This window comes from Mustela putorius, unplaced genomic scaffold (assembly GCF_011764305.1).
Source record: "Mustela putorius furo isolate JIRA1106 unplaced genomic scaffold, ASM1176430v1.1 tig00000083_pilon_pilon_pilon, whole genome shotgun sequence".
NCBI classification, from domain to species: domain Eukaryota; kingdom Metazoa; phylum Chordata; class Mammalia; order Carnivora; family Mustelidae; genus Mustela; species Mustela putorius.
This window is the reverse complement of record NW_025421273.1, coordinates 5,628,829-5,773,007: the sequence shown is the minus strand read 5'-3', so window position 1 is coordinate 5,773,007 and position 144,179 is coordinate 5,628,829. Positions and strand designations below refer to the sequence as shown.

The 144,179-nt window shown below is 35.9% G+C and overlaps 1 protein-coding gene across 2 annotated transcripts; it reads left to right on the top strand.

Moving 5' to 3' along the window:
- Window positions 1–34,197: 34,197 nt before the first annotated feature.
- On the top strand, window positions 34,198–108,823 carry SLC7A11 (solute carrier family 7 member 11). 2 transcript variants are annotated; one of them, XM_045069780.1, is made up of 13 exons: window positions 34,198–34,895; window positions 35,617–35,700; window positions 38,382–38,508; window positions 42,377–42,492; window positions 49,969–50,094; window positions 54,666–54,765; window positions 62,343–62,387; window positions 90,055–90,178; window positions 92,304–92,407; window positions 93,419–93,515; window positions 95,059–95,208; window positions 96,443–96,620; window positions 107,706–108,823. In XM_045069780.1, exons 1-13 carry the CDS (start codon window positions 34,619–34,621, stop codon window positions 107,771–107,773), a joined length of 1,596 nt encoding a protein of 531 aa, XP_044925715.1. In that variant the 5' UTR covers window positions 34,198–34,618; the 3' UTR covers window positions 107,774–108,823. The 2 variants fall into 2 exon arrangements, with proteins under 2 accessions (XP_044925715.1, XP_004768566.1); XM_004768509.3 differs by lacking the exon at window positions 35,617–35,700 and having other exon boundaries at window positions 34,205–34,895.
- The last annotated feature ends 35,356 nt before the right edge of the window (window positions 108,824–144,179 follow it).

The following is a 144,179-nucleotide window of genomic DNA, read 5'->3' as shown; positions in this document are numbered from 1 at the left end:
CTGCTTTTATGTAAGGCTGTAAGGGTGTGTAATGTTTGGAACAGCAGACAGAACCTTTAGTGGGCACATGGAGATGTGTATGTTGGCAGTCTCTACAACATGATCTTAGTACTGATATAGTCCTCAGCTTTGGGACTTTAGCAGAAATCTCAAACTATTGGAAGATCCTTATTCAGGTAAGTAATCAGGTAAATCATCCTGATTCAGGTAAAAATTAAAAATATATATATTATTAATATACCACTTGGAGCAAGATAGTTTTGTGGAGCCTGAAGTTTATCTAATTTTGTAGAAACTCTTTATGATAAGGTTATAAAAGTGTGAATACAAATGTAGCTATGAAAGAAACTACTGATACAGAATTCAAAAACCACAACACATTTTAAATAGTTGACTGATGCTGAGGACATCACAAAATCCCCACACCACTGAGGTCTTGTTTTCTATCCCTTTGGGATGAATACTCTGAACACTTTTTTATTTAAGAAATATTATATAGTATTTTCTATAAAATACAGAAAGATAATTCAGCCCTTCCTCTGAGATGGTTGATTAAAATTTGTTTTATTGATATTTCACCACTTACCATTGATACTATCATGCCAGTTTTTAGAATTTAAGAAAACCACTATATTGTATTTATAATTGTATGCACTTACCCATCAAGCATATTCTTGACATAAGTCAATTCTTTTTGACTAGATTCAGTCCTTCCTCTGAGATAGTTGATTAAAATTTGTTTTATTGATATTTCACCACTTACCATTGATACTATCATGCCAGTTTTTAGAATTTAAGAAAAACACTATATTGTATTTATAATTGTATGCACTTACCCATCAAGCATATGCTTGATGTAAGTCAATTATTTTTGACTAGATGTCAAAGTGAATTAAATTCTTTGCCTACAATTTTAACTTATGATTAGAAAATATTCCCACAGTCCACCTTCTGGTTGTGTACACTTCACATCTTGCTTCTTTTCTGCTCAAATACTCTGGTTCCAGGTGCTATAGAACTTGCTCACATTGTGATTTGACTTTTGGACCTGTATGTTTGTGTTATGAAACTAGGTGTGTCTATATAATAGTGTGTTCCTAAAGGCCTCTCCCAGCTGTCAATAACCTAATCACACACATGAATGACTGAGAACCACAGAAATATATCTCATTAAACTCAATGTACCTGACTCAACTTCTACTTCATTGTATCTTAAACATGCCTGTAGCCACCCCAACTCCAGAGAAGGCTGGGATGTAAGGAAGTAGTAGTCTATAGTAGTTGAGGTTAAATATCTTATTTGTATTAAATTTCCCAAAATTCATGACATGTGAACACTTCTTTAGACTCTTTCAGCATATTGAGGGCCCTTGAAGCTTAAATCTCATTTGCTTCATGGTAAACCCATCTCTGTTTCCCAACCTTTTCATCTTGGAGCATGCAATTGCTTCCTGTATGGTTGAATGTGGTGAGTTCTCCTGCCAGGCTCAGGTCATCTTATTAAATCCAGCATCCTTTGGTGTCTTCTTCAGCCTTTATAAAGTCAACTCTCTCAGGGAAATAGCATCTGTGAATATTGGGTCCCTTGGCTCCCCTGCTCCCAGCCCCATAGTCTTTAGAAGTTATTTAGAAGGACAAAGTTGTAAGTTTCATTTATCCTCCAGAAGGCATTCAGCTCTCAGGTAAACCTACAGGCATAACTTGATACTTGGGGGTGAAGTCACCTGTGTAATGCAGAGATTTGAGTCCCAGTCTTCTGTTGGCCAGGAAACCCAGACACACGATTGACAGGAAACCTCAGGATGACTGGGATGAGGATGCCTCAGACTGTCTATCTGCTCAGGTGACAACCATCAGGAGGGCTCTTAGAATAATATTGGCCAATATTGCTTATATATTGCACATCTTTATATTAATCTCATTTTTAGTCATCTGGATGAAGACTTAAATCTTGAAATCGCTTTGGACTACTGATGATTTTACTGTTAAGTCGTTTGAATGATCTGATAATGTTTGTAATTTTAAGAGAGACCAGCATCTAAGGAATCTCAGATTAGAATTGTTGTTTCTTTATTCTGCCAAATTATGGGAAGAATATCAAAGTCCAGAAGTCTTTGATTCTGAAAATAATATGTTCTTCATCATATGAAAATCTGCTGTTGCTTATTTTGCACTTTTAAATTTGTGATTTAAATCATGATGTCATACAAATATGCAGATGTGTGCTGCATATATGACATGCATATAAAGGATTTCTGTTTTTTCAGCCTTTTAAACAAAACCAATATTATGTTCTTACTAGCAGTGAATGGTCTTCCCATACAACTAGCCATACTAGTGTTCAGATGTTTAAGACAGAGATTAAGGTGAGACCGCTAATACTTCAACTATAACTTGAGACACATATACATATAAAGTGAATTCTTTATGACTTCCCTACCAGGTTAAGTTCAGACTTTTTTCTTTCATTGTCCAGAGAAAAGAACAAGCAAAACGCTAGATGATAGCAAAAAGAAAAATTAGAATACAGAGGATGCTTAAGATGTATAATAATTACTAGCTTACCTATAATATATGGGTGTTGTGACAGTCTAATAAGGTTGAGTACATTAAAACATTTTGGAAAATGTTAAAATGCTATAGCCAAAATAATTATGCTTGCATTTTACAATTATGTCTCGCTCTATATAAATATAAATATTGACCAAATAATTTGTGCATAGGAGGAGTTCTTGTTTTAAAAATTCACAAAGATTTAAGTGGATTAAAAAAATTTCTTGGAAACCTCATGGTTCTAACTATTCCCATTAAGTTGAATGTGGTTTTCTAAAAATACTTCACTTTAGAACTATGCAGATTTTAGCAAATATTATGTTTGAAGATGGTTTTTACTGGGAAAAAAATTAAGACCAATAAAGACATACTTTTGAACAGGCTTGAATAAATCCAATGGAATAAAATGCAAGGTAAAGATTTACTTCAATACAGTGTTAGCTTATGTTTTACCTTTTCCCCCATTCTTATTTGCCTGCTTGTTAACAATCTTGACAGTGTTAATTTCCCATAAATTTTATTAAAACATTCTTCTCTGTAATGGAAGACAGTGATCACAGATGTTGATAGCTCCTGGTTGGTTATATTTTTCCCCAAACTTTATTTTGATATTCTGAATGAATTCCACAGGATTAATATCCAGAAAAAATAAAAAAGAAAAAACTCCAATTCTGATTATTGTATATGCCTATATGTGGTTCATATGTCTAAAAACTGTCAAACTTTGGATTTAGCTTACAAATTGTATAATATACACACTATTGTTAACTTTAAGTGTGCAACATAATTAATATATATTTAAATGTGGATGGAGATATATATATATGTATAAACAATAAATGTCTACCTATATTTGTGTAAATAAATTTGTAAACATTGGACCATAAAGGACGAGACCTCTATTTTGCTATCTTAGGATGATGTCCCAGTATTAAGAGTAAAGTATACTTTATAAATAAAGCATTTTATTTATCAGATAACTTGAACTGTGGAAAAAAATAATCGCTTTGCTTAAAAATTATTGAGGTCTGACACCTGTAAATACTTTTTAAACCATAAATATAAGAGTTGCTCTCACAGCTGAAGATCAAGGGAATGTATCAAACTAAAAAACAGACATCACATCTGATTTTTAATTCTAGCAAGACACAGTCCGTATTTTGGTTTACGTCTATTCTGATTGATCCAGCAGGCCTGATGCTGAGCAGCATATAATATCACCAGTTTGATGAGGTGTGACCTGTCCTAAGGTCACTGAATAACTGTAAAAAAAAACTCTGCACATACTTTCTCAAGTCTTGGGCTTCAAAATTGGATGGTATTATTTGAAAATGTATTAAAAAATGATGTTGCCAATTGCTATGCACTTTTAAGGTTTCCTTTGCTAAAAAGAATATTCTTTGGAGTAAATAACAATATTAGAGACGGAACCAGGGAACATTCATAATAGGAAATATTGAATTACTGTAGGCAGCAATGATTTTTGCATTTCATTAATGAAACAAAAATTCCTTTGCTCTAAAATAGACAGTTGAGTTAGAGAATTATGTCATTTTCTTTCTAGCTCTTAAAGTCTATAAGTAAACAATAAAGATCAATACTGTAGAAAGAAAAGCAGCAGAGCCCAATGGAGACTTCCTTCTCATACATTGTAACTTGGATCTTTGTTCTAGCTTTCCCTTTCAAATCATGTTTTCTGTCAGTGTATTAAGTCCTAAATAAGAATCATGAAGCTTAAATCAAGCAAAAACGTGGTAATGAGATAAACCAGGAGATATTCAGAAAGGTAGCTGATGTGTTTATAGTCATATCATTTTTGTTCATTCTCCTTTGAAAATGGAGTTATTTGTATGTCACTAGCAAAATCCTTAGCAAAATAACCTCCAAATCTGTTTTAAAGTGTTGAAAGGGAAAAGCAAAAAATGATTTTATTTCCACTCTCTCTGATATTTTCCCTTCCATTAAAAAAATCAACCATTTAAAAAATGTTTAAAAGCTCTTGTTTTTGATAGCATTGCCAAGGCAGGTCCTACAGCTGCACTCGCACAACTGTTAGAGAACAGAACCCGGGAGCATCTGGTTAATAAATCTCCAGAATGATCTAAGATGATTATTTGCAACAAGTCATTTTTCCACCCTAGCATCCTGGTCTGTAGTGTAGAATGACTTTCCTTTCTGAAGATGTCTTCTAAAATCATTGATAAGCAGAGGTGATGTGGGCAGAGATCATTATAAAAGAAGCATCTTTTAAAACTGTGCTAATATCCATGCTTGGAAATGGATACGATTTACTCTGATATACTTGTGTTTGCTCTCTGGTATGTCTCTCAGTTCATGCAACATTTCTAAGTTGAGTATAGAAAATAGAGCCCTAGAAGCAAAGGAGAGGAGAATTTGGTAGGAAAATTTGCATCCTAATAATAGAATAAAACACTCCTGCCTCTCTGAAATATATTTAAGTTTTGTAACCACTTCTAAGAAATAGTTAATTTAAAAAATGCCCAATGGAAAGTTATGTGCAACATTCGCACATTATCAGTTTCTTCCCTAAAGTTTTCTTAATAGAGAGATTATTTTTTCTATAAGGATCAAGGAAATTTGTATTATAAAAACATTTCAAGCTGGATAAATTATAAAACTGCTTAGAGTAGCATAGCCTAAAATATAATTTTATCAAGAGCATAGCACTGTAGCACTAATTTTCAATTATGAAAGTTTCAGTTATGAACATCATAGATATTAAATATACAATCTGGTCACTAAATTAAGTCATCCTTAGGAATATTATTTTACCAATCTTTTGAAAATTATACAGAATATTTAGGGATTTTTGATAGGGTTTAGAAACGAGTCGGGATTGTGTCAACCCACCCACTTTGTAGATGAGAAAATTGAGATGGTGACAAGATAAATCATCTGCCTCATATCCTAACAGGACTTGTTGTAGAATGGGCAACAAGACCGTTGTTCATGGATTACACTCACTCTCTACAGCAGGAATCCTTCTAGGATGTAAGACTGACATAGTAATATGTATCAAATGTAAATCCAGTGCCAGGAAATTTTTACCTAACTTCATATTGAAAACGCGTGTAATGTTTCACAGTCACTCTGATGTAACATAAGTAAAATACTTTATGATTCTAATGAGGTTTTTGATTCATAGCACAATACTTTCTAAATACTGAGGTGATTTGTTATTTGAACGTTGCACACTCCTCATGTCATCGCACATTCTATTTCAGTTATCAGATGCACAGAACAAATGTGTTAGCGGATAGAAGGTATGCTTTTGCTTTTGAACTTAAATCTCTTCAATGGAGAGAAAAGAAATGATTTCACAGTTATACAATATTTAGTATATTTAGGAATTCAAATATTGTAATCAAATTTTTAAAAATCATTTTGTTTGGTAAGAGTATCATTTTGGGGACATGTTGGCCAAATTGTAGCTTCCTGATACAGGTGTCCTCAGAAACTTACAATCTATTATAAAATGGAGCGTTGCAGAGAACAACTGAGATTTCAGATACAGTAGCTACTTCCTAAAAATCCAATAGGGAGAATAACAGGCATGTTTCCAAGCATACTTCTCTATCCAAAGGAGGGAAAAATGAAGAATATTAAGAGGTCAGGGATTATCCAGGTAGGTTAGATATTGAAAAGAGGTGAAGTAATCTTCAGAAAGCTTCAGAAAATGGGTGGATGTTGAAACAATTAGACATAAGATGGGACATGCATTCCTGGAAGTTGTTCTAGAAGTAAGGAAGAGCTTGTGAATGGACTCAAAGGTGTTAGAAGCAAGAAAACATACTGTCAGAGAGGATATGAAATGGAGGTTAGTGAGAAAAAGTATCATGGGAATAGAACAGTATGGGAAGGGAATTGGATGTTAGAGAGATGGGCGTCCTCTCTTATGCTCATGATTTCTAATTTCATACAGTTTACACTAAACACGGAATTATGGACAAGAGCAGATTCTGGGAACTTCATAACTTAAGTGCTCTCTCTAACTTTAGAATGTGGAGAATAATTCCACTTACCAAATAGTACTTTTTGAAATCTTATTATGAACAAGATATAAACACTTTTCATATATCAACTTGTTAGACCTCAGGATAACTCCCCGAGGAAACTTCTAATGCTCTTGTTATGAAGATTAAAGGGACAATTAAATTTCCTGCATTTAAGTGAACTTAAAAAATTGCCAAAAGGTTAGCAGTTAGGGTCATCTTAGTGAGATGATCTTGAAATTATAAAAGACATACATTTAATCCAAATCTAGTAAGTCATTGTTAGTCGTGATATTGCCAATGTCAAGAAAGTAAATGAACAGTTACAGCTAGAATTATTTGTGAATTTGAACTTCATTATAGTATCTGAAGATCAAGATAAATCATCCCATCAATGTGGTGATGCTTCACATTTGTAGGTCAACTATTTTTATTTGTTCCTTGTTTTTCAGGAAGTGTCTATTTTTACTGTACACAGATATGCCTTGAGGATAGGTTTTCTAATGAATACATTTTTGTTCTTGGCTAGTTGGTTCTGTTTAAAATAAATGTAATTTGTAATAAAATGTGTTAATCTTATGGTGGAATTTAGTTGATTCCTTAAGGATTTACACTCCTTGTCCACAGTTGTTTTGATGATCTTTTCTCACTGTGTCAAGGCCTATCAGAAAATCTCAATCTTCATACCAGAACTTTACGAAATAATTTGGGTCAACGTTCTCCAACATGTTGGAACAGGTGCTGATTCTAAGGGACTGAAAGTTAATGAGTTTAGATGAAGCTGAGATTTGTTTCCACATCTCCCTGGTCTGTGACATAGAGCAGCTAGGGTTAAGTAAGGTAAATATACTAATCTACTATAACATACATGAACTGGTGCCTATGTCAATTGCAAATGAAGAAAAAGGCAAAGGTAAATTCCTCCTGAAGAATTACCTTAGATAAGAAAGAAATAGATTTGCTTTTCATATTAGATTTTGTGGTTTTTTTGATTGAGGTGTAATTGTCACTTTAAAATCTTTAGCTTTTTTTTTTTTTGTTTTGAGATATTGGTATATTATAATTTAGTCAGCTGAATAGTTATTAATCAGTAAATGCAATATGAAGTACAAGATAAAGTGATTTGCCAATAGGCATATGATTACTCTCTTGGAGAGAACTATAATTGCGCAAATATTAGGGATTTATTTTATTTTATTTTATTTTATAAGAATGTACCTTTTTTTATTTAGTTGAGAGAGAGCACTAGAGAGAGAGCCAGCATGAGTGGGGTACAGAGGGAAAGGGAGAAGCAGACTCCCTGCTGAGTAAGGGAGCCCAACACGGGACTCCATCCCTGGATCCTGAGATCATGACCTAAGCTAAAGGCAGACACTTAACTGACTGAGCCCCCCAGGAAACACAAGGATATATTTTAGATTCCTTTTCTAAGTAGGGGAATAGTATGAATCCCTGGCTACAAAATATCCTTGGAGACTGTTAGGGGCTAATTTATACAATAGGTTCAACTCAACATGACGTCTATTTCTGTTATGATTATGTTGCAACTTTTTGGGGCTTAACTATTAGAGATAATATGCTAACCTAAAGAACATATTATAAAAGAGGAGAAATTAAGCTTTGATACTTTTCAGAAACCCAAAAAATGTAGAAGAGGAAATAAATTTTGAAAGATGTTTGGCTGAAATAATGATCTGAGTAAAAATACGGGAATAAAATATAGGTTGTGTTCCTATAAACTAGTTACCTCCTTGGCTGGGCTTCAAGTAATGCTCTTTCTGATTGAGCATTTTTTCTTTAACAAGATGTAATATACATGTTGACTTGTCGACTAATAAATCCCTCTAGAATCCATTGATGCTGATTCAACTCTTAACTCTGAGAGCATTATATGAGATCTGATATACTCATCCTGAAGGCTTCTTTTTCATACAGAGGATGTTATCTCCATTCTTATTTTAATTTCTTTCTTGGTACAGAGAATCTATTTTGACTCAAGTGGGTTTTTTTCTAGCCTTCTTTTCAGTGTAATGTATATTCTTTTGAGAGTGGCTCTTTCAGTTGTTGACTCACTAACTTAGTCAACTTTATAAGTCAGTTTCTACTTGGAGCCAACTTGAATTTTAAGTGGATATACTGATGATTTTTACGCCATCCCTTTAACAGCAGAATGGATGACCGCCTTCTCCAGTGATACAGAGAATGTTTTGCTGCAAAGCTATATTTGAAGTTAGTACATTTTATAAGAAACAAAAACAAAACCTTTGTCTTTATGAGCAATTGTACAGAATAACAATACTTTCACACATATTTCAAATTCTAATTTGTCTCTAAGGATTTAAGAAATAATGTGGTTCTAGACTTCAAGATTCTTTGAAAATAATGTTCAGTCTTCTACAGTTGAAGAGGCCATATAGCAGAGTACCAAGTACCAAGTACTCTCTACTCTGGAGAGAGCTCAAAGTTCAAATCGCTCCTAATGAGGCTTTCTAACCATCTGTCAGGATCCTTAAGCTCTCTGAGACTCTACTTCCTCATCTGTAAAACAGGGATTGTTTCTCCCATAAAGTCATTGGGAGCATCATATGGGATATGTGTGATTAAGCAGAATAAAACATTATAATGACAAGATATGATAGTTCTGAGAGAGAAGAAAAATTTATCAAATTACAATGACAAGTTTGCAGCTTTTTTCATTATAAAAGATATTCCATTCATATTGGTCTAAAGCAATATACACATTTAATGCAATTCCTATCAAAGTACCATCCATCTTTTTCAAAGAAATGGAACAAATAATTCTAAAATTTATATGGAACCAGAAAAGACCTCGAATAGCTAAAGGGATATTGAAAAAGAAAGCCAACGTTGGTGGCATCACAATCCCGGACTTCAAGCTCTATTACAAAGCTGTCATCATCAAGACAGCATGGTACTGGCACAAAAACAGACCCATAGATCAATGGAACAGAATAGAGAGCCCAGAAATAGACTCTCAACTCTATGGTCAACTAATCTTCGACAAAGCAGGAAAGAATGTCCAATGGAAAAAAGACAGCCTCTTCAATAAATGGTGCTGGGAAAATTGGACAGCCACATGCAGAAAAATGAAATTGGACCATTTCCTTACACCACACACGAAAATAGACTCAAAATGGATGAAGGACCTCAATGTGCGAAAGGAATCCATCAAAATCCTTGAGGAGAACACAGGCAGCAACCTCTTCGACCTCAGCCACAGCAACATCTTCCTAGGAACAACGCAAAAGGCAAGGGAAGCAAGGGCAAAAATGAACTATTGGGATTTCATCAAGATCAAAAGCTTTTGCACAGCAAAGGAAACAGTTAACAAAATCATACTTGGTCTTGCTCTGTGAGAATTGAGAAGTAAAGTATATAATCTAGCTATGTGTAAACATATTTGGAAGGCCCACAAACTACCTGTTTCTGCCTGTGGAGTGTAGTAGAGGGGAGCATTCTGTTCATATGGCTTAGAAGTTTGTAATGAATGACTGGGCCCTGGTGTGGCTCTCAACAGAACAAAAGTGAAAACATCAATTTAAATAGGGTACCTGAATACCTTTGACATTGTTCTAGGCAAAGGGATAGAGCAATGAATAAAAGAGACAAAATTTCCTGATTTCTCAGAGTTTATATACAGATGAAGAGGACAGACGGTAGATATGATAAATAGGTAATTTTAAATTTATAATAGAAATGGAAGAAGTTCTTTGAAGAAAAAGCTGAAGGTGGTAAGGAACGCTCATTGGGTAAAGAGGGAAGGCCTTTTGCTTAAGATGTGAAAGAGGGAAGGCACTGGTAAACCTCTGGGGCTAAGTGTTCCAGACAGAAGAGCACAGGTAAATGCTCTGAGGCATGAAGGAACTGGCATTCCCATCAATAGCAGGTAGAGCAACAGGGGAAGAGACTAAGGGGGATGAGGAGTAAATGCCCTCAGAGAGACTGCAGAAGCTTCTAGGCCATTGTAAGGACTTCTGCTTTCACTTGGCATGAGTTAGAAACCAGACGAGAGACCTGATAGGACTTAACATTTTAACTTAACCACAACACTCTAGCTTCTGTGTTTCAGATTCTCAGTGATCTATGAAGATGATAGGGAAAATGATTTATCTGAAATCTTAAAATTTGTGTGGCGCCCGGGTGGCTCAGTCGATTAAACATCTGACTCATGGTTTTGGCTCTGGTCATGATTTCAGGGTCATGAGATCGAGCACTGAATTGAACTATATGCTCGTCGCAGAGTCTGTTTGAGATCCTCTCCCTCTCTCTTTGCCCCTTCACCTACTCACACACACACTCTCTCTCTCTCTCAAATAGATAAATAAAATAAATCTTAAAAATCTTAAAATTTAAACCTGAAGATTAAATGATAAAAGTAAAAAAAATGATAAAAGTAGTAGCATATATTTTTTGAAAGATTTTCCCTATGGTTAAATCTTGCATAGATTTCATGTTACATAATCTCATTTAATCCTCACTAATGTAAGAGGTGGTGCCTATATTAACCCCATTTCACAGATGGGAAAATGAGTTTATAACTCATTACAGCTAAGATCATAGTGCTAATGAGTCACATGGAGAAGATTTGATTCTAGAGTCAGGACTTGAATATGCCTCTCTTTGTAGGACATTAGGTGAGATTTTGAAATCTTATGTGTGTGTACAGATTTATGTGTATATGTATTTAAATTTTTTCTTTTTTTTTTTAAAGATTTTATTTATTTATATGACAGAGATCACAAGTAAGCAAAGAGGCAGGCAAAGAGAGAGGGGGAAGCAGACTCCCCACTGAGCAGAAAGCCTGATTCAGGGCTACATCTTAGGACCTTGAGATAATGACCTGAACTGAAGGCAGAGGCTTAACCCACTGAGCCACCCAGGTGCCCCTAAATTTTTTTAAAAAATTCTATCTTCTTTCTTCTATGAGGTCTAGTTATTAGTTTTTAATAAAATAAATTGTCTTTCATATTGATAACCATGAGTACATGAAAATATTTTCACATTTCCACCTAGTATCTTTTGTCACAAGGCCTGAAGGTTAGCATTTATCTGTAAATCATATGAGATATTACTTAAATTAACATACAAATGCTAAACAACAGGAAGATATGTAAAACATTGATTCATAAATGTATGCTCTTTATGTCTTGACAGTTGTTAGCTAGTATAGGTGAAACAGACATGCTGGGTTTTGATGTAAAATGTATTCCTTTTTTTCATTTTGACACACAATTTGGCATCCTAATTAAGCCTTTCCAGGAAAACAGCAGATTTTGAAATGGCTTGAAGTGAATAGATATTTGCCTTTAATCTAAACCTCGCCTCATCTTTCAAATGTCTTCTGCCCAGGTTCTAGTGCTACAGTTAAATTCCAAAGTGCAGTGATTGTTTTTCAAAACACTAAAGGTTTTTTGAGAGCCCTGAGGAAGTGGTTTAGTTTATGCCCTAGTGAAAATATGAACATAATAATCCATCATAGCTTTAAGCAAGTGGAAGGTGTATCTTACTTTGGCCTTCATACAAAAAAGTTACTCTTTGCGTGCTCCATGTGGTAGGCTGAATAATATCAACCCCCCCCACCCCTGCCCCAAAGACGTCCAAATCCTAGTCTGAACTTTGTAAATATGTTACCTTACACTGCAAAAAGGACTTTGAAGATGTGGCTAAGGATTTTAAGATGGGAGGTTTATCTGGGAGTATATAGGTGGAACTAATGCAATCACAACGATCCTTAGAGGAGGGAGGCTGGAGATCAGAGAGGAGTCGTAGCTGTGAGGACCAAAGCAACAGTTAGAGTGAGCAGAGATTAGCCAGGAGCCAAGAGAAGAAGGTGGCCTCTGGAAGCTGAACGAGGCAAGGGAAATGGATTGTCCCTTGCAGCCTACAGAAAGAACCAGCCCTGCTGACAGCTTGAGTTTAGCCCAGTGAGGCTGTTGAATTCACTCCTGACTTCCAGAAATGTGAGAGGATAAATTTGTGTCACTTGAAGCTAGTAAGTCTGTAGCAATTTACTATAGCAATCTTAGGAAACTACCACACTCTTGTATTTCCCTCCAGTCTCTGTTCAGTGTTCTCTCACCGCCGAAGCTTTTCCTGAACTCTATACATAGAATAAGCATGCTCTTCCTACCAACCCACCACCTCCATAGCACCTTTTCCTCTTCATGTGGACTCTGCTGTGGAGTCTCTCTTTAGTGCAGTGTAGTCTTGGAAGGCAGCTTCGTTTGGTTGCTTTCAGGAGTCCATGGGGTGAGGCTAGCTCAGCACAGTCAAAACTTCTTGTGACCCCGTTGCTGTCATCCGTAGAGCAAAGCCTGCAGAGCCCACTTGAAGTTTTGTGTCTGTTTATAGTTGGCCTTAGGAAGCTTTCCAATGAGTATTTCTTGGCAATATTTGTTTTCTCAAGTTCTCAAGGCCTTCAGAAATCCCCTGGGCCTTACCTCTGTTTTCTCCTCAACAGTTTCAGATGCCATGTGGTTCTTCCCACTTTGGTGGTCTGGGGGCCACTGACTCATATTTTGGGATGTGTAATGATACTCTGTCACTTAGTTTTGTTGTAGATATTGTCTGAGGGTTTTGAGTGTTTGCTTGTTGTTTGTCGGGGATTCAGGGAGATTCCAAATCTATGCCTCCGCTACCATCTCTTCCCAGAATCTTCCAATATCATTTTAAATATTCAGAAATCTGGGAATGGAGCTTTGTATTGTTGTTTTGATTTTTTTGTTTTGTTTTGTTTTTTTAAAACAAGTTTTGGAGAAACAGAAAAAAAGAATATGTATTGCTTGTTGTTTGTCAGGGATTCAGGGAGATTCCAAATCTATGCCTCCCAGCTCTAGGCAACCTCCACTTGCCTTTTTGTTTCAATGAATCTGCCTACTTTAGTCACCTCATATAAGTGGAGATTTTGCACCTAGAATTTTAAATTGACATTTACTGAATAAACTATTGGCCCAGTACAAACTTCTATTTAACATTTTCTTACGACAGACCACTCTTATTTAGAAGGGAAGTCAAAGCTATTTCATTTACTATATGTTAGGTGCTGTGTGGAGTAATTGGTGTATTGGGTCACGTATTCTACATAGCCTTATGAGGGTATGTTAGCCACACGAGACAGATACAGAGACTTGGGCTGAGTATGTTTGGTTAGCTCAAGGTGGTCAGTGGGGATGTTTACAGAACCCTGGCTTCTGAGTGGTGCAAAGACAAGGGCTCCCAAGAAAGATGTAGTCAGGGTAGGGCTCTAATTATAGCAGAAGAGAACATGTGGAGCAACAGGCAGAAAATTATTTGCATGGGCTGGGCTAGCATGTTACAGGTTTGGAACTTTAGTAACAGGATGAGCATGTGGATGAGCAGGAATCACTCTTGCTGGCCTACAGGGAAAATGGGTCAAGGCTTTCTCATTCTAACTCCTGAGTGAGTGAGGCTGAAAATTCACAACTTGTCTTCTGTAGTGCCTGGAATGATTAAGAGAGGGACAAGTGCTGTGGAAAAAAAAAAACAAGACCAGTGTGCTACAAACAGAGCAATTATTGAGTATTATTGATTTTTAGCAAGAATTAACAACCTGTTAGAAAAATCTATTGAATTAAAAAAAAACCCTATTGAATTATTGTGTAATTATTCTTAAAATACATGGAGTGGGACTACTCTGTCAGAGTAAGCAAGAAGTGTTTTGGAAGTTTCCAGGCCAAGCAACAAGCAAAACAAAAGCAAAAACAAAACAAAATGAGACAAATAGACAAAAAGATCTTCCTACACATACCAAACCATCAATTGATTTTAGTTAGAAAATATACCTTTAATGTGTGGACTTGTATCAGCCCCATCTGTACTTAGTATGAATGTCTTCAGTCAGATTGCTTTTTTGATTGTTATCTATAAAAGAATGGGAGTTTTCATTGGAGAAAGGATTATTTTCTGTTATGGGACACTTTAGTAAAAAGTGAATTTAGCTGGGGGATTTCAACAGACCCAAAATGTAACAAAATATTCAGCTAAAGAGGGAAAAGGATGGCCAAAGGATGTCAGCAGTAAGTTTTCTCCTCATCTACCATTTTCCTACGTGCGCTGCGGGGAATCTTCTCTTGGGAAGACTCTGGATGCCACAGATTGCCTGTACTTCATCTTTGAAACCAGCAAAAATATTTTGATTCTGTCAAAATGATAAATATGGTTGTTTATAGTTTCTTTCTCTCATATTTAAAAAGTGTTGGAGATGAACGGGTTATTATAGACACTTTCCTCATATGGCATTCTCAATGAAAATGACCACAAAACTTGCAGTTATGTGTATATTTTCAAAGAATGAGCTTCTTCCTTCTTTCTTTCCTCTTTCCCTCCCTTTCCTTCCTCCCTCTCTTCCTTCCTCCCCTACTGTTCTTCCTTTCTTCTTTCTTAAAATGCAAACTAGCATTGACTGTTTGTTAGAAAATGATATATGGCACTAACAGGTACAGTTTGAATCCTTATTTCTTTGGCATGTTGAATACCAAAACTTTGAAGTTATCATTGGTCAAATTTCATATCATTCTTATTGAGAAATCCATGACACCAAAATGTGAAAATAATTAGTTATGACAAATGCACTGAATGTTGCAGCTGGATACATGCATTTTGACTCGACATTAGTGGAGGGAAAAGGTTTCTTTGCCAAATTAAAAACTTACTTCCAATTTACAGGTATGTAAATTTAAGTTATTGTCAATCATGTTGTATTTGAGTATATAATTCCTAAGCATAGGATAACTATGGGTATTAATTCAATATTTTTAACATACTCTGAGTCTGAAGTCAGCTTTACTTCTCATCTTCCCTTTTTCAACCTTCTCATGAACACCTGTCAGGTCTTGATACTTTTTGCTGTAACATTTTTCAAAAAGGGTTGGTTCCGGATTCATTGACACTTTCCTAGGTCATGATACATGTTTTGGTTAGCTCCAGCCTCGCTTTCTTTCTTGGTTCTTTCCGAAGACATTGTGCATTGGATCACTGTAGGGTTGGATGGGACAGACTGCTAGGTTGTGGTTTGCTCATTAAGTTGGGTGATTAACCACTTCAGAGTTTCCGTGGAAGGCGGAACAAATATACCACACTGATGTTTCATGTGGTTGTCATTTCAGTGGTTAATTTAGCTATTCTCACGTTTACTACCCTCATCTTTTCAACTAACACCTCTCCTCCCGCCCACACCCCCGCCCCCACTCACTCACCCAGCCAACAGACTTGGACAATGTATTTAACTTCCAGGAGTCATTATGCTTGCATTTCTGAGGTTTCTGACATGGCTTGTCTGTTATCTAAAGTCTTAACATTCTTTTTATTTTTTCCTCATATTGTATTTTTGCCATATATTAGACGTTTTATTACTATTTTAGAAAATGATGGGTATACACAACACATATGTAGTGTTAGATAAGCTGTATTAGTTGGAGGGAATTCCATTATAATTATTTTAATAAAGCACTTTTACTACAAGGCACTAGCCAGAACTTTTAGACATATTTATTATAGCACATTTTCCCTTTCAGTATTATTCCTTTGAGATTGATTTGTTTGCTTTTGCTTTATTTTTATGTACAATTATGCTTTCAAAATTGTAACAAGGAGGAAAAAAGAACCTGTTAGCTTAAGGGCAAGGAAGGAAGTCCTCTGCAGTGAAACAAATGAATTTCTTAAGTGTTGTTCAGGACCATTTGGATGTAGAATGCTGTCTTTCAGTATAAATATAGTCTGATCAAGGCGTACGTGGGTGACTTAGTCAGTTAAGTGACTGACACTTGATTTCAGCTCAGATTGTGATCTTGTGGTTGCGGGATCAAGCCCCATGTCAGGCTCTGTGCTCAGTGTTGAGTCTGCTTCAGACTCCCTCTCCCCTGACCCTCCCTGCTTGAACTCTCTCTCTCAAGTAAATAGATGAAATCTTAAAAAGGAATAGTCTGGGCTAGGATTGAGGCAAAGGCAAACTGGTTCCTCTGAATGACAAAATAAGAAGTTAGAGTTCCTGCATCCTGAAAATGAGACAAAAGATGAAACTAGGTGAGGAAAGACAGGACAGTTAGCAATTTTCTATGTGGAAGAAGGGTGGCCAGGCAAATTTTCCAGTGCCAGGTGTAGCTAAGAGATTTGAAAAGCATCTGTGTCTAAAGTTTAATTTCAAGTTGTTCTCTCTATTGCTCTGGTCGGTAACCCCCACCTCCAACTGTGATTGCACCAAAATTTCACTCTAGTTTTTTAGATGCATGTAAGTAGATAACTTTGGGTGGTTGCTATTTGGGTATGTGTGTGAAAGGGTTAGGGCGGTCCAAATAGGATGGGGTGAAGAGGGGAGGAAAATCAAAGTAATAAGCAAAGGCCGAAAGGTGATGTAAAATTCAGTAGAAGTAACCAGTGCCAATGGCAGTTGGCAGAAATATAGGTGCTGCCCTCTTTTCATTCCAAATCTGTAGGTGAAACACCTGATATGAGAGCTTTGGTAGGCCTTACTTAAGGGACAAGGGGACCTCAAAACTATCAAGCACTTCTTGCATCCAGGGACTGATGTTTGCATTGCTGCGCAATCTGTACGGCGGAAGATCTCTGCTTCTAGTAATACCATGATACAAGTTTTAAACTGCGCATGTATGTGTCCTGAGGCCACAGAAGATAAAAAGGGACACAAGGAGAAAGGTGAAAGAGAGAAGGGAAAAAACAACGGGAGGGAGGAAAAGGCATGTCAAAGTTCACCTGTGCTTTTAAAATTGATCATGAACTTGCCGGTGATGCTCTTCTCTCCTCCTTTTATTCCCTTTTAACTTTCTCTTCTTTTTTCTCTTCTTTCATTCCCTCCTCCTCTATAGGCTTCCGCTCTCATTTTCTTCTTTGCAATAAAAGGGAACAGACTGAGGGGTAGGAGTGACATGTAAGAATTTGGAAAGAAGATAACCTTCCATTGGCCATCGCTGCTTCTCTTGGCTTTTTACTTACCCGACGCAAGGAAATAACTGTGTCGAGTGCCCATAGGAGTCTCTGCATATTAAATGGATGAAGTATATTTGGAAAATTTGAAGATGGAGGCCAGACACGGCTCATTATGAAAGAATAGATCAGGATGTGGGGAAGAAAGGGCTAAGAGGGAGGAAAGGGCTGAGTAAAGCCTATAGGGGTATGGCCTTGGCTTCCTGAGAAAAGCTGTATGGGGCGACTGGAGCAAGGTAAAACAATGGCTGGAAACCAAGAGTGTTCTTGTGCCTTCTTGGGGAACTCATCCCTGACTCTTAGATCTCTCCCCTGTCATTTTGACTCCCAGAAGATTCCTTTTTGGTATGTATTATAATTGTAATTAATTTATTGGTTGTTCCTTCTCTACTAGCTTGTGATCTTCATGAAAGTAGGAATTATGGAGTGCTTACACAGTCTCTGAACATAACATCACCATCATCCACTAAATATTCCCACCTGTGGGAATAATGTGTATGTGTGTATGTGTATAATGTGCATCACATGGAGATATTTATTGAATATTTGCTGAAGGAAGAAATGAATGGACAGAGGCTCGGGAGGAAAGCACAGATTGAAGAGGTCAATGAATGGGTCTGGGTCTTCCAAAGAGGATATTCTCTTCTAAAGGCTGTATATAGTCAGGTATGTGACTGTATGGTATTTATATGCCTTTAAAGGATGTTCAAAGTGGAAGAAGGATTTATTTAGCAAAATTAATTCAAATGTTTACTAACATAAACGTATTTGAAAAGTAATTCAGTTTTAGCAAATGAATTTTGTATTTTTTGATTTTACAATTTATTTATGGATCTTTGTAACACCTGCTCTGGTGAGTCAGCCATTTTATAGAAATTGTTTAGGCGAATTCTGACTCTGAATTTTACATGGAGATTTTCATATAACTTCATGACTGAATTAGCTACACTTGATTTCACAATTCATTAGTTGTTTTGCTTAATAGATGAATATATAAATTTATTTATGTTCTAGGCAGGATTCCACCCTTCCCTCCCTTCAGGAATGCTTTCATTTTATTTGCAATCATTCTCTTGCAAATTCCTTTAATAAGCTTTTTTTCCCAGTACAGAATATGAAGTATAGCATCTCTAAAAAATTATTCCAATGAATGCTGGCATAAACCATATTGTAGAGATGCCGTCAGTAGTAATGAAGGGTGTATCCTTTTCAGAGATTATAAGATTTCCTGCTTCTTGAAAGAGGAAGGAGTAGAAATCCAAGTTGAGACTTGCCCGTAGCTATTGTGATGACTCTATATCATGGTTGAAATCAAAGTACATACTTTTTTTTTATAGTATCAATTATTGAAATGGAAATACCATGAGAATCATGTTCAGTTGTACAAATGACCCATATTTAAATGTATAAGTTACATTTGTAATTTCCCCTTCATTGCTTCTGAAATTTTCTCTGGAGCTCACATGTTTTCCAAAAAATTGCAATAGAAAAATTGAAGATTTTAATTACTTTAAGTGTTTTGAAATTGCTCATCTATGAATGATTTTAGTTTGTTTATTTTTAATATAACCTCAACCATCTGTTATAAAAAAGTACTTTCTGCTATTCCCTGATGACTGATAAAAATTTATATTATAGGAGGACACGTAATCTTACCAAAATCTCTTTCATGTCACAGTTTAGGCTAAGTTGAGTCAAATAATTACTAACAAAACTGGACGTATCTTACCATTCCAAGGATTCCAGTGATTCCCTTCTATGTGTGCTACAAATTCTCACTAGAGCTAATCATGGTTATGGGACTTTAGGTAAAGGTTGAGATGTCAAATTATTTTGTTACAGAATTCAATGAAATTTTATTGTTGAAATAATTCAGACCTATAGAAAAATTTAAAAAATAATGTAACAAACACAGGGTACACAATTTGGATTGAACAGGTATTATTTTATCATGTTTCCTTTTCACACCTTATTTTTATTTGAAAGAAATGAAACATTAAAGATCCCTACAAAACCTCATCCTTGTAACCCTTTCCTCTTTTGCCTCCTCAAAAGTAAATGGGAAACCACTCTTCTGGAGTTAGTTGTACCCCTCTATGTGTTTTGGGGTTTTTTATTACACATGGACTAGATTCATAAACAATACGCAAAATTGTATTGTGTACTTAAAAAAAATTATTTATTTGAGAGAGTGTGTGAGCTGGGGGAGGGTCAGAAGGAGAAGGTAGGATTCTTGCCCTGGTGAGCACTAGCTCAATGTGGGGCTTGATCTCATGACAGTGAGATCATTGCCTGAGATGAAACCAAGAATTGATCTCTCAACTGACAGGCCCCCAGTTGTACTTTCAAACTTTACAGAAATGGCTTATACTGTGTGAATCCTAGTGCAACTTTGTTTTATGTTTTGGAGATATTAATGCATGCAAACTTAGTTCACACATCTTATCAGTTATATAGAATAAACTGGACCTTAAATTCTCCTTGTGAAGAATATATGGGCATTTCCACATTTTTGCAGTTGTAAGCAGTAGTGCAGGGAATGGCCCCTTGTACTTGTCTCCTTTGAGCAGTTGTATGGGAATTATGAAATGAAATTTGTAACTCATAGGGCAAGTGCGACTTTAACTTTTTTAGGTATTTCTACATAGTTCTCTGAAGTTGTATAAATTTTATCCTCTCAGATTAACATTAAGGTTTATTTTTCCCCATATCTATACCAACATGTGGAAGTTATCCATCTTAAATATTCGTCAGCCTGGGAGGGGTGAAACAGCCCCTCTTTATTTCATTTCCCTGCATAAAATATCTGGGTAAGATTTGTTACTAGGAGGGGCGCCTGGGTGGCTCAGTGGGTTAAAGCCTCTGCCTTCGGCTCAGGTCATGATCCCAGGGTCCTGGGATCGAGCCCCGCATTGGGCTCTCTGCTCGGCAGGGAGCCTGCTTCCTCCTCTCTCTCTGCCTGCCTCTTTGCCTACTTGTGATTTCTGTCTGTCAAATAAATAAATAAATAATCCTAAAAAAAAAAAAAAAAGATTTGTTACTAGGAGAGGAGAAGATAGAGCTACTCCCCTTTATTTCCTAGGATCTCTAAAAGAATTGCAGATAATGTTATGGACACCGCTGAACTTTTAAACCTCTATCTCTTATAACCCTGAATTTTAAGGTGTTTATCATTTCCTTGTTTTCTAGGAAATGTGCATTTGTGTGTGTTTGCATTAGCTTTTTTGAACATCATGAAAAGAGTATCATATTGAACGATTTTGGAGACTTAATTTTACTTACCATTATATAAGATTCATCCATGTTGTTGCAAGCAGTTATAGTTTCTACTTTCTCACATTCCATTGTGTGAATAAAACACAATTTTATTTTTTTTATAAAATGTAATTTTAAAAATATTCTCCAGCAGAGGGAATTTACATTTTTTGTAATATTTTGCTTTTTGCTTTTTTTTTGGTGAACATCTCATAGTGCACATGTGTGAGCAATGCTCTTAGCTAAACTGCTATGAGTAGAATTGACCAGTTGTACGGTATGCAAGTTACCAATTGTACTACTCTTTGGGAGTTTAGTAAGACTCACCTGTGAAACCATCTTGATCTATGTTACTCTCTTTAGCTTTTGCAACTCTCCGGTTTCCTTAATAGTTATAGTACCGTTCAGACATTTCATGTCATCACAGGTTAGTTTCGTTAGGCTAGCTTTCTCTAATATTTGTCACCTAGGTTTTGATTACATTTGAATAGGTTGTTGATAATAGTCGTATATTACCTTTTTAATTTCAATTGCATTATTAGTATTCTGTCTCCTTTATCATTCATATTGTTTATGTACTCCCTTTCTCTTCTTATCCCTCAGCATTATAAGAGGTTATACTTCTATGTTGTCACCTTTCAGAGATCTGACTTACACGTGTATGGAGCGTCCCTATTTCATCTTTCTAATGATTTCCTTTACTTTCTATGAGCTTGGTATTTGTTTCTAATTTTTTGTTAGATGTTTATTCTAATTCTCTAGTCTTCTTTTCTAACATGAACAGTTAAGGCTGTGTATTCTCTTCAGTGAGACCTTAACCAATGTCCCTAAATTTAAATATAGCATTTTTATTTTTATTAATTAATTTCATTTTTATTAATCTCTCAAATTTTTAGATTTCTTACCATTTATGTTGTGACCAATGAGTTCTTAATGGGTCTTTATATTTCCTATGCACAACTTATAACTTAATTGTGTTGTGGTCAGAGAACATGACCTGTATGATACCTTTCATCTGAAAAATTGTGAGATTTGTTTTATGGCCTAGTGTGTGGTCAGCTGTGATAATCATTGCATATGTATTCAAGAATAATGTGTTTTTTTCTTCTGATTCTAGTTTGGATGAAACTATGTTAGCCGAGGGTGGGTGAGGAAGCTGGATGAAGATAGTTCATGTCTAGGCGTAACACAGGGTAACTTGCAATCATATTGTAGATTGTATACTTCTGAGATTGATGAGATAAACCTGGCCCAGATGAGGTGGTTTTGGCACTTACCCAGATTAGTTCACATGTAGAAGTAGTCCAGGATTATTTATGTCAGGTGAGGTCTGGAGAGTGGATGTCATGCAAACAGAAAGCCAGGGGGGACCTCTCTCATTCACATGTTCTGTTCTGCCCCTGGTAAGATGGACCCTCCATCGCTGTTGAAGAATGTAGCTGACATCTCTGAGGTAGGTCTTGGGTGCACTCGCTTCCTTCTCTGTGTTTTAGGTAGGTAAGCCTCACTTGATTTTTTGAAGCGGTGCTGGAAGTGGCATATTTACTATTACCATTTGTCAGTAAAGTGGTTGTGTACCTAACGTGGTACACATTTTCATGTTACTTGCCTGGTAGATCTTCTTTTCTGTGACTAGTCTAATTAAATCTTATCTTTCATACTCTTCTTTTCTTATAGATTTGCACATATCTTTATATATTTTGGACTTTAAGTCCTTCTCTTAGGGGGAATGTAAATATCTTTCAGATATAGCTTATTTCTATGTTGATGAAGATTTATATACAAAAATTTGAGCTCACTGTGGTAAATTTATTAATACTTTTTAAAACTTTTTTGCATTTTTATAATTCTACAAATGCTATTGAGAGAATAATATGTATGAGCTACTAGATCTTGGGAACAGAGGACTGAACACTATAAAGTTCCTACTCCCATCTCAACAGTGGTACCAGTTTCTGTGATGACAACTAAAACAGGATAATAATATAGAGAATATCAAGCGTCAAGAATGGGGGCCAGTATTCTATATCTGGTGGTCAAAGAAGGCCTTTATTATAAGGTAACATTAGAGCAGAGAACTCATCAAATGCGGAAGTAAGCCATATAGATATCTTTCTTGTGTAAGAAATCTTTCACAATGTGGTGACATAAAATTTACTCCTATATATTCTTATAAAATATTTTTTAAATTTGATTTCTATTGTTTAAAGCTTTATCTGTCAAAAATATTTGTGTGTGTATGTGTGTGCGTGTGTGCGTTTGAGTGTGTGTGTGTGTGTGTGATGTGAGGTAGGGGTATAATTTCAACCTTTTCTGCATAGATATCTTTTCCTATACTGTGCATTAAACAGACCACTCTGTCTCCATTGTGCTGTAGTGCTACCTGTCAAATACCAATACTCTGTATATAATTAAGTCTTTTTAATAACCTATCTGTTCTCTTCCACTGGTCTATTTGTTTTTGTACCAGTATCTTGTGAATTTAGTCACCATGTGTTTTTAATAAGTCATGACTTCCAGTTGGTTGAATCCTCTTCATACTAGCGTTTTTTGTTTTTTGTTTTTTTTAATGTGTCCTGGATATTTCTGGCTTTTCACCATAACATAAATTTGAGGATGAGCTATCTAGTTTCATAAAATGCTAAGTTCTGATTTTAGTTTGATATAGCAGTTCTCATTTAGTGAGAACTGACATCTTTAAAATAAAGAGTTTTGTCATTCAAGAAGAGGGTATAGGTCTGCTCAATAAATCTTGTAAGTCAGTAAATACTACAGTTTTTTTCCTAAAATTTGAACTTACTTTTAGGTATTCTGCATTTTTAAAAAATCATTAATGACACATTTTTTTTAGAAGGGGTAACTTGACATTTCACTTTTGATTGCTTGCTAGGTGGAAATAATATATATTTCCATATATTGGCATATTTAATTCTCTGTCACAGACCCATCACTTAGCAAATTTCAATTAATGATACTTTTTAAAGGATTATATTTTATAGTTATTTGTTTTATGTTTAGAAATGTAATTTTTTATGTAATAATCTTATATCCAGCAACTGTACTGAAAATTCTTCTTACTTTTAATATTCTGATTTGTAGGTTCTCTTGGGCTTTTGTTTAGACAGTAATATCACCTGTGAATAACCAGGATATTTTAAAAATAATTATTATACTTTCAACTTCCTTTTCTGTCCTTTTTGTGTTGGTTATGAATTTCAATAAAATACTGAATAGAATATGTATGTGTATATTTTACTATATAAGCATATATAAAATAACATACATAAAAATGTGAAATTTATAATTATTAGCATCCATTAATTACATAATTTAAAATTTGCACTGATTTTTCTGTTGTTAAACTTACTTTATATTGTTGAGATCACATGATTTGATTATTGTGAATTGTTTAATACATTATTGATTATAGTTAACTAATATTTAATGATTTATGTTAATACTTCAGCATGCATTTATCTGTGTTTCAAGTAAAACTGGACCCTCATTTTCCTTGTTTTTACTCTCATTTTTTTTTTTGGAGATTAGTTTTTCTCTTTCTACTTTGGGTAACAATTTGCCTAAGACAGAAAGTATTTTTTTTTTAAGATTTTATTTATTTATTTGACAGAGATCACAAGTAGGCGGGGATGGGGAGAAGCAGGCTCCTTGCTGAGCAGAGAGCTTGATGCGGGGCTCGATCCCATGACCCTGGGATCATGACGAGAGCCAAAGGCAAAGGCTTAACCCACTGAGCCACCCAGGCGCCACCACAAATTATGTTTTATTTGAATGTAGATTTTCCTATATTTACTTGTATATTTTTTGTTCATTCATTATATATGATTGTTAAACTGCTGATTAGTTTCTAACTATTAAAGACTTCAAAATTTCTATTCTTGAGTCATTTTGGTGATGGTGATTTTTCTAGAAAGTTGTGTTTAATGTGATTTTTTCAAATGAATTAGCTTGAATTTGGACCACTTTATTAGTTTTTAAGCCTGTATTTTGTTGGTGGTTAAGACCCCTATATTTCTTTCATGAAGATTTGCTTTTACCTTGTTTGTTTATACCTTAATCCATCCTGTCAAAAGTATGCTTAGCTTGTCAGTTTTTCATAGAATCATATAATGTTTCTTTTTTGTTATTATCATCATTTATGCCAATTTCTGTTATTGCCTTATTATCTTCTTTCTTTCTACATTTTTGAGCTTTCTATATTATTGTACTTTGTTAAAACTGTTGTTGCTACAATAAGTATTCATTCACAGTGATTAAATATCAAATTAAATATCAAATGGCACTGAAAAAAGTATATAGTGAGAATTTCTTTCCTACTTTGACCCCATCTACTCAATTTCCATGCGGAGATTTTATGTAGTCATATTTATACACACACCCACACAATGATTGTTCTTCCTTTGTTACTTATTAGCATATATAATTTAGAAATCTATGTATCTTGACATTAAGAAATTTGAAGGTTGGGGTTTTTAAAAATAGCTGGCTAGTATTATGTTGTATATTTGGATAATTATTTGACCATTCCAGTTCTGATGGGCATTGATGTTTTTGAAACATTGGCTACCACAAACTATAACACAATGTTAATATTTTTCTGCATTTCACTTATCTCTCTTTACACATATTTTTGCTGAACCATTTAGAAATACATTAGATACATCGTGATACCTTACCCATATATATTATATATTCAGTTGTAAAGAAAAATTATATTTTCCTATGTAATCACAATTTTATTGTCATACTTAAGAAAATTAACAAAATTCCATATATTATCCAAAACATAATTGTTATTCAAACTTCCTCAGTTGCTGCAAATATATTTAGTATATCCTTTTTAAAAAATCTGAGAATCAGTCAAGTTTCACAGACTGCCTTAGGTTGTAATATCTCCTTAATTTCTTCTAATATAGAATAGTCCCCCACCTCCCTTGTCTTGTATCACCTTGAATTTTTTTAAAAAAATCATAGGCTACTTGTTAAATAAATGTTCTCTGATTATGGATGTCTCTAATTTTTCCCCCATCATTGAATTCAAGTTAAATATTTTGGGCAAGAATTCTACATAGGTAATATTGGATTATCAGTATTGGTTACATCTATAGGCCCTATGATGGTATTTACTTTGAACACTTAATTAAGGTAGTGACAGTCATATCTCTGTGTTGTAAAAGGTCTGTTTCCTTCATTGAAAATTATAAATATTTTTTGGAGAGATAATTCAGGCTTATGTAAATATTCTTTCAACAAGGTTTCACCTGGTGGTTTTTGCACTCATAGTGATTGTTATATGAATCAATTATTGCAATGAATTGCAAAATAACTGATTTTCTAATTCTTCACTCCTTTTACGTATATTAGCTGTGATTCTTTAAAGAACAAATTTCCTTTTTTTCCCTTCTCTCCCTTCCCTCTTTCTCTCCTAGGAAAACTACACTTAATCATTTTTTAAAATGATTTAAAAATTATTTTAAAAATTATTTTTCTTTGCAATCATTATCTTTCATGATGCTCAAATTATTCCAAGTTTGAACACTAAGAGCTGCTTCAAGAAAGCTTCTCTTCTTGACCAGCTCTACTTATTATTAAGCACATCCTTGATTTATGGAATTGCATTTCTCTCAATATGAGTAAGCTTGAGTGTCTTTTCATATGTATGAAAGCATTTGTATTTTCTTTTCTGTGAAGAATTTATTAATATTCTTTGCTAATTTTCTATTAGTTTTGGTATCTTTTTTCCTATTGATTTGTATAAAGTTGTTAAATTTAAAGAGACTAGATCTTTGGCTGTAACAATATAATATATAATAATATAATATAAAATATTATCCATTTTCATTTTTTACTATGTTTTTTTGCAACATGGATTTTAAAATTTGTATTCTCCTAATATTATGATTTTTTTAATGGCTTCTGGATTTTGTGTCATTTAGATAAACTTTCTCCACTCTTAGATTTTACAGGAATTCTACTATGTTTTGTTATAGGACTTGTGTAATTTCCTTTTTACATTGACACCCTGGATCTATTAGGATTTTATTTCTGTTGTAAGATATGTAGGACTGATTCTTCTTTCATCACTTGATAAAATTCTGAATGTATTTAGGTCAATTCCTGGGTTTTGTATTCTATTCTATAACTCTGTTTTTAAAAATACTGATGTCTCAGAGTTTTAACTACTAAAGAGTTATAATACATCTTGATAGTCTAGAATTCCCTCAATGCTCTTATTTTTCAGGATTAAGAGACAGCATTCTCATATAACTGCACAATCACTTTTTCTAGTTAAATATTTGGCATTTTCAGTTGGATTGTATTCTACTTTCAAATTAATTATAAAAATTGGCAGCTATATATTAGTCTTCCAATCCAAGAGCATAACATACCTTTTCATTTGCTCAAGCTGGTTTTTTAAGTATATGCTTTACCAATTTCCTGTTAATTTCATTTTAGTTTTAAATTCATCATTGTTATTTTAAATGACATAAGTGCTTTCATTATTTCATATAATTGTTTTTATATATAAACACACATATATACAATGTATGAAATTTACTGCTTTTCTGTTCATTTAATTTTATTCATTACCTTATAATACTTTGATTATGGTAGTAATTTTTCATTGCTGTTGTTAAATGTCTTATTTTTTCCAGGTAATTAAAAAATAATGAGAATTTTTGCCTTTATTTTTCATTTTTTTAATGCCTAAGTTCTTTTTCTTATCTAATGAGGTGGCTAGTACCAAATAGATATTAAATGATAACAGTGACAGTAAATTTGTCTTATTCCTAACATTAAGAGGAATGTTTCTACTGTTCCCAAATACCAAAGAGTTTGTGCAAGGCAGTGCATCCCTTTCCAACTGTGTTTTATCCCAGTTCACCTCAGGGGAAAGTCTTAGCAATTGCAATACAATAGCCTGACAGTTGATGTAAGTATTCTACTTGCCTCTAATGTTGGGGTCCTTACTGCTATTTGACAGGTGAGCAGTAAACTACAAATCTCTTTCCTAGAGTTCGGATTCTAGACTACTTTCAATATCAACCATCTTAGATCAGATTCTCCAGACAAATACTGTGAGATGAAGAATCACATACAAGTGATCTACTAAAGAATGTTTTAATGAGTACTGTATGTAAGAACATACAGAAAGCAGGTCAGGGAGGATACATAAAATAAAGATACAATTTCAGATAAAGTCCTGGCCTGTTCCTACAGTAAGAATTTTAAGTCTCTTAAATAACTTCTCTAAGAAAGGAATTATTTAGTTCATGAAAATTTGGTAGGTTTTCATGTAAAACAAATGGGGCCTAACTTTTATTTGTTGTTGTTGTTTGGATTTTTTGAGTCAAGCTTATCTTTGATTATCACTTTAAATTGTTATTCAATTTTTCTTATTTATTCAATGTTTCTATTTCAGTGCCATTTCAAATTCTAATATTTGTTTTCCAGAATATGTCCATTTACACTAGGTTTTCGTATTATTTGCCATATAGTTGTTCATTATAACCCTTTGTTATTTAAAAACTGTCTAGCTCTCCACGGTATTTTCTCTTTTTCATTCCAGATATAATTAACTTCCTAATTTTTCTTTGTTTACTTTTGTCAGACTTTTATCTATATTGGTCTTTACAAATAATTAAAATTTGCTTGTGGGAATAGTTTCTTTCATCTTTTCATTCTTAATTTCTTGATTCCTTGAATTATCTTTCTTTTCTTCTTTAAATATAGTCTTTTTCTCCCAAATTCTGTGTTGGATATTTGGCTTATTTGATCTAAATTTTTCCCATTTTTAATTTTTTAAATTAAAAAAATAATTCCAGCATAGTTAACAAACAGTGTTGCATTAGTTGCAGGTATGCAACAAAGCGATCTAAACATTACCCAGTGCTCATCCTGATAAGTATACTTTTAATCTCTGCACCTATTTCACCTATCTGCCCTTCCACTTCCCCTCTGGTAATCAACAGTTTGTTCTCTATAATTAGGAGTCTGATTTTTAGTTAATCTTTTTTTTTTTAATTTTGTTCATTTGTTTTATTTCTTAAATCCTGCATATGAATGAAATCATGGAGTATTTGTATTTCTTGGGGGGTTTATTTCACTTAGCATTATACCCTCTAGATCTATCCATGTTGTACAAATGGCATAATTCCATTCTTTTTTATGGCTGAATAATATTCTATTATATATATGTATATATGTCTCATATATATATATATATAAACTTGTATATTAATATATCTCTTCTTTATCCATAGACATTTTGGCTGCTTCCATAATTTGGCTATTGGAAATAATGATGCAGTAAACATAGAGGAGCATATATCTTTTTGAATTAGTGTTTTCATATTCTTTCAGCAAGTAATCAGTAGTCGAATTACTAGATCCTTTGGTAATTCTATTTTTAATTTTTAGAGGAACCTCCATATTGTTTCCCACAGTGTTTGCACAAATTTGCACTCCTCCCAACAGTGCTTAAGTGTTTCTTATGTTTGGATTAGTAACTTATAGCTTTGAATGTTTTTCTTTCTTTATTTTTTACTGAGTCTCACAAATTTGAACATATACTTTCTTATTTATTTTTAAGTAATTTGTATATTTTTCTCATGTTTCTTCTTCAATGTAAAGATAAATTGATAATATATTTTTAAATTAAATTAAAATTAAAATTAAATTAAATTACTATAAATTAATGTAAATTTTTTAACAGTTGTTATTTTTAATTTTGTTGCATTGTGATAGAATGTAGTGTTGGTGTTAATTCTTTGGAATGTATTAGAGTTTCCTTTTATCATAGATCTACACAGTTTCTTCTGTGAAAGCTTTATATACACTTTAAAATAATCTGTGTTTTCTATTTGGTGGATAGGAAGTTTTCTATAGAGCTACTATCCTAAGCTTATTAATTATATTCTTCAGATTTTTCTCATGTTTTGCTTAATTAATCTGCTTCATCTGCTTTTGAGAGGCTATTATAAATTTTCAACTGAAATGCTAATTTTTTAAAATCGAATTTTGACATAGATACAAAAAGTACAAAAATGCAAGTGTACAGCCCAGTGAATTATCACAAAGTTGAAAGACTACTGTAATTACTACCAAAGTTGTTGAATAGTACATTACTAGGACCCTGGAACTGCCTTTGTGTCGTTCCAATCACTAGAATCCAGTTATCTCCAAAGACAACTATCAGAGTTTTTACCCTATAGAGTCATTTGCTTGTTTTTTTTATATGTTAATTAAATTATATAGTATTTTATTTTGTATACGTTGTCTAATATTATGTGAGAGTTATCCATATTATTGTACATAGCTGTTGTTCCTTTTTTATTGTCTTGTTGTATTTCACTGAAAAAATACAACAATACATTTGTGTTATTTTTATTATTTGGCATTATAAATAAAGCTACTATGAATATTTTTCATCCATATCTTTTGGCATGTGAATGTCCTGCATTTTTTGGTTTATATTCCTAGAAATGGAATTTATTAGTCAAAGCATATGTGTACATTTAACTTTAGTAGGTTTTATTAGTTGTGCCACACTCTTACTGTTCCAGGTGTTGTCATCTTTCTCATGTGGGCCGCTATGATCATGGGAATTAATACCACATTGTAGTTTTAGTTTTAATTCCCCTAATGACTAATTTGGTTTTGCAGTTTTAAAAAAAAAATTCATTGGCCATTTATCAAGTGTCTGTTCAGATTTTTTGCGGATTTTCTATTAGGTTGCCCATCTTATTCCTATTGATTTATAGGAATTTATTATTTATTCTGGATATGAGATCTTTGCCAGTTGGAAATACTCTCTCTTATTTTATGGTTCACTTTTACAATCTCTCAATCATGTCTTTTGATGAACTGAAATTCTTAATTTTAATATATTACAATATATTTTGTTTTTGTGATTAGTACTTTGTATGTCCCTTTTAAGAAATCTCTTCTTATACCTGTTGAGAACACATTTTATGTTTTTTTTTAGATCAGCACTGTCTATTAGAGATATAATGGGAGCCAGATATTTGTACAACATATATAATTTTATCTATCTATTTATTTGAGAGAGGGAAAGAGAGAGAGGGCATGGGGTGGGAGGGGCAGAGGGAGAGAGAGAAATATTAAGCGGACTCCATGCCTACTGTAGAGCCCAACATGGGGCTCGATTTCATAACTCTGAGACTGTGACCAGAGGTACAATCAAGAGTTGGACGTTTAACAGACTGAGCCACTCAGGTGCCCCATGTACCACATGTATAATTTTGATTTTAAGTAGCCTCTTTAAAAAAATAGGAACAGGTGAAATTAATATGAATGATACAATTATCAACTGAAGTTTTTTCTTTCTCTAAAAATAAAATTTCAAATTCTAGTGACTATTTTACATGTATAGTACATCCCAGTTGGCCTAGCCATGCTTCAGTTGCTGATGATCCCATGTGCTTATAATCCCATGTGCTAATAATCCCATGTGCTAATGAGCATCATAAATCAACCCATTTGATAAGCTTTAATGATACGTCATTTACCTTTAGCTCTACCCATGTCACTGTTTTGTGTGTGTGGTGTGAAGTAGCATATCTAACAAGGAAACTATGTAGCTTCTAGAATTGAAGGAGAATCTTCAGGACCTCGAGCCAACCTGGGTCCCTTTGGAATGAAATCAGGCCTTGATGATTCAGGACTTTAAAAGTGTCTCTCATCTCTGCATACTCTCTTTCGTTTCATGAGGACTTACTCAACATGGCAGGGCACATGGTCACCATTTGTTCTGAGTCACTTTCACTGGTTGAGGAAAGATAAATCTCATTCTGTTTAGTAATGTCCTGGCTCAGGTTACATTTATACCTGGCAGCCAGGAAGAGGATTACTTTTGGCCATTACATGCACATATTTATTTTTATTTTTTTGAGATTTTTTTTCTTAATTTTAATTTATTTGTTAGAGAGAGAGAGAGCGAGCACGGGCAGACAGAGTGGTAGGCAGAGGCAGAGGGAGAAGCAGGCTCCCTGCTGAGCAAGGAGTCCAATGTGGGACTCCCTGGATGCTGGGATCATGGCCTGAGCCAAAGGCAGCCACTTAAACAACTGAGCCACCCAGGCGTCCCTACATGCACATATTTATAATCATGAGACAGAAATTATTACCAGAAAAGGGAACCAACCACAGTATATCACATTTGTTTTTTTCCTAAGATACTTTTAGAGAGCTGGGGGTATCCATTGTGCATAGAAAGCACTAGCTAAATATTTGTGAATAGCACTAATTTGACAGGAATGCTTAAAATGAAGCCTAATTAGGAGGAATATAAATGTACTGGCTTAGGAGTCATTTTTATGATACACACGTATTTGAAGACTATAAATTCTTAGTTTACAAAGTTTAAGACTGTAGATTAGAAGAGTTCGTTAATGTTGATGTTTACTCAACATTTTCCTTAGAACCTGAAATTTCTGCAAATATGTGGGTGGTCGGAAGAGGTATGTTGTGTCTTTGGTGATTATCTGCAGCTTTGCAAAATTTTTGAATATGGCTCTCTTATATGATAGTACAGTCTTTTTGGTCATTAGTCAAACTTCAAGTTTTTCATAATACTACAAAAGAGGACAAAGTTATTTGATATTAAAAGAACATATTTTTCTTCTTTTAGAATTTACCTGACTTCCTGTCTGAGTGGGGTTGTAGTCTCAATTTATTAGTTCAGTCATTTAGCACAAAATTTAAAATCAAAGTGTCATTCCGTGTGAGGTAAAGATAAAAAGTTATTCCCTGGGATTTCTAGTGTTCTAATTTTAACTTATATTTCTTCAGCACTAATCAGTTCTCTTTTGGGGGGAAACAGAAAGCTCACTCCTCACTTGTGTGAGGGGAAAGACAGGTAGGGAGAGGAGAAGTGAAGAAGAATCTTCCCTTAGCTTCCTTTTTTATAGAAGTGTCCACAGATTGAATGAGGGAAACTACCCATTTTTACTTTATGAAAAGTGTAACAGCTGGGAAAAACTTTTTATTTTGGCTGTATAAAAACCCTGACTTGAAATACCCAAAGCAAATTAGACAGGATTTAGGTGTGATAATATACAAAGGAAGTGATAAAGGCTCAATTATTTGGATGGAAGAGCTTGGAGGTGGTAGAATTTTCTCAGGTGCCAAAATAACAGAAATGATTCTGACCTTCTCTGTGCTAACTTTCCTAGTGGCTGTTTCTTTCCTGCACCCTCCTGAACCTCCCACTCACCTCATCTCCACCTCTCTCTCACACTTTTTGTTTGTTATTCCTGTTCAGACATTTAGAAGTGTATTTAATGGTGTTTGTAAATGTAGCTTCAGGGTAATGATAATGTTAAATTCTCACTGAATCCGAAACCGTGTATAACCACAGCCAAAAGGAATCTAGGATTTTTTTTCTTTTTTTTTTTTTTTTTGGTGTTTGTTTTATGGACACTAAATTAGGAAAGTTAGTGGGGTTTAAAATGTTTTGTCTTTCTTACTGTTTTAAGAATTTTAACAGCACATTTTAACATTAACTTACACTTCCAATTCATTTTAAATTTATAATCATGATATAACAAAGTTTATACACTTTAGAAAAAAAAATCATACATATCACATTTTCCAAAACTATTATTCTATGTGTTCCTTTTCAGGTTTTTGCTATATGCATAGTTTTATGTCATTGTAATCATTGCTTAATTTTGAAATTGATTTTTTTGGAAATTCAATGAAACAACATGCAAATGAAGAATGTGTATCTTTGACTTAGTTTTGGGGATCACCTAGAGTTTAGGAGAATCAGAAAATGGCTATTTTCTGGAGTCACTATGATTTTTAAATCTCTTACACTCAGGTGGTGGTTTTAAATATACATTTATTACAGGTAGCAAGAAATCATTTTTATCTTTTTAATGTTGAGTAAGTCTCACAACTGCTCTGTGCACGACAGCAGCTATGCAGAATCATCCTAGCTTCGTAAAAACTAGATTTGACTGTATTACTCAGATACCCTCTCCCCACCAAAAAAAAAAAAAAAAAAACCTCAGCAGGAAATGTTATGAAATCTAAAAACTTTTTGTCACAAACAATGCAGCTTTGGGTTGTGTTCTATTATCAAAGTAGTTGCATGTGATATGTTTCACCCGTAAGTTAAAAAAGAAACTCCTCACAAAGCAGTGATCATTTCCTGTTTCATTTTTCATTTTCTTTTCGCATGAAGAGCTTTTGTCCCTCACTAGGAGTTGCTTTAAATCTCTGAGAAAGTCTGTTCCGAATTTACTACTTCTGGATTGGTTAAGATCCCTTTAAAGTGTGTGCTTTGTTCTCTGAAAAGCTTAGGTCAGTTGAGCAACATGCTGTTTTTTTTTTTTTTTTTTTTTAAAGAGCTGAGTAATGCTGGAGCCTTCTCATGTGGCTGATGCAAACCTGGAGAATTTGCATCATCATTAAGCTGGAATAAGTTGGTGTGACAGGCAGGAGCTTAAATACCAGCCCCTGAGGAAGCTGAGCTGGTCTGTAATCATAGGGCGGTAGCAGCAGCCGCAGCAGCAGAGGTAGTCTGAGGTGGTGGAGGAGCGGGAGCACCATGAACACACAGGTGTTTTCTGAGGAGTAATTAGATAGCTGTGAAGGAGAAAATACACCTTTGAGTTCCTACCTGTGAACACAATAGCGCTGAAAGAGACAGTCTGAAAGCAGAGAGGAAGAGGTTTGGTCAGTCCCACCAAGAGACACAAAGTTGAAAGTTTGGGGTTTTTATTTTTATTTTTTTTTCCTCCATTTCATTTTTCCTGTGTGTCACTACAATGGTCAGAAAGCCTGTCGTGTCCACCATCTCCAGTGGAGGTTACCTGCAGGGGAATGTTAATGGGAAGCTGCCTTCCTTGGGTGGCAAGGAGCTCCCTGGGGAGGAGAAAGTGGTGCTGAAGAAGAAAATCACTTTGCTGAGGGGCATCTCCATCATCATTGGCACCATCATTGGAGCAGGAATCTTCATCTCTCCCAAGGGCGTGCTCCAGAACACGGGCAGCGTGGGCATGTCTCTGATTATCTGGACAGTCTGTGGGGTCCTGTCACTATTTGGTGAGTGCAGCTTCTTCTCCGGGGGGGGGGGGTATGTCTGTGGTGCTGGGCAGTTTACTTTCTGAGAAAGCAAAGAGTCATTTTTAAGGAGTGGATGAATGGCACAGACTACGTCAAACTTTCTGATTTTTGTTTAAGTGTGCGAACTGCCCAAACACAGTGTTCACTGTTGGCAGGACCCTGAATTCCACCACCTTCCTTCCTGCAGCCCGGAGTCCCTTTTCCTGACTAAGACAGACTGTTTCTGACTTCCCTGTGGCGGTGAGAACGAATGCGAACTGATGACCCAGTAAAATCTACCAGGCAGTATGCTTCCTTACGTATGTTTGAGGCGTCTTGGAAGCCGGCACGCTGAATGAAACACCTGTGAAGTGAAACCCAGCGTGGCCTATTTAGACACAGAACTGAGCATTCAGCATTCAGTGTTATCGTGTTTTTATTGCCAAAACAAACCAGGGGTGATGGGGTGCAGTCTTTTTAACTTTTTAACCTCGCGTGCTTGTCAGTTCCTAATGTTTTCTCAACAGTCCTTGCCATGATATAGTGTGTGTTGGCACACAACTTGATTCCTGTGATAGGTGGGAATATTGCAAGGGTCTGAGCATATTTCAATTTTTTTTCAATCTTTCATCTCTCCCTAACATTTGTAAACTTTTAAAGTATGAAGAGTAAAATTGGAATTGGGTGTTAGCTTGCTGTGCTCTGTTTCCTTCATTTATAGTTCACTGGGTCTTCAGGGACATGGATAACCTGTTCACCTGTCTACCTGTCTGCCAAGTCAGTCTGAACAGAACTACTACTAGAAGTATGATGATCAATTTTGCTTCCAAATCTAGATCTCTTTTATTGATTGATGTTAATAGCAAATAATAAATCTCTTTTATGGGGTCGGCAAATTACTAGAAACCTACCTGAGGTAGTTATAGAGGTGACAAAAACTGGTGGATGGTCAAAAATATTTAAGTTTTGCTTACACTGTGCAGTAAATGTCTAAGATATATTTGCTCTTTTGTGGCAACTAGTGTGTTTTAATTCTAAAAGGCTCTACTCTGTAAAGGTATTAACCCAAAGATTTGCCCTAACTCTAGGGCTGAGTCCTATCTCTTGGTCCTATGTGTACCCATCCTTCCATTCTTAAGGCCTTGTCATGTTTTAATTGTTACTTTGGGTGTTCATCTAGAGAACCTAAATATCCATTGTTAGGAAGAAAGTATTTCAAGGAAAACTTGTCAAAACAGAGCCTTAGTATAGAAAGATCTGTAGAAGAATTGTTTTTCAGTTTTTAGAAAGTTTGTGGTATTCTGTGTGGGTCTAGCATGCCCATCAATAGACAAACAGAAACCTAACTCTTGTGCTTTTTAAATGACTTTGTGCACCTTTAACCTTTAATTGTCTACAAATACTTGGTAAATTGAGAATAAATCGATGTCTAATAGGAAAAAACATAACGAATTTCCTGGACTTTTCATACTTCTATACATGCAGCTCCTACTCTGTGATTGGATGTGTGTACAAAATAAAGTTATTCAGGTATAATAAAATGGATTGGTCTGAGGATTGAACTAGTTAAAATGCTATTATGCTATGAAAATATGGTTCTGTGTAAGTATACCAACTCAGATGCTCAGGGGAAAAAAAAAGTTAAAAGGACTCTCTTGGTGACACTTGAGCTGATATTCTTTGGTTACTAATCACAGGGCGCATGCTCCTGGATTAATCTACTTATCTATATTTACATTTTGTCATTTAAATTCCTAGGAATTTTTGACAGGAGTGCCTTTATAACAGGAAGCAAAGTAAACTGTAAGGAAAACAAATCTTTTTCTTAAAACTCTAGAACTCTGGGACTAATAGTAAAGAATCTGTGTATTTGGTTTACAATTTTTTTAAAGCCAGGGACAGTACATGGATCTTTACATCCTGTTCTGCACTTTTTTCATCTGGGTAAAATGGTTATGGAGCTTGGACTTTTCAATGAAAATCTCATTCCTCCAGAACTCTATTTAAATCTAGGGCAACTATCCTGGAGTTTCAGCAAAGCATACACAGGTTAGGTATTGATTCTCTGGCAATAAATTGTGAGGTACTTAAGACTTCCCAATAACATTTTGTATTGGAAGCTTTTTTTGTACAGACTACCAACATGGTTACTAACAGAGTAAATTGCAGGTAGTTACAAATAAACAAGCTATATTAGTGATCCTCAATATCAAACTGTAGATTAGTTACCTTTAAAATCATCTGTACAAATTTTAAAATAATAGATTTCTCTGGATCCCTCTATTGGAGATATGGACTCACTTGGTAGAGAATAGGTGTGGGGCCTTATTCCTTATGTGTATTTAAATAAAAATTTACTTACAGGTGATTCTGATACAGAGCTAAGTTCAAGAATAGGATAAATGATAGTAAGATTCCACTGAATATCCAAATTTTGCTCCTTTTGGACAGTTCTGCCTAAAGCTTTTCTGATCAATAATAATTTCCCACACTTTCAGACTCTGAAGTAGCTCAGCCAAAAATTTTGCTACATTTGAGTACTTTGCAATATGAAGAGAATTTTTTACATAGTATCAAGATGTATTTGTCATTTTCTTGATAGTTAGTTACTCAAATTAATAAGTATATTTCATGAGGTGTCCTCAATGTATCAGGCCCAGTACTGTCTTTGGAGCCCATTATCACATATATACACACAACTCTCTTATGAGGTGAGAACCGAGATTTTCCTTTTACCAAGGAAGAAATATAGTTTTGGGGAGGCTATGTAACTTGCTCAGGTCCATGTAAATTGTATTGATAAATGCTGAAATTGCTAGCTGTTTATAATTAATTTTACCTAATATACGTAAGTTATAGCATCTCTTTTAAGCAGTATGTTATTTCAACAACCCAGAAGTGTGCACTTCAAAAAAGTCCAATAAAACCTTTTCTAGAAATAGAATATGGGAGTCAAAATTCATTTTGTTGATGAACCATATCCTACAAATTAAGTGAGGTCTTGCAAGGCCTAGAGTCTATATTTTTATGAAGAACAAATTAATCTTGTTAATTTTGATGTGCAACAGAAATATCATTAAAAGGATTCTTAATATAATGAGGTCAATTTGAGACACTTCCTTGTCTTGGTGTGAGTTACTTTAAAAATAGGTTAGTGTTACTGGCATCTATCTTCACTTTTCCTCAGATTTGAGATTAAAAATTCTTAATAATATGGTACTATTTTAGAAGTTTATCTTTACCATTGCAAACAAAATTATACTGTTTGAATACAATGAACTCGATCCCAAATATGAGGAAGATACAAAAAGATTTTGGTGGCTTCTAACAATCAAATGACTATTTCTTCTTTTGAAATAAGGATCTCATTCATACCAAATGATGTCACAACATCTCATATAACATAAACATTATTATATAAATTCTACTACTGGATGACTTGGTACTATTTTAACTTTGTACCTTTTTATTATGTACATTTCACAGGAGCCTTGTCCTATGCTGAGTTGGGAACAAGTATAAAGAAATCTGGTGGTCATTATACATACATCCTGGAGGTCTTTGGCCCATTACCAGCTTTTGTACGAGTCTGGGTAGAACTGCTCATAATACGGTAAGAGCATAAATAAGAAAAAAAAATTAAGGAAAAGTAAATCCATTTATTATACCCTTTCTAAATCATCTTAATTATTTTTAACTGATTAGGAATCTGCATGTCATGTGACTATGTTGTAGACATGTCTGTTTCAGGGTTTGAAATGTGTATGAAATACCTCTGTCAATTATTGTGTTTATGCAGTTTTGTCACTGGCAGTAGTTCTCGAACCATGCCAGACTTTTAAGGTAACTAATTTTCTTTAATGTTCAATTATTCTCTGACATTTCTAGAAAATATGTTGACCTGAAAGGATCTGAAGCATGAAAATCTGACTTGATAAATCATACCTTTTGGCTGGCCAGACAAAATTGAATGCTATGCTAATAGTTTTCTTCTTGTAGATTACATCGTTCTTTAACTTCACTGTATCGTGACCAGGAAACTTCTGTGCCTAACAACTTAATGTGTCACTGAGTTTACTACTTTATAAAAAACAAAACAAAACAAAGCTTGAGTGACTCACTTCCTCATGTTAGGCAAATCAGTGAACTATAGTTGCGAAAAAAAATTTTATTGTTGTAAGATACATTCTTCTTTCTAATTATCTTGGCTTAAATTCAAACCAAATAGTGCTAAGTCACTCTGAATAGCAAATTTCTTTTACCTTTGTGGGAAATCTTTGATGTCATCTGAGAAGTGTAGAGTATCATAGTTTCTTAAGGCTGACTGCTACCATAAAATGTGACTTGGACATTCTGATTGCAGAGTTTAACAGAAATAGCTGGAGAAACTTGCTCTTACTGTAAACTTATCAGACATATGCAGCTGAGAGCTCCTGTGAGCTTTTATCCTAACACTTGGGGCAGAAGGGGCAAATGCGGAGCTAATAAGTATCGATTTGACACTAAGCATGATTTTTATAGTCGTAGGTATCTCTTTTCTAACAAAGAGCTTAGAATAGTATTTACTCCTATAAGTCTGTTCTCATTTTAGACAATTCAGCATTATTTTAAACTCATTATAATGGAATAATGATATAGAAGTATTTTTGTCCTTTTCTAAAATCTGGGGTTTGCCAGGGATATATACCTTCAGCTCTTTTTTGATTTATTTGAATACTACTCTTCAAAGGCTAACTTAAATCCTGTCTTTTCCACAGTTCATTTCCTGTTCACCGTAGTTTATATTTCTTTTCTCTCTTAATTCTTCTGAAAAAATGCAGTGTCTCCTTCTTTGACATTCAGCATATCTTGTATTCTTACTTAGTATTTCCAGGTGTCTATGTTCTGTTTCTCCCATCAGAACTGCAGGTATTTGAAGTACATAAAACCAACTCACACTTTTTGAAACCATTATACTTCTTAATCAGTGTCTTGAGTATCACAGTAAATTCTTTTTGAGTGGCAATATTAAATTATTTTCAAGTAATTTAGTTCTTTTTGACCAAAAGTTTAAGTTTCAATATTTTGAATACAACATTCTCAGTATTCAAATGAGGACACTACTTATTCTGAGCACTGGCCTATCAGGATGGTGGGCTTTGTCGCCTGATATAGCTGCACTTGAATTCCTCTTCAGCTATGTATTTGTTGCATGGCTTTGGCTCATTGCTTAGCATCATAATGAACACAATCTCTCTGTTCACAGTAGTACAGATACAGTGCTCATTCACTTATTTATTCATTCCTTAAACAGCTACTGAGTTTGCTTAGTGGTATGTTAAAGAGATCTTAAAGTGGAATGAACCACAATTCCTGTTCCCAAGTAGCACATAATTAAACCTTAGTTTAACTGCAAAAGATCTGCTTCTGGTGTGTGTGTGTGTGTGTGTGTACTGACAGAGGAAATAACCTAGATATATTCTAGAAGCTTATTATGAAGGGTTCATCTATTGCTTTGTAATAAGGGACTCACAGTGCTTGGTTGGTCTTCCAAATAAGCAGAATAATGAATGTCTTGAGGATTGACAAGATGCCTAGGTACTTTAATATTTCTCATCTGTTGACAGCACCCATGGTGTCTAAATACTTAAAATGATGATTCAGACTTTCCAGGAATAACCTGTAGAACATAGATTTCAAGAAAAAAAAAATCATACATCAGTACATAGCAGAGGTCATTAGATTGAACTTAAGCATTAACCACATATTTAAATATTTATTGGTTTTCTACTTAGGATAGATACTGTACTAAACACTGGGAATAAAACAGTGATTAAAATGGACAGAATCTTAGAGGCGCCTGGGTGGCTCAGTCGTTAAGCATCTGTCTTCAGCTCCGGTCATGATCCTGGGGTCCTGGGATCGAGTCCCATGTTGGGCTCCTTGCTTGGCTGGAAGCTTGCTTCTCAGTCTCCCACTTCCCCCTGTTTGTGATCCCTCTCCCACAGTGTCTCTCTCTGTCAAATAAATAAATAAAGGCTTAAAAAAAAAAAAAGATGGACAGAGTCTGGAATTCATTTAGCTCAGGGTCACATGAGGGAAATAGTTATCAATCAAGAATCACATACTGAGGATAAAGTTGCTACTGTGATCAGGACCATGAAAGGGAAACCATGAGACTCGGTAAGAGGGTGTACTCATGGAACTCTCACCCAATCGGAAGATTAAAGGAACTTCCTTGAACATAAAAAGATTGAACAAAGATATGAGGTATAAAAAAATTGTCAATAAGTCGCAGGGGCTCCTGGCAAAGAGTATTCAGCTCCTTCTAGTGGGAAGAAGCAAACCAAGAGGAAGGGAAAGCTTAGACCAGATGGAGCCGTAACTAAAGGATTTTGCATATCCTGAGCATGTTTTGAAAGCACTAAAATGATGTGATCAGATTTTAATTTATACATTAAAAATTTGCAAATGATGAAGAATAAGAAAAATCATCTTTTGAGGGTGGAAGAGGAGAGGGTCTTTAGGAAAAAAAGAAAATCAAAAAATATATGGTGCTGTCTAGTACAAGCAGGCTGACCTTGGAACATAATGGTGGTTGGTTTTTCTGACAATCTAGGGATTGAGCATGGGTGCTGAGTAACTATGAGAAGAGAAGCTGAAAGTGAAGATTGGTATGAGAAATTAGATAATTCCATGAATTTACCTGTGTATCTAAAGAGCATGCATTCTTATAGAAGTGAATGTAAAGGCACATGCAATTTTCTCTTAGAAATATTTGAAGAATTAAAGTAGAGTGGTTTGTTACCTCTTTTATTATAGACCTGAACTTATTTAATTTTCTTATCTCTGGGTATTTATTCAGTTGTGTAAAATCATAACAGCATTTCTATTTTTTAACTTATACTTTGCATCTGAATATTTCTATGAAATTAAGAATAATCACTTGGCTCTTCAAGTTTTTGTACTGGAAAAAATAGGAAGAATACAATGTCAAGATCAAAAGCATATATTTTCAATGAGCACTTATGAATAATAATTTCTGAAGTTGGGTTTTGTATTCATTCTCCTGACCATGCTCCATTCATTAGCACTGTACCCTTACCCCATTTGTGCTTGCGGCTGGAGTTTAGTTGTTGACTTATTGAGAGGACTGCTTCTTGTAAAGCCCAGCTCCATCAGGATCTCAAATAATAAACTAGATTTTTAAGGGGGAAAAAAAGTCAGATCTAGGAAAGCAGGGACAAAATTGATAGGACCAAGTCTTGCTTTCATGCATTTGAGAAGTTTAAACTAACCACCAATGTTATAGGCCATATTTTACTTGGAATGTCTGTGACAACCTAATCAAATACAAAGTTTGGAAAATTACAGGATTTTATATTTAACATGTTCTTTATGTTGAATAACATTACCTCAAGATAGAAAAAGTTTAATGAGGATGCTATTTGTTTTTTCCTTTGTTAACCTATTTTTTTGTTTGTTTGTTTGTTTTTTCCCAGCCCGGCAGCCACTGCTGTGATTTCTCTGGCCTTTGGACGCTACATTCTGGAACCCTTTTTTATTCAATGTGAAATTCCTGAACTTGCAATCAAGCTCATTACAGCTGTGGGCATAAGTGAGTATCATTGATATAAATAAGGAAAGGAGAAAAAAAAGCACAAGTGATTAATGACAAAGTTTCTGTAAACTTTTTGCATGATGGGACTGCTCTCCACATCCTGCTCCTTTGGCTTCAGTTCCTTGACAAATTCATGTTGGAAAATAAAGAAAAAAAATAAGTATTCAGAGTGATCCCTGGTATTACATTACATGCTAGTTTTGCAATGGATCAATAGATATGATGGGTAACCTTCTGAGATGGTCAAACAAAAACCACCTTATTCGTAGAAATTTAAAGATGAAAACCCAACGATTTTATGGATTTTTGAATTCGAAATTTATCCTTCCTCACTGATAATATGTTGAATGATAACTCTCTTATCTTCCTGGAGTGCTGTTCATGTGTAGGTTGTGTATGTTGTATTTGTGCATTTTATAGTGTTAGCAGACTGTCACCCTCAGTGTTGTAGTTTTAGCTGTCCATTGATGGTCATGATAAAATTCTACTTTTAATATGTGATTATTAGTACCACTTCTTAGATTAGGTCTCCAGATTGGGAATTTATTCATTTTTATCAATGTGCCCAAATATTAGGCAATTTTTGAAAGAAATAAAAGAGGAAAATACATAGCATTACATAAGTGATATGAAGCCACGCCTTTCAATATTATGGGAAACAATAAATTAAGACCAGGTGCTAATTAAATCAGTTTTAAGAATCAGTATGGTCATTTTTGAATAAGAACTATCTGGAAATAGTAAACAACACAAGAATAACTGAATTGGGTACTCTTGAAGAAAATTTCAGTTATGCATGGCTAAAGTGTTTCAGTAGAACAATGAAGAGAACAATGCGCATTTGCCAGTAGAGAGGTGAGTGTTTTGTTTACAGGAAAGAGTTAATTACATATAAAAATATCTTATGTGTAGATACATATGTTTTTGAAATTAGGCTCATTCTGGATTTGCTACTTTATCCACTAAACATGCACACACTATTATTCTGTGAAATCTTTGAAGAAAGACAAAGAAAAATACTCGAGATAGACCTTTCTGAGTTCTGGAGAGGTAATGGCAAGCTTAGCTCATCATGCCCTTAACATACACTACGGATGTGAGACTCAAGGACAATTCGTTGAACCATTCCACACCTCAGTATTCTTACCTGTAAATCCACCGGAGTCTTCATAGGGTGTTTTGTGAGGATTAAATGATATTAACCAAGACAGCATATGTATAGTGGTTTGGGTAATGCCTGCAATTTCTTAAGAACAAATTGCAAAATGGTAACTATTGATACTCTTGTGAGAAAACACCATTGGCAGTTCCATAAGACCAAGGGCCCTTTCACTGCTGTATTTCTAGCCCTTCACATGGCTCTGTGTGTGGTACTTGTGTTTAATAAATATTTGTTGACTGACTGATTCTATGAGAAGAGGTCGAAGAATTTTTCTTTAACAGAAAAATCTACTTGTTAAACCTGGAGGATTACATATCTTCAGTTTTCTCAGGCAGTAGGACAATGGTGGTAAATTAAACAGAATTTGTTCAATGTAATCTTCGGATCTAATACCATGAGCTTTTGTAGGATGAACTGTCTTAGCATAGTAGTTACAGCTTTGGCTTTGAAGGCAAACAGGCTGGAATTGAAATTTATTTGTGACAGTTTCTTAGTTTTGTGACTTGGAGCTAAATATTAAAACTTCTTAAGCATTACTTTTATTTATTGGTAAAATATCTGTGAAAAGATAATCTGTCTTAGATGACTGCAGAAAGATGAAATTATGTCAGATTTTTAAGGCCTTTTGCAAAATGCCTTATCTGTATAAAGTTCTTGATAAATCTGGTCTCCCACTTGGACTAACAGTCATTATTATAACCATTATATTCTTGTCCCTCAAATCACTGAGGCAGAATCATACCATGATCATTATATTTGAAAAGAAGATAGAGATAATGTTTTTGGGAGGTTTGTATATTTACAATAGAAGTTTTAAAAACTATATCTATTTTAGGCACAATGTATTTATGTATTTATCAACTTAAATAAAAGAATTAGCAAAGTTTCAGTAGATTTTATGTAAACATTTACAAGTCTGCAAATATTACCTAATTTGGACTTCAAATGAGACAGATAGTCATGACATACTACTACATGAAAGAGTCTGGATGATTCTTTTTGTTTATCCCAGTGCTATTAACTTTTTGAAGGGAAAATTTGTATTTTGGAGGAGAAAATGGAAACTGTTCAAAGCAAAATTTTAGTGCAATTATAGGTGAGGCTAACTAAGCAAGTTGTGGTCTACCAAACTCTTGTAGTAGAGATTCGTGATGGAAGAGTTCACAAAGCCTGAGTAAATCTTGAATGAACCTGAACATTTTCTTCATTTTTGCCATTATTATAACATTAGCTTATATATTTTAATGTTCTCTAAGTCTGCAAGCTTGAGATGCTGAGGAAATATATTTCTAAAATTAGAAGCACTGAAAGGGAAAACAAGGAATTGGTATGACCCAGTGGTAGGTAATGTAAGTCAGTGGCCTCACTGGGAGAGTGAGACCTTCTATAAGAAGAATTTAGCTTTAATGGAGCAACAGGGTGGATATGGAGATGGAGAAGGAGAAATTTACCTGGGGCAAATCTCTCCTATTCTGTATTCCTGAAAGTGAGTATCAGTGATTTTCTGCCTGTGAAGGATGGAAGGTTAGTCAGGTATGGAAACAGAGTTTAATTTCCTGGATTGCTTCCTTGTATTTCTTAGGGGAAGAAAGGTTTTGTGGTAGTTTGCAATCTCTAGTTCAAGTGTAGAAGAAGTGTAAACCTGAAGGATCTTGTTAGAATCAAGTCACAGGAAAAAAAGGGGATTTCAGGTTTTGTGAAATGTTAACCAGCCATTTGAGAAATGATAGTGGGGTAGGAGTGGGTAGTTACTAAATACTCATTTATCTGCCCTTTGTTGAAAGTACTCGAAAGTACTCTGTCAGTTTAATAAGGATGGAAAGTTTTTGCTTATCTGAACTCCTATCCATTTGGGTAAAGATGTCAGGCACAGGGAAGTCTAGCTGGGACATCTTATACATTCACATAAGGTGCTCTCCTCTAGCCCAGTCTGAACCTCACACCCGTGCAACACCAGCAAGTTTCCCTGCCCATGGAGCTTTGGCAAGCACTGAAGGATGTTCGATATGTAAAATGATATCCAATCTTTTGTTCTGGTCTCCTAAAACTCTTCCCTATATAATATACACTTGAATGGCAAAATATTATAACGAAAATACTTTCTTTAAAATATGAAATCTCATCCCAGATCCATTCCTAACCGTCTCTGAGCACCATTTCCTTCCTCACTGACTGTGGGTATAGGTGAGTAAAGAGCTCCACCCTGCTTCTCACGCCTGGCGGGAATAATTAGAAGAAGCAAAGAAAAGAACACTTGAGGCTGCATTATAAAAAATTCTATATCACTGTACTTGCTTTTTCCATACCATTTTCCTGGCATCATTGAATTACATGAAAGAAAATGAAGGATCCGTTCTGGGCCAGCATTTCAAATACAGCATGTGGAGTGGTTTTGCTTAAATATTCTGAAGTCTGGCTCTACCCACCCCTTTTCTACCATACCTAGGTAGGTATACTTGGTATTGAAATATATAAGCACTGAAAATCAATAACCATGTCCTTCAGGAGGATGACAAATAAAATGTAGGATCAAAGTATCTTGAAATCCTAGCCAAGATAATCATGTATCTTAGCAGAGAGGCAGGGCCACTAGGAGTTTGAAGGAACGAGGTATACTAGTGAGATCATGTGTGTCTTTTGAGCTACTTCCTTATTGTTACTTGTGAGCTTGGAATAAAAGTGTGGACTCTGATATCAGTTTACCTAGGCTCCAGTCCTATCTTTATGCTTACCTGTGTGAATGTAAGCCTGTTAAATACTAACCCAAGTTTCAGCTGCCCATCTGGAAGCTAAAGCCAATGATGGTGTCCCCATCATAGGGAGATGAGGACTAGATAACATTTTCCATGTAAAGTCCTTATACAATGCCTGCCATATAATAACAGTTTACAATTATGTAATGCTTACCAATTTTATTTTTAATATCAAGATCCTCGATATAGACTGTCTGTCCTTTATAAAGATGTTTATGGCTAGAGGTGTTTATCTTCTCTGAGATCAATACATCCAGGAAATGACTGCTAACAAAGAGAAAGGTAACCCAGGCAGCTGTTATAAAAAAACCATGGAATTATCACTTTAACCCACCACATGGCTTACCTATGGTATCCATATATTTTGTCAATTTAGCATGAAGGAGTCAGAAGTAAGAAGCCAGAGAGAACCTGAATCTGGGAGAAAAACCCATATATTCAGGCTCAGTAATCTTACTCAACAAATCCAAAGACAGACTTGAATTATAGAAGTACAAAAGGAAACACTTGCCAGTCCAGTCCTTCACATTTCCTTAAAGATCCTCTTCAGAAACAGCTCTCTTCCAATATGTATTTCTTGTCTCCAGTATTTATACATATAGCTTTTATGGCTGGGTTTCAGTCTTAGAAAACTGCACTATAAATAAGTAATTAAAAATTATATCTCCCTGTATTTTTATTCTGGTAAGAAAAAAGAGGCCAAAATTAATATAAATATAGTTTCTAATGTGTGAATTTTGCATTTATTATTCAAAGGAAGTAAAGCTAGGGGGGACCACAGAACTTACTCAAATTTCTTTTATTACAATGTGGGTAGATAATCTATAAAAAACAAAATAGATAGTATTCGTTGCAGAAACCCAGAAAGCTCTTGCATTTTGTGAATCCCAACGCCCCTTTTCAATATTGTTGGATAAGCGACATATGTAGACTTAAGTTTCTGTGTAAAGACACATGATGAAACAGCATTTCTAGTCACTTGAGGACCTTCATGGTCCCCCTGTACTGGCTGCCTTGTTACTTGTTAAGCCATGTACTTTAGGGTCATAGAGGTACATCGCAGCTGGAATTGGGTGTACCAAATAATTAGCATTCCACTCATTATTAAGTGTCCACCTTCACTTCCTCCTAACTTTCCTCCCTCCCCTCCCTCCCCTCTCCTCGCCTCTCTATTCCTTTCCATTCCTTTTTCCCCTTTCCTTTCCTGTCCTTTCCTTTCCTTTCCTTTCTCGCTTTCTCTTTCCTTTGTCCTTTTTTTCTCTCTATACAACAGCTCTTTTCTATAGTGAAGTACTTTCAGAAATAGTGTTTTAGGTTTTAGGAGCTCTATTTAAAAGGAAACAGTGCTCTTTTGTTGGTGGTGGGAACATGAGTCCAATTTTTTTCAGGCCAATGCTGCATCTCCTTAACTAAAAAAAATAATGCTTTCATATGATGACTCATTTATCACAGAGTCATTTGCATAGAAAAAAGAAAAAAAAAAAAGAATAACTGGATGATGAAGTGGGGAGCAGGGTTGCATTAAATTATTTTCAGCACGTAAGTGTTTTATGTTGGAGAAAGAAAAGTAATTTTATTTTTTATCCTTCTTCTGATAAAGTAAAGCACTCTGCCATTAACAATAGACCTGTCTTTCTTTATGTGTTTAGCTTCAAACATAGGTAAAATATTTCTGTTAGCCTTCCATGGAGATCATTTGAGGTTCCAGCCTTTCTGATCATTCTCATCATTACTTCTTTGCAACACTTCATCATTAGTAAACCCTTATTTAACTTTATATGAGATCCTCTGATTTCTTATTTTCCCATCCTTGAATTTTTCAAAAGTTAAAGTTGTTTTACTGATTTTCACTTAAAATGCTGCATGTTCATTATAAAAATTATTAAATACAGAAAGAATAAATAAAAATAAAACAAAATGCAACATTCGGTCATCTATAGATACCTTCTGTTAGTGTTTTGGTAAAGACTCTTTCAGATTTCTTTTCTTTCATTTCTCTCTGTCTTTGCGTCCTTTATCTCTCTCTCTCTGTCCATCCATCCATCCATCCATTCATCCTTCTCTCTGTAACTTGCTATACTGATCAGTAATATATCATGAACATCCTTTCATGCAATACATATCTAGCAGCACCATGATTTTTAAATGGCTGCATAATAAATCATTAAAAGCCTTCCTTTAGGGCCCGAGGTTATTTTAAAATTTTTGCCATTACTGTATATGTTATGTGTTGGTAACATTTGCACTGATTCTAAAGTTCTGAAATGAGCTAGTGATTGTATAAGCCAATGGAGACTATGAAGATAATCGATGACTGTATAATAGGAAAACTTCCTATTGCACCTGGAATTATAAAAGTCTTGTGTGTTATTTTGTCCCCTGAGAAATATGTTCATACATTTGTGTTATTTGTTTAAGAGGGATACACCTTTTAAAAAAATAAAGCTTATAGATGATAACTGCAAACATCAGGTAGTTTGCAGGAAGTAGCTTTGGCAGGGGTGGGAGAGCTAACAATGAATATAAACTTCTGGAAAGAGCATTAAGTTGAAACCTGTGGTCTAGAAGAACCTCTGGAAGTCATTCCAGCTGAGTATAGAAGTCTGGTCTTAGAATATCATCATTCATTTCATGCCTTCGTAGCTGAAAGACAGTTTATTTTTAAGCTGAAGATCCAACTCATTCATTCATTCAACAAAATTGTGTTGATTATCTTCTTGGGCCAAGCATGGAGATGGACACTAGCAATACAGAGATAGAAAATGCTTGTTCTATCCTCTGGGTTATCATGGGTGACTATGTGGGGAAAGTGGATAGTTGAATGTTACTCCGGAAACTGTAGATGGCATCATTTAGAAAGTCTGCTGGCTTCACACTCAAGGGGTGTCCTAGTCCGGGAACACTTTAGGACTCATTACCTATAACTCTTTTTGTCTAAGTCCCTAAACACATCTTGGAAGCCTATATTTTTTAGGGTAGGTTGAAAGTCTCTCCTTCATGTGCTGATTGGAAGGTGGAGTGGAAAACCAGAGTGCTCACTAGGGCTAGTTCTGAGAGTAGAGAATAAGGTCCTAACCAAATTCTTGACATCTTTCTTGAGTCTCTCCATTCCTTTCCATTCTGGCAGGTGCATATGTGTAACATCATTACAGTAGGAAAGAGTTACCTGACTTACCAAGCTGCAGAGTCATGTTCAGCAATTTGATTGCATATTATGATGACTTCAGGATTTGGTTAGAAGATATTTTTATATGACTTCTAGGAAACTATAGTATATGCCCACTCTTATTGACATATACAAAGACCAAGAAATGAAATTTTACTGTCTGATAGTTTTGTCCAAGCTTCTCAAACTTCAATGTGCATTAAAAATCACCTAGACATCTTGTTGAAAAGTATCTATTAGGTCTAGGGCAGTGCCTGAAATTCTGCATTCCAGAATGCCCCCAGGTAATGCCAACTTTGCTGGTTAATGGGTGGCATGTGAATAGCAAGGACTTAAGATGTCTTCATGCCAATGAGAATTCACCTTCTGTACCTTCATCTGTTTGTTTGCAGCTGTAGTGATGGTCCTAAACAGCATGAGTGTCAGCTGGAGTGCCCGGATTCAGATTTTCCTAACCTTTTGCAAGCTCACAGCAATTCTGATAATTATAGTCCCTGGAGTTATGCAGCTAATTAAAGGTATGGACTGGAAAGTAAATGCTTTTTAAAACACGTATCTGCTTTTGATCTTTCCTAGCACTAACTTTCACTTGTACTAGCAGAATCTCTTAATTAGTCTCTGTTTGTGGAACTTAGACTCTATACTGTCATCTAATTGATTTGAAAGACTGCCGCATTGGGGGTGCATTGGTATTTACAGCTGAATGGCAACAAGAGAATTAAGACTGGGCCAAGCAACAAAATAAGGCATCAGTGAATTCTCTCCAAATGCATGCTTTGGAGTGAAAACTCCAAGTGGAAAAACAAATCTGCCATTAGTTTTAATGACAGATAACCATATCCCCTTGTATTTACTTTAAAATCATTCACTAGTAGTAATAAAGACTAAAGAAAAAAGGATAACTGGAAAATAAGATAGCCAAAAATTCTTTTACTCTATAGCTATTGTAACTTTTACCTTGAGAATAGTCTTGAATGAAGGAGAGGCAGATACGGGAGTAACATTCCTAAAAATCAAATATCTGACCAAAAAAAACCTTGTAAAAACTTAATTTTTATTGTTACATTATTTTTATTTCTTTTCTTTTTTTTTTCATTTTATTTTATTTTCAGTGTTCCAAAATTCATTGTTTATGCACCACACCCAGTGCTCCATGTAATACATGCCCTCCTTAATACCCACCACCAGGCTCACCCAATCTCCCATTCCCCTCCCCTCCAAAACCCTAGGTTTGTTTCTCAGAGTCCACAGTCTCTCATGGTTTGTCTCCCAGTCTGATTTCCCCCAACTCAGTTCTCCTCCTCATCTCCCAATATCCTCTGTGTTATTCCTTATGTTCCTCAAGTAAGTGAAACTATATGATAATTAACTCTCTCTGCTAGACTTATTTTACTCAGCATAATCTCTTCCATTCCCATCTATGCTGATACAAAAGTTGGGTATTCATCCTTTATGATGGAGGCATAATACTCCGTTGTATATATGGACCATATCTTCTTTATCCATTCGTCCATTGAAGGGCATCTTGGTTACATTATTTTTAAAGTAAAATATGCATTTCTATGGGAAATGTAATATCATCTTGGGAGAGTATTTGTAGAGTTGAAATAGGAAAAGATGAGATGGTTGAGCAGGTGATGTTATTTAGAGTTATAGGGAAGAAGGAACATGTGATTGCTTGGATTCAGTGGAAGTTGTTGGAAGAATAGGAGGTCCAGGTGAATTGATTAGTTAACAATGGGTTTGATAGTAGGAATTAAAAAAGTGAGATGAAATTATGAAAGAGTGACATATAACTTGGGCATGTTAAGTATGTAATGTTTACATTGATATGATCTGTTCCAGGAAAGGGAATTTAGGGAGAAATTTTGTGAAGTTGCAGGAGAAAAATTACACAAGACAAAAGGAAACACCAAAATTTAGCAAAATCATGGCTGATGATAGAGACATCAAACAATAACACTGAAAGAGCTGTCATTCTGCAGTTAGGGAAAGGGAGCAGCTATGGTCCATTTACTAATGGAAGATCTTAGAACTCTCTGGGCTAAATGGTCGTATCAAATCCAGCAACTTCAGCCAACTCAGAGTAAACACAATAAAGATTTTAATGCTATGGCTTACACTAAAGAGAATATGTGAGCTTGCTCTTCTAATTCACATTGGCTGCCACAGAGCTGGCCTGCTCATTTTATCTGATCCCTTAGAAATGTAGAGAACATTATTAGTGCTTCCTTTTTATGGGCTAACTCTTTAGTCTTTTCTTCCATTTTTGTAAGGCATTTTTTCCATTTTTAGAAAATACAGAGATCCTGACTCATTGACCCTACTTAAGTTCTAGTTTAGGTTCCAAAAGATGATATAGTATCCTTTAAAGCTAAGATTTTTTTTTTTTTTTTTTTTTTGGTCTAATGTAAGACTGTAGTCATTTTTTTACCACCTATTTATATATGAATGTGAGATGAGGTGAGGTTTCCCAAATGTTATTTTATTGCAAATTCCTTAAGAACAGAGATTATAATGTATCTTTTGGATCTTTTTCAACACTAAAAATAGAATGATCCTTTAATTAATACTTACGATACCTATCAGTGTTTAATGTGAACAGGCTTCCTTTTATAGCCCACCTAACAGGGAACAGCTGTAAGAATATTACTACATTTAAAGTAAAATTTTAATATTTTGGGGAATATTCTTAGCAATCATATTTACTCTATTAATACAAAATGTTGATTTTTCTTTCTGTCTAACTCAATCACAAATTACTCACATTAATTTGTAACTCTAGGAAGAGAAAAACTTTACTAATACAGAGAGTACATTTATTTCCACTCTAATCAGATCCTGAAAACAGTTGTATGTTCTGCATTTACTTATGAGGACTTGTTAAAAACTTTCCTTTGAATATTATTACTCTCATATTTTTGAGAGTAATAATCATCCAAAATATTCCTGAAGTCTAGAAAAGCCTCTCTTCTGTAATACTCTCAAAATGACATTTTTTTTTAGGATTTATGCTTTAGGACCTGATCTTTAATAAAGTTTGGTTTTTCTTATTGCTTATTCAGTACTCTACTCTTAGAATATTATCTCTTTAGGCCAAGGAGACCATATGTCATGATAAAAGAATATTCAACAGATGTTTTTATCTGAGCTCCAGTATTTATATTTCCCCTGTATGAGGATACAGAGATGTTTTAGTAAAATAGGCATTTTTTAATTCACTGTGTCATTTTTCTTAAATGAACTATACTTTGGAATTGGATACTTTGAGGCAAAGTTATTTATTGTACAACTCAACCTTCTCCATTTTTGGTCTCAAAGCTCATACATATTGTATTAATATAAATTGCTGTCTGTACAACCCAGGCAACAACTGAGGTTTCAGTGAAGAGAGAGCATCATAATCAGATACATTATCTACCTTCCAACCCTTTTTTCCCCCCAGATAAACAATGGATTTTATTTTATATAAGTGTATCTCAAATATTACAAGGGACACAGTTAAACTAAAAAAAAAATGATTTCTACAGAAAAATAACATAGTAATAAATATTCTGAATCTTTCATATACTCACCCCTCTTTTATTTACTTGAGTGAAGACCAATTTTGAAGCAAAGTCACATTTCCCATTTGGGTGATCTCATTTGCTATTTTCTTCGAGAAAGAGACTTTTAATGCTTATCTTTGAATATTGTCTAAGTCTGAATTTTTTTAATCATCCAAAGGATATATAAGAAAAGGCCCAGTATGATTCACAAAATAGGAAAAAATGTTATGAATTAAAGCATTCAATCTACATGCTGATGTAAAATTTGCTAAGATCTATCTGTTTCAAAATTCAGCATAATTTCTTTTCAGTGTTTCTAGAAGGAAACCATGCCATTCTCTAAGAGTCAGTGGACTTCCCCTGTAAAGGGCCAGTCAGTAAATATTTTCAACTTTGCTTGCCATACAGTTTCTGTCACAACTACCCAACTCTGCCATTTCAGAGTGAAATCAGCCATAGACTGATAATATCAATCCTAAAACACAACTAAGTGGGCCTGGCTGTGTGCCAATGAAACTTATTTTTCAAAAGAAGCATTGGAAGGCAGATTTGGTCCACAGGGTTTTGTACCACTGGAGTACTTAATAGACTATAGGGGAAAACAGAAAACAGAATGAAAGTTAAATGATATGAGAAGGTGGTTCTTGGGTTTTTTGCTTCCTTCTCATTGAGAGTAGACCTGTTGATATTTCTTTCCAAGTGTAGATGCCAAAGACAGTCTGCCCCAAGATGGGCCACTTTGATATGAACATTATTTTGAGTTAAAAGCAATCAAAACCTAGCAGATTCAGGAAAAGCTCTTTACCTCCCCCTCAACTACCTGCTTATACTAGGAAGAGAGCTAATAGCAGAGATTCCTCTTTACTTAAGAGACTCATCTTACATAGTAGGGCAACTTTTGTTTTCCCAAACTCTCCTTCTACCTTCCCGCTAATGTTCTTTCTCCTCTTTATACCCTCAGAACACTACCCCTCTTCTTAGTTCATGTAACTATCATATTGCTTCCCTGTCTTTGGAATTTCCATCTCTGTGGGGGTTCCCCTTATGTACAGTATTAAATTTGATTTTCTCCAATTAATCTGTCTTATGTTAGTTTGATTCTTAGTCCGGCTAGAAGGATCATGGAGGGCAGAGAAAATTCTTTTTCCACAACACAAGCATTATATTATCTTTAGTTAAAAGAATTCTATCATACTCCTATCAACTATAGCTTACAGAGTATTCTTTAGTCTCCTTTCATGCTCAAACTCTGTAAGAGTAGAGGCATGCTCAGACAGGAACCATTTTGCTCTTTGCTATAATTTTATTAAAAGAGAAATATGAAATAGCATTAATGGTGAGCAATATGCTTTGGGGACTCCTCCTCTACAATGGACAGTTTTAATAGATGCATCTGACAATGATCAGGGAATGAGAAATATGAATCTGAAACAGTATAGTTCATTCCCAACCCTTATATTTCTTTCTCCATGTTTATGGTTAAAATATGAATAATAAACAATTCTTTGAAAAGTCCTAAAATCTTTCTGTTCTCATTGCAGGGCAAACACATCACTTTAAAGATGCCTTCTCAGGAAGAGACGCGAGTATTATGGGGTTGCCACTGGCTTTTTATTATGGGATGTATGCATACGCTGGCTGGTAAGTTGATATCTCTAGATCTGTTGGTTTGCATGTTTCATTGATTCCTTCATTTACTTTGGTTAAGTGCCAGGCAAGGTGCTCGAAGAGTGTGAATAGTCACAATCTAGCACAATCTGCCTTTCTTGAAGTGGGAAGGATGGTGCTGCTTCCTCCCCCTGGCCAGTTACTGTGCGTATGGCTTAATGTAAGCATAACTGAGTTTTTCAGTCAAGTTGACCATTAAATTTAGACTGATATAAAAAACAAACACATCTAGGTCTTAATGTTGCCAAAAAATCTGTTATGAACACTGACTCAGGAAACAAATGGGGAGCCCTGGTGCACATTGCCAGGGCCAACTGCTCCATCTTGGGGAATCCTGAGGGGACTGGGCAAATCGGAAGCTCCTAGCTGGGCTTGCCAATATCGTTGCTGAACAAACTCTGATGAACCTGTTGCTAGAGAAACCAACAACTCAAGCAATGAGGGTTTGGAAAAGAGAAAGAGAGAAATTTATTTCAGATGCTGGCACCTTGGGCTCAATCCTTAACAGCTGACCTTTCTGCCTATAAGATGGACACCTAGAGTTTTACAGGGAGAGGTTCGGGGTTAGGGGGTAAGTGTGAGAGCAGACAGGGTACACATAATCTTGGGTGGGGTGGGAATGTGTTCAGCCTATGATCATGGGTAGGGAAGGAGTCGTGTGGGTTTGTGGTCTTCTAGCATTCTGTTACTATCAGGACTTTTCTGGTCCAGTGGTTAGAATGTTTTGGTCATTGCAAAATGTCTTTGTGCCTCAAGAAAGTACAAGAAATAAGCACAATAAGTTTTGTTAGAGCATGAGTTAAATGGTTTTATTTCCGGTTTTAACTGTTAGGGTCTACAACTGAGCAAGGGAACTAACTGACATTAAGAACCAAAACAAATCACTTATAAGTCTGTATCAGTGAAAATATAATAGTGCCATGAGAAATTAAAGATTAATTTTTTGTTTGTCAAAAGGCCTTTCAGTTGAAGCTACAAGGGTATTTGTGAATAGTGATTAATTGATTTTTCTCTACTTTCCTATGAGAATGAAATAATTCAGATATAGAAATAAGTGAGATGTTCCCAGGAGGTAAAATGATATTCTAAAAGCAGGGTAGGAAGAACTAAGATAGTGAAATCAGGTATACTAGATAATGTTACATTAAAGGTTCTTACAAATTCTTTAAAATTTCCTCAACATTTGAAAAACAAAATATGCAGCAAAGATTATTAAAATCACTATACCCTGGGTTCATTTCCTTTGTGCATGTTCAACTGTGATAGTCATTCTGGTTGATGCATTAGAACTTTGTATTTATGACTTATTTTATTCAGGAATTTGAATAACAATAATCATGGAGAAGAGTGATTTTTTTTTACTAATTAAATTTTATTGACTTAAGAGTCAGTGGGAATGACTGTTACAAGAAAGCCCACAAGGTAGAAGAGTGTTGCTTAAATATCAAAATCATTGTAGTAAAATTATATTTCACTCTTTTGGAGTAATTAGCCAAATCTCTTTTTAAAAATGATTTATAGAGCTAATACTTGTAGAGCTTTAGCTGCGAAAATGTTCTATGAACATAAAAATAGTATCAAAACCACACTAACTCAAAAATTATACAAATGCATTTAATATAAAATCTATTTACTTCTGTTTCTTTAATTTTTTGATTCGTACCTTCCAGCTAGTGCATGGAATATAAATATATGTTTCAAAATAAATAGGGTATTTACCCTATTAATCTCACTGAATTGTGAAAATATAGCATTAGAGGAAAATTAAGAGGGTATAGGATTTTAAAACTTTAACCTAGCTTTTGAAACAAAGTACGTTTGAAAGGTGTTAGAAGATTGTAGCTCTAAATGATATAGTGTAAAATATTTGTATATTCAAGAAATATTCTTACAGCCATTGTGGGTAAGTATTAATCTTGAATCACACAGTACATTTGAAGTCTTTTTATTTTTGTCCAAAGCACAATGTGGTGCTGGGCAAGGAAGAACAGAGTTGTGATCACAGGGTTAGTAGCAGAATCAACTATTCTATGGCTATTCAGCCTGGATCAAAGCTCTGGTGCCCTGGGGCAGCAGCCAAGCTACTGGGAGGGTAACCCAGAGACCAGAGTGAAGTGGGGAGGTGGTAAAAGCTTTCAGCTAGAGCCAAGTGTTGGGAGCCCAGCAATATTCAATCAGGAATGTGGAATGTGGAGATAGTCACAAGGGAGATCTGATTAATTCTATTGAATGAAGTTTCTTTTGCCTGTGAGTGTCGTGCGTTTGTTCCCACGGAATCTTAAAATATTCTTCTATCCAGCTCACTCTCCTGCTCCCAGCACCAGATATTCAGGTCAGCAGCTTCACGTTGAGAAAACCTTCTCTACTTCTGTCAGCTTTGGAGGGCTGAGAGAGTTTTCCATTTTTCTCACTCTTTTCACTTTGAATTATTTTATTATCTTAATATTCCATTTTATTGATGCTGAACCTAAAGTGCTACTCGTGTTAAAATAATTTAAAAAATAATTTAGGTGATATAGGCAGACTTTATTTAACAATTCATGAAGTGGGCAGTCTCTACTTTAAAGAATCTCCAAAACCACAGAATGGGGTGGAAGACAGGAAGCTTTTATAGGCTAGGCTTTTATAGAATTCTTTCAAAGAATAAGGAAGAGAAAAATAGAAAATGAATAAGGAACAAGGAAATAAGTATAGATCCCAGAGTTGGCGTTTGGGGACTAAGTGGCCCCGTTTTGGGCCTAGAAATGTATTTCAGCACTCTCTTTACAGGGAACGCGGGTGTTATGTGAACTTTTGTTTATACTTTTACCCATGTGATCTTTCTCTCCACTCCCTATTTTAAAGAAGAGAAAACTGTTGATTTCTCATCGTTTCCTCATCCCTCTCTAAGGGAGGTTGAATTACTGTGCTGGTAATGAAGGCTGGGATTTTAAATGAAATGTTACCTGATACAAGTGCCTCCTGCAGAGACAGAAAAGTAACTGCTTTTCTCTATCCGGGTGGTTATACTACCCAGATGCTGCTTTGTGGATCTACCTAGAAATAATCTGATTGTTAATCTACGGCCATCAGTTTTAGAAAAAAGGACGCCATGTTTAGAAGAAATAGTCTGTGGGTTCAGAGTTTCCGAGGAAAAGCTAATGTCTGCTTGTAAATGGAGCAAGATGGAGACGAAAGGAGTTCATAGAGAGGGTTATTCATTCCCTTCCTAAATGTGATCCTGCCTGTCTGACCTCTCTCTGTCTTTCACAGTATAATGACAAAACTAGATGGTGGAATTATAAATGGGGCACCGTAAATGAGTCTTCACTCCCGGTGCTGCTGCCCTGACAACGTTTGATGCAAATAAAACGTGTGGGGGGCATTGCAAATAAGTCAGACAGAAGCAGCTACTGTCATCAGAACTTAACCACCTAGGGTGTAAGTAAAAGCAGGGAGACCTTTGTTTTCCAGGAGGCCTTGCTCTGTTAGCAATTCAACTTCTACATGGTGAATTCAGGAAAAAGACCCTGCCAACACTTGGGTCTGAATAGAGCAGGCTTTTGGCTATGAGGAGTGCAGAACCTTTTTAGAATGATGAAAACTCCTTCACAGAAACATGATTAGGGGGAAAGAAATCATTAACCCAGCCAGGTCACAGAGTTGGGTCAGAGCAACTTTAATATTATTGCCAATGTCTGCATTCAGAGAGATAGGTCTGCTAGTCTTTCTCGTGGCCCAAGGGAACTCAACCAATTTCAGTCCCATATCCTGATCCAAAGCTAAATATTGCTTCGTGGGGTTTTTTAAAACTGTGTAATAGAAAGTTTTTCAGTGTCTTTTTTCCTCCCTTTTAAATCCTATCCTCGGTAGATTTAGTCTTTCTAAAGCACCTGCTGGGATTATTTTGTACCATTGTGTCAAATCTAATCTAAAGAATAAGCTTCTTTTTAAAAATAATTCACATAGTTGGGTACTGGAATGCATTGCCAGCTTTGTGGTACTTTTATACACCATTATGGAAAAGCTGAAACAATAGATCTTGTGAACGTTCTCTAGAGGCCTTGAGGAGATGTAAAGCAAGGAGAATGCTATGGACTCATTGCTGGAGACTAGGAAAGCATAAAGGTGTATTTCCCACAGGATGTGAATGTTTGGACCAAAATAAGAAGCTTTCTCCTTCACACCCCCACCCTGCCCCAAGCCCTTTCCTTTTCTCTATTCTCTGGAGCTATGGCAAGTATTTGAAATTGTGTTCCTTTTTTCACAAATATTTCCTTTCTTGCTATAAACATTGTTGGAAAACACCAGTTTTTAAAACAACTATAAAAAAAAAAAAAAAAAAAAAAAAAAAAGAAGGAACTGGATTATTTTTGACATGAGAAGCCTGGAAACATTTCTGTGTGTGCACGTGTTTATTTTATGTTTTTTTTTTTCTTTCTTTTTTTGCCTACATGTCCTTCCTGTACTTCCCATTGCTTAAGCCTTATAACAAACACATGAAATCCCTCAGAGTGCATATCCCAGACATAAGTATTGATTGTTGCTTGCCTTCCTGGTATAACTATAGCCTCTATCTTTAGAAAACTTACTTTCTAGTCATTAAAAAATACCCTTGATTGCTAACTTGTTAGATCACCTTACTCTTCCTGTTCTGTCAGCTATTCAAATATTTCTACTTAAGACATAGTGCTTAAAATATTAGATGCCTTAACCTTGTTAAAAGATAAACTGAAGCCTATTAAAATGTTTAAGAGTTTATTTGAGCAAAAGTTGATTTGAATCAGGCAGCATTTCATCTCGCAGATAGAAAGGAGCTCTGAGGAACTGTACAAAATGAAAGTTTTATAGGCAGGAGGGAGCAGGAACAAAGAAGTTTGTGTAGGCAAGAAAGCAGGTTGGTTTTTGCAAGGTTATTTTCATGTAAGCAATGGTGGGGATCTGTCAGGCAGATTACCTAACTAGTACCAATCAAGTGATTCTGATTGGTTTAAAATTCCTTTACTGGGAGAGCAGAAACTGGAATTGTCTTGGTTTGGTGCTGCAGGGCTATGCATAAGCACTCCATTTTGGACTTATTGTCTAGTTTTTGACAACCATGAACGTCAACTTCCTAGTTGTGAATTTAGGTGGGTTTTAATAAAAAATGAGATAATGAGATAAAAATTTAGAATTTAGATGGGTTTTTATAAAAAATGAGATAAAACTGATTTTCTATTTCTTATTTTAAATTACAAGATACTTTAAATATATTTAAGTCTGTTGGGCTAATATTCTAGCCATTTGGTTTTAGGTAGAAGAAAATTCATACTTACAGACCCAAGCTTCTGTGTACATATATAATGGCTGTTTTACCTTCTGCAGAATGGTAAGAGAACAGAAGAATGTTTTGAAAATATGACTCTTTTATTTTGTGGAAATGGCCTAAACCTATCAAATGAAGAGGTAGAAATGTGTTTGTCCTTATATGTTTAGCTTTCCCAGTATGAGCCCTTGGTTTTCCCATCTTCATAATTCAGTCATCTATGAATGCTTATTTGAGGATGGAATCTGCCTCAACTGTACATCTTGGAACCTTGAAAAAGAACTACATGTTGGCTAACTGAAAATAATAATAATAACAATAAAGAACTCTAAAGGCTTCAGAGACTCTCCAGCCATCCCTTTTGATTGGAAAAATAAGGGTGAAAGGTGGTAGACATTTTCTGGGTGGAACAAGTAGAGTCACAAAGTGAAAGAAAGGAATCTGAATTTGTCTAGGGTCATAACTTTAGGGTAATAGTTGTAATCTTATGAAACTTGAAAGTGAAATATTGTATGTCTAGAATACCTTTTGCCATATAAGGGGCCCATAAAAGTCTTCAGAACTTGGCAGAAGTGTCCAAAACTTTTTGTTCTTTACTTATCCACTAATAATGTAGCGACTAACAATGTGTCAAAAAACAACTTCATAATCTTGTGACTTGAGGTTATTTGGATGAGCATATACCAGAAAACAGTGCATGGAAAGGAAAAAGTGCGCCTTGAGAATCTAATATCTTTGATACCATTGTTGGTTCCTACTTGCCTTTTGTGCTTATATATCGCCAACTCCCTAAAACTGAGAAATGCTATTGTGTTGTAATACTTCTCTTGCCCTACAAGCTTCGACTGACTTGCCAACACCACTAAAACCTGGATTCCTGGAAGCCAAAGGCCATTTGGTACTTAAATTCTGTTCTTACTGCTTCTGCCACACTTCGCACTGCAAAATATTGTACATTGTTGCTCCTACCCCTGTGCTCATGCAGTGTACTGAGTCTCGACAGTCCTTACACCACTTCACCAGGGATAGATGTTAGGCATCTTTGGAGACTCCACTAGGGTGATGCTTTCTCTAGAAAACCTTCCCAACTTGCCAGTCTGGGTTAGGCCTTGTCCCTGGCTCCCATTGTGCCCTGTGCTGGTCCAGCAGTGACACCTGCGCTGTGTCCCACTATTCTATAGGCTATTCTATAAACTGTGAGCTCCTTGAGGAGAAATACTGTGGATACCCAGCTTTGTCTTCCACTGAAACATAATAATCTCCTATATTGCTGGGAGTGCAAAAATGGGGAAAAAATAGCTTGGTAGTAAACATACATCTACCCCATAACCCAGTGATTGTATTCTGAGTATATGTTGAAAAGAAATGATTGCATGGTCCCCCCAAAACATGTACAGGCATATTTATGGTATCTATTTATAATAGCTCTAAGTTGGAAGTAATCCAAAACCATCAACAGTAGAATGGATGGTGTAATAAAATGTGCAATGTCAATAAAAATAATGAATTATGGCTATATAAAACAGCGTGGATAAGACTCCCAAAGAAAAGTCCAGAAAAAAAGCCAGACACACACAAGTAATTATTGTGTAGTAGTAATACAAGCAAATGTTTAGTCTACTTTTTTTTTTTAAGATTGTATTTATTTATTCAACAGAGAGAGAGAGCACAATTAGGCAGAGAGGCAGGCAGAGGGAGGGGGAGAAGCAGACTAAGCAGGGAGCCTGATGGGGGACTCGATCTCAGGACCCTGGGATCATGACTTGAGCTGAAGGCAGACACTTAACTGACTGAGCCACCCAGGTGCCCCAATATTAGTCTGTTGTGATGAAAGAAGTAAAACTAATTAAAGGTGATAAAAGTCAAAATAATGGTTGCCTTGACAACAGAATGGTATTGGCTAGAAAGGGCCATAAGGGAAACTTCCAGGGTTCTAGGAATGTTTCATCTCTTGATCTTTTTGTTGGTTCTATAAGTGTATAAATATGTGAAGATTCATCAAATTGTAGATTAAGATTTGTGCACTTTACTGTTCATCTAATACCTCTATAAAAATGTTAAAAAATAAAAAACAACTCCATACATATGGTTTAATAGAAAAATGATTTGTGAGAGCTTTGATTGTTGGATATTTTTATCTTATAATAAGTATTGGTTTTTAAATGTTTAATAATTCTGAATTGGAAGGTTCATATTTAAAATTTGACACTTTGGGTTATAATTGTAAAATATATTGATGATTTATAATTCATTTATATATTTTTAGGTTTTATCTCAATTTTGTTACTGAAGAAGTGGAAAATCCTGAAAAGTAAGTGACCATATTTACTCTGAAATATTTATAAGGAATAAAATATAAGTTTAGACAGTTGAAAAAACAGAGCTAAAGAATGTCCTCAGTGTGGGCTATTTAACTTTATCCTTTTCCTCCTCATCATCATCATTTTCTTAGGTAGATAAATTTTATTTGACTTCATTATAAATGAGATATAAAAAACTTTATTGTATATTCCACATTAAAAACTAAATTATCTGATAACCTGAAAGTATAAAATAATAAAGTTATATTTTAGGTAATCCATCTCATAAAAACTTGCATACAACTTAACATGGACTTTCAGTTGCCCACAAATGTTCTATGAAACGTGAAGTCTAAAAATTATTTTTAATAATTCATGTGAATTTTTTCATAACTGTTCAATTAAAGAGAATAGTGCAATTAATGAATAGCTGGTTATTTGAAAGCTGCAAAGTAAGTGCAGAATACTGTAAGAACTTGTAAATTTTTGTAGCTGGATGATTGTTTTTACTTTTTGTTTGTAGGTAATCCTTTTGATGATGAGGTAATTTAATGATGATTTATATATTGCTCCTAAATTGAATTATTTTTTAACTCAGAACTTAGATAAGTGAATTTTGTGATTTGTATAAAAACATTTGACTCTATACAGGAAAGCAACATAATCTATGGGCAGAAGAGGGAAATTTTAAGAAGTGCCGCATAAGATATGGACTGAATTATAAAGTAATTTAACTCATCTGGCATTCATTAAACATCTACCATGTTTCAACCATTGTGCTAGGATCTTCTTAACTGATGAATAAGACTTGTGTTTATGATTTCATGGTCTAGTCAGTTAGTCGAATGTGAAAACAAATGAAAGTAACATCATATGATGCCATAATAGATTTTTAACTTCGTCTGACAGAGTAAAGGGGCAAATACTTAACTCTGTCTATGGAGATGTGCTTATTATGTAGAGTGTCAAATGATGAACAGGTGTTTTTTGGTTAGAATAGAGTGAGGAAGGGTGAGGGTGAGAGAGAAAGAAAAAGAGAGAAAGACATTCAAGAAATAAAACATGTACAAAGGTGAATCCGTGTGAAATTGCTTAAGTATCAGAGAATAAATTCAAGTGTTCACAGTTCACATTAAGGTAGACAAATTTTGGCACTAAGTATATCAGGAGGGAGATGGTAAGCGGTTAGATCAGGCCACATACCTGGGTTGTCAGAATTTTGAACTTGCAAACCAGCAATTGAGGTTAAAATGATGTTTCATACTATCTGATTCAACTGTTATGCAAATCAATATGTAATTTAAACATGTGAAAAAGTTATTTTATTGAGAAACATGAGAAATTTATGACAGTACTTTCATATTTATAACTGGGATTGTAGTAGAGAACACACATTTACCAGGAACTAGTTTCTTTTAGCATTACTTTGAAATAATAAGCCAGTTGATGACTCTAAATCTATTAATTATGGAGATAAGTAGGTTGTCCCATTTTTACTGTTTTTGAGAATAGTGTGTAAGTGGTAACACAGAGAACATACTACTCATACTAGATTTTATATATGTATATGTAAAATATGCATTGAGTTTTCATTTTATAAAAGAGATTACTATGGTTTATGTCTTTTAAGTCTAAAGATTCTTTAAAGAGCCCAGTTACTAAAATCTAGTATCAGAGAATATTTCTTGGGGGAAAAAATGGCAAGTTGTAGATTTGGGGATGGAACCTATAGTGTGATATTTGCTATATGGTACATCAGTGGCATAGATATAGTTCAGATTTTCTTGTAATGATATTTAACAGTTTTTTTTTTTTTAAGGATTTTATTTATTTATTTGACAAACAGAGATCACAAGCAGGCAGAGAGGCAGGCAGAGAGAGAAGGGGAAGCAGGCTCCCCGCTGAGCAGAGAGCCCCATGTGGGGCTCCATCCCAGGACCCTGGGATCATGACCTGAGTGGAAGGCAGAGGTTTTAACCCACTGAGCCACCCAGGCACCCCGATATTTAACAGTTTAAGTCCAGTTTTACTTGCTGTACATATAATAGTATTGTATATATTAAGCATATTTTAAAATTATTTATGCCATGATTACCTTGATCTGAATTTCTGATGCATTCTACTGGAAATGTATGCCATTCAAGAATTTCTCTCTCTCTCTCTTTTTCTTAATTTAAGGGTCTTAGTTTCACATATTGATGAGGTCTCTGATTCAATATGTACAACTACTAGAGAAGAGTTTCTTATTGATTCAGTGTTTTGTCATTGTTGTTGCAAAGAAGTTTCCTCATCTCAAAAAAGTGAGAATAATTACAGCACTTACCTCATTGGGTTATGGTAATGAGTTAATGTGTACAAAGTACCTAGATTAGTGACAGTACTTTTTAACCTCTACATAATTGGTGGTTGTTACTGTAATTATATTATGATTTTATGAACAACATGAAGTATTACTCATATAAGAGTATTTCCTTGGGGGGCACCTGGGTGGCTCAGTGGGTTAAAGCCTCTGCCTTCGGCTCAGGTCATGATCTCAGGGTCCTGGGATTGAGCCCTGCATTGGGCTCTCTGCTCAGCAGGGATCCTGCTTCCCCTTCTCTCTGTCTGCCTCTCTGCCTGCTTATGATCTCTGTCTGTAAAATGAATAAATAAAATCTTTTTAAAAAAGAGTATTTCCTTGGTTACAATATCCTAAGCAATTCTCCTTTTCCAGTATTTTTGAAGGAAATATGAAAAATTATTTCATACCATATTGAAGCCTATCCCATACACTTTCAGGACTGAAATTGAATATGCATTTTATGATCTCTCCTCTTGTGTACAGATTTTGTTTAATTTTTTTATATTTAGTGAAAAATGCATTTTTAAAGGAATAAATAAGATATGAGTGTCATAATAATTTAAAAGTCACTATCAAAGCTGATTTAGACTGATTATCAGTGGTTATGCCAGATGAAATATTTTCATTTTCTGAAAATCATGATTCTGTAAATGTCATGAAATATTTCTGGAACACTTTTAGTTTGATTATTTTAAGGTCTTAAACTAAGGAACTTCTCAGGATAGATTAAGTAAGAATCTATGGAATTTTAGGTCAAGATAATTAGTAATTGCTAAGACTTATGCAGAAAAAAGAAACCTCTGGTACTTTTTGTTCTGCTATCCTAGGTTCTTGAGTATTCAGTTTTTGCCCAAAAGATTCTGTGTAAAACTTAGCTAATATGTTTATTTTCTCAAAATAAGAACGTGAGAAATACACAAAATCCCCTTAATGGGAAGCAAAGATTAAATTTGTACTGTGTACTTATCAACCAAAGAAATTCAGGGTTTTAAGCAATTTATTCAGTGTCTTAATTTTAAAAGTAACATTTCTCTATAACGTTGACAATCAGGCCAGGTCTTTAAAAACTAAATCTTATTTTTTAGACACAATGAAAAATTTGGGAAATATTTATGGTTGAACATAGAGAACAGATGGTAAAATTACGTGAACCTTGTCCAGATGTGTAATTTGTATTATTTTGTACGTAGATACAGCTCCAAAATATCTTTAGTTACAAGGGAGAATAATTATAATTCCATCTCCTTTGTGATATGCCAAGATAAATGTGTTTTCCAATCAGTCACAAATGCATGTGTCCAGGTGTGCTGCAACGTGTAACTTTCTGGCAGCTGGTGAAATGTATCATCCCTGAACATACAACACTTTTTACTCTCCTCCTCCAACTAGGCAATACAATATTGCTAAAATTGTGACCTAATAGGAAAAGTGATCATTAATTTATATCACTGAATATAACAATGTGATTTTAAATATAAAGAATGTAGAGTAAGTTTCCATGATCCCAATTGACTACCCTTTACATATAATTTAATTTCAGTGGAAATCTTTCAGATTACCTAACGCCACTCCATGGAGTAATTCCAGAACCGCTATTACAAGCATGACTTATAGAACAGTTCCCTAAGTGTTAGAACAAGTGAGAGATAAACTGGGAGATTAATAGAATCAAAATAACTAGCTCATGACTTCTTTCTTGTATTATGTCTCACTTTCTCTTTAAAGCTTGTAAAGCACTAATCTTAAAAATAGGGGCAAAATTCCTACTAAATGTTTACATTTATAAGGCTATAAATATTCCCAGTGTCTTTTTATAATGTTTTCTTCTCTAAGAGTAGTTTTGGGTCAATGGAAGTAGCAATTCTTTAAGAGGCATTTAACATATTTATGTAAAATGACAGTAATTATCATGGAAATTTTTGTAACAATTTGTAATTATCTATAACATGGTGGCTGACTCCATAAGAGTAAAAATAGTATTTTGAGGAGCAAGTATGTTCAAAGCTTGGACCAGGAAGGTGATAGGATCCCAAAGAATATCTGAATTTTGAAATTTCCCCCATCAAATGAAATGCCCAGTAGTAGTAAGGATAGCTAGTGTGTACCTCTGTTTTTAAAGAGTAAAGTGTTTTTCTTTGTAAATATAATGAGGTTTGCCTTATGATATTACTTGCATGGCGACTGTGCAATCTATCATTGTTCCCAAAGTTACACAGTGCAAAGAACATATCATTGAGATGTATAATGTTTGTAATCCTGCTCTTTGATTGATCAATCATGTCTTGTGTTGATGAAAGCCAAGAAATGAATTGCTTTACTTTGACCTTGGGGGTCTGAGATTAGTCGGTTTGTCTATTAGACTTGTGCCATTGTTCTTCTCACTTCATTTATTCCCTCTGTCTTCAAGAGTTGGAAACAGTCGGCTTGGTGGAAGTCAGTAAAGCTTGATATCATCAGTCATTTTTAAAGAACAGGCTATCAACATGGTCTGAATAATCAGCTTTAATAGAAGGTTTAAATAATCAGAGTGTCATGTTTAATTAATACTTTGCCTGCTTCCAATTTATATTAATTGATGCCTGAAAGTCATCACACCTTGTACCAATGATAACTTAGAAGAAGAGAAACTTGGCTTGGGGAAGATGTCCAAAGACCTATATTTAGGGCAGTGTGATTAATCAGACTGGATCATAAAGGGTCCATAATCATGTTATTTGCATTCAATTCAGATATAGCCATTTTAAGTTCTTAGTATATGTGTTTCTATCCTTATTGATTTGTATTAAGTCAGTGTAAAGGCATTTCTTAATAACAGTATACTGTTTTATAAGGCCTATTGTTTATAGGACATGTAAAACTGTTAAACTGATTAAAGACACAGCAAAATAAACCAATCTAAAAATCTTACCCAAATGCACTATAGCTAGGTTGCAGGACAGAACATTAAAGGCTGATTTGAGGTCTTTTTTTTTTTTTTTTCATTTTGTCATTTTAGGGATTCAGTTTTCTATGAGAGACAAATCTTCATCTTTATATACATTGTAGCTTTCTACCTTAACAGTTGCTAGAAAATAGCATATAATGTTTTGACTATATATGTGTGGATTACAGAAGTATTATGTGTTGTGATTTTTTAAAATTACAAAACAATGTAATCTGCATTCTTAGAATATTTCTAAAGTTTATTTTACAAATACTCAAGTGATATATGTTCTTAAGGAATGTAAACTAATTTTCACAGAAAATTTGCTCACTGCAAATAAATGCATATAGAAAAATCTGAATTATTAAACAGAATTAATTTGTAAAAGTATTTGCTGAATGTATTTCTTAAAAGTGATGTCTCCTAATTGAGTTAATTTATAAACATTTTTAAGTATGAGCAGGGGGAAGTGGGAGAAGCACGGTTCCCGCTGAGCAGAAAGCCCGATGTGGGACTTGATCCTAGGGTTCTGAGATCATGACCCAATCTGAAAGCAGATACCCAACCAAATGAGCGACCCAGGTACTCCTAAATTGAATTTATACTCAAGTTACAAAGATTTCTTTGGCAAAATGAGGTATCTCTTTATTAATAACAATAAGGAACTTTTAGAATTATCTTAATATGTGACAATGGTTCTCTTCAATTATTGAAATAATTGATGTCTAAATTAAAATAATTATATTTTGCGCATTTCTTCTGGAAATATGTTTTAAAATTTGGCATATCCATTTTTAAGTATGTTTCAAAATACATATATAATGACAGTGGTTGAGCCACTGATGTCACAGAGAGGAGATGGTTCTATGTTCAGAGAACAAGGTCACTAAGTTACTCTTCCTGCCTTTGCTTAGTCTAAAAATTTGTCAGTGATGGAACATGTGGTTGATGAAACCTAGGATCAAAATTCTTGCATTTCTTAGCTTCACATATGCATAAAAAATACATTTGGCTAAAAAATAGTTTGTTCATATAAAGCTGAAGTGTCAAATAAGTGGTGCAGAAATTATAGGATTATATTATAATATTTTATCAAGCAGTAATTAAGGAAAACAGATATTAGTCCTTCAAGTGCTTTGTGGAAGCTTTTAGTTGTTTAGGTTTTGTTTTTTGTTGTTGTTTTCTTTTGGTTTTTAAGGATAATCCCATTATGTGGCAAAAATTTGAAGGTCAGTGCTTTTGACGGTTTTACATCCTTTCATATTACTTGTTTCTTTTTTTTTTTAAGATTTTATTTATTTATTTGACAGAGAGGGATCACAAGTAGGCAGAGAGGCAGGCAGAGAGAGAGAGAGGAGGAAGCAGGCTCCCTGCTGAGCAGAGAGCCCGATGCGGGACTCGATCCCGGGACCCCGAGATCATGACCTGAGCCGAAGGCAGCGGCTTAACCCACTGAGCCACCCAGGTGCCCTCATATTACTTGTTTCTAAATTTTAATTTTAATTTTAATTTTATTGAAGTTTATATTTTGAGTTTAGAATCATGAGCTAATGTTTTAGGTGAAGTAATCGTGGCTGATCTAAATTTACCCTATGTTTCTGTTTCCCTTAGTTATTCATAAAATAAGAGACCAGAAATGGTATAATGAGTAGAATAATGAAGTTTCAGAATGAGGAGGGCTCCTGGACACTATGTAATCTAGCTTTCCACTGGAGGCATGAATCTCCTCTATAATATCTTTATACAGCTGTAACTTATATAAAGTAAAATGAGAAAGTGGCTATCCTTCCGTACACTGGGCTACCAATATTTTTTGCTTTGACATGTTGATTAGCAACCTGTTCATTTCTGTGACCATTTTAAGCTTTGATAAGTTGTAGGCTGGGTGGCACAGAGAGGGTAGGGCAGATGTTTTGACTGTAATAGGTACAACGCGAAGGAAAAATTAAATGACACACATCAGAGGTTACAGAGTTAGAATCCTTTTATCTGAAAGGAAATACGTTTTACAATCAGAAGTAAATGTCAGTCATTAGATTGTCTCCTGCTTTTGAGTTCACAGTTTAGTGATTCCCTTATCCATATTCTCATTTATGCAAATAAACTACTTTTCTCTGTGCCTGGATTTGAATGTTAATGATCGTACCCAAAAAGTAGTGCACAAATGTGTTTTACATGCTGGGTTATACTTGGTGAACAATTTCTTTAGACCACTAATAGCTAGTGTGTGGGCTGCTGCTGGCATTCATTCAGATTCAGTGTTGTGTCAGATTCTCTCAAAAGTAGAATAATAGCCCATGTTGTTCTTTATGCACAGAGCCAAGATGTATCCAGGCCATTATATTTACACTGGTCATGCACTGGCATAATTTTGATAATTTTGTTCTAGTCATAATCAAACATTGACTCAGCTTATCGATCTACTCAGGAAAATGAGTAACTTTTGAATTTGTATGGGCACAAGCTAAAACTGTATTACCAATGTAAACATCTAAAATGAAGCAAATGAAGTTGAGACTTTCCAGTGAAGAAAGACTTCCTTCAGGTTTATGAACTGTGAAAATATTTACTTACTGGGTCTTTGAAAATAGCACTAGTTTAGAAAATCAAAATGCTAAGACCGTCTCCTCTTAACTAGTTATTTGACCTTGGGCAGGCCTCTAAGTTGCCTCCGAATCTTTGTTTGCCAGTTTTAAATAGAGGGTGTTAATCCCCATATTAGAGTTCTCATGGGGTTGCGAGGATAAAATATATGAAATTCAAAAATGTTAATGAGCTTGACAAGTAATATGCAAACGCCATCTGCAACTCAAACCTATATTCTTGAAAGATTAGAATATTTTATAATTTTTGAAAAAAGAGGATTAGCATAATTGTTTTATGAACAGGGATGCCTTTTCTACACAAATGACCTATTAATCAGCTTGAAAAGTTGTTCTGCATCATCAGCAAAGTACCCAATTATTAGTAGTTAAAAGGTTCAAAAGATGATGAGAACTGCTTTTTATTTAGTAGTCTCTAATCTCCCTTAGGTGGCAATATGCTCACGCATCATAATCAGGATAAATTTCTTGGCAGATTTTTTTTTTCCTTCTAAACCAAATATTTGTGTGCCCACACCCACACTGTCACCAGCATACTGTGGGCTGATGGTGCTGATATAATGGATGGACTGTTTGTACTTCCACTGCAGTCACTTATTTTTAGGTTCAGTGCCTTACCAAGAAACTCCTTTATGAAATCTGACAAACAAGGGTTGATCTGAGTGACTGGTGTCATGTATTTAAATTTTTATTCTTATTTCCAGAAAAGAAGTTATTGAGTTGGTATAAGACAAGAGGACACAAGCGTTGGTTTACCCCTCCCCATGTTTTTTTTTTTTTTCTTTAATGGATTTTCATCTAACTGAAAATGGATAGCCTTTATTAAAAATATAAATAGTATTTTTTATCTGAGTAATAGATGGATTACAAAGTAGCACTTCAGATTATTTTCAGTAATATGATGTATATTGTTTCATTCTTTTTTTTTTTTTTTAACATGAGGCCCAAACTCATTACCCCAAAATCAAGAGTCAGATCCTCTATCCACTGAACCAGTCAGGTGCCCCTATTTCCATTCTTCAGTTGAGAAAATTAAAGTGAAGTGAAGTAATTTTTCACAGTTGTATAATTAGTGAGAAGATTAGGATTATAATCTGTGGTTAATATAGTGCATGGACTGTTTGGCTTTATAGCTCGTACTCTTTACAGCATGCTTGCTGGTGTCTTTAAGAGGCAAAGCAGAAGTGACTCATGTGTGTACAAGGTGTTGTAATGGCTAAGAAAGTAACTTTGCTGTAGAAGAGGAAGTTGGAAGAGAAGTAGAATTTACAAAGGCAGAATAGAGAAGTAAAGCCATCTCAGTTGGGGATGGGCATACACAAATCCATAGTTTCAAGGAATAATGTGTAGACTTCTCTAGGTTTAGCAAAAGATTGTAAAAAAGAGTAGAAGGCAAAATGGTAGTAAGATGTGGATGCTGATATGGGGTGAGCCTCCATTGTAAGAATTTTAGACCTGATCCAGTAGCCAATGGGATGGGGTGAGTCGGGGTATGTTGTAAGTTTGGGGTATATACGAAATGTTGTTTAGGGAAGATGAAACTGTGGGTAGTTTCAGTGGATTTTCTTTTTGCAACATATGTACAGTTTAAAGAGAGTTAAAATCCACAAAGTCACATTTCAGTCTTCTTTTATACATTTATTTTCAATAAAAGCAAATATTTTTGAAAAGTTAATTGCCTTCTGTATATGAACACTACTATAGTCAGACGTGGTGACAAATAATGTGCCAGAAAATTCTAGCAAATAGCATCATAATGGCCACATTGTCCCAGCTCAAATATATGAACCAAACTGCTTAGAGAAAATGAATGAGTCAACATGATGTTTACATACTCTCTTAAAAAATAGATTGGTCCTTTTTTCTTTTAATGAAAAAAAATGGGATCATTTTTTCTCTATGCCAGAAGAGCAAATGAGATCAAGTTAAATGAGAAGAAAGTTCATTTTAAGATAAAATTATATTCAAAAGTAATGAAACAAGAGAATTTGTTTAGGCATTGGAAATTGCAAAAGAGAGATCAAAGAAATGATCATTTAGCTATGGTTCTTTAGATACTCAGATGGAAAAATGAGGGAGACCATTGCTTAAGCTTGCTTCTAATTCTATAATATTTTGGTTCTATTTTTATATTGTGAGTATATGGGAGCCAATGTGGGGAATCACGTACTACCCTACAGGTCTATGTTACCAGAGAGGTGTTGTATGCTAGGAAGATAAAGGAAATCCTTACTTAAAATTTAAGGCCAAATAGAATCCTCAGCCAAATTTTGGAAATATTTCAAATAACATGTGTCAAAGCTCTGGCTTTCAAACATTTAGTATTCGAGGAAAGGGTAGGTTAAGGAGGAGAAGGAAATAGCAATGCCAGTAAAGGGAAAGATTTGGGCTGGAAAGCAACTGGCACTACCAAGCACAGTGAGATTCACATTGGTGTTGTGGAAAAAGCTCTGTACCTGGAGTCAAGTGACTAAGGTTCTACTTCCAGTTCTGGAGATACATAATTTTGTGACCACAGCTATGTTCTTTATCCTCTCTGGGCCTCTGATTTCTCAGCTGTGGAAATGGAATGGTAGAGTATCAAATTCTGAGTTTCCTTCCAACTCTAGTATGTTCTATTCTTCTTGTAGATGACTTGGAATTACCTACTTGACATGAAGATATCATTTGGGGATATGACCAATGAAGAGAAACTCAGACAAGAGACCTGTCTCAGGAAGAAAAACACACACACAGAAAGGGATTTTGCAGCCAGTTTCTAGATTTCATGATGATTGGGAGATTAGGTAGGACTATAACTTTCTAAGTTATTTCAGGAAATGATAAATTGAATGGATAAATGGTGGGGGAGGGGAGGGAGAACAAAGCCAGAGTGATACTCTACCACATCAGAGCTTAATTTTTAGATCTGAAGATCAAGGATTAGAACCAAGCTGTGGAATCTAATTCAGTGGGATCACATGAAGTACAAAATCTTGTGATGTGTAGAGTGCAACAAGAGGGACATTGGTAGGTGCTAATATACTTGTTAATGTACAGTAACATGTGTGATGGTGAATCCAAGATTCTGCTTGCTATTTTTATCCTATGTGCCTGTAGAAGGTATAAAATGGTCTATAACCTTCTGTGGTACATGCACAATGTTGTTCATACTAGTTTTTTTTCTATGCATTTCATATTTTCTCAAGAAAAATTAAACAGATTGGTGAGAGAATTGCCTATGCAGAGAGGTATCATCTCTGATAGGTCTAATACTTTAAACATTAGACATTTCTAATAGTCTGGTTAGTATTTAATTAATTAATTTAGAATAATAAATAGTTTATGTTGCCTACCTAAGGAGAGAAAGAAAGGGTAAGGAAGAGTGAGAGCGACATTTGTAATAACTTGTAAAAATGTTTATTAATTCCTGTAGTCATCTGTTAAGTGGACCTTCTAATGTTTATATTGCATAATTTTTGTGAGAATTAGAAATTATATACTGATGTCTCTGACAATACTTTGCTCATAGTAGACAAGTTGACATAGTAGACATAGTAGACATAGTTTGCTCATGACAGACCGCTTACTTTTTATTTTTATTATGAAAAGTGTCATTAGCTCATTTGTAATCCAAGAGGGATTATCAGATCAGGGTTTGGTGAAACTGTTTCTTTTTTTCTGCACTGCTTAAATGTTGGATTTGAAATTCATTGTGACAAGGGAAAAGACACCCTTGTTTGAAACACCTTGCCAAGGAAAGCAGAAAAATTATCTCAGTCTCAGAAGTAGGCATTTTTAATCTCTTATATTGAAGGTTCCTTTTCCAAAACATAACTTGTTGATTTTCTAAAGAGATGAGCTCATGGCTTTTAATAGTCAGATGATTTTCCCAACTAATTGTTTACTACTGTGTCATTTTCTCATTTGTCCCTTTTCTCATTCTCTCTCTTTTAAATTTTATTTTTTTAAGATTTACTTATTTTAGAGAGAGAGAGAGAGAGAGAGTGCAAGCAGGAGGATGGGCAGAAAGAGAGGGAGACAACTAGACTCCATGCTGAGTGGGGAGCCAGACAGGGGGCTCAATCCCATGACCCAGAGATCATGACCTGAGCAGAAACCAAGAGTCAGCTGTTTAATCGACTGAGCCATCAAGGCACCCCCCCACACACCTTTCTATCTTTTAAAGTTAGATATGTGGAACAGATAGGGAGATCTATCTGTGACAAAAGCTTAATAACAGTCAATACTAATGCATATTAATTGAGAATGCAGTGATAAAACATCATGGCTACTGTTTTATATGGTAAGATATTGAATGGACAAGGGTTTATGAAATTAACTCTATGGCATAACACTCAAATATTTCATAATATGTAGAACTAAAGTTTATAATATATAGTCATACAACACAAAATAAGAGATTAAAAACTATCATGTTTGACTTTGTAAGCAGAGTTATTTTTAGAGCCTGGTTGGTTGGCTGTCACAGAGCTTTTTATAGACATTTCATGTCCCACCTCCTCCAAAGTGTCTCTCCTGTTGGCCTTTCATGAGGTCATTTTTTTTTTTTTCCCTTTCTTCCCAACATTCTACTGTCATGGTCATTCTCTTAGGGATAGATAGAAAAGGATGTGATAATGTCTCTAAATTTCTAAATTGTTTCAGTTGTTCATGTTACCTGTGTGGACAAATAGTTCTCCACACATTCACTTGTCACACATTAGTATGGTTGGCCTAGTTTATTAGACTACCTACCTATTATGATTAAACACACAATGGACTTGACCTTGAGGAAATATCACAAAGCCTGAGATTTTTGAGTTGGGAGAGAAGTAGCCATCAAATTTTCTATCCCTTACATTGTAAAGATAAAGAGCCGAAGCCAGAGAGAGGGGTTAATTTGTCTATGTTTATGTTTGTTTATATTTAAAATACTGATCCTGGTCTCATCCTCTTTTCAAACACTTAGTGTTGTTGAATACAAATCTAAGAGTGATGGATATGGCAAGATTTTAGCCTCAAAATTAGCTGAGGAAAGAATGTAATCATTAAGAGTGACCTGAATGTTATTTGAGAATGGAACAAAACTGCTTTTAAAAATGTATAAAAGCATTAACATTTGCCTGCATTCGACTTTCTAAAGCTGTTTTTCAAACACATAATGAAAGGGGTCCTAGGCTAGCTGAATTAAATAATCTATTCCAGGTTGTTTATTGAAGGTCATTTGGTTAAATGATTAAAACAGAAACTTTATGATGAGGAAATGCTGAAATTCTAGGATATTGTAAGGAAATAGTTGCTTTTTATTTTCTCTAAGATTTTTACTGACATGCTGATTCTCAAAATAGTTCTGATATTACTTTGGGGGGGCAATATTTAATTTTCCTATATTGATATTATCAAACAATCAAGATATCACTTGCAGGGGCACCTGAGTGGCTCAGTGGGTTAAGCCGCTGCCTTCGGCTCAGGTCATGGTCTTGGGGTCCTGGGATCGAGTCCCACGTTGGGCTCTCTGCTCAGCAGGGAGCCTGCTTCCCCCTCTCTCTCTCTCTCTCTCTCTGCAAGCCTCTCTACCTACCTGTGATCTCTCTCTGTCAAATAAATAAATAAAATATTAAAAAAAAAAAAGATATCACTTGCATATTCTGGCCTGAGGCAAGCAAAAGAGAAACTGGTATAGAAGACATGATTAATTTTGTTTTGAGCCAGAAAATGACAAAATAAATGAGTGAGATAGATCGTAAGAGGAGTTTATGCTTCTAAACTACTGATTTGTAACTGCTCAGGTTGTGGTGGAGGAAAGGTTAAATGTATTTTAAATGTATGTAAGTATTTTGCTATTTGATCCTCTTCTTGCCTGGCCTCTGGCCAAGGAGAGGTGATCAGTGGCAAATGCTCGGAGAAGACAACTGCAAATTGAACTCTGCGATGTCCCTCTCTGGTAACACGGAGCCCTTTGTCTTTTTGTGGAGCCACAACCTGAACTCTGAACTGCGGTGAGGGAGACAGTGTCAGCCTGGGCATGGAGGTGTTTTCCAACTGTCAAGTTTCTGATGCAAGTCTGACGAGGCAGAACCACAGGTTCCTGTTCTCCAAAAGACAGGGCTGCTTCTGCTCCTTTAGTTACTATTTTGAAGGCATCTCCCTGCAGGCTTCCCTTCACCTCTTGAGCCTGGCCTCCCCGCTCCACAGCTCAGATCTTGGGGCTCCTGGGAGCACAAGACAACCTAATGATCTCCTTCTCCTATTTCTCCTAACAGACACCTCTTGTTGGAGCTAGGGTGCAAATTTCCACCTAGCAATTATGGTCAAACGATCTATTTAATCAAGTTATAGAAATGAAAACTTCTTTCTGTGTTTTCTATACCCTGCTTGAGAAAGTAAAACTTTATGATTTTCATACTATTTTCATAAACAGTATGGGGTCTTTCTCCCTTTTATTTTAATAACAGTTGATAATCAGATTTTAAAATACCAGAAACTATGTAGAAGAAAATGAAAATCACCTGTTATCTCATAATCACATCACATAGAAGTCCTTCTTCTATCTTGATGTTTTGCTTTTCTCTCCTCTGTATGTAATGTGCTTTGCATGTATGTATTGCATTATATTACTTGAGATAATGTACATATGCACTTTTCTTCGTCATTCTGGCATTACATTATGAGTTTACTCGTTTATGTATTATCTGTTTCCCCTGCGAGGACCAGGCCTCCAGCTGTGTCATTCATTGCTCTATGCCCCAAAACTTGAAGGCACTGGGAAGTCTGTCCCGCCGTCCCAATTTATTGGATCTCAAGCTCAGCTCTAGCGCTTTTGAGTCATCTGGATCTATGCTGCTTTTTTCATTTAATAATTTCATTAGATTTCGTAGATCTTGTGAATTTTAGCAAACACCATTATAATGGTGGGTAGGTGTACCAGCATTTACTCATTTTTCTGTTACTCTTGGCTTTTCTTTTAGTGTAATAATGCTGTGTTATACATTTAATAGATAAATCTTTGTACATATTCAATTATTTTCTTAGGAAAATTGCTGGATCAAAATTACTACGTCAAATGCAATAAACTTTTAGAAAGTATCCCTTTGTATTACCAAGATGCTTTCCAAAGCATGTACATTGGTTTCCTCACTCAATGGCAATAATTAAGAGTACTTAATCAGCATTGAGTGTCATTATTTACAAAAATCTTTGTTAATTGAAAAGCAAAGCTCATACCTCATTGTTTTAAATTGTATTTTTAAAAATCACATATGAAGCTTAATATTTCCCCCATGTTTAATAGCTGGATGTGGTTGACATTTTGGGGCATGAATATTTGTGATTCAACAGAATTCTTTGTATAGTATGGGTACTAATTATTATATTGGTTGCCAAATTCTGTCACAGTTTTTCATGCAACTAAGTTTTCTTAATGATTCAGTTCATAAAACTTTGAATTTATTATATATAATAATTTAATTAGTTAACTATTTAAATTTACTACATTTAAATGTAAGTTTTTAAACTATTTCTGTTTATTGGCTTTCTATTATAAATCTTTTTGCAACATCACTCATATTTTTTGTTTATTTGTTTGTTCCTGATTTCTTTTTGACATTAAGCTTTTTCACTTATCTGGAATGGATTTCATTTAGCGTGATATAATGTAGGCTTTTGATTCCCCCTGCAATTTTTCAATATCTCTGCATTTACTGAACAGTCATATTATCCCTTAGTTTATTATATTTACTTACTTAGCTTATAATGCTAACTCATAAATTACAACAATTGTCATATGTTGTTTTTATGTTATATACTAAGTTGTATTTCGAGGTAATTTATCTACTTGACTTATCTTTCGATTGATATGTCAGCCAATTACTATACAATTTTTTATTGAAAGTTTTAATACTCTTTCTTATCTGGACAGAAAGATGGCCTTACTTACTATTTTTTCTCTCTGAATAAATCAATATTCAGTATAACATATTTGTACAAAAGCAGTTTCTACTCTTGGCTTTTCATGAATAGGAAGAAAACTTGTATAATGCTTTGAAATTTAAGACTCAGTTTTTCAAATTATCTTGGTAGTATTATCTTATAGTATAATTTGCCCTGTATATAAAGATATATTCTACATGTATGACTAAATCCTTTATAGTCCAAACATTTCTTTTCCTGTATCCTACAGTTAATTATTAACTTGTTTTCTTCTTTTTCTTCTTCCACATTTTGAAAATACTAATTAAAGTAACCTACAAGATAACTGTCAGGGATATTAGTCTCACTCTTTTCCCCTTTTCGCCTTTCTTTTTTAATCCCTGAACTCTACTAATGGAGCTCCTTTTATAATGATTTTTTATTTCCCAGAATATTTTTTTTACAAAACAGCAAATGTCAAAATATTAATGGAAATAGCAATGGAAACATGCAAAAAAATTTCCTCATGATCCTTATAATTGTTGAAACTGCCCTGTAAGGGATTAAACATAAATGAAGTTAATTATTTTATATATGTATTTATGTATTATGTATATTATATTGTATTATATTTGAACCAGTTGAATTTATATTCCTGAGAAAAAATCCTTTACCACATAGGTTATAAATAGGGTAATAAACACAATTCCTAAGCAAAAATACATTAGAAAGAATAAGATACATTTTTTTTCTTGAAATCTTTCTTATCTCTGAACCAAGTATCTGTTAGAAAATATTGGAGTCACATTTTTAGACATCTTTTAGCAGTTTACTCCTTTTTTTTTTTTTTACAAAACAAGAATGGCAATGTTGGAATATTTTATTACCAGCCTCTGTTTTCTTATGGTGGTTCCCATTCACTTGGTATATTCTAAATTTATGCATCAAATTCAACACAAAAGCACAATTGCGTTGCTCTCTGAAGTCCAGCAGCCAACCAGGAGGCTCGGTGTTTTGACCAGGACTGTGAGTCGGCTGCCGTAGTACATTTAGAAATGAGTCTTCCTTGAGCCCCTTTGCCTCCCTCATTGACATCAGCTCAGTCTGTCCATTTCCATTGGCTGCTTCACTTTGATTGCGGGGCCTGATCCCTCCCATGGTTCCAACACCCTGTTTGTTTGTTCTGCTGACACCCCACTGATGGCTGCCAGCCCATTGTGCCGTGCTGTGTTTGTGTTTTATGGGGAAATGTTCATGCGTGGCTGCTGTGTTTGATATTAAATCTGAAATGAACTTCAGGAGGTTTCCTGCCTTTTATTAAAAATGATTTTGGCTAGGGGCTGTGTTATCCTGTTCGTAAATCAGGTGTTCTCTGAGATTTGATAATTTAGAATTCTTATGAGGTTTTGGTGGAATAAACATTTCATTTTTCTCTGTTAAAGCTGCCTCTTAACTTTTTTATTTCCTTTTTCCTCTTCACTTCCATTTATTTATTCCGTTTATTTCCGTTTATTTATTTCCATTCATTTCATTTCATTCCATTCATTTCATTCACTTCCATTTTTTTTTTAAGTCTTCTTTTGGAAGATTTGTGCAGTTCTATCTCATGACTGTGAACATAGTGTAAAAGAAAGTCAAATGATAGCTTCGTTTGGTTGAAGTAATTTAAATTTGGTAACTTTCATGAGTCCTCCCATCCCTATTGTAAACAAGTTTCTATTTTAAAAATTTCTTAAATCCTATGTTGTATCTTCCAAAATAGTTCTCTTCTCTCCCTATTTTAATGAACCACATGTCCTAGAAATAAAAGATTGATTAGGAAAAAAAAAAAAAAAGAAGAAGAAGAAGAAGCCAAAGAAGCTGGGAACTCTTTCCATATGTGGTTACAAGCTAAATGAAAAGCAGAGGTATCTTTGAGGGTAATAAGGAGTCCTGTCAATTCCTCTCCAAAATGTTTGCACTACAGATTTAAAGGAAACACTTTGAGGGCACTTTACAATGCTCAGTGAATGGCCTTAAATTCTTTGTAAAATTAGGCGGGTATGAATAGAGGGAGATTACAAGTGATAATAGTACTACAAATGTCCTCCTAAAATTCAGATGATCTGTAAAAATGTGTTTACAATGACGTTTTCATAAAAGCTGAGGCATAAAATATAGTGACTTGCAAAGACATTTCACGAGAGTCTGTGATAAAATGGTCTTATAAGGTGGCCTTCCAGAGCTCTGACCTGATCTACAGATATCATTTTAGAATCTGGAAGAAAGGACAAACCACTTTTCCTTTAAGTGGTCTTTAGTAATGATCAATATTTGCAGCCAGGGTGACACTTTGAAGTTGCAACGATAGAAGGTGCTTTGATGTGCTGGTATTCCTGGCTGAGGATAGAATCATCATCTCCAGAGCCCATGAAAAGAGATTGTAAAGTCGGCGGCATCCTATTCCTTCCTCCAAACAACAGAACAAGGCAATGGCAGGCATATCTTTAGAATGCTCTGGTACATGAACAAGTGCTCCATTGAGTTTTTAAAATGTTCTGTTGAACAATCTTCACGGATTAGCTTTATTTGCTAAAGTGGTTGAATAATAAACTTTCAGGTAAAATAGACTTTAGACTCTATTCACTCAATACCTTTTAAAAAAATAAATATTTACTTACTTATTCGAGAGAGACAGAGAGAGTGCACACATGTGCAAGTTTGTGTGTTCATGAGTCAAGGGAGGGCAGAGGGAGAGAATCTCAAACAGATTCCCTGCTGAGCATGGAGTCTGACTTGGAGCTCAGTCTCAGGACCCATGAGATCATGACCTGAACCAAAACCAAGAGTCTGAGGCGTGCCTCAATTCAATACTCTTTTTAGCTGATACAGAAGTTTAAACCTAGAGCGATCCAGGTATCTCCTTGAGTCTCTGCAAGTGATCGGAATGTGATTAGACCTAGTCTTCGGATTGGGGTACAGAACATGTTTCAAAACTCTATGAGCTGAAGGCAAAATCAAAGGCAAAACTCTAGAGAAAAGATGTTATGAAAGATAATTTGCAACTGGGATGATATACACACACACACACACACACACACACAGTATATATATATATATATATTGGTTGTAGGATTTGGCGAAATGGAGCTGAAAATATAAAGGAAAGGGGGGATTATAAAGTGGGCAAATGTGAGGACTGCTTCTATTTTCCTAGTCCCTCAGCCACTACACAATATAGTTGACTTAAGGAAACTATTCCTAGCGAGAGGTTTGCCTAAGAATCCTTGTAGTCTTAAAAAGGACATTAGTAAATATAAACTACAACACAAAAGCTTATTGTTCAGAGGGTTTAACTTCTGAGCCGAAGATAAAAGATTACAAAATTTCCATTTCTGCTGAGAGTAGGAATCTCAGTGAACTGACAGCCGCAGAGAGAGGAGAGGGACGGCTTGCAGGAAATTCTGCCAATCTCTGGGCCTCTGTGACCTTTTCGGGGAGCTGTGAACTGTTCCAATCAGGAGTCTTCATCATCACTTTCTTGACAATGACCTATTACCTCTCTCAACTGGCAGGGTACTTGGCCCATCAATTCTATGTCTTCTCATCGTCGCCTTCCTCTACTGCTTCATCAGCCTGCTGTGTCACGTTCTCATGTGGATCTACCACGGACTGAAGCCGGGCCATAGTTCTTGGCTCATCTGTCAACCTTGTACCCTTCCTACTAAGAATGACCCTATGAGTAAGGAGTATAAATAGGAACTTGTTACAGTAACAAACATCATTTTCAACTTTATAAGGTCAAATATATACATACATACCTGTATAATCATTCATATATAGCTACTTTATGGAAATAATCCATATATTTTCAAAACTGTACTTTAGGAAGCCAGTATTGGGTCCAAAAAAGAATCTGAAGACATAATTCAACTTGTAGAATCTAGAAGAGTGATCTTAAAACTTTTTGAAATCCTCAGTTGTGTGGCAGAATATCAACGCATCAAACAAATAAGAGGGGATGGATGTGGTTGGAGTGAGTGAGAACAGGGTGGTCTGTAATCTTTCCAGGTGTCCCGTTTCTGTTCTGATTCCCAGAGCACTCAACTGGAAAGTCACTTATCTATAAGACCACCTGATACAGATGTGAAATTATTACTAAGGACTAGATTGGTCCTTGTTGGTCAGAAATGTCGAAGGCGATTTTTGGTGGTAGGAGCGGTAGTTTATTCGTTGTGGCTGAATGTCTCCATGTTTATCTGTTCCATTTCTTATCACGTGGCTGATCAGAAATGCACCTGGACCTGATTTATGCATGTATAGTAGGAGAAATGTTGTCTGTTCCTTCCAAGATAGTGCTTCTGGCCTGAGGGAATTTTGACTCTAATTCTTATTTACTATGCCAAAGTGGGTATATTTATTTATGTGGCCTTTTCCTGGCATAAAAGTATATTTATTTAACATTGCATTGTGTTATTGTATGTCCTTGGTCAAAACAAGAAGCGGTTGTGCTTTGATCTTTGTTGGATTGGTGGCAATTGTTATAAGTGCAGGAGATTTTATATTTTAAAGTGGCAAACAAGGCAATCTATCTTTGCTCTGTATCTGGGAAGTTTGAATAATGACTAATTTTTACTATTCTCAGATATGAATGTTTTCATTTGGCTTTTGTAATTTGGGACATTGTTTGAAGAATTTTATATTAGATATTGATCCCTTATAAAACAATGTAATATAGGAGACAATTTAATGAGGACCCATTTCAACTCTTATACAAAAGAATTAATTAAAATCTTGATATAATGAGGACTTCCATTCTTTTATTAGTTAGAATAATGCCAACTTCAACAGTAGACACACTGCAAGTTTTTAATGGCTTTAAACAATCAAAAATTTAATTTTTATATCCTGTAACAGTCCAATGTTGGTGTCTCTGGCTATCCGATGGGCCTTCATCCACATGTTAGTTTTGTGACCTAGATTCCTCTCATAGTGTGGCTTTTTGCCTCTCTAGAGACCCTTTGGAATTAGCAGTCAGTTAGTCAAAGTGGGTAACGAGGTCGCCCACTTCTTATGCAGCTGGACCTTTAACTGCCACATCAATTGACATCAAGGTTAAGGCAACATCTCACCTAAATACAAGAGCATCTGGCAAATGTGGTTTATGTGGGTAGGTCTTCTCAAGAACAATTTGTACTGTGGAGGTACAGAATTGTGTGGTAGGTAGTTAATGTTTCAGCCATACATCTGAATGTCAGGGACTCTGTTACAAAGAATGGTTCATTTAGATGTTGTGTTATTGTAGTGTATATCAGTTCAAATCCTGAGGAAAATAATGAAATTTTAAAAGGTGTATTGTAAAAACAGTTTTACAAACATAAGAATTGAATGAACATTGGTGTGAAATGTAATTTCTTGTTATTAAAAGATTTTTATCTTTTCAGTTATTTAATTGCTAACATTGTATTGGAAACCAATCATGGTTCTATACATTCAAACTTGCCTTCTAATATCTTTATCGTTACCCATGGTAAACATGAATAATTGTAATGTATCTGAAAGACATACTCTAAATCTCTGGAAAATGAGAAAAAGTGTTACATATTAATTTTTTTGAATGAAATTCAAGCAGATGAAAATTCACTCTCAAGCTTAATTTTATTTAGTGATGAATTTAAATAGGATAAAAATTTAAGCGTGTTTAGGGATTGAATGGTTCTTCTAATTGCTTCTCACCCTCTGTGTCTGAATTGTAAGTTTCCGTTTTAGTTCTTTGTTCTTGGTGCTGCTGTACCTACTTCCCTCACATTCTCCCACAAGCCTCCTTCAGTCCTGCAGTCTTGTAATCTGTGTCTGTTCATTTCTTACATCTCTCTACAGGTCTCTCTGTCTTCTCTTTCTGTTTATGGACTTCTTCATCTGTGGACAATGGAGAATGGTGAGATTTAGATTAGACATCAGTGGTATTGAAATTTAAAACGTTTCATTGAAAACATGCATAGCCTTGCTGTGATCCTGTAAGGAGCAGAGGGCAGGTATTTAATGCCTGAAATCAGTGGGATGACTGTGTATCTTTATGAGACAATCTGCTTGTCATATCTCTGCATTCATCCTTGGCCCAGAAATTGTCCTTAAGTTAGATGCTTCCTCTGCTACATATTTTTTTCTTTCAGTGACAGCCCACACATTTCCCTCAACTACTTGCTATGTCTCCTTAAGTGCATTTCTTTTATGTTACTAACAGTCCAATTCCCACTCACCATGGATAACTAGAGATACAGTGATAGCTAAATGACAATGAGGCAAAATCACTGAAAACACACAAAGGAATTTGTGATTCCAGCCATCTGTCATCTAATTGTTTCAATTCTGGAAAGCTATCGAAAACACTTATTTGTAATTCAATCCCTGCTAGAAATGTCAGAAATCACATAGCCGGGGGCGCCTGGGTGGATCAGTTGGTTAAGCATCTGCCCTTTGCTCAGGTGATGATGGAATCCTGCATCGGGATCCCTGTTCAGAGGGGAGACTGCTTCTCCCTCTCCCACTCTCTCTGCTTGTGTTCCCTTTCTCGCTGTGTCTCTGTCAAATAAATAAATAAAACCTAAAAAGAAGAAAAAAGAAAAAAAGAAAGAAATCACATGGCTAGATAGGATGATTCTGTGCCCAGAGCTCTGTGGGGGATTTGGTATAAGCGAGAGTCAGGGAAAGTATACAAAAATGTCTGGGGGAAAAATCATGTGAATGAAAAGTATGGATTGATTTTTCTTTAAGATACACTATTACTTATCTTTTTGTCTATAACACATGACTGAAGTTTGAGGAGTGAGATAAAATTAATACCAGTGTATAAACAGAATGATTCAGCAAAAATTAATTAATTGATTGTTGGATACAAAAGAGAAATAAAAGAGGTGCTTGAGTCATTTCTGTGTCAGAGCTATAGAAAAGCTTTCAAGGTCTTATAGTGTAATTATAAAGAAAATGTGAAACAAGTATGATTCTAAAAAACTTGGAATCAAGAGGTACTTAATATAATTTTAAAATACTTTGTGTTAGGATGAATCACACTTACATTTCAATTTTATATGAATAAATAGTGCCTAGTTTATTAATAGAAATGAGAAATATTTTGAAAGTTGTCTTACTTTTTTTTTGCCTCTCACATATTAAGTTTACCATTTTCTTCCACTTCTGAATCCCTCCCTCCCCTGATCCTTTCTCCTGAATGTCACATACATGTGTTAAAATATTAATGATTATTAAATAGAAAGTGTGAAGCATCAGTCACTTCCCTTAGAAGATTCTTGAACGTAAAAGAACAGGCTTTAACAGAACTGACTGTCCTCACACCCAGTCCCCCGTCTCAAAGACAACTTTAGATGCTCCAGGATGAGTGAGTTCTGTGGTCCCCATTGTATGTGTGCAAAACTGGGGAGTGTGTGGAACTTATTTTCGTTCACACCAATCTTAGAAAATTTTGATCAAGTTATAAAACAATGTTAGGAATATTCTAAATTCAAGTAATGACTACATGACACATATAGGTTTGAAAATCAGAAATCCCTGAAACCTTCAGATGTCCTCATATATCTTCTGGAGAATCAAGCTAGCTTATGACGCGTTCTGTGTTTGCAGCAAGGAGTCTTTCTAGCCAATATAAAGCATTGGAAGCAATGGTCATTTCTGATGCTCTATTGTATAGTTGCAAAGCATATTAAGAAATGCATCCCATGCTGCATTACTTGTAAGTTTATTTGCAATGGCTATTCCATGCATGGAGAAATACACTTGGCATAAAACGTGTCACATTGTTACATTCAGCCATCAGGTATTTATATTACTTATACAAAATAACACACATGTTTGTCAGCTCATGAGAATCCTAGGGACCTTGTCCACGGAGTTAAACCAGGCACAAAGCAGCCATGATATCACGACAGGATATACGGTGAATGTGGAACTTAGAGCTGGAAGACCAGGCTCAAGTTTCAGCCCTCCCACTTAACTGTACTTATGACCTTGGCCACATCATTTAACTTTCGGAGTCTTGGTTCCCTTATTTGAAAATGGCATGAACAGCTTCAGCAACCTCTTGTTTCATTCAGTTGATGTGAATTTTGTTTGTTATTCGTTCATATTCTCTCTCATTCCACAAAGGATTTGGAATGGCATGTGTATATTTGAAGATAAAGTGTATTTGTCAGTGCTTTGTAGATTATACAAATAGAAGCTACCAGCCATTTCTTTGGGGACCATTTGGATTCCTGGGAAGGTCTATTCCTTAGAATGAAATGCTTTTAAGCAGATGTTGCAGAGACCTCCATTTAATAATTTCAAAGAAAACAAATATTTATCCACATGTGACATAGACGGGTTATGGGTACCAATTTAAAGTAAGCCCACAGGAAAAGAGGACTATCCAAGACCTTTTGATTGAAACTAAGTGCAGCTAATAATGTGATTGGATTCTCACATACTTAATGGCCTTTAATTGAAAAGACTTTGTATAATGACTAGAGGTCTTAAGGATTAAGTAACCCTTTTAATACATATGTATTTTGTTAATATAACAAATGTGCACAAACATTCAAAAAAGAGTAGAATTTATAATTGTGGGTCATTTTTATTCCGACAGTGCTTTTGTTGCACTTAGAATTGGAGGATACCTCACAATAACACAGAGGCTTTGAAATATCAGTGGTCTACTAGTCCCTTTAATTCATTTTATTATCCTGTGCCATTTGCCTTAATCTTGAGTTACTAACCGTGCTTATCTGCCCTCTGCATCTAAAGCCTCCAGAAAGATTGCTCTGGCATGGCCTAATAGCTTTTATCAGCTCACCCAGTGGCTCTTAAGCTTTGATGCTTGAAACCCAGGAGTTAACCACATGGTGCCAAGCCCTTCTGAACACGTCAGCTGCTTTCCTTGGTAATTGATTGCTGTTTATGCCAAGGCAGCCACAAACTCTTCTCCTCCTTCCCTTTGTCGGAGTGAAATGGGACATGGGGACAGAAGATAGTGGCTCTTTTGCCACACGCCTTCCAATTCTCATGGCTTAATTTACTTAGAGAGGAATTATTGGGCATGTTATAAATTGCAACAAGGTTAGACCCTTTCTCAATTTTGTCTTGCATTTTAAGCTCCTTTGATTTTTTTCCCTCTGGTATCTGTATATTATATCTGGCTGATAATAAAATTGTTAATAACCTGTACATTTCAGCTTCTCTGATGAACGTACCTGCTCTTCCTCCTTTCCTGCAAAAACTGTCCAGGGAAATTTATTAAGTGAGCTTCTGTTGTCTTCTAAATCTAAAAAAATAAAATAAAAAATAAAAAACAAAACAAAACAAAACAAAAAACCCTTTTCTAAAAATTGAAACTTTTGAAAACATTCACTTGACATTACAGTTCGTGTCATGCAGAAAAATGATAAAAATCATGGAATAACTCTTTTCCTCCTTTATGGTAAATAAAACTGCATTTTCAGTGACTACATGAGAAATACTGTCTTGCTAGGAGATTTGCAGTAAGCATATTCAACAGTTATGATTTCTCTGAAAATTAAGGGTGGAGAGATTGAGGATCCACACGCATGAGAGGGAGAGAGAGAGAGTACGCTTTCATGGTTAAAATGCTGTGACTTCCGCGAGGATCGATCAACTGACTTCTGGGTTCCCGTTTGCCAGTTGTATATCCTTAAACAGCTATTTAGACTCTCTAAGACTTCATTTCCTCACATATTAAGATGGTGATGATGCTCCTAACTCACAGCATTTTCCAAAGATTAAATGAGGCAAATATGGAAAGTACCTAATAAAATATCCGGCACATAACGGCCACCAAGTAAAAGGCAGCAGCTATTTGCTATAGTTTTTGTCATTGACAAACGGAGGAAAAAAAAAAAAAAAAGTTGGATTTTTTTTTTAGGATTCCTTCTGCTAAAATCAATTTAGAAAACTTCCCTCAGATGTACCATGATCTTGAAGCAGGAAGCAGGGAGATTTCTTTGGAAGAGCTGAGCGGAGGCTAGAATTTGCTGGGAGGGCCACAGCCCACGTTTCAGACTGACTTGTCCCTGCTAATTTGCAGCACCGTACGATGTGACAGGACTGCCTGTCCCGGACAGGTCAGTTGCTTCACTGCACTTAACAATGTCACCTCAGTTTTTATTACCAGAAACTTTACACTTCTTAATCCCGAATCCTTGCAAGGAATAGAGATTCTCTCTCTCTCTCCCCCTCTCCCTCTCAGCTTCTCTCCTCCAGAGAAGGAGCTTAACACACCATTTGGGATGTTATAAAAACAGAAAAGATTCAAGTTTAAAATAATACTGCGAGTGGTTGAAACGCTGCACATATACCTTCATGTTTGCCTTCTTAGCCCTTTGCATTTACATCTCGTCTTTCTTTCAGAGAAACAGAATTCATCTTTAATATGCCTCATGCCACTTACTCCTTTGTATTTAATTGGCCTGGTGATTTCCTCTCCTTAAATTTAGCATATATCAATCACAACTAGCAATGCATGTTATAGTGTTAACAGAAAATTCCACAGGACCCTCTTCACACTGGGGAAGGGGAACATCTGCTACTTTTATATTAGGATGCCAGGATTTAGAGGTCGATGTGTTTCCCCATCAAGGCTTAAGGCTTTGGGGATCAGGGGAAGTGTCAGGCTCCAAGCAGCATAATGAATGGCAGTTGCTGACTGGCTAGGTTTGCCCGTTCTCAACAGGGGATAGTGCTGTTCAGCATAATGAGCTGGGACTTCGTGTCCTAAACATACCCAGCTTGGGGAGTGAGGCAGGCTGTGCCTCTCCCCCCCCCACCCCGCCCCCCAGTTCTGAACTATATTTTCATCTTGGAAGAAATGATATTGAGGTCTTCATTAGTGGCACCCAGCAGGGTTAAGGCTCCATGAGGGCCGATAAGCTGTATGGCTAAAAAACCCATCAGCCTTTGTGCAGGGAGCTGAAGGTTTAAGTTGCTTGAACTGGAAAGAGTCTGAAGAGGTGATTATGTTAAGCAAGTAATGTGTATCGGTAACATGGAATCAAATTATTAGGGTCAGTAACTTCTGGCTTTCCCGGTGCATTAAATGAAGACATAACATTGCATTTGTGCCCAGTACTTGTGGCTGCCACAGAGTGTCAGCACGGTCCGGTCATATGTACTTCACAGCATGTCACCTCTAATTTCATGGGATTATCTGCACTGGTGCTTTAATAGATACTCATGATCTTGAGCTTCCTTTGAACTCACAGCAGGGCAGTGCAAAGTCATTATTACGAGCCCTTCTGTGCTTTTTGTGTTATATATAAAATTATCATTACTATCATTTGGAATGGTAGATACATCTTGCTCTCATACATTTAGAAATGTACAACTTATTTGCTGATAAGGAAGTTACTGAAGGGGAAAAGCTGAATGTGAAAGACTTTCCTGGGGTCTAGGATTAGAAAGGTGTCGAGACAGTAAATTAGTATTCGAAAGGTATATGGGCCCATGGTTCTCAAAGTTTGGGTCCTGGCCAACAGCAGCTCAATTGCAGAGGAACTTGTTAGAAATGCAAATCCCACTGAATCAGAAACTCTGAGATGGGATCAGCAAACTGTGTTTCAACAAGCCCTCTAGGTGATGCATGATCAAGTGTGAGAAACACTGTAGCATTTATGGAGCACAAGAATGGGACGGACCCATGTGTTCTGGGGGTAGAGCAGCAGACAAGACAAATGAAGTACCTGGTCCCATGACCTTATTAAGTTACAAAGCACTCTGTAGTACTTCACCCTGATAAAATATGCATACACAACAGAGCCTGTAATTATCATACATACTATTTTATTCTTTATTTGAATTAGCCTGTTATCAGATCATCTTTGCTGTCAGAGAATGACTAACAAAAGATGACTAATAAACAATTCCTTTGTGCATTTCAGAAACATCCCCCTTGCCATATGTATATCCATGGCCATCGTCACCGTTGGCTATGTGCTAACAAATGTGGCCTACTTTACGACCATTAGTGCCGAGGAGCTGTTGCTTTCCAATGCAGTGGCGGTGGTAAGTCCAAGTTGGAAAAATGCCAATTTGAATTTAGGCTAATGAATTGATGCAATTTCATAGTAGTTCCCTCCAGCAGCAAGTGTTTTGAAATTCAGTAATCTTTTCTTGACCTGAATGGTCATGAGCACTTAAGACATTTAGGGTACACCTTGGCATACTCCATTTAACTGATACAGCCCAAATCCTATATGATTTCTCTGCATTGTCCATTTTGTGTAAAATGTTTCCCCATATTCATGCTTGAAAACACATTTTTATGTGTGCATGTTGAATGGAAGATAGTGTTCTTCCGACATGACTTTCAGGATAGGTGGGCAGTTGGGTAGTTCCTGACTTTAAATGAAGGTATTTTTTGGTATGAAAATTGTAATTTATTCTGTACCCTTTCCTGTTTGTAAACTTTTCAAATGCTAACTTAAAGTCTTTTTTTCCCAACGTACAACTTAAGGATTTCCAAGGGATTGACCGTATATATTTGCTTGTTCTAGTATATTTTTCGAATACCAGTAATGGGATATTATTAACTTTTGGAAATATTGAGTTATTCAAAGTTAAACAGATGTCATTGCTATAGCACTTATCAGAATACTTAGGATACTAATGTGCAATTTAGCTCTGTAAGAAGTGGATACTCATAATTTTATAGCATTTTCCAAAATTTATTTGACTTCAGGACCGTCTTTGCTTTCAAAGTTCATGTTATCGGACTGTTATTCTGTGACACATACTTTTTTTTTTTTTTTTTTGTATAAAAACTTAGCTGGTAAGGGGGCATTTATTCATGACCTCATAACAATGAAGGGTGAAAAAATAACTTCCCATCACTAGATGTCAGTTCTTTTTAAAATAGTCACTATTACCTCATATTGGCAATACCCATAGGGAACAAATTATCTCATTTCATGTGAACCTATGTACGTGTCCACTGTATTAAAAAAAAAAAAAAAAGACTTTGCCACTGCTATAATTCCTACCAGAAACCCAGTGTCCAGAGCTTGCTGATGTCAGGTCAGTCATTTCAGCTTAGTAGAAAGGGCAGTATTTACTCTGTGAGCGGAATGTGGTCCATTAATTACACGGCTGCATCAAGGACAACTCAGAGAATCCCATGTAGTTTTTTTTAAAGATTTTATTTATTTATTTGACAGAGGTCACAAATAGGCGGAGAGGCAGGCAGAGAGAGAGGAGGAAGCAGGCTCCCCGCTGAGCAGGGAGCCTGATGAGGGGCTTGATCCCAGGACTCTGGGATCACGACCTGATCCGAAGGCAGAGGCTTTAACCCACTGAGCCACCCAGGCACCCCTCCCATGTAGTTTGTGTGTGTGTGTATTGTGTGTATGTTTTTTTTTTTAATACATCCTTTATGGAAATTTGCAGTGTTGCCTATGTCGTGGCATAAAAGGAAATTCCAGAAGTTTTGTTGTTTATCTTTCGTATTTTCTGTGGCTTGATTTTCCCAGACTTGTATTTATATCCTAGTCTTTTTATAGGAAGCCACAGAAGGAACTGGCAAGTACCTGAGAGGGAGGAAGGGACTCAATAAACAGATATTCAGCTACTTTGATTATTTGGAGCAAAAGATTTTCAGAACTGCTCGTGTATGCAGTATAAATGATTGAGTCATCAGTCATGTCTCACTGGTACTTCTGTGTCATAACAGGAGAGCTGGTGTAAGAAACAAGTATCTGTGATACTTCTCAGTGGACATTTGTATTTCACTATCAAAATGTGGCTTTCCAGGCTACAGAGAAGGCATTTTGCAGAAGGATTTCTGTCTCCAATAGGAGAACTTCTAAGAACTGAGCTTTTTCTACTTACCAGAATCAGAGAATGTGGATACCACAGTTGATAAAGATTCAATAAATGGATCGTTGCTTTTTGAAAGTGGAGAGAAGGTGCTTGTTTAGACCTTTGCCCATAGTTTTGCAAGAAGCAATGCCATGGTACTTGCTTTTGATTATTGTCTAAGAAGTTAGTCTGACCCTAACCAAAAAGAAGAACTATAAAACATACACGTATCAGCAGGCTAAAAGAAAGTCATAGAGTGAGTTTGGCCTAAATTGCTTCATTTTATTCCACTTTCTGGCAGAGCATTAATTTGCTTCGTTCTGTCTTTCACTAGACCTTTTCTGAGCGGCTACTGGGAAATTTCTCATTAGCAGTTCCGATCTTTGTTGCCCTCTCCTGCTTTGGCTCCATGAATGGTGGTGTGTTTGCTGTCTCCAGGTGAGTGAGTTCAAGCATTTCCAGAAATGCATTTCTGTTTTTGAGATTGGATGTGATAAGGGTAGGTTTAAAAAGAAAAGAAATAGTGCCTCCAAACCTGTTGTTTTTTTTTTGTTTTTTTTTTTTTTTTTTTTTTTTTTTAATTTTTTATTTTTTATAAACATATATTTTTATCCCCAGGGGTACAGGTCTGTGAATCACCAGGTTTACACACTTCACAGCACTCACCTGTTGTTTTTAAAGAGACATGTAAGATCCAAGTCTTGGTCCAAGTAGCAACAGCACGTCCCATTCTGCCCATTAGAGGGCACTGCTTGTCTACTCATAGCCCATGCTGAAGCCAGACGTGGAGCTTTTCTTTTTCTTTCTTCTTTCTTTCTTTCTTTCTTTCTTTCTTTCTTTCTTTCTTTCTTTCTTTCTTTCTTTCTAAACAGTATGTCTACAGAGTCTAACAACAGTATTTTATTTCTGGTGATAAAATCTTTCGTTTCTCTAAAGGTGACAAGAAAAAAAGTAGAGTAAGAGACACCAGAAATCACCACCCCATCATCCGTATACCTTTTGTTTTGATGCCAAAGCCCCTTTTATTTTAACATAAGATTAAGATCCAATCAGAAAAATGTAAATGGTGTGTGCACATGGGCATGTCTGTGTTTGTACGTGTGTGTATGTGTGCATGTGTTTGTATATTGGGCTGGATTGGATTGATAGGGCACATACAATCCTAGGAATCCAGAGCTATTTATATGTAGCAAGAGCCATGCTGAGTCAGATGTTGCTATTGTTTCTCCTCAAAGAATAAGAGAATACGTTGGCAGATTTTATGCAATTTGAAGTCAGATTTCTCTTGATTCTCTGCCTTACCTGAACAATGAAATGGAAGTAATCACCTCAGAAATGCCAAACCATTTGGTATCGAATTAGATGCAAGTTTTCTCATAGATTTCTGGATTTTTCCCTTTGAAATGATCAATTATACAGTCAATTCCACCCACATTTTTCTCCCATCAGGTTATTCTATGTTGCGTCTCGAGAGGGTCACCTTCCAGAAATCCTCTCCATGATTCATGTCCGCAAGCATACTCCTCTGCCAGCTGTTATTGTTTTGGTAATGCATATTAAAAAGTATACCTAGATATAAGCTTGAATAACAGGTTAGCAAGGAGGATTTCAAAGCAGACGTTAGATCATGCTTTACTTTCTCATTCATTGCTGAACTGGCTCTGTGTGTACCTTGGTGGAGTTTGGGACACAGGATATTTTCCATCGCTTCCCTTTATTCAGTATTCGCGATGCATATCTGATGCTATGGGGCAATAACCACACCACTTCTTTTTCGCCTTTGTCCAAATTTGCGAGGTCTAAGGGAAGTGATTGCCTAGGCTCCTGTCAGTGACCCAGAGCCACTCAGGAAACGATATAGAGCAACAAGTCCCAATTCTGTGTACTGAAAGTGGAGCTAAAAGTCACAGTCCCCAAACACCTAGATGTACCTCACAGTATCATAGGCCCCTTATAAGGAAATGCATGCAAAATTAACAGAAAAAATTGCTTGAAGTACTAGACAGTGCAGGAATTCCATGATTAAAAGTGAGGTATTTGAGACCAGCTCTTAAAGAGAAGAAATAAAAGCACCCAAACTGAAATTTGTAGAATTGTGAAAGATTATAGAGTTTTAGAATTCTTAAAGCAAAGTCTTTGTGAAGCGTGGGATACAAAAAAACTGCATAAGGTATAAAAATCTGATCTAATACCCATTGGCAATGTTATATTCATTTTCACCTACTATTTTTGTAACATTTTTGTCAAATGGACTCTGCTGTCAGGAACACCATAGAATACATTGGGCATTTTGTTTCATGCATTTAATCTGTTTCAGAATGTTTCCTTGAAATCTCTTTGTAAAGTCTGCGGACTCTCTGCATGGAATCTGGAAGTTAACGTCACTTGTGGGAACAGAATGTATTATTCGGTGGAGAGGGCTTTCATTTTAAGCCTCTCCTATCAGTCGTGCTGTCCTTGGCGTGTGCAGCTGCAGAGACTTGCTATGCTGATCTCTGAGCTCCATTCTTTTCTGTGGTCTTGAGGGTCACACATGGCCACATGGGGAGAGTAAGTGTGGAGGAAGAAAAGGTCACTATTTTGCATTCAGGGGATGACAGAGTCACCTCGAAGTGGCTGTGTTTCATGCGTGTGCTTAGCCAAGGCCTTGTCAGTAACCATTTACAGAGGGCTCAGCAAATTTTCTAATTGGGTACCCTTTTGATTCTTTGTATTAGCTATTTGCTAATCATCTCAATCTCTGGGCCTTTAAATTTAAGTCATGGAATATCCTGTGTTTCACTCTTTGAAAACATGTTCTCTTCTGTCAAATGAAAAACAACTAAGAACTAAACATCCATGTGACATTCCATCTGATTAAGTGGTAATGAGGATGACCTTCTCATGCCGTCACTGGTGCGTAATGGGGTATAAGAGCAGAATATTGATAGGAAGTTAGTTGAATATAGGCTTTAATCACTGCGGTAGTTTATCAGTATAAATATCATATGAAAAAGATGATCATAATGTTTAGTGATTTGATTGTTTTATCAGCTGTGCTCTCTTTGAACTCACCCAGTCTGGTCTCTCGCCCCCTTGCTTCCCCCTAGCACCCTTTGACGATGATAATGCTCTTCTCTGGGGACCTCTACAGTCTTCTGAATTTCCTCAGTTTTGCCAGGTGGCTTTTTATTGGGCTGGCGGTTGCTGGGCTGATTTATCTTCGATACAAACGCCCAGATATGCATCGTCCTTTCAAGGTAACCTCAGTAATCTTGATGGGTTTACATAAATCTTTCTTCTAATACCTAGTCCTCCCTTTGTCATAACTTGATGATGAGGAGCTTGGGGGGGGCAGCATCCTCTGGAACAAAATGTTTAACTCTTGCAGGTAGTGCCTTCATGTTGAATTTATTTGAGCTTGGAAAAATAATTCATCCTGGCGTTTATGTGACGAACTCAACTCTGTATGTCATAGCTCTGAAAAGGGGTAGATACACTGGGCATTTGTTATGTTGCTTTTTCTTGGATATGTCGAATGACCTGATGTGTTCAAAGTGTGGGATATTTTTATCTTTATGCTAAGTAATTGTGGGTAGCCATGCTGAGAAAGAGGGAGGCAGACCCATGTGGAATTGTCACTAACTGAAACTCTAAAAAGGATGCTGCTTTACAAAACGGGCGTTTTAAGTATTCTTAAATGTTATGACTTGGGACATTGCTCTTTTTTACATTATATATTCTAGAAGGAATAAAAGTGTAACTACATAGGAAAGTGAAGGTGTATGAACATACCACTTAATAGAATAAATACCCTTTACTATAACTAAGCATTTCCTTTCGGGAGAGTTGACGAATATATTTCTAATCTCCTTTAGCCATGAACGTTCATGGATTGATTTGACCTCACTGTTTATTTGCTTTTAAGAAATAACACAGATAATGTTGTCAGTCATGTTGTCAGAATTTGTTTCTAATTACATCCATTGTCTAATGTGAGCAACATCTTTATTAGCGGTCGAATAGGAGTTGGTCTGTTTTATTCCTGTCAGTTCTTATTGTGAGTCTCCAACAGAAAATCAATATGCACTGTAAGGCTTTAACATGTAACAAGCAGCCCGTGCTCTTGACTCTACATTAAAGCAGATTCTAATCATAATTATCAAAGAGCCAACCTTTTAAAATCAGAAACATAAATCATAATTGTACTTCTCTAGTCAAACCATTTAAACAAAACATCTCTAATGAAACACACTTGTTTATCCTCAGGTTTTATTCTATTTAAAGATTTATAAAAAATTTAAGGGAGTATGCTACATTCTCTGTGCCCTATCAAAAGCTGTTGCTGTTAAGGTAAGCTGGGATGGTGCCTGTTACCTGCTCACGTGACCAGTGGGGGATCATCCGATCCTTTGATGTCCTTCTCTTGAATCCATCTTCTGTCTCTGGAACTGTTTGAAGTGATGTTTTTTCTCCCCCTGTGCTGTGTTCCAGGTGCCGCTGTTCATCCCAGCTTTGTTTTCCTTCACGTGTCTCTTCATGGTTGCCCTTTCCCTGTATTCGGACCCATTTAGTACAGGAATTGGCTTCATCATTACTCTGACTGGGGTTCCTGCATACTATCTCTTTATTATATGGGACAAGAAACCCAAGTGGTTTAGAAGAATGTCAGGTAAGACTTTTATACAGTTTCAGGACCATGTTGTAGGAAACCCATCTGTGTGTCCATCCCCTCCCCTCCTTAAAGTCTAAGAATAGAAGTAAGGCAACTGTTAGTTCAAATACATTATTGCCTTTTAATTAGAACTAGGAGATGGAAAGTGGGAAAGATGTTTAGGGTACAGCCACTCAGTCCTTTCAGGATATTTAGTTTGAGCTGCTCTGATCACGTCTGAAGAGAACAGCTTTTTTAGATAGAATTTTATCAACAGTTCTATAAATGACCTAATTGCTTTCCTAAATCCCTTACTACCTATTTATTTTTTGTTTTGGGTTGAACTCAGTTTATTGATTCTATATCATAACATGCTATTTGGTGAGTGATTATGAGACTTGGCACGGAATGAGACAGAGACCCACAGGGGTCCTAAATATTAGCGTTATGACACAACCCTATTTAATAGGCATGTAAATCACAGAAAGGTCATAAGAACAGCAGGAACGATGAAGAGAAGAATAACAATTCACAATTTATTGGGTGGTTTCCGTGTGTCAGCACAGAATATGACCTTATTTCTTCATTATAACAACCTTCTGAGGTAGCAAAAGTTCTCATCCCCATTTTAGAGATTTTTGAGTTATACCATGGAAGAATTCATGTGAGTTGTTCCAAGTCATGCAGATACTAAGTAGACCAACTAGAATTCAAACTCAGGTAGTGTTTTATTTTATAAAACTCATGCTGGGTACAGTGAGGATGGATTAGAGAGGATCAAGACTGAAAAGACTCAGGATTGGTAGTAATTACAGTGACCCTACACAAGGATGAAGAAGGATCTGAACAGGGACGGTGTTGGCAGGGTCCAAGAGAAAGTGAAAGCTGTTAAAGAAGAAAAACCCAAAGGGCTTGGTGACCAGGTAAGTTGGGGAAAGAGGAAATACAGGATATGAGTAGGTAGAAAGGGTGCCCAGGAGCAGTCTCGGTGGAAAGCCTGCCTCTCTGTCAGGGGCCGTGCTGAGTGCGGCCTTTCACTCACATCAGCTCACCCCATCTGCCACAGTTCCCTGTGTGAGATACTGTTTGTTCTTTCTATACCTGGTGGGAAACCAGGACTCAGAGAGATATAGAATTTATTTTTAAGTGTACAGATTTTAAACCATTGAGCTAGGATTTGAGCCCACATCTGCTGGACTTCAAAGTCCATGCTCTTTCTAAACTGGGTGCCTGGGAGACAAGAAAGAAGTAAAAAAAAAAAAAAAAAAAAAGTAGCCAGAAGAACATCTATGTTCTTGCTGGTCAGTTTGGTGAGTTTAGTGAGTTTAGAAAACAACTATTGTTCTTATCTTTCATTTTAATTTACTTCTTTAAACATAATTAATTTTTAAAAGCCCAGTATGGAGTTCAGGGAGATTTCTGATATTTCTGGTAAAACAGTAAAACTGCTAATAAATAATGTCAGTGTTTATTATTATTTAGTAAAACTAAAAAACAAAAAAACCCCGGAATATGAATATATATCTCTTGACCCTCCAGTGTGTTACCCAAACTCATTTAGAAGTCAGCCATTTAAAATAGACTTTTGCTACTACTCTTCATTAGCTTTTAATTGGTATTTGTATCTGAAATTTATATTCTTATGCTACTATTTATATCTGAATTTTGTTTTCTAGCCAGCAACACTGACTCCCTGAAGAGGTATTACTCTCCTTAGTTGTGCTCCTTAAGGTTAACCCGGGCACACTGCTTGTCTGGCAGGGTATTTAATCTCTATTTCCTTTTAGATCACACTAGTTATCTGTGGAATATTTTTAGTTACATCTTCTCTGTTGCAGGCAATAGATATAGAGGCTTTCCTTAAAAAAAAAAAAAAAAAAAAGAATATAGTTTAACAATAACTATCCTGAGAATTGCTGTCCTCATTACCAGTGTTGGGAACAGATTGGCATTCATCATTTCGAGGTCTGTGTCTGTGTCCTATTTTGGCTAGAGACATTTGAAACCCCTGAGTGCCATGGAGAGCAGGTGAATTGATGAAGAGAGAGCTAGTAGCCTTAGAATTGGATGAGGAGGAGGCAGAGGGTGATGAGAGAGCAGGTTCTGTGCTTTCTCCCTCGTAGTAGGCATTGTGCTCCTCCCATCGGGAGGCCGCCCACTCTAAACATCCTTTCCCATCACTACCATGTACATATTTTTCACCCTTTCTTTGTCAGTGCCTACCAGCTGCCAGTTTTCATACTTGATCCTTCTTTGATGGTTTTCCATGCTTGTGTGATTTTGAAGGTTTTTGTTGCTTTTCCATCTCTAATGATGTTTCAAACATCTCCAAGGACTCCAAATTTAGTATGGCCGTTTGTGAAAGCAGCCGCGATGCAGTAGTCCCATAATGGTTATTTGGATCTCAAAATGCCATTAAGTCTTACCAGGGAGCATGGCAATTCTTCCTTTAAATTGCGAGCCTTGTAACCCTTTATCTTTATAGCCGCCTTGAAAGTGAGTAGCAAAAAACAACAATCCTCCATAATTTTGTTTGATTTTCCTCTTAGGCAGCATTCTTGTAGGAAAATAAAGAAAATTCATAATATTTATTGCTGCAATAGCAAGTAGTTTCCTCGCCTTTGGCCAAAACAAAACACTCATACATAGACACACGGAACAGCGGAGTCCTGCCCACCACCTTGCCTCTTTTCCCAACTGCCTCCTTGTTAGGAAAAAGCTCAGTGTGAACTTGGAGAGCTTCTGTGATTTCATATTAGATTTTTGTTGGTGTTGTTGGGTAACAGTCTCTAGAATTTCTATTATCTTTTTTTTTCACCCTGATGTATATGAATGCATTAGCCTTCTAAAATGAGAATTGATCAAAACATAACTCACCTAAGGGGCTTTCACAAACAATGTGAAGCAGATGAACAGCCTTCAGGAAATGGTGAAGAGCTGCTTGGTACAGATAGCCAGGCATGTTCAGAACCAAGGATCTGAGATTTTCCTAGATTTGATGAATTTCTCTGGCCACAGGATGCCAGTATTGAACCACGGTTTGTTTGATAGCATTCCTAGGGTGAGGAGAAAATGTGCTCTTAAGGGAATAGTCGGATACAAAGAACACAGTTCTCTGCCATCTGTGACAGAGTAGTGAATTTTTCTAGGTATTTATTTATTTACAGAAGCATGAGTTTCTCACCCAAGGAAAATTGGGGCAGATACCCCACTGACATACTCACATGCATGGAGGTAGCTAGACCTGGCAAACTCTGGTGAGGGCTTGCAGTAGGTGTTCGGCTTGGCTGTCTCCCTTTACCAGCCAGACCTTGTCACAGCTGAGATGAGTGGGATGACTGGAAGTCGGTCCCTCTTGCTAAAGCAAGATATGGGGGACAGCTGTGTTTAGGCAGCATCTGTGATGATGAAGAATCGTACTGGGGAGCACCAGCAAAATGGTCATAGTCCATTTTTGTAGACAATGACTTTGCAATTCCAGGGTTCTGAAAGCATATGATGCTAATGGTGTATCATGGGTAACTTAGCTTATGAGAGATTCCGCACTGGAAGCTCCTGAGTGCATCTGACTGGCTCTTCACGAAGTCTGCAGTGCAGTATTTTAAATTAGTTAAGCTTGCTTACATCTCTTGGGGGCCAAAACCATCTTCATTGTAAAGATCAAAGGAGACCATACATGTGAAAAGGTTTGGAAGCCTTTTTTAAAAAATAGAAAAACAACATACTTACTATTATTTTAACTATGACCTGTGGGGAAGATTGGTTTTGTGCTAATACTTCATAGAGTTACTCAGTTTGGCTGTAGGTCCTGTGCTTGTACCAAGTGTGGTTGGGTAAATCCGATTTTGCAAGGTCAGTTGTTTGAGCTGATTTCAAAAACTACTTTACTACTGAAAAGTAAAGCTAAAAATACTGCAATTACTATTTGTTCTTGTAACTTGCAGTTACTGAAAACATCGAGTGTAGACTCATTGGCTCATTTGTGTTTAAAAGAATAGTATCATAGAGGGATGCCTGGGAATCTCAGTCAATTAAGCGTCTGCCTTCGGCTCAGGCCATGATCCCAGGGTCCTGGATTGAGCCCTGAATGGGCTTCCTGCTCAGCAGGAAGTCTGCTTCCCCCTCTCTCTGCCCCTCCTCCTGCTTGTGCTCTCTCTCTTGCTTTCTCTCTCAAGTAAATAAAAAGTAAATAAAATAGTGTTTATATATATATATATATATATATATATATAAAATATATTATATATATAATATATATAATATATTATATTATATATATTATGTAGTATCATGGAGGTGATTATTCCCAGTCAAGACGTTTATATGAGCGTGGATGCAGTTGAATAACACATGCACCACATTTCTCCTGGGCAAGCAGGAAGCTTCCACAGAGGCTTATTTGTGTCTGCTGAGTACCACTATCTGACCCCATCGCGGTAGATGACCTGGAAGAAAAAGCTGGTATAGTTCCAACAGCTTACTCAGGGCCAAAATCTGTCACTGTGGCCAAACCTCCATCACAATGAGAATTTTTCAAATCTTGAGATCCCAAGAGAGAACATAGGAAAGTCATAGGAGAGAATGTAATAGGACTGATTGAACGTGGAAGAAGAGAAAGGGTGTGGAGAACTGGAAGACAGAGTCTTTGGTCCCTTATGTGCTGCTGAATAGAAGATCTAAATCAAGCTTGCAAAGAAGAATGTCACACAAGCAAAGCTTCAAGATCTCTAAGTTGCTAACCATTTCCCTGGAGCTGATGTAGTGTTGTGACATGGGTAAGGAAGATATCTAAGAAAGCAAAGGACAGGGGCTCAGAACACAGAAACAGGCATTCAGAAAAGGCTTTTGTTCAGTAGATACATGCATGAATAGTCTCTCACACATACACACTACACACACACACACAAATACTCAAATGTCAGTCATTTTAGAGATTAGTTCAGGGAGGAAGAGATGGAGAGAATATAAACTTAACCCCAATGCTTTGCACTCCAGCATTGCAGATGCCTAAAATCTCCTACTGTTTCAACCTATCAGATAGCCCTGGCTCCTTCTCGTATTACAAGATTCACATATTCCGTACTATTGGTTGATACTTACTTTTCCACCATCTCTTTATCTCAGATAATTTTACCACTTCCCTTTTCTGTAAGCATGGACTTTTATTACTCTTGAGCACTCCCTTGTGTTCCACCTGTATCTCAGTGTAGAGTACGCTGTAATAAATATTCAAGAAAGATTTACATGGAGTTTATCACTTGCTGAGCTCTTGATAATTAATGTGCATTATAAAAATCAGTGTGTGGAGAAAAACAACTTTGGGGGAACACTGTTATAAAGCAACAGATGAAAAATACATCTTCTAGTGATGTGAAATACTGCTTGAAAGGGACCATTACAGATGACAAGTCATGAAAGAGGAGAAACACTGCATGTCTGGATGAGAGACGATATGGGTCTGAAACTGTTAAGAAGATAGGCTCCAGAGGTTCCAGGATCAGTAACATTTTAAGGAGATTCTGTAAGGATTGATTACAAAGATTAGAGATGAACAAGAATGAACTCTGGGAAACTAGCATCACAGAGTTCTAGGGCTGCCAAGACCGTAGAAATGATCCAGCCCACTGGTTTCTATATTTTAGTGTCTAGCAGAATCACAGATTTCTGAGCCCTGCCTTCAGTTTCCGATTTAGTAGGTCTGGGATAGCACTTTGAACAGTTGCCTTTCTGATAACTCAGGCTATGCTCATATTCCTAGTCCAGGGATTACACTTCGAGAACTACTTTCTAGTTCAAGCCCCTTCTTCTTCTCTCAGTTATCTTTTTCATTGAGATATGATTTCCATTATGACATTATATAAGTTTAAGGTGTATTATGTGTTGATTTGATATAGTTGTATATCGCAATATGATTACTATACTAGCATTAGTTAATACCTTTTATAATGTCATTTATTTATAATTTCTTTTTTAGTGTTGAGAATGGTTCAGATTTAGTCCCTTAGCAATTTTTATAATTTATTATATAGTATAGTCACTATGTTGTGCATTATATCTCCATACCTAAGTTTGTACCCTTAAGCAACATCTCCCCAATTTCCTAACCCTCTAGTCTTTGGTAATCATCATTCTACTCTCTATTTTAACAAGTTCATTTTTTGGATTCCATAATGTAAGTGGTATTATATAATATTTGTCTTTGTCTGAGGCATCTCACTTAGCATAATGTTGTTGCAAATGGCAGGATTTCCTTCTTTCCCATGGCTGAATATATTCCATAATCACATCTTCTTCATCCATTTGTCTGTTGATGAACACTTAGCTTGTTTCCGTATCTTGGCTATTGTGAATAATGTTGCGGTTAACCTAGGTGTGAAGATATTCCTTTGAGATACTGACTTCAGCTTCTTAGTACACATAACCAGGAATAGAATTGCTGAATCATAGGTAGTTCAATGTTTACTTTTTTGAGGAACTGCCATTATGTTTTCCGTAATGGTTATAGCAATTCATATTCCCACCAATAGTGTTCACATCCCCACCAATATTTGTTGTCTCTTGTCTTTTTGATAAAAGCCATCCTGCCAGGTGTAATACCACATTATGGTTTTGATTTGTATTTCCCTGGTGATTACTAATGCTAAACGTCTTTTCAATATACCTGTTGGTCATTTGTATATAATCTTTGAAAAAATGTCTATTCAAGTTTTTGCTTATTTTTCATTGGGTTATTTTATTTTTTGCTATTAAGTTGTATGAGTTCTTTATGTATTTTGGATAACAGCCCCTTATCAGACATGATTTGTGAATATTTTCTCTCATTCAATATGTTGTTTTTTTCAATTTGTTGATTGTCTCTTTTGCTGTCCAGAGCTGTCTAGTTTAATATAGTCACACTTGTTTATTTTAATTTTTATTGACTGTGCTCTTGGTGACTTATCCAAGAAATCATTGCCTAGATCAATGTCAAGGATCTTTTCTCCTATGTTTTTTCTAAGAATTTTATGATCTCAGGTCTTACATTTTAATCTTTGATCCACTTTGAGTTCATTTTGTGAATGATGTAAGGTACAGGTACAAGTTAAGGTTTCTTTTGCATGTGGAGATATATATATATATATATTTCCATTCCTCTATGTACTTCTTTTTATGCCAGTACCATACTGTTTTGATTACTGTAGCTCTGTAATATGGCTTGAAATCAAGTATTGTGATGCCTCCAGCTTAGTTCTTCTTTCTCAAGATTGCTTTGGTTATTCAGGGTCTTTTGGGGTTCCAAACTAATTTTAGGATAGCTTTTCCTATATCTGTGAAAAACATCATTGGGATTTTGATTGGAATTGCGTTTAATCTGTAGATCATTTGGATATGACCCCATTAGATCTGTGGGTCATGTGGACATTTTCACAATATTAATTCTTCAAGTTTAGGAACACGAGATATCTTTCCATTTATTTTTATCTTTTCAATCTCTTTTATCAATGTCTTACAACTGTCAGAATACATATCTTTCAACTCCTTGGTTAAATTTATTCCTAAGTATTTGATTGTTTTCAATGCTATTGTAAATGGAATTGCTTTCGTACTTTCTCTTTCAGATAATTTATTGTTACTCTATAGAAATACAATTGATTTGTATATGTTGATTTTATATCCTGCAATTTTACTGAATTCATGTTAATAGTTAAAATAGTTTTTATCTAGTTGAGTTTTTAGGGTTTTCTGTATATGAGATCACCCATCTGTAGGGTTTTCTGTATTTGAGATCATTTTACTTCCTTCCTTCTGATATGAGTGCCATTTATTTCTTTTTCTTGTTTAATTGATCTGGCTAGGACTTCCAGTAATGTTTAATGCATCCTTACATCCCAGAGATAAATCCCACTTGACTATAAGTATTTGATCCTTTTATTGTGTTGCTGAATTTTACTTGCTAATATTTTTGAGAATTTTTACATCTATATTCATTAGGAATATTGGTCTATGATTTTTTTTAATAATGTCTTTGTCTGACTTTGGTGTCAGCATAATGCTGACCTCATAAAATGAGTTTGGGAGTTTTTCTTCGTTTAGAATTTTTTGGAACAGTTTGAGAAGGATTAGTGTTAATATTTCCTTGCAGGTTTGCTAGAATTACCAGCACAAACTATTTATTCCTAGGCTTTTCTGTGTTGGGAGGCTTTTTTATTACTGATTGAATCTCCTTACTTGGTATTGGTTTATTTAGATTTTCTATTTCTTCTTGATTTAATCTTGGGAGAACATATGTTTCTAGGATTTAGCTAGTTATTCTAGGTTATTCAGTTTGTTGGTATATAAGTGTTCATAGAAGTCTCTCATCCTTTGTATTTCTGTGGTATCAATTGTAATGTTTTCTTTCTTTCTTTCTTTCTTTCTTTCTTTCTTCTCCTTTCTTTCTTTCTGAGAGGGGGACAGATGGAGAGAAAGGGGTAGTGAAGGGGCAGAAGGAGAAGGAGAAAGAGAATCTTAAATAGGCTACATGCCCAGTGTGAAGTCCAATGCAGGGTTCCATCTCATGACCGTGAGATCAAGACCCTAGCTGAAATTGGGTCAGATGCTTAACTACCACCCAAACACCCCTCCTCTTTCTTTTTGATTTTATTTTTTGAATCCTCTTCTTAGTTAATCTAGATAAAGTTTTATCTTTTCAAATAATCAGTTCTTAATTTCCTTGATTTTTTTTGTTGTTTTTCTGTCTCTATTTCATTTATTTCTTCTCTGATCAACACGAGAGTATTTTGAATTTGACTATAGATTCATCCTCACCAGTGAATTTTCTACTTTCGTATATTTTCATTTACTATACATATGGTTGAAGAACTCTCTTTAGCATTTCTTATAGGCGGGTCCATTGGCTATAAATTCCCTCAGCTTTTGTTTGTCTGGGAAAATATTTACCTCTCCTTTGTTTCCGAATGACAGCCTTTCTGGATGAAGTATTCTTGATTGATGCAGCTTTTTTTTTTTTTTCCCTTTGAGTCCTTTGACTATATAATCCCATTCTCTCCTGGCCTGCAAGTTTTCTGCTGAGAAATCTGCTGATAGCCTTACTGGGATATTTATGCCCATGGGAGGAAACTCTAGTTAAGGAGTCCCTCCTTGGCACCTGGTCAGTCATGCTGACCCTCAGAGCCCTCAGAGCAGTATTGGAGCTGCCATCCTAGGATCAGATTTATATGAAACCATCACAGTGCCTGGATCCTGGGGCATAGGTGTGCTTTCTGTGGCTCTGACATTAATGTCTGGAGTGTGAGAATATGCAGATACCCCATGTAACTGGGTCTCAAAGACTCGCCACTATGACTCATCCTGGTAGGAAGGAATGGAGCAGTGGCAAGTGTCCTGGAATAACAAGATGTGATGGTAGCATAGCCTAAGGATGTGGGTGAAAGCCTCAATTCTGGCACCAGGACACTTACAAAATAGCAACAGCACAACTCTGGTAGTGGTCTTTTTAAGGTACATGTGGGGACCCAGGGATCTGGCCACAAAACAGTAGCAACACTGACCTGGTAATGACATTTCGGAGCTGCAACCCAGGACCTGGAGGGTAGGGTCAAGGGCAGTAGTAGCCTTGTCCCAGCAATCATGGGTCAGAACCCCAACTTGAAACTTGAGAGGTGGGGCCCAGGGTAGTGTCAGTGCCCATAGCAATGAAGAATCAGAACTGTGACCTAGAACCCACAGGACAGAAATCAGGGCAGCAAGAGTCCATTTCAGGAATGACAGCTCAGAGTCTTGAGCTGAGATGGGGGTTCTTAGAGCAGCACAGTTCTGATAATAGTAGGTAAAGTATGACTCAGGACATACAAAGTGAGTGACATTTAGAGTAGTGGCAATGCCCCTGGCAATGATAAGTCTGAGCGGGGACCTAGAACCCAGGGGAGGATTCAGGACAGTAACAGAAGTCTCAGTAATTATGGTTCAGAGTCTTGTTGGAGGAGGGCTCAGGGTGACAGTAGCACAGTCCCAAAAATGACAGCCAAAGAGTAACTTGGGATCCTTAGGGCAGGGCTCAAGTGAGGAGAGGTTGTCTCAGTAATTATGGGACAAAGCCCCAGTCTGGGGCTGGAGTGGGCAAAGAATAGTAGTATCTCCAGTCTTGTATAAGTGATGTGCTGTGGCACCCAGTCCTTGAGAATGGTCACATCAACAACCAAGACCCAGCAACAGCCCCAGCTTCTGGGACCAGATGCAGAGTGGGGGCACTCCAGGCTACTCCATCGTCTGGGACCAGTGTCATTGAGGAGGACCGTGGAAGACCTTTGTAGCAAAAGCTGCATACATCCACAACACTGAGGCTTTCTGGAGTTCTCCAGCTTCTGACTGAGGGATGGAGTGATGGAGGCAAAATTCTTCCTTTACTTTTCTGGGCAGACATCCTCAATGTTTTAGCTCTGTCAGACTTTTGCCCCCTTTTCTTTGTTGTTTAGAATTTCCCTGATCTGTTATCTTCAGTTTATATCTGTTTATTTATTGTTCTTGGTGTATTTTTTGGTTCCCTTGTCTTTTCATTTTTGTTTTGTTTTGTTTTGTGGGGAGGCAAGTGTTGGGACCTCCTAGCCCTCTATCTTGCTGATGGCACTCCCAAGTCCCTCATTCTGCAGATGAGGAAATAAGGCCTTGGGACATAATGTGTTTTACTCAGTAATATGTGACAAGTTTAAGGCCAGACATTATAGTATGAGTCTTTTGATTTTTCTGAGGAATTGTTTATAATCTCATAGGTACTAAAATAATAAACTAATTTCAAAGGGAATAAGAAGTGTATTTTTAAAATTTATTTATCTTGGTTCTATTGCCTTGAAATATTTTCAGCCTCCTGGTTTATGAATAGAAGTTCTTATTTGAATACAAAATATTAATATATTCTTGCTGAGAAGCCATCATGGGAAGTTACAGAAGTGACAAATAATTAATTGAGCATGATGAGATTCTAATGAAGTAAACAGTTCTTGAAAGTGCTCTATGAAATAGACGGTTATGTGTTTTCAGTATTCAACCCCCAATAATTCACATTTTGCTGTTTTTATGCATTTCTTAGTTCTGTGCATGTTTAATTTATTTTTTATTTCTTTGTAGATGGAATAACAAGAACATTGCAAATAATACTGGAAGTTGTACCAGAAGAAGATTGTCGTAAATTATGAATTAATGCATCTGAAATATTGGCAATCTATTCTTGGCCTTGTGTCTGCCCAGAGGGCTGAAACAAAATGTGCATCTTCAGGCATTTTATGAAAATCCAGAGGATTGCAACTTTGGTGATGGACTAAAGGAATCAGTTGTTGCTATTCATATCTTTTAATGTGTTTAAGCTGGTTTCTAAGAAATTTAGTTATAACTCCAGGTAGTTACTGAAAGCAGATGTGTTATGCAAGTATTCAATGAGTTCACGTGATTTTGGAAGTTCTGATACCTACATGAAGTGAGAGGAAAAAGACTACCGAGTGAACAATTCCTTTAGTGATCTTTATAACATATTTCATCATGAACACTGAGATTTTTTCTGTGTATATGGCTTTTATAGAAATAATTTTTATACACTGTAGATGACTATACTGTGAAAAGTGTTTTCTGCTCTTCTGGGGGGAAAATTGTACATCATCATTCTGAACTGAGGAAAGAAAGAAATACATTTTATGTTGGCATTGCATTGCTTCCTCTTAGACACCAACTTAGATATCACTCATCTTTTACTGCATTACACCTAGAGCATTCTGAACAAATGACAGAGAGAAAATGCTTAATTTTAATGAATACATTAAAGAAGAGCTTCCAGGGGCTATTGTTCATGAGAAAAATCCAGGAATTTTGTCTAAAAATTCCGATAATTGATTATGTTAAGATTTTTTTTTTCTCTTTATCAGGAAAACCCACTTTGTTTTCATGGCAGCCTACTTGATCATGAAAGAATGTAACATCTTTCTTAGAGAAAGCAATAGTCAATTTGTTATTAAAGCCTCTTAAGCACAATCATTTGTTTCCCTAATAACTTACCCCTTGATAATATAGCTAAATATATGCATTTTTAAATCTTCAAATTACAATTTCCTTATAAGACAGAAATCAACAAGAAAGAGAATACCCAAAATATTATGCCCAACCCTATAATCATATCTATTTGCAGTGTTAGTGATTATGAACAGTTTTTAATCTCATAGCTATTTTTACATGGTAATAAATTTTGACAGTTTGTACATTTCCTTTATATATTTTATATTCTGTTAAAATAGCTCTTCGGATGAAACTGTCCAGATTAATTAGGAAAAGGCATATATTTACATAAAAATTGAGGAAGAAATGTCACTGCTAAATAAGATTTACAACTTATGTTTCTAAAAATTTTCCACTTCTTTATCTTAACTTTGTCAGTTATTTCCTCACCTTAATTATCATTCAGCTTGCAAAAGAGATAACTGATAACAAATTCACTAAAAGTAGGAGAAATGTGTGTATGTATTCGACAGGTGTTTTTATGCTACGTTTAGAAAATATTGTGGAATTTTCAAATAGGGTAATATAATGATGGAATGTGTAAACCATTATTTACATACATCTAAGATCAAATAGTCATCCCAGAGTATGTTTCATCCTCTAATTTTAAAAGTAACAATTTTTGAAAGAACTACACTGATTAAAATCATTGAGCTGATACAGAGTTCATAGAAAATTGACCAAAGCAGAAATGATGATTTATAATTTGAGGCAATTCCAAGTCACCAATTTCAGTTTTTGCTCTTGATAACATTTAATACACATCCAAGATTGACATTATTTTCAGCCAAACCTGGTGTTTGGGTCTTTAAGTAAATTCATAAAAATTCCTTCCCTTTTCTCTTACCATCTGGTTTTCAAATTTGATCTGTAGCCTCTGCTTCTTATATCCATTTGTCTGTATCTCTTGCCACTCTGTTGCTGAGGTAGAAATTGGTTGTGTTTATATTCCTTTTTTTTTTTTTTAACCGTCTAAGCCCATGTAATGTAAACCAGAAAACTCTTCTTAAGGGTTTTTATGGGGTTTGTTTGTTTTTTGGTTGTTTGTTTTGTCTAATGAAAAAAAGAATAGTAAGATCACATGGAGAGGTTTACATAGCTCTTGATTATTCCTGAGAATTATGTGTTTATAACCACAGTGACAGATAGGTCTCATTTTATTTTGTTATTTTTTGTTTTAATTTCTTTTCAAATATAACATCATAAGAGCTAACTAGCATGCATTTCATTATTTTTCCCATCATTTAAAAAAATGATTTTTGCATTGTTAAATTTCTAATGCTACTATAATTTTTAACCCGACAGAGAGTAAGTCGGTCAGGAATTTTTTTTGTTTTAAAGATTTCATTTATTTATTTGACAGAGAGAGAGATCACAAGTAGGCAGAGAGACAGGCAAAGAGAGGGAGGCAGGCTCCCCACTGAGCAGAGAGCCCAATGAGGGGCTTGATCCCAGGACCCTGAGATCATGACCTGAGCTGAAGGCAGAGGCTTTAACCCACTGAGCCACCCAGGCGCCCCAGTCAGTAATATTTTTAAAAGTAATAAAGACTAAGTTGTACTTCAATTTATTTTTAGGATACACCATGAAAAGATGCAGGGTTTCAATAATCTGGAAATCGATATTCATAATTTTTATTCAGATAATATCAAATCAACTCTATTTGAAAACTCTCCCGAACATAAATATGTATAATATATATATATATATATATATATACCATTACATTATACCCTTACCATTGTGGATATTCAAATGTTTATATACATATTATGAGTTTATTATAACACAAAAAGTAAAAGTGGCCAATACTGTTTAAGACAACAAATATACTATTTTCAAATGTACTACTTTTTGGGTAACATGAAGTCTCAAGTATTTAATTACGAATTAAACGGATTTAGTAAAGACTTACAAAGCTAAAAAAATTTGATTAAAAAAATGGACTGATTCTCCTTATGCAATTACAAATATTTCAGTAAATGTTTTTTGACTCACTTTTAAAAATGTTAGATTATTTTCCTCAGATTTTTCTTTGGTCAGTTGAGGAAAATTGGACTATTATAAATGTTTAGGTCGGCTGGAAATAGACCTTGTTCTTATCTTTCTTCGAGAGATTAAAGATTTGTCTTAGAAAAGATGGCGGACTCCAGTACCCAACATAAATGTTAGGTGTGTGCACCCACAATATACATGTGTGCTTATACTGTATTCTTTCCCATCTCTGCTGGGACAAAAGTAGGATAGATTATTAGGTTACATTAGCAATGCATAGCAGTTTCTCTAACACTAAAATAGGTATGTCGAAACAAATTTCTGTATTATTTTATGTGTCTGGTGAAAATGTTTCCCCAGTGCTATTTGGTATATTAACAGACAGTTAACCCGAGTATAATTACTTAACTCAACATAATTTTTATGAACCGTAATCAGTCTTCAGGAAACTCATTATTTTACCTCTATTTGTAGATGAATGTAATACCAACCAAGAAAGAGGGCATCTTTGACCTATAGAAGATTTCTTATAATTGAGGTATAGGTTATGAGAATATAGAATACTGAAGGCCTGAGTAGCAGGAAATGAAAGATAGCATGTGACTGGAAGTAATGATATTTCAATGTAACTTATTATGCCGCATGGTCAGAGAAGTATTAAAAATTAATTGTCTGTAGTGCGTAAGTGGATATCCCAAGTAACTAATGGAATGTGGCTTCAGTGCCCCTCACTTAGACATGTCCCTTCCTAATGTTGTATTTGGAAATTTATATGAATTTTTTTGAAGAAGATCAGAATTGTATACATTTCTGGCCCTGCAAAATCTGCATCTGTCCCTGTGAGTATAGTAAAATAACTTCCATTACTTTTTCTAGTAGAAATAAACACAGGCCATTTATAGAATATATCTTTAAATAATAAAGTTTTGAGTTAATTGAAGTATCTATGTATAATTTTACATGGCTCTCATGTATTTTTATATTTTGCGATATATAAGGAGAGTGTTCACTTTTGATGTATTTTATGATTCAGTTCTGAGTGACAGAAAAGCAACAAATAGGGTTTTAATTGTAATTATTTTTCTTAGGAAAGAAATATAGTGAGATTTGGAATTTGAATGCAGATGAGTAAAAGATTGATTTTGCTTAAATGTAATCTTGCTTCATTTTACCCAACATGATATGCTGTATGTTGGTGCTGATAATGTTTACAGAGTCACATTTTACTTTGTTAACAATTTTAGCAATTCAAAGTCAGGAATTAAAGTATGACATTGTGTAACGGGCAAGAAACTTGTGGCGGATATATAGGTAATGAGACATCTTGACAGCTTCTGTTTACATAATTTATATGTAAGGTAAAAATTTATTACCTATAAGTGTATTTTAGGTTAATTTTCTCATAAACAGTATTTTAAATGTATCTCAATATATATAATACCTCAAAGTAAACTCTAGGTAGTTTTAATACTGTTTTTAAAAAGTTACCTTAACAGCTAAATTTTGAAGATAATCCTTAGTTCTTTTTGTTGCATTTTCAAATTAGTTGGTGTCTAAAATGAATGCTTGGTCTATTTTCAGATTCACAACAAATTCACAAAGGTGTAAATCCCAGTCTCACAGAAAGTTCCCCAGGTCTCCATGTTGTGAGATATTGTCTATCTTTACAACCTCCTAAGGATATTAGCTTGATCTATTTGAACCATTTCTGTTTTTTCTTTTAAATGAATCCATAATTTCCTTTGTTTTATTTGTCATATTTTGACATGATAGCCTCGAGATGGGAGTGAGTCTTAATTTGAACTTACACAATGACCCTAGATATCCTTAGTGTGAAACTGCTCCTTGGTTTATTTCCTTGAGAGTCCTCACCTCTTTTGTCTTTGTTACCATTGGCCTTAAAATATCAGTGGGAGATGGTTATCTCAATAGTTATCTATTACATGTGTATACTTCAAGTACTTGGATCAAGGGTGCATTTATGGTATCAGTAACAGCCTTAACAGTTGTACAGAAAAAAATTCTCTCAAGAAAACTGTGGAGTAGTAGGCATCTGAGAGCCATGCAGATTGACACAATGGTTTGAAAATGAATATACTTGTTCTTCACTCCACCTATACACTACTGACTTTTTTTTTTAAGTATGACTTTCAAGCACATTAATTTATTGGTTAGAAGACTTGTTTGCTGAGTTCTTCCTCTTGAAGTCTTTAAAGGTCATGCTAAAGCTACAGAAACAAACAAAAAGACTGAATCACAGTTATGTCTTTTGCAGAAGGGATTGTATTGTGAGCACCTTGGGTGACAGTGTACTTTGCACAAAATCTTATAGGAAAACTTATTAGGCCTTTGGGTGTTACATGTGTATAACTGGTTGGGTTGGGAGGGATTTGACTTAGATGATGATTGTGAAAGATAGACCTCACTTACTCCTACTAGTTAGATGGCTAACATGTTCAGTACATGCTCGGAAGCTCATTTGTATCAGACCTGGAGGCAATGCAATGTGGTTCCTTGTTTTTTATTTGAGCTGTCTTATTTTGAAAGATTTTGGAATAATTTTTTTCCCTAGAATTTCTCCTTCATTCAAAATTTTCATTTACTGGCTAATGTAATATAAAGAAAATTATCTTAAAGTAAAATAATACTTTGGGGAAATAAAACAGATTGTTCCAAATGAATGTATGTGCTTTTAACAGAATAGGAGTAATCTACATTAAACTACTGCTGTTTTAAGGATTTCATACACTACCATATAGCACTTTTTAATTGCTCTGAAAGCAAAAAAAAAAAAGACCCCCATATATATCTATATATCTATGGTTATCACATAAACCACAAGAATCCTCCAAAAATTTTAAGTAGTCTTGGATTTTTTTTTAATCCTCTCCTTGAAGAAATTTTTTACTTAATAGTTTTCATTGTGGATAGTATTACCAATGCTATAAATCTGGAACTAAACTGTTGATACTTAAATGTTGAAAACCAGGTTCTTCTTTTGACATTATCCATGAACAGAGAGGGATATATGACTTTACTTTTTCAGGATATTTGAGGCCAATGTTATTTTGAACACAAGCATGAGCCTCAAGTTTCTATTTCTTTTTAGATGTGTTGCAATGTAATAGTAATGAGTTTTCAGTGGTACCCCTCAACGTTTTGAAAACTGTGGAAACATAAGTGCTAGATGTGTTAGGAGTTCATTGTTTAGTACCATGAAATATAGTCTTCTCTCTGTGCCAAATTCGTGAACAGACATGTAGTTGTGTTTTATTAATATTAAATGTTAGCTACCTGTGTTTTTATAATAAGCACAAGTCAGAAAAAAGCAAGACAAATGGTGTCTTGCATTGAATGCTTGACAAGCTTTATTTGTCCTACTTTTCTGACAAATATTTGATTCCAGATTTCATAGAGTTTTTTTTGTTTGTTTGTTTTAATGTATTGTAGGATGGATTAGGTGGTAGTGTTGCACTGGTAGAGATGGCATTTAGTTATTGACTCAGAATTCATGTCATGATGAATTTTTTGTGTCTTCTTATTGTATGTATATCTGTATTTACTTTATATAAAAATGGATTTAGTGAGCTTTGTGCTAAATCTGCCTAGTAACAGTGACTTCTTTTTCAATTATCAAGGGATAGAAAATATGTGTGTTGGTATGTTCATATTAACATATTATTAGGTACTGTATATGAATGTGTTTAAATGCTTCTGACATTATATATGGCAAGCATCAATAATTTGCACCCACGAAATCAGGTTAGACCAGTGGAAAAAGTGATAGTCAAAATCCTCTGGAGGATTGTGACAGCCATCTTTTTGATGTATATTTCAATTGTAATTTATAGACCAGCTCTAACCCCTAACATGAATCTGGAATGCATTTGTCATGACCTTGTACCATTCCCCTAACTGAGGGGTGGGGGTATAGCATTTGGCCTGGTCATCTAAAATACAAGAACAGAACAATCCATTTGGGGAAGAATGAGCCTCAGTATCCTAAATGGTCCTCCTCTATGGTGGGGTTTCTTCATTCTGACAGTATGATGATAAAACTTGGTAAAGGGGTCTGTGTATATTTAGTGCAAATTTTACACAATGTTTTATATTGATAAATGCTTAAATAGCAAAAGCCCTTTTCTGTGTCTACATTCCAACCATATTAGGAGTACTGATTTATTTAGATATTGAACTATGAAACTATAAATGGCACAAAGGGACTTTCATGTGTGGATTGTGTTGTGTTTCTTAAGGTTCTCTGGCACTGATGCCTATACCATCATGAGATATGTGAAAAAAAAAATGGATTTTTGTACAATTTAATGATTTCCCTCTGGGGAGAGTTCTGGTGCAGCAATTACACTGCCAGATGGTGTTTATGGGCTATTTGTGTGAGTGGTAAGATACTATGAAATAAGAGTGCTTTCATCTGATGGAAAGTCTTGACACGTGTGTTTTTGTATGGAATAAATTTTGGTGCAATATGATGTAACTCCGTTTTGCAATGAATTTAATTTCATTTGTATTATGTATCTGTATACCCATCATGCTTCTAGTTGCTTCAACCCTTGTATATGTATTTTTGTCCGTATTTTTTACTTGAAAATATTTTAAATGGAATTGAAATAAACATTTGATAGTTACATAAAAAAGTCATATTTTGCTTTTTTTTAAAAGCAGTGTACATGTTTTGCTTTTTTTTTTTTTTTAAATTTTAAACAGTGTACATCCCAACAAGTTGAAGCCTTTGGTTTTGATGATTAGATTTATCTATCATTGATTCTGTGAATTTGTTGGGTATTTCCCTTGGCATCAATTCTCTATACAAGAAACTGAAAGTGGTGGCAAACGCTACAAAGACTACAGACATTCTTCTTCCTTAATGGATTATGTCCATCTGTGCTCTGGTCTGAAATATCGTACCAACTTCTCTCTTCTGTTGTCCCCTGTCGTAGTTCAGTCTTATTTCTTGCCTCTTAGCAGTCTCATGTCTTGTCTGTCTCTATTTCAACCTTCACATGTTTCCCCAGGATGTTCTTGCAGAAACACAAATAGAGTAAAAGTCTTCAATGGCTTTCCATTTACTTATTTATTTTTCTGGATAGATAAATCCAAACTCCTCCGCATAACACAGTGTTTTGCATAATCTGCTGTCCTTCTCTGTGCAGTTACAAATGGCCACTTCCACATTCTCTGCAGCCATAGAAAATGTTCTTTTTTCCCAGTAGTTTAACAACAACAAAAAAATGCTATTATTTCATTTGACACACTGTAGATTATAGGAATTATATTTTTCTTGCCCATTGCTATCTTCTACATTCCACATAGCGAATTTCTACCCAACATTCAAGACCAAGTTTAAAAGTCACCTCTTCCAGAACCCTTCCCCAAGATTGATCCTTGAATACCTTCACCATCTTAGGTGCACATTTTCTTTAGAATGCATCACGTCATTGACATTGCAGTACTCGACTCCCTCCTCTGCCTAGATTTGAAATTATCTGTGTGTGTATGTGCGTGTGCCTTTCACTGACTAAATCATAGTAAGTACTCAATGTTTATTAAATTAATATATTCAGTGAATGAGTGAATGAATGAGTGAATGGTTTATATTCGTTAGGTTTTGTGGTAGGTTTTTCTCAGATGCAGTTTTTATTACCTCTAAATTTAAGCAATCCATTAGAGTCTATGGAAAGAATATTTCCATAGACTATCTTAACGTCAGAATAAGAAAACTAAGGAGTTTCAGTCTCTGCCATCCCATGTTCTCCCCACCCGTTCTTTCTTTTTCTCTTTCTCCCATTGCACCCATCTCCAGTTCATGTCAGTAAGTGGGTCCTGAGGGAGGAAATGAAGAGTCAAATGACCTACTATGAACTTTTCCTGTGGAAAGACACTTAGTTATTTGGTTTTTTTAATTTTCAATAAGGTATTGTTTTCACAATAAGTTGAAAAAATGCTCAGAAATGTAGAGCAGAAAGATCCTAAAATTTTGATGACCAAAACTCTCTTTGAAGTAGATGCAGGAGGTTCAGTAGCACTTTCCCTGCTGAAATGCTTTAGGAAAATAAAAAGTAAACTAATAACTTTGGCACCTGTTAAATTAAAACTATTTTGAAAAGAATTATAAACCATCCCATATGCCATATACTTATTTTAAAGTTAATGAATGTGACTGGAAATGTGTTTAGTAAAAATATACAGAAAAACTTAGATATTACATGATGGGTAATAATTTGCTTTTATACTACCATTAGGCCCTTAAACATGCTGGTTTAGGTTTGCAAATCCTTTTGCTTCTGGAATACCTCTAATAATTTTCTACTTGAATTTTTAGTCTACTTGAATTTTTCTAATGTATAAAGATTTGAGATCATTATATATGCTGGGATGGGGTTGTTGGGCCATGGATAACTACTGTTGCTTTTGCCTCCACATGCCCTAAAAATTATATTTGCAGACTTCCTGGAGATCTGGCTTTGAAGGTCAGGTCTTTATAGCCATCTTATTGTTTTTATAGTCTTAAGCTTAAGAACACCTGGTCACCAGCAGTCATGGGCTCATTCTTTCAAGAAATGTTTGATGTTTGAAAGAATTCAGAAATAAAACTATAATTATGATTCAATACTTTTAAAAACTTTAGCTTTGAAGATTTATTAATCTCTGAAAGATGTGAAACAGGGTTTCAAAGTTATTAATTCAGGTTAAATACTACAAAAATTGAAATACCCTCTAGCTATAATAAAATAACGAAGTATAAATGAGGATAACCCTAAGAAAAATGTGAGCAAGCTTGTTATTTTCCTCTCATTTTATTTTTTCTTAAAAATAAGAGAAACTAATCTTACTTCTGTCATAGTAATTAACATTGTGATTCTATAACTGCATGTTCTTTTGTCATCATGCATTCTATTTCCTAAAATCTGAAGACACCATAAACATTTCTTTCATATTCTGAATTCTGCCTTAAACTTATATTTACTTTTTATTCTCCCATTGTTATGTTCCTGTCAGAATTCGTTACTTAAGTAAGTAAAGTCAAAGTTTTAAGCAACTACCCAGTGCCAGCCATATGGTTGGTGCTAGAGATACAAAACGGTTGACAATTTGTATTACCTCGGCTTCTTGAAGCGGGGGGGTACAAATATTTTTTTTTCTCCTAGTCATTCAAACGTATTGATAAAATTAGGGTCTCAGGTGCTATAAAACAATATACCCAGATGTGATCAAGTCCTAGGACGTTGGTGAAGGCTTTCCTAGAGATGTATTATTTGATATTGAAGGATGGGTGCACATTAATAGGTAAAGTAGAATTTGGATGAGGAGTGTTATAGGCAATGCAAACTGTGATAAAGGCCCTGAGCCAGAAAAAGTAGGGCTTGTTTAAGGAAATAAATGCAGGACCAGTGGAACCAGAGCATGGGACAACATACATAATGTATCTCTAGAGAGGAGCACTTGTGGAAGACTTATTAGCCAATGTTCAAGACATTGGTTTTTACCCAGTGTTATGGAGATGGCTTAGACGAATGAAAATCACACATAATATGCACATTGAACTTTATCAAAATTTCAAATCTTATCCTCTGTTAACATCTCTGAATAGAATCACTTCAAATAGTAAAACGTAATTTCCATTTTATTATTTATTTATTTATTTATTATTATTTATTATTATTAGTAGTAGTAGTAGTAGCAGTATATTTTATCTAATTAATTTACACTGCCCAAAGTGTTTGTAAACTGAAATAAGTTCAGGACATATATTTTGAAAAGGAAAGTAACTGCAGGAATTACATAATCAACAAACAGAAATCTTTTTTTTTCCCCAAGAAATTTTATTGTTGTCTCTCCTTTCTTCCTTTTTCAAGTTAGATTACATCTGACCTATACTGTTAAGTGTTCACCAATATTCATCTCAAGGCCAATTTGTAATTTCTGTTTTTGAGAAGTATTTCTCTGGTGTTATAATTTTTTAAGATTTTAATCTTAACTTCTATTTTTTTTTTTTTTGCTCAAGTGAAACATTAAACAAAAACTACTTCGCATGACATATTATTCAACAAAGTTATTATCTTAGAAGAAAATAAAATTTTCATTTTATTATGATAAAAGTGAGTACAGTAAAATTATTTGAAGTTTTTCTGGTTTTGTAGAAATAGAATGGATTTTTTTAAAATTTCTTTTTAGCATAACAGTATTCATTGTTTTTACACCACACTCAGTGCTCCATGCAATACGCACCCTCCTTAAAACCCACTACCTGGCTCCCCCAACCTCCCACCCCCTGTCCCTTCAAAACCCTCGGGTTGCTTTTCAGAGTCCATAGTATCTCATGGTTCACCTCCCCTTCCAACTTCCCTCAACTCCCTTCTCCTCTCCATCTCCCCATGTCCTCCAAGTTACTTGTTATGCTCCACAAATAAGTGAAACCATATGATAATTGGCTCTCTCTGCTTGACTTATTTCACTCAGAATGGATTTTTAGTGCTTTCTACTCTTTATGATTCACAATGGATAAAAGGTGACTCTTCTAGCAAGATTACATTTGTTTAAAGAATTAGAGAAATACAGAAATTTGAGATTATTTAAAGAACACTTACTTGGAAAACAGGGAATTATCTGATACAGTTCCCCCGCACCCTAGCTTTATTAAGATGTAATTGACAAATAATATTGCATAAGTTTAATGTATATGATGTGATGAAATTACATATGTAGAAATTGTGAAAATGATCACCACATTAAAGTTAGTTATCACATCCATCACCTCATATAGTTACCACTTTTTTGTGGCAGTAACATTTAAGATTTACTCTCTTAGTAAATTTCATTTTCATCATCCATCTGCCATCAGACACTTAGGTTGTTTTTATATTTTAGCAATTATAAATAATGGTGTAATGAATAAGGTTGTGTAGATATGTCTGGGAGATTCTGGTTTCTTCTCCTTTGTATGTACATCCATAAGTGGGATTGCTGGATCATATTGTAATTCTTTTTTTTTAAGAATCTCCAAACTGTTTTCCATAGTGACTGTACCAGTGTACATCCCTACCAACAGTGTACAGGGACACACTTCCTCCACATTTTCATCAATATTTGTTATTTCTTGTCTTTTTGATACTTGTCATTCTAACAAGTATTGAAGTGGTATCTCTTTGTGGTTTTGATTTGTATTTTCTTGATGATTAGTGATGTTGAGCACATTTGCATGTCCCTGTTGGCTATTTGTATATAATTTTAGAAAATGTCTATTCAGGCCCTCGGCCCATTTTGTTTTATTTTGTTATTTTATTTGTTTGTTTGTTTGTTTATTATTTTGAGAGACCGAGAGAAAGAGCATTAGTGGAGAGAGGAGCAAAGGGAGAGAGAGAATCTCAAGCAGACTCCACTGAGCATGGAACCTGTCATGGGGTTCCATCTCAGGACCCTGATAACATGACCTGAGCCAAAATCAAGAGTTAGACACCCAAATGACTTAGGCACCCTATGCCCTCTCTTCTGCTCATTTTAAAAACAGATCTTAAAATATTTGGGGGGGATTTTTTTGCTATCAAGTTATAGGAATTCCTTATATATTTTGGACATTAACCCCTTATCAAATATATGGTTTACAAATATTTTTCTCCTTTTTCACAGGTTGCCTTTACATTTTGTTGATTATTGCTTTTGCTGAGCAGAAACTTTTTATTTTATTGTAGCTCCATTTGTTTAATATGCTTTTGTTACTCTTGCTTTTGGTGTCATCTTTATAAAATTTTCACCAAGAACAGTATCAAGGAAATTTTTCTTACTGTTTTCTTTGGGACTTTTATGGTTTCAAGATTTACATGCAAGTCTTTAATCTATTTTGAGTTAATTTTTAAAAAAGATTTCATTTATTTATTTGACAGAGAGAGCAGAGCAGGGTGGGGGTGGGGCAGAAAGAGAGGGAGAAGCAGACTTCCTGTTCAGCAGAAAGCTAGACCTGAGGCTTTACCTCAGGATCCTTCAATCATGACCTGAGCCAAAGGCAGATGCTTAGCCAACTGAGCCACCCAGGTGCCCCTTTCTTGAGTTAATTTGCATGAGTTGTTTCAGATACAGGTTAAATTTCATTATTCTGCAAGTGATTATCCTGATTTCTTAGCACCATTTATTGAAGATTATCTTTCCCTATTGAGCATTCTGGTTTCCTTGTCAAATACTAGTTGGCTGTATCTACATGGATGTATTTCTGGGCTCTTGATTCTATTCCATTGATCTATGTGTCCACGTTTATGCCAGTGCCATACTATTTGATTACTACAGCGCCATAATAAAGTGAGAAATCAGGAGTATGGTGCCTCCAGCTTCATTCTTCTTTCTCAAGATTGCTTTGGATATTTGAGATCTGTTGTGGGTTCCATACAAATTTTAGAATTCTTTTCTTATTCTGTGAAATATGCTATTGGAGTTTTGGTATGGATTGCACTGAATATATAGTTTGCTTTGGGTTATAAGGACATTTGGCAATATTAATTCTTCTGACCCAATAATGACATATCATCCCATTTATTTGTGTCTTCAGTTTCTTTAATCATTTTCTTAATTTTCAGTGTACAAATTTTTTATCTCCTTGGTTAAACTTATTCTTAAGTTTTTAGTGTTTTCAATAATATTGTGAATATGATTGTTTTCTTTATTTTATTTTCAGATAATTTGTTGTTGGTGTACAGAAATGCAACAGATTTTTATGTATTGATTTTGTATCCTACTACTTCACTGAATTAGTTTATTAGATCTAATAGTTTTTTGATAGAGTATTTAGAGTTTAGTGAATATATGATCTTGTCATCTTCAAACAGAAAATTTTTGTTCTTCCTTTCTGATTTGGATTCCCTTTATTTCTTTTTCTTGCCTAATCACTCCAGCTAGGACTCCCAATACTATGTTGAAAAAGAGTGGTAAGAGTTGCTGCTGGTCTTAGAAAAACTTTCAACATTTCACCATTAAAGTGACAACTATGGTTTGTCATATAATAGCCTTTATTATGTCAAGATGTTTCTTCCATACTCATTTGTTGAGAGTTTTTATCATTGAAGGATATTCTATTGTCAAATGTTTTTTCTGCATTTATTGAGATTATATGATTTTTACCTTTCATTTTATTAATGTGGTACATAACATTTATCAATTTGCATATATTATACCATCTTTGCATCCCAAGAATAAATCCCACTTGGTCATTGTGTATGACTCTTTCAGTGTGCTTCTGAATTTGGTTTGCTAGCACTTTGTTGGTAATTTTTGAGTCTATGTTCATCTGACTTGGCTCCCCAGCCATATGTAAGGTGCCACTGGCTAGACTCTGTATCCAGGCTGGGCTTCATGATTGGCAGTATGCTGGCTATGCTCCACTCTTTGGCAGGGCTTCTGGCTGAGGTCCCTGGTCAAGCAGGGCCACCAGCTGTGCCTTATACTTGTGTGGGCTGTTGGCTATGCTCCATGATTGGGTGGGGTTGCTGGCTGGTCCCTGTGTCTGGAAGAGACCACAGGCTGTGGCAGTACGTCAGCTCAGGTCCAAGTCTGCTTGGGGTCACTATTTGGGCTCCGTTGTAGACAGTGCCAGAGGTTATGATCTGTAGTTAGGCAAGCCTGCTGACTTGACTCAGTCTGAGGAGGGCTACAGAACAGACTCCACAGTTGCCCAGAATCTCTGGCCAGGCTTGCTGCTGAAGCGGGACTAGAGAATATACTCAGCAATTGGATGGGGCACTGACTTTCCTCCCTGACCAGGAGGGCTCAAAGACATGCTTAGTGGTTTTCTACAGTGCTTAGATAAAATATTTAAATCTTTGTCTGAGATTTTTATTGATTGGAGATGTATAAACTTAACTGTTTTATAGCAGAGGTTAGTACCTGGAAGAATAGGATTATTAAGAATCACATAAAGTACAGAGATTAAGAAATGGAGAAAGAATGTTTCCTGGTTTCCTGTAACTTTGTAGTGCAAGATTTGGGGCCCTTTCTGAGGCCAAACTAATAATGGTTCTTTAAGACATGGTTATTTCCTTATAATATTCCCTCTTTTACTTTAATTACTTGAATTGGCTTCTGTTACTTACATCCAAAAGTTTTAGATAATACATCATAATGAACTTGTTAAGGCTGAGAGTATGTTTTTGACTGCTCCTGGTAGCAGAAGATAATACAATACAGTAATTATCATTGGGCATATTTTCACTAACTACATACCTGAAACTACAAAGTCCAGGATAGCTGCCAACTTGAACAAAATACGAGAAATAGAGGAAGACATCAAAGAAATGCAATATATATAGTGTCATCATCCCAAACAGACATTCATCTTGTATTCAAAGTCTTAGTAGGTTCTCACTGCTCTTTTCCCTTTTAGTTCCTCTGCTTCCTTTCACTCTTCTCCAAATCATGCAAGCTTACTCCATGGTGACTAAGCTCTTCTCTTTTACATGCTTCAATGGAAAGCCATCAGCGATCATCTCCAACTGTCAATTTTATTTGCTTGTGTAATCATAAAGTATTTGTTGAGTAACTGAAATTTTCTAAGTACCATGCTTGAGTTAGATTATGGGTACAAAGTACAAAAGGCATGTTTTCTGAACTCAAGGTGCATTTCTACTCAGAATACTCCTAAATGTGATGGGTAGGGGAGAAGAGGAGATGGTCTTTCTTATATCTGATATGTACTTCCATGTGGAAGCAGCCATGTTAGGGAAACACTCTTAGCCTCATTCTAGAAGAGAAGTGTCCTAATTTTATTTGTGAGTTTGGAAAGAAAAAAAAAAAAAGACTAAGCTAATTATGTGTCTTTTCTCTTTTGGGAGCCATCTGGACCTCAGAAGGCATTAATTCTATCATGCTGCTCCATACCTTTCCAGAGTCAGATATCCTTGAGATGAGGTAAGAAATGGTACAATACTTGTAATGGGATGGCCAAATCTTCCTAATTCTGGAGTTCAATATTAGAAAGTCCACTTGCCCTTAGCTATGAATCACACTCTTCTACATTAGCTGTATTAGCAATAAAGGTGATTTTTTTAAGATTTATGTATTTATTTATTTGACAGAGAGAGAGAGAGAGATCACAAGTAGGCAGAGAGGCAGGCAGAGAGAGAGAGAGAGAGGAGGAAGCAGGCTCCCCGATGAGCAGAGAGCCCGACACGGGACTCTATCCCAGGACCCTGAGATCATGACCCGAGCCAAAGGCAGCGGCCTAACCCACTGAGCCACCCAGGCACCCCTTAAAGGTGATTTTTTAATGCTCCTTTCTGCCTTACAATTTTGACTTATGGCTTCTTGATTTATAAGTCAAGTGGGGAAGAGAAGTGATAGTTATCAGCCTCCCCAGGAATATTAACAATGTGTATCTTGAATCATCTCCTCTCACCTGAGCATTTGCCTGTAACCTAATAATTAGGAGCTGTATCCAGAAGGAATTTTCACTACCTCAAACTCAGCTCTTTGTCAATGGAAATGTGTTCAAATTCCCAATCACTTCATGAAAAGAAATCAGAAGTTTGCCACCAGCCATGCCTTATTCAGTGGCATGCTCCTCTATTCATTAGCTCAATCAGGCTTGAAAGCTAGGAGTCTCTTTGGACTTCTCCTCTTTATCCTCCATGATAAATCAAGCACAAACACTTGTTTTTTTCTCCGGAATTTCTAATTCATCTGCCCTTTTATCTCTGATCACAATCTGGGCTTTATGCCTATATTTTGTAAAATACTCATCAGGTAGATTTTGCTGATCTTAGATTTCTCCTCATAAACTCTCTAGCAGAGCTGACAATATAACCTTGCTCAGTAGCCACTTTGACTGAATTTTTTCCCTTCAGAAATGCCTTCAGTCTTCATATCAAACTCATTTTCCTAATCTAAAGGCTTTGCCATAAACAGACATGATACAATCAACTCTTCTGTATCAACAAGCCTTGAATTTACCCAGACTTAACTCTTAGAAACCCAAAACATGGTATACTTGGCATACATGTCTTTTCTCAAATTGCAGACCACATGCACACATTATTGAAAATGAACTTCTGCCCTCCTTACCATTTTCTCCAAATATTTAAGGACAAATGCAAAGCCCACTACTCATATGCTTTAGTGAGTTGTAACCCACAGTCTTATAGTTAACCACATGCTGATTTATATTGTGTGTTTCTGTGCTTTATTACAGATTCTTCTTTATCCAAGCTGAATTACTGTGAGTTCCTAGGGGTGAAAAATTATGGTATATTTTCTATATCATAAAATGTATTATTAATTACATAGCAGATACAAAAAATATTTAATGACTAATTAACTTACAAGTAAAACAAAATTACTGTCTTCACCTAAGAAATTTTTAAAAAATATTTTATTTATTTATTTAACAGACAGAGATCATAAGTAGTTGGAAAGGCAGGCAGAGAAAGAGAGAGGAGGAAGCAGGTTCCCTGCTGAGCAGAGAGCGCGACACAAGGCTTGCTATCAGGACCTGAAATCATCCCAGGACCCTGAGATCATGACCTGAGCTGAAAGCAGAGGCTTTAACCCACTGAGCCACCCAGGCACCCCCTAAGAAATGTTTTGATTTAATAGCCTGAAATTTAAGAGTGACTTGATAATCTTAATTTCTACACTGACCTCTTTGACTTTCTCTGTTGCTCTAGACAAGTCTTTTAGCTATTCTGGATGCATTTTCTTAATCCTAAAATGGAAGTCAGACTTGTCATCTGTCTTATTCATAAAGAGTGGTGAGGAGTATTCTAGTCAATGCAAAGCACATGGCTAATACAAAGTTTAATGAAAATGATAAATAATGTCTATTACAAAATTGAAATATTGTTCAATTTCTTCTGCCCTTTCAGTTCTTTGATTCAATATTCTCTCACTGAAATCTGAGAGCTTTAATTTGAGAAAGTATTTTACTAATAATCATAGACTTTCTACATTAACCTTTTCTTAACATTAGGTACACCTGGATGATATCAAATTATTCTTTTAAGGAAATAAATATATCACTATAAGTGCATAGAGAAACATCTGGTAATGGAACTTCAGGTAAGGCAATCCTGGGTATGAAAAAGCTGTATTAGAGCAAGATGACAAAAAAGATGGTTCCCAACTTAAATTCTCTTTGCAGAAAGAACAACTAGCAACTGCCTATAGAAAAGTTGCCTTTGGAAGATTCCAGAACCTGAGGGTGAGGCTGAAGCACACCCTTGGATAACAAAATCCAAGAAAAATCACATGAGAGGGGTAGGAGGGCTGATTTCATTTTGACCATATCTACCTTTCCTCAGGCCAGTGTGACACCTCATGTAGGGTGGTCCCCTGGCATACGATTTCTCCAGTGAGCAAAGGAAGGCTCAAGGTGGACACCTCATTTCCCCATCATTCTGGGAAGTTTCTTATGAGCCCCACTTAGGTATTATCTCACAGGGATCACTGGGGAAATCTTCTAGAAATGGAGAAGGGGAGCAAGACTCACAATAACAAGCACGTGGATCTTGGCAGACAACGTTCCTATCTGCAGTGGTGCCCATATGCAGACCCAATCCAGTGGCTCTGTCTAGCCATGGAGCATGGTTGGCAGTCTGCCTAGTTCGGAGCCAAAGCCGTCGGGCTGTCCCAGTGCAGAGCCCATTCCATGATTCCACCCAGACACTAAGCAAGTTAGCAGTTCCATTTAAGTACTAGACATAGCTTCCTGCTCTGCCCAACCACAAAGACTCAAATCTTTTGTCTGGCCAGATACTTGGAGACGCCATAGGTCTTTTAGTCACAATGACATGTAACTAATTTTAACACCAATCAGAATTCATTAATGGTCCTCAGGTCCCTGCACAAGTGCATGGGTTTTGAGGAAACAGAATTCCTATTCGCTTTACTAACTGTAAAAGGTTTTTCTCTGGACACATGTATACTGTCCCCCTGCCCCCAAACACAGATGTACATGCATATATAGCATGAATAAATTAAAAAATTAGAAAGAATAGAAATTGTGAGATACAGCTAGAGACAAGATAAAAATAATTAATGTTTAACAAGTGTGTACTATGTGCCTTTAGCACTATTGTGAGCACTAAGTAAAAAACAACTAATTTAATTCTCATAACAATTTTCTGAGGTCCACACTTTAAAAAAATATATTTTTATCTATTTATTGGAGGGGGGAAGCAGGGAGGAGGTGGGAGAAACAGACTCCCCCTGAGCAGGGAGCCTGTTATGGGGCTTGATCCCAGGACCCTGAGGTGATGGCCTGAGCTGAAAGCAGATGTTTAACCAACTGAGTCACCTAAATGTCCCAAAGATTTATTTATTTATTTTATTTAGAGAGAGAGAGAGAGACCAGCTGGAGTGGCAGAGGGAGAGAGAATCTCGAGCAAACTCCACACTGAGCTCAAATCCTGATGCAGGGTGTCATCTCCTAATCCTGAGATCTGAAACCAGGAGTCAGTTTCTTAACTCACTTTGCCACCCAGGCATCCCATTAGGTCCACCTTATTAGGAAGAAGCAGAAGTAAGTTGGAGTCAAATAATTTGTTCAACGTCACATAGGAAGTGTTTGGCACACTTTAGGTGCCTTTAAATAAAGCATTTAAAATTATTCTTATTCTCCAACCACCAAATGTTTTATTTTCCACTCTGTTTTTAAGTATTGAAATTTCTCTGCATACTGGGCAAAGGGAAAAGAAAATCCCATTAATAAGAGTATAGCTGATGAATATTACTGATTTGTTAAGATATCCATAGGTAATGGGACATACTAGTGTTTATCTGGACAATGCCTTACTTAGCTGTGGGAAGATGTTAGGAGTGGAAGTGTAATTTGGGGCATTCTCTCATCACTGAAAAATCCTACAAATAGTAATGGATTTCAGGACAAATTACAGTCATCATTTCCACATCCTGCCATGAAGCCATAACTAGTAAAAATGATTTCACATTCTAATTAACAATTCCATATTCTTCTTAGTGTCTTGCTTCCAGAGTGGTTTTGTTTTTGTTTTTGTTTTATTTTGTTTTTGGTAGGTGACCTGTGGATAGAACAACAGGGAGATTTGGATAAATTACCAATTTTAGTTGGAGATTTTTAATGCTTCTTCAGAAATTGTTTGGTTCAAACCCACAAGACAGGAATGTTGGGGTTCCCTCGGAGGGGTGGAGGCGACCGGACCAGCCAGAGGCCCCTTCCCGGGGCTGAGCGGGATGGCGAGTGTCGCGAACCCGGACGCACCAACGGACGACACCAGGCTCGGGGGATCTGTCAAAGCAGGATCTCACTTTATTGAGCGGGGTTGCAGCTTATATTGGGTAGGGGATGGGAAATGAGGTCAGCGGGGAGAGAGCCTATGGGGTTTAGGGTGTGTTGGGCGAGAGGAGGAAATATCAGAGATATGCGGAACCGAAACCGCCACGTTGGCGCCAATACTGCCACGGTGGCGCCTTTTCTAGCCGGAAGAGAAGGCAGGCCAGCGCCATCTTTGCTGTGCCCAACATTTCCCCCTTTTGTTTTTGTAGGCATGACTTCTGTCTTAGGTTGCCAGTGGTGAGGTAACAGACTTACCCGTCATTGAGGGTCATACAGCAAAGGTATGTCCTCTGTCTTAGGTTGTTCTGTCCCTCCCATTGGTCTTACCCGTCATTGAATATCATGCAGCTACAAGGGGAACTTTCCTCTAAGGCCTGTCTTAGGTTGCCCCGGTCTTCATGGGGTCTTACCCGTCATTGGCCGATAAAGATCGTTGGCGCTATTAGTAGGTGTCTTCATCATGGGCGGCCAATCTCTGATAATGTACTTGGACATTCATTAATTGAATGGCTTCCATCCTCTTTTGCACGAATTGGGCCAACTTGTTTATAATGCAGGGGCCAAAGGAAACTAGGAGGAGTAGGGTTAAGATGGGTCCCAGGAAGGGGAGGACGGAGGGGAGTAGACAATTAAAGCCTGTCCAAAAACACTGCCTTTTTAAGCTCCTTAAGGTCCCCAGGCTCCCATGGGTACCATGGAGCTGGACGGTTACCCCCTGGGTTAACATTAACAGGGAAGAGAGAACAACTGGAGGGCTCAGGGGAGGTATGTTCTGGAGGGGGGGGGACAATAAGGAGGCGGAGGAGTGGGTGCTGATGGCTGAATAAAGGGGTTAGTGGAGGGGGGTCGCACAGGGGGGCTCTTACTTCGAGGTTTGGGTTGGAGATCTGGGGGCCAAGGGGCTTCATCAAAAGGGTTTAGAGGGGGATAGAGTTTTTTGGGTCTAGCGGAGGGGCCGTCAGGAATGTTTGAGGCGGGAGTGGGGGACTTCTCTTGTGGCTTGTCTGATATAGTCGGAGTGGGCGTCCCAGAAGGGAGTTTGGTTGCCTCGGATTGGGAAGGGGGAGGGGTGCAAGATTTCGGGGGGCAAGGTGACTCCTTAAGCCCCTTTGGGGGTCTGGGTGGATCCAAAGGGGGTATCTCCCCCCTGTTTACGTGGGCTTTATGGATTAGCTGTTCAATACGATCCCACTTGTCCCAATCAAAAAGGTTACCTTCCGGAAGCCAAGGAGCCACCTTAACAAAGGCCTCCCATGTCTTAAGGGCTTGGGAATCAGTGAGGGAAAGACCGCGGCTTCTCAAAAGGAAACGCAGGGATTCGAGGGCAGGGTCACTTTTGGAAGATGACTGCCCCATAATTTATGGGGGTACACTCACCCGAAGACCGATTGGCCCGTCAGCGAGAAGAACGAGGAGAGGGTCCTCACACGGGGCACCAGTTGTCGGACTCCGGTAGGTTTTGCGGGCGGACAGGCACAAGGAGAGCGTCCGGGCCAGCCGGTAGCTCCCCTTGGGGCTGAGCTGGATGGCGAGTGTCGCGAGTCCAGGCGCATTAACGAACCACACCAGACTCGGGGATCTGTCGAAGCAGGATCTCACTTTATTGAGCGGGGTTGCAGCTTATATTGGGTAGGGGATGGGAAATGAGGTCAGCGGGGAGAGAGCCTATGGGGTTTAGGGTGTGTTGGGCGAGAGGAGGAAATATCAGAGATATGCGGAACCGAAACCGCCACGTTGGCGCCAATACTGCCACGGTGGCGCCTTTTCTAGCCGGAAGAGAAGGCAGGCCAGCGCCATCTTTGCTGTGCCCAACACAGGAAGATATAGAATGTTTGAAAATCATAATGAATTATACATGTAATCATGTATTTATATATAATCACATATAATTATATGTAGGTTATATATTAATGTATAAAATTATGTGTATATATATGTAATACCCAGTAGGGAAATATTATTTATAAAATCTATTTATATTATTATTAATTATTTATAATAATAATATCATTCATGGTTCATTCACAAAAACTGAGTTTCTGTTGAGACTTGATGAAAACCAACTAAATTGCAAGGAATCAATATTTGAGAGACTATGTGGAAATCAGTAATAAAAGGATAGCTTTAAAAAGTTTGTATATCTTAAAAATAGACTGCTAAGAAACTCCCAGGTAGAAGAAATTTACAAAATACTTGGAATGAGATAGTAATGAAGAAAACAAGCCAACATTTTTGGGCTGCAGCTGAAGCACTCCAAGGAGGAAATTTGGAAGGAAAGAGGAATGTAGAGTTAGGTATAGTGGAAAATCTCAAGGACAGCACAGCATAACAGCAGCTCTAAAACCAGGAGGCCTACTATCCCTTCTGATTATGAACTGAAGAACTAGCTAATAGTATTTTTTTAAAAAGATAACAGTTTGTGCAAATTAGCTGTAATAATGTAATAATAATATGTTCCATTAAAATCGGTTTTTAGAAAAGAAGGGAAGTTATTTAACAAGAAATTAAGGAGCTCCTAGGTGGTTCAGTTGGTTAAGTGACTAACTCTTGGTTTCAGATCCAGTCATGATCTCAGGGTTGTGAGATGAAGTCCTACTTCAGGCTGAGCACTTAGCATGGAGTCAGCTTGAAATTGTCTCTCTCCCTCTCCCTCTGCTCTTCCCCACCACTTGCACTCTTTCTCATAAATAAATAAACACATAAATAAAATCTTTAAAAAAAAAGAAATTAAAATGTTGCTGAGGTGCAATGATGGAAATGCATTTACCGATGAGATCATTGTCAAGATATGTGGTGAAGTACCCCAACTTTTTCAGTTATTCATGCATCTGAGATCCATAAATGAGAAAGGAAAAAATAAAGAAGAATAAGGATGGTTATTCTACTCAGCATAATCTCTTCAAGTACCGTCCATGTTGATACGAAAGTTGGGTATTCTGCTGAGTGAAATAAGTCAAGCAGAGAGAGTCAATTATCATAGGGTTTCACTAGTTGTGGAGCATAAGGAATAACACGGAGGACACTGGGAGATGGAGAGGAGAAGATGAACTTCCGAGAAATCGGAAAGGGAGATGAACCATGAGAGACTGTGGACTCTGCGAAACGAACTGAGGGTTTTGGAGGGGAGGGGAATGGGGGCTTGGGTGAGCCTGGTGGTGGGTATTAAGGAGGGCACGTATTGCATGGATGACTGGGTGTGGTGCATGAACAATGAATTCTGGAACACTGAAAAAAAACAAAATAAAGTTAAAAAAAAAAAAAAAAAGGATGGTTAATCTATCTTACTTGTAGATCAGTGCCATTCACTATTTCACTGTCCAGGGAAATCACTATTGCTTTCCAGATTTCAGAGAAAAACCAAGTGTAGAACAAACTTTCTTACTTCTCAGTTTCCCTGACAGAATCTCTGACCTAATAATTAGAAGTTTCTCTATAGTATAATTTTTAAGTACTAGTATCATATGAATAATAAGATATTCTCCACAATTTATCTTTAATTCTATAGTAAAGGAAGAAAAAAAGAAGCCTTTAGATGAGTTTATTAACTTTTTAGCTATATAATAAGACAAATGTGGTAGTGGAAAATCATTTCAGAGACTTTCATTTGAGTTCCAGTATGAATATGGATTTTAAATTACTGCTTTATCCTATAAAATCTTTTTCCTTCATTTACCAAACTTGAGTCTTATCTCCATAATACAAGTGCAAAGGTAATTTATACTTTTAAGTAGGAAATGTACAATTGCAACCCTGATTTGCTTTATACAACATTTCCTGTCATAGATGAATTTTCTAGGTTGTAAATAACAGAATAAGTTGTACTGTTTTATAACATGCATTCAAATTTCTTTTGCCAATGACATATGTTTCTATCACAGTTTCTCAGTATTATTCCAATTTGCTGCTAAATAAGCCCCTTCCCTTTGCTAGAAAATGAGAAATGTGCAATATGATGTAGTTTAATTCAAAAATTTAATTCATTCAACAAATAATAAACCACTACGACGGGTCAGGTTGAGTGTTGTGCATTCAAAGGTAAAGCCCAGTTTTGCTCAAGTAATTGAGTCTGATGATGAAAGAGACCCATAAACAGATCTAAGATAATATTTTAAGGTAGAAGCACGCATGGGCATTATAATACTAATACCTAATTCCATCTAAGGAGAGTAGAGATGAAATCCTGGAGGGATGATTTGTAAACTGAGCATTAATGGCTAAGAACGCAAAGGGTTACAGGTTTACCTTTGAACGCAAAGGATTGTGATTGTGGGAAGCATTTCAGCATGTGTACTATCAAGGAAGGAGGGAAGGAATTGTGCAGAGTGCACGGGGACCTCACGCTGAGTTTGAGGCAGAAAGAAAGACATGAGGCTGGAGAGAAATAGGCAAGGGCCAGGTTGTACAGGACCATATAGGCCCTATAACAATGGTGAGCATTGTTTATGTGACTCCTTTGGATGGTAAGCAAGGGGAAGCTTTCAGAAATGTCTATATTGAGCAGAGGCTAGATTCTAGAGAATCAACATGTAAGAAGGGTTACAAAGAAGAAGTTATGACAGTGTTCCAGTCATGAGGAGAGCAAAACCAGAGCTGTGGGCATAGAGCTTGAGGTAAGGGGATGTGTTGGTTTCCTATTGGTACTATAATGAATTACTGCATACTTAGTGGCTCCAAAACAATACAAACTTGTTATCTTACAGTTGTGGTGCTCAGAAGTTTTAAGTGGGTCTTAGGGAGCTAAAATCAAGGCAACAACAGAGCTGTGTTTTTTCTGGTTGCTCTAGATCTGTTTCTTTGCCTTTTCGAGCTCTCCTGCATTCCTTGGCTTGTCTTGCGGCTTCTTCTTTGCATCACTCTGACCTCTGTTCTGTTGTCATGTGTCCTCCAACTGTGATCGCCCTGCTCCCCTTTTGTAATGACTGTGATCACAGTGGATTTGGCTCACCCACATAATACTGGATAATCTCCTCATCTCAAAATCCTTAATCACATCTGCAAAGTCCCTTTTGTTTGGTATGGTAATGTATTCACAGGAGTGAGGGATTGGGATGCAGCATCTTTGGCAGGCCCTTATTCTCTCTACTGAAGGGAACACATTAAAGAAGTATTTGGGAAGACTGGTCATTTATGGAGATGGTACAAGATGAGGGAGAGACAAAGTGAAATCGCCCAGGTATTTAACTTACCTGATTTTAAGAAATGTTACCAACTGAAATGAAGACTACTGGGGGAAAACCTCATTCAGGTGTGGAGCATGTGGAGTTGGGGATACCTGTTAAACTTCAAGCCAATAGGAGATGTCCAGCATCTCCGAAGCCTGGAGGAAAGCTGCATTGAGTTTTAGATTTGCCTGTTCTCAGTCTCTAGAGAGTAGAGATAAATCTATGTTGGAGGAAAATACACAGGAAGAGATTGATAATAGGAAACACAAGGAGTGTTTGGATAATGGTCAGCTCTCAACGTTGGATGGGGAGGACTTGTCAGAAATGGAACATCTGGAGAAGAGTGTGTCTTACAGCTTCCCCTGTGCTCCCCAAAGTCCCACTAGGGGTCGCTGCACTTCACAATAGAAAAGGGAGGGCATAGATGGGACTCCACAGCTCTCACCACAATTAGAATAGCTGCTTTTATTTGGGTAATTGGTTTATATTTTTTCCTGGGGTTTAACTTAAGTAACGCGTTTTGCGATAAAACTGCATTTACATTTGGAAAGCCTCTAGAGAGTTTGAAGTAGAGTGAATGATGAATGTCCCATGGTTGTTTGGCTAGAGCATCCTGCCAAAACTGTGCAGCTACTGATTGCTTGTATATATCTATATAATTGATGACGAGTGTCACTGCTTCCCTGTGTTCTCAGAGCTTCTTGGCTACAGTTCTAGCCTGGCCCTTCTCACATTCTTATTTTCCTTTTTGGTTTACCTTCTATGTCTCCCCCTGTAGACTGAAAACACACTAAAAATCTCTCCAGTGACTTTCCTCTTTGTATTGCAAGTGTAAAAAGATGAAGAAATATGTGTTCACTAGACCTCATCTTAACAAGAAAACTACCTGTCTTCAGATAGAGAGAGACAGACCTCATAAACATGCTCAAACGTGATATGATGCTTCCTAAACTGCTATGTAGGAGGAACTTTTTGTTTCTGAGGCAAAGGGAGAGGGAAAGGAAGAATGAACAAAGAATAAAGGAAAAAAGCAAGATCCTAAAGAGAAGTCAGATATGATGATGCGCCTTTGGTGTGTAAATTATCAATAATGTTTCTATGCTTATAAATCCTTCTCTTTAAATTAATTCTGATAGACGCAATGAAGTTTTGGCTTATATGGAGCAAAATAGAAACAGTGTGTTCAGAGGAGGTATTTGACAAAAGTGCCATGAAAATGTAATATACTGAGAATTTGAGGAGATTGTGAAGAGGCTTTGTACTGTAAGAGGTGAAGGGTATTTGAAATAAGATATTTTAGGTCAGTGTTGCTCAATAAAAATATTATGTGAGTTACAAAAAGCAAATTACATATGTAATTTTAAATGTCCTTAACAGTTACATTGAAAAAGTAACAATAAAAAGTGGAGTTCATTTCAATAATAAACTTTATTTAACAAAATATATCCAAAATATTTTCATGCAAGCATTCAGTCATTATAAAAATTATCAATGGAATGTTTTATTTATTTTTTTTGTACTAAATCTTCAAAATCTGATGTGCATTTTATATTTTCTGTACATTTCATTTTGAACTGGCCACATTTCAAGGGCTCGATAGCCTCATGTGTTTAGTGGCTTCCATATTAGACATCTAAACTCTAGACCTCCATAGTATAGATAACCTGCAGCCCATATTAAGATTTCATTTTCAGTGCTCCTCTGCGATTGTTGAACTGAGACCAATTATGGAACTGCATCCTGTATGGTGCTTTTGTCATCTTTGCAGCTGGGCTGTCAATGATTGCCTTTGGCAGTCTGTGGAGTTTTGGAGAATGAAATCTATGGATGTGAGGACATGGCTTTCTAGGCCATGTCATAAAAGCCGTTTGGCATGAAATGTATATATTTCATAATTAAAAGAGATTTCTTCTGTGTAAGGAGTGTAGTTACATATATCCTTACTTACATCATATATAATCAGTGCCAGAAGGTATTCTGAAATGATGAGAAAGCACGAGGAACCACACCAGGGATTTTTTTTTTTTTTTTTAAGATTTAATTTATTTATTTAACAGAGAGATAGTACAAGTAGGCAGAGTGGCTGGCAGAGGGAGAAGGAGAAGGAGGCTCCCTGCTGAGCAGGGAACCCGATGTGGGACTCCATCCCAGGACCCTGGGATCATGACCTGAGAGCTGAAGGCAGTGGCTTAATCCACTGAGCCACCCAGGTGCCCCTGTGTCATGAATTTTTTCTTTAATTATTTTCATTAACTTATAATGTATTATTTGCCCCAGGGGTACAGGTCTGTGAATCGTCAGGCTTACACATTTCACAGCACTCACCATAGCACATATGCTCCCCAATGTCCATCATGCAACCACCCTCTCCCCCACCCCAACCCCTAGCAACCCTTAGTTTGTTTGTGAGATGAAGAGTCTCTCATGTCATGAATTATTTTAAAACTCAAAATTATTACTAAAGCTTGAAATTCTGATTCATGTGAGTCTGGTTTGATAGTTCAGTCCTTTCTTTTTTTATTAAGAGGATAGAATATTTAATATGAAGAAAATGAAGTCTACGAAGATAAGCCTAATAACTTGGTTGTTAATATAGTCTCAATTATTAAGCAAGTACTTGACTGCTTAGCAAAGCTTACTTCAGCTATAGTGGTGCTGTTCTACATGGTAGTCATTAGCCACATATGGTTATTTAAATTTTAATTAATTAAAATTAAATAAAAATTCAGGACTTTACTTGCACTAGCTATATCTAAAATATTCAATAGGCACATATGACTAGTGGCTATTCTGTGGACAAGATGAATATCCTACATTCCCATCAGAGCAGAAAGTTCTGTTGAACAACACTGCTTGATGAATTAAAGAAACAATTGGGAAATAGAATGTCACAAGCTAAAGAGAGACTTTGAGTTAGAACATTCCAATAAAATAACACAGAGACGTCAAGCATGCGACAAGGAAAATAATTTGTTTTGGTTTGAGGAGATGAAAGTGCAGGGAAGGTGAATATTCAAATGGGGAGAGAGGCAGGGAGTGAGAGAGCTGGGGGAAGCCATGCGTTCTACCCTGTCATTCAATCCTTGTGGGTACTCAATGTTTAATAGCATTGCTGCATTTGAGAATAGGCAAAAATGTGTGTGTGTGCATGTGTGGGAAATGTGTGCATTTCCTGTTAAAGCATCTAAGTTTCAGGTATTAATAGGTCTGAAAATAGATGGTGCCAGGAATAAGGAGGGCTCTGGAATCCCAGCAGTTGTAAGAATCACTTGACTTTCCTAGTTTTTCAGAATTTGTGATTCAAGCCATGTATCTAGGTTTCTAAGAGAGACAAGGGATATACATATAATATTTTAATTATATTAATACATGACATGGTGTCTGGCATTAAATAAATCCTCAACGTAATGGTCGAATAAATGAATTAATCCAGTACCAGTTGACTTTCTGGAAGTAACTTTTGTTCTTAGATAATTATGAGTGTATGGAAGGTTAACACAGCCTAATCTTTGACTTGCTTTGATTTCACAATGACAACGTAACTTTAGATCAATGGTAGTTCAGAGAGAATGACTTTTAGAAGCTGAAAGGTAGACTAGCTTGTACTGAAGGCCCTTTCACCTTTGGAAATCCATAATGTTTCTTTATGTTGGATTTATGGCTATCTTCAAAAGTCTGAAGTGTCTCAGTATGCCCTAATCTGCAGCACACCTTCTTAAACTACAGAATAAACCTTAAAAATGGAAAAGAACTTTGCAGACACCATCAAGTTGAAAAGTGCAAAAAAGTAGGTAATATGAAGACACTGATCCTTTTGACTCATTCCAATAAAGACAACTCGAAGTGCATCTCAGTTTTGATCCCAGCAAACCAGTCCTGAGGTCTGATTTTAGTGCCAAATTGTCTTGTCTGGAAGCTGGTTAGATTCAATGTTACTAAACTGTATAAAAAAGACTTTATTAAGTTGGCTTTCATTTTATTTATGTCTTGGTCATTTCCTTATGTGTTTAAGTGAAAATAACACATAGGAAATCATTGCTGACAGGCCTAAAATTTATCTTCTATTATTTATTGTGATAGTCCCCTCTCCACCCACCATTACATTCTAACAAGTCAAATATCAGTTAAAGGGATGTTTAAGACCCAGTAATTCACAGCATGGTATCTGTTTTGACTATATTTAATGGCCAGCACTTACTCCAAATGAGTTAAAGCATATTATTGTGTAAGCATTTATTTTCACTACTTTACTGCCTTGGTAAGACATTTTCCTATTTCTCCACTTTCTTTTTCTGTTCTCTTGTAAAATTAAATCACAGGATGTAACTAGCTAATGAACAGAATTAGACCCTATACCAACTAGGTTGATAAGTATACAAAATTACTGTCGCACTGTTGTGTATGTATATGTTTATCCATTTGTCAGATACCCCATTGTCACATTTTTATGCATGTCCATAACTACACGAGACTTTTTCCCTTTTACCTAATCTGCTTGCCTTGGGTTTCCCTCTCTTGGAGAATGATATCACCATTTATCTTGTTGCTCACATCAGAAGTTTGGCTATCATTCTCAACTCTGTCTCATACATTGCATTCAGTGAATGTAGCATTTAATTGTATAGCATACAAGGTAATTAGGGCGAAGCTAAATTCTCTCACTTCAGCCCCTTTTAGAATCATCTAGATTGTGTAAATGTGTACCGTTTACAGACGATTAATTCTAGGACTTCAGTTTTTCTTTTATTTACATTACTTTTGTTTCACAATTGAATTAATCGTGATCTTGACTTTGTAAAATCACATTGTGTTTAGTTATTGAATAAGGAGGGAAGTAAGAATTTGAATATATTATAATATTGGCTTTTACTATTTTCCTTATAGTGTCTTCCAAAGAATTCTGATGAAAACCTATGGCCATCTGTGCCAAATGTAGAATAAAACTCAGTTCACATGCTGACATTAGCCTTCCTATAAATACATGTAAATATTTATGCAGTTAGGTCACCCATATAGCAGCTACTGTTAAGAAAATGTTCCACCATCATTTCAGTTGTCCTTATGAGTCAGAGAAAAGCATGTTTATAGTACTATTTGGTTAGTTGGCTAGTTATAATTATTGTATGCATTAGCTCTGTGTAATTTACTGGAATAAGTATCAAGGGAAATTAAGAGAAAATAATGAACATAATATGTGCATATAAGGAGCTACAATCGAATGCAAAGTACAACACAAAAAGATATTTTAAATAAGTAAAATCCATAGTCAACTAAAGCTGTAAAATTACATTCCAAATTTGAGTATCAAAATAAAGATATTAATCATAGTGTCATTGATGATGATAAACAATAGGAGACAACCTAGAAGTCAATAGCACAATAAGTAAATTAATGAGATAAGACATAACCATTAAAAATGTGCTTTCCAAAAGTGTTTAAACCCCAAAACTTCTCACAATATTATGTTGAATAAAAATAATGTAGGAGTCAAAATCAAATACATAGCGCAAAAACTGAATCTGCACAGCTTCCAGAAATGTATCTTTTACTCTTATGTAAAAAACCAAATCTTTTTTGCAGCCCAGTTCTTACAGCTGTTTTGCACTACCCTTTATTGTTAGTGTTCTCTATTATATCCCCCATTAGTTCCTGAAAGCTTTGGCACCTGGCCTACATCCATCAGAATAAGTCATTCTGCATTGTAGTAATCAACAACACAAAAATCTTGTTAACTAGTAATGATAAATGTTTATTTCTCTTATGTTAATGTCCTGCACTGTTGAGCTCTAGTACTCTTGTATTTCCTCTAGAATTCAGGGTAATAGAGGTATCTTTCTCTGGGAAGTTGTCACTACAGAGAGAAAAGAGACAAGGTAAACCACACACAGGTTCTTAGAGACTACATCTCATCAACTCACACCACTTCATGCACACTTAATTGGTCTAAACAAGTCCAAGTTTACAAGAGTGAGAATATGGAAGCATCCCTTTAAGAGGGACACTGAGCGAAGAGGAGTAATAACGTGTGATCTCATAGTAAACAGTGACCCTCATCTCTCACTTCTTCCAGTGTCTTATATTAAATAATTTTGGCCATTACTCCAATTTTAATTATCCGTACTCAAGGCACATCTTGGGCTATGGTTTTGGCCTCTCAGAGGAGCTCAAATCCTCTTTCCCCACACAACCTCTTGACTTCTTATTCAAGAAGAGATGGAAATACTTCATTTAATGAGCCCCTGAGGATATGTTATCATTCACTTTAAAATAGTTGGGGATTTCTTCATGATGAAGTAGAGTGGTTTGGTAAGATGGGTAGCCTGAAGCATCCTGAAGCATTTGCTTTCTTAGAGATGGTTGGATCAATTATATTACCCTCTCTCCCCCTTTTAGATCTTTTTCTCACGTAACCAGGTAGGATGGGTGAGTAGAATGGGGATAGGACCAATCAGCCTCAGTAAAAATCAAGGTAACTATTCTTTTTCTCTTGACTATCTTAAATATTCTTTCTGCTTGTTTTTGAAATGGTGGCCTTCTCCTTGATTTGAATATGCAACACATGGGACCATTATTTGGGCTTTGGTCTAGAAGTAGAAAGAAATTTCCTATTTAACACTTTAGTTTAGCTGCAGAACTTTTAGACTTCAACCAGTAGGTTCTCTAAAATGCTGTGATTGTCTCTAGACTGGGGGACTATATATGAGTTTTTATTTCTTTTATTTTTGTAGTTTCCCAAATTTTTCAAATTTTTATTGTACAATAAATACATCATACTTTCGTGTTTAGAAAAAACACAATAAAATGTGAGAAAAAAATTTGGTAAAATTTAAAAAAAACAATAGAAGAGAAAATAAAGAGTCCTATTAGGAAAAACTGGCATTAAGGAAATCAGAATTAATTCCAGTTCATTTATGAGTATGTGTAGTACCTTTTTCATTTTTATATTTCTCATAATTCCCAGTATTGAAAGGTGTTAGTGTGATCTTATGGTGGCGTTAGTCCTAGAAACACACAAATACTCCAAATCTACACTAGACAAATCAGCCATTTTTTGGCACTTTGGGGGCAAGATAAACAGGGAAGCTACCTCTAATAAATATTTAATAGCCAATAATTGAAACAAAATGTAGTGCAAATGGCTCTCTTAATTTGACTCTTTGACTCTTTGCCCATGGCCTCATCTTTCTTCATCATTTTTTTCTTCCTTTTTGGTTTTTTCACTATTAGAAGCTGTGGGAGTATGTGATTGTGCACATCTGGTCCAATTTTGGCCACCAGGAGGGGTTACTTTCTTGGAGTTCCCACAGGATTCAGTTTGTCTCCTTATACCAGGACTTTCATGCTTTTTAGGAACTACTTCTCAGTCCACCAACATCCCTCTTCCTCATCACTTCCACCATCACTTCCTCAGCAAGTCTCCATAGTTTTCTATAGCCTAATTTCTTCTACAAATTCTATAAAATCCTTTCTTCTTAACTGGAGACCGATGAGTTCAATGGCATTACATAGCACCTTAGCCTCCAATTATAATCTCTGACCTTTTTGGATCGTGTTTGGTCCCTACCTTGAAATCTCTGTGTTCTCTGTTTACTTCGAACTTCCCTGATGATGTAACACGTGCAGCATCACTGCTAGCCTACACATCTGTTCTTTGTACCAGGTCAAAAGGAGTTAAAGGAGTTCCTCACCCATTCTATGAATAAGAGAATAGAATTAATAGAATTAGAAATGAAACAGGAAAGTTTCTGGGCAGTTGTCTTCTAGGGTCACTCCTTAAACTATTCAGGAAAGAAGGAAGGAGAGAGGGAAAGAGGAAGGGAAGGAAGGGAAACAGTCAATATAGTAAATATCTCCAAGATTTCCACACATGTTAAAATCTGTTCTCTATCTTCTATCTCTCTTTGGGTCTTTACTGGACTATCTCTCCCTATCTTACCTCTGTTAGGTGAATAGATACAAAAATGCAAATCTTCTCCATGTCTAAGAAAACATTCAAACAAGCAGTCAAGGCTCGGTATGTTGTTTCCTGTGCTCTGTTCTGCTTACTGGTGGGAATGATTTAAATTAAAAAAATGCTTAAGCATATTTGTGCTTCAGGAAGCAAATAACAAGACAAGACACGTGGTCTACTTCTATGTTCTAGAACCTACACGGGTTAGATGGATGAACTACATCTAAAATGTTCTCCAACTTTGTGGTTCAGGGTAACTTAGACGAATTTTATGTTGGAGTGTGAGTCACCAGTAGTATCTGTGGGTAGGAGGCAGGAAAGAGAGAACCAGAGAAGAGAGTGAAAGGAAAGATTGATTTTCTCAAGAGGATTAGGTCACAGGACACTATTTTCATTGTCCCAGAAACAAAGTATTTAGAGAAGGTATGCTCACATGCATTCACTAACCAAGTATCCAATAAAATATCCTGTGGTCTGAGCATTTCATAGCAACACTGTTTCTTGAAGTAAGGTGAAACTTGTTCAGAACATTCTAAAGCCAACAGTTAGCACAAATGCAGAAGCTAGTCACTGAATGTTGAAGTGAAGAGACAAATATTAAAATGAATGAATCTTCCACTATTTCAAATGGGATGGAGGTAGATTAGGGTATTTTTTCTTAGAGACACAATCTTTGGCTTTTGTTCATCACCACGTTAAGTCTTTATCCCAACCAAATGGAAGATTTATCATCAAATTTTCATGCATAAGTATTGTGAATAATATTAAAATCCCAACATGTAATCATATATCTTCTAAGGAACATGTGCCTGAATTTTCAAGTTAGTGATCATAAAATAGACAAAGTTAACCTTTCATACATATAATCCCCTGTCTTAGAAACAGCTTTACTAACTACTACTTGTGTTCTTTTACAAATTGCTTTTAGAGATGTTATGGTTTTACCAGAGCAATATGTTTGTCTCATCATTGCTTCTCTGGCTGTTACAGCATTTCTTTTTGAAAACATTTCAGAAGACATTTCTGACAAAAATGTGAGGTGAAATTAATTAAAATTTTTTTTAAAATCTGAGGTCAAACCTGACCATGTCAGAAGTGAGTAAAATGTGGTATAAGAAGAAAAGTTAAAGCAATCTCCAAGAGTTTAAAAAACTAGCATTTTTGTATAAAAAGAATTCTTTACCACCTTAATCCATTATTAAAGGTGACCATTCATCCTTAGTAATCAGATCAATTTGTGCTGAAAATTTAGTTCTATATGTGTGAATTGGAAGTGATCTTATTAGTGTTCTACTACATCAAGTTTGATAAAATCCCCAATCCATTTCAGTTAAGTTTCTATTGATCCACTTAAGAGATCAATTTGGACTTGTTCGATTCTTTTGTCAAGGGATTTCATCTGGCTTGAGTTTAACATTATGAAATAAATGTGATTTAGAAATGTAAGGTGAAATAAAAAGGAGTCCAGATGAGTGTTGACAATTATTTGAACTCAAGTTTTTGCATTTGAGCATTTGATAGGGTATTGCCATTTAGAAATGGACTAGAAAAACTATAGGACAAAGGAGTCAAAGAGTGCCTTGCAAAGTAGTTAGTCATACCTTCCCTCACTTTCACTAGTGATTGTTTCCTGTGTCTTTTAACAATTTGACATCTATTTGCCAATCAAAACATAGGTTTAGTTTTATTCTTAAATATGTTTTACATTGTCTTATACTGACTTTCAGTAACTACCTATTTCCTTCATACCAATTATTCTGTTTTCTGGCATTTTCTGCATTTAATTCTTTTTTTTTTTTTTTTTTTTTTTAGAAGATAGAGAACAGATTTTAACATGTGTGGAAATCTTGGAGATATTTACTATATTGACTGTTTCCCTTCTTTCCCTTCCTCTTTCCCTCTCTCTTTCCCTCTCTCCTTCCTTCTTTCCTGAATAGTTTAAGGAGTGACCCTAGAAGACAACTGCCCAGAAACTTTCCTGTTTCATTTCTAATTCTATTAATTCTATTCTCTTATTCATAGAATGGGTGAGGAACTCCTTTAACTCCTTTTGACCTGGTACAAAGAACAGATGTGTAGGCTAGCAGTGATGCTGCACGTGTTACATCATCAGGGAAGTTCGAAGTAAACAGAGAACACAGAGATTTCAAGGTAGGGACCAAACACGATCCAAAAAGGTCAGAGATTATAATTGGAGGCTAAGGTGCTATGTAATGCCATTGAACTCATCGGTCTCCAGTTAAGAAGAAAGGATTTTATAGAATTTGTAGAAGAAATTAGGCTATAGAAAACTATGGAGACTTGCTGAGGAAGTGATGGTGGAAGTGATGAGGAAGAGGGATGTTGGTGGACTGAGAAGTAGTTCCTAAAAAGCATGAAAGTCCTGGTATAAGGAGACAAACTGAATCCTGTGGGAACTCCAAGAAAGTAACCCCTCCTGGTGGCCAAAATTGGACCAGATGTGCACAATCACATACTCCCACAGCTTCTAATAGTGAAAAAACCAAAAAGGAAGAAAAAAATGATGAAGAAAGATGAGGCCATGGGCAAAGAGTCAAATTAAGAGAGCCATTTGCACTACATTTTTGTTTCAATTATTGGCTATTAAATATTTATTAGAGGTCAATTTTAAAGACCTCTGTTAAAGATTTCTTACGTTTGTTGGTTTACCAGATGAAAGGTATAGTACACTAGTTGGAAAATTTCATCCTGGCATATATATATTTTTGGGTTCATTTTTTGCTTCATTTTACAGATGAGAAAATGGAGACCAGGAATGTGAAAGAGATTCACCCAGTATGACAGGGCAGAGATCCGTCAGCCAACATCTGCCTCAGTGCTTCCTCTGCTCTGCCTTCTTTCTCCTCGAAGAGACATTTTAACTCAACTGCTGGTGAGGTCTCTTTAAAGCTCTTTGATCTGTAACTGGCCTTATTGACATGTACTTTAGCGAATCTACTTTTCAAGGCTTAGTCTTGAGGGGCGGGATGATGTCTTGTCTCCTCAGAGACCATATCGAAAGGGATGGGTGACAAATTGTAATTTACTACATCTTTATAACATAAGAATATTTATCTTTAACGAATTTCCCCCAGAATTCCTGGGAACCTGTTATTTGCCTTACAGCATAGTTGGCAATATGAAGA

What these genes read in the sequence shown, in the direction of transcription:
- SLC7A11 (XM_045069780.1), top strand. Translation starts at nt 34,619, where the DNA reads ATGGTCAGAAAGCCTGTCGTGTCCACCATCTCCAGTGGAGGTTACCTG. An exon ending in CATTACAGCTGTGGGCATAA is followed by an intron (nt 42,493 to 49,968) that starts GTGAGTATCATT and finishes GTTTGTTTGCAG; the next exon opens with CTGTAGTGATGGTCCTAAAC. An exon ending in ATATGCATCGTCCTTTCAAG is followed by an intron (nt 95,209 to 96,442) that starts GTAACCTCAGTA and finishes GCTGTGTTCCAG; the next exon opens with GTGCCGCTGTTCATCCCAGC.